The 121,896-nt window shown below is 47.5% G+C and overlaps 2 protein-coding genes and 1 non-coding gene across 3 annotated transcripts; all 3 read left to right on the plus strand.

Annotated features, from left to right (window-relative positions):
- The first annotated feature begins 41,705 nt into the window (after nucleotides 1-41,705).
- On the plus strand, nucleotides 41,706-41,840 carry LOC114110206 (small nucleolar RNA SNORA70). The gene has a single exon (XR_003586532.1). It is a non-coding gene; the product is annotated as a small nucleolar RNA SNORA70 (small nucleolar RNA).
- On the plus strand, nucleotides 41,746-42,268 carry LOC101110719 (large ribosomal subunit protein uL16-like). The gene has a single exon (XM_012102025.5). It carries the CDS (start codon nucleotides 41,791-41,793, stop codon nucleotides 42,205-42,207), a length of 417 nt encoding a protein of 138 aa, XP_011957415.3. The 5' UTR covers nucleotides 41,746-41,790; the 3' UTR covers nucleotides 42,208-42,268.
- A 38,548-nt stretch (nucleotides 42,269-80,816) lies between these two features.
- INCENP (inner centromere protein) lies at nucleotides 80,817-109,506 on the plus strand. The gene is made up of 18 exons (XM_027959478.3): nucleotides 80,817-80,939; nucleotides 84,140-84,290; nucleotides 84,673-84,786; nucleotides 85,613-86,388; nucleotides 91,689-91,740; nucleotides 92,585-92,642; nucleotides 92,726-92,819; nucleotides 94,100-94,151; nucleotides 94,554-94,671; nucleotides 95,972-96,106; nucleotides 102,044-102,153; nucleotides 102,224-102,344; nucleotides 102,663-102,785; nucleotides 103,771-103,949; nucleotides 105,647-105,725; nucleotides 105,911-106,015; nucleotides 107,463-107,613; nucleotides 109,030-109,506. Exons 2-18 carry the CDS (start codon nucleotides 84,151-84,153, stop codon nucleotides 109,242-109,244), a joined length of 2,622 nt encoding a protein of 873 aa, XP_027815279.2. The 5' UTR covers nucleotides 80,817-80,939; nucleotides 84,140-84,150; the 3' UTR covers nucleotides 109,245-109,506.
- The last annotated feature ends 12,390 nt before the right edge of the window (nucleotides 109,507-121,896 follow it).

Below are 121,896 nucleotides of genomic sequence, written 5' to 3' on the forward strand. Positions count from 1 at the left end.
TGGGATAGCCCTTTGGGCTGGGTCAGCGTTTCAGCACCAACACCTCCCTCTGGACCCCTCCGAGTTCCTCTTCCGATGTCACTCCTTCCCTCAGACCTCTCTGTGCCTCGACCTGAGGCTCACTGTCCCTCCTTTGCTCACTGAGGAGTAGCTACGTTAAGGTCACCTTTCACTCCCGATCTCCAAGGCTACCATCAAGTCCTTCCCTCCCTCCTGTCAGGAGCTGGAGTGCAATTACCCCTCTTCCAACTTGAGTGTGAGTAGTAGGTCTTCCATCTTAGGTGGAAGAGATGTTCTAGGTCTTCCAGGGCGTGGCCGTAAACAGCCTTGCAGGTTCTGATGGAGCCTGTCTTTTGGACAGTTGTTTAGAATGCAGCCAGCTGCCTTGAAAGAAGTCCAGCCAAGCTGTGAGGAAGTCCAAGCTAGTCACGTGGCGAGAACACGTGGAAAGAGAGACGCTTGACATCCTCCAGTTGTATTATTCATTTCTCCAAAATGGATCACCTTTTTCATGTAAAAAAAATGCCCCAGTTATTCATGAAGTAACTGTATGTTAGGGGATAAAAATCAGTATAATTTTAACAACATAACCATGTGTTCAACTTCACAGTGTCTCTAGTGGGTAGGTTTTGGCAGACATGCTGTGCTAAGTGTTATACCTGAATATTGTAAGGAGCTGGGTCACAGTGGAGTTCTAACACAAACTGGAGCGCGGCAGAGTCAAGACGCACTGTCCACGCAGTGGTGCAATACAATTTCAGTATGCCTCGTTAGCAAACACGTCAGCTATGTTCAGGTTTCTCCTTTTTATTCAGCTCTTCCTGTCTAGGAGAGACAATATGATGCGCCAGGGGCACCGCTTATTAAGGCGTTTGAGGAGCAGACATTAAGAATGTGCATGGCTGGTATTTGACTCCATAGAAGCACAAATGATTCCCAGGTAGTTGCTATTGTCTTTTCCCCTTGACACTCTATATAACTCATACTTGAGGAAATGACAGTTTAAAAACACTATGGTATTATCTTTTTTTTTTATTTTTTAAAACCTTTTATTGACATATAGTTGATTTACAATATTTCGTGAGTTTCAGGTGTACAGCAAAGTGGTTCAGTTATATGTGTATATGTATACAATCCACTCTTTAAGATTCTTCTCCTGTATAGGCCATTACAGAGTACTGAGTAGAATCCCCTGGGCCATACAGTAGGTCCTTATTAGTTATCTATTTTATATATAGTAATGTGTGTGTGTCAATCTTGAGCTTTCAGTCTATCCCTCCCCCCTTACCCCCTGGTAACCGTAAGCTTGTTTTCTACATCTGTAACTCTATTTCTGTTTTGTAGATGAGTTCATTTCTTTCTTTCTTTCTTTTTTTTTTGATTCCACAGTCAAGTGATATCATGCAATACTTCTCTTTCTCTGTCTGACGCTTCCCTCAGTATGACAATCTCTGAGTCCATCCATGTTGCTACAGATACTTTTCAATGTAGCTTTTTTAGTTTTTATTTTTTTAATGACGTATAATTGACCTACAATACTATGTTAGTTCCTTGAGCGCAATGTAGTGATTTGATATTTCTAATGATCACCGCAGTAAACCTAGTCACCGTCTGCCGCCGTGCAAAGATATTACATAATAATTGACCTCTTTCCCTGGACTGTATATTTCATGCCGATGACTCATTTGTTTTGCAACTGGAAGTTTGTGCCTCTGATCTCCCCTACCTATGTCTTTCCTTTCCTCACTCCCCTCCCTTCCTGCAAACATCTGTTTGTTCTCCGTATCTATGACGCTTTCTGTCTTGTTATGCTTGTTCATTTGTTTTGCTTTTAGGCTCCACGTATAAGTGAACTCATACCGTATTTTCTTTGTTTGACATTTTACTTAGCATGACACCCTCTAGATCCATCTATGCTATCACAAATGGCAAGATTGCATTCTTTTGTGGGGGGCATGCTACTCAACTTGTGGGATCTTAATTCCCTGACCAGGGATTGAACATCAGCCTTTGACAGTGAGAGTACAGAGGCCTAATTACTGGACCACCAGCGAATTCCCCCAAGAGTTCATTCTCTTTTATGAGTGAGTAATATTCCATTGTATATCTTATTAATCCATTCATCGATTGACGGGCACTTAGGTTGCTTCAGTCACTCTGTGTCTTTTGATTGGGACATTTAGTCCATTTACATTTAAACTAATTATTGATTGGTATTAAATATATCCTTATACTGCCATTTTGGTTAATCATTTTCCATTTGTCTTTGTAATTCTTTTTTCTCCTTTCTTTTTCTCTTGCTCGCTTCCCTTGTGATTTGATAACTCTCTGTAGTGTTATGTTTGGATTCTTTCTCTTTTGTGTGTATCTATTATAGTTATAGATTTTTGGCTTGTGATTACTATGAGGTTTATATATATGTGTGTGTGTGTGGTTACTATGAGGTTTATATGTTCATGATTATTTTCAGTTGATAATCTTAAGTTTTTGAACTTAACAACTTGAGTTTTGAATTCTAACAACTCTGTACTTTTACTTTCCCCAACCATTGGGTTTAATGTTTTGGACATAACATTATACACCTTTTGGTTTTGTGTGTCTCTTAACTATTTATTGTAGATATATTAACAGATGATATCTCTAGAGTGTCCCTTGGACAGCAAGGAGATTAAACCAGTCAATACTAAAGGAAATCAACCCTGAATATTTACTGGAATGACTGATGCTGAAGCTGAAGTTTCAATACTTTGGCCACCTGATGCAAAGAGCCAACTCACTGGAAAAGACCCTCATGCTGGGAAAGATTGTGGGAAGGAGGAGAAAGGGGCGACAGAGGGTGGGATGGTTGGAGGGCATCACCGACTCAATAGACATAAGTTTGAGAAAACTCCAGGAGACGGTGAAGGACAGGGAAGCCTGGTATGCTGCAGACCATGGGGTTGCAAAGTCTGACAAAACTTAGTAACTGAACAACAGCTAGCTATTTTAGCTGTCCTGGCCCAGAAACCAGACATTTAAGTAAAGACAACTTCAAATGGCTTCAAGCCACCCTGCAATCTTATGAGACCCCAAGTAAGAACTGCCCTGCTGAGCCCAGTCAACTCCCAGATGGTGAGAAATGTAACTTAACCCTTTAAGACACTACATTTGGGGGTGGTTTGTTACACAGCAATTGACAACTGGAACACCACCCAAATGTGATGTCTCATCAGGAAGTTTTCTGTCTCACTCAGGGATAAGGTTTAAACTCTCTCTTTCTCTCATCCAAACAAGATGACTTTTCCTCAGCTTTGCAGGTCAATCTCTGGTTTTCTCATCAGAGAACAATGTGAATTTTTTACCCAGCTCAAATTACACAAACCCAGGAGTTCTCAAACTGATTAACTGTGAAAAGTACTTTTGTTTGCCTAAGCCAGAGTCATTGCCCAAATCTTTCATCCTGTCCTCTTTTACTGTAAAGCCCGGGACAGCCAGATACGCATTTCCTGGCTTTGTTGGGGAGGGCTTTATAACCCTTATTTGGCTAATGATGTGAGGTCAGCTGTTGGGTTCTTGAAAACAATCTTTGCTTGTTGATAAGGGGGAAGCTGGGGGAAGAAACTGCCTGACATCATCACCTGCTTTCTGCTTCTGAACATGGTGTGAGGATGTGATGTGATGTGCGGGGCTGCTGCAATCATTTTGAAATGATGAGGGGAAACCTAGGAACTCAGAACCTTATCATCTTCTTTATGAGAAGAATAAACAACTCTTTCTTTAAAACATTGCTGGTCAGGGGACTTCCTGGTAGTCCAGTGGTTAAGAATCTACCTGCCAGTGCAGAAGACATGGGTTCGATTCCTGGTCCAGGAAGATTTCACAGGCCGTGGAGCAACTAAGCCTGTGTGCCACAACTCCTGAACCCATGTGCTGCAATTATTGAAGCCTTTGTGCCTAGAGTCCATGCTGTACAACAAAAGAAGGCACCCCAATGGGCCTGTGCCCTGCAACTAGAGAGTAGCCCCCAGTTTCTGTAACAAGAGAAAAGCCTGCACACAGCAACAAAGAGCCAGCATAGCCTAAATAAATAAATGAATAAAAATTTTAAATAAAACTATTGTTGGTCTTTTTTTTTTTTTTTTTTGCAACTGAATGCATTCCTTACTGTGACATTTAGACACAAGAAGATCTGAATTTTCCTTATAAAAGTGGGGAGTGTCTCCCTTTGGAGGCCTGCCTGTTGAGTTTTTGCCTCCTGGGGCTGGAGATTCAGTTGAAGGGAGGAGGAACATACCTCTACCTGGGGCGTGAGCTGGGAGTTGGGATGGGCTTAAGGGTTCTGGCAGGGAAGACTTGGGGAACACTTGGCTGATGTGAGCGCTCCCCACTGCAGAGGGCTTTCCCTAGCATCCCCCCTGGGTCTGGTCTTGATCACATGAGGAGTCAAAGCTACCACCCTGGACTCATGAACTAGGAGACTGGGAGGTCCCCCCAGTATTAACGGTGGGCGGGGGTGGAGATGACAACAGACAGCGAATCAAGTCAGGAGACTGGACTCTGGCCCCAGCTCTGCCACTAACTGCCTTTGCGTCTCTGTATCTCAGCCAGTTCCTTGAGGGCTGGTGTTCTGAGCCCTCATCTGTGATAGGACATTCTGTGCATTCCGTGTTCACAGGGAACCCGCTGTCCCCAGGCTCCTGGTCTCTGAGCCTCTTCTTGGAAGCACAAGTAATCCTGGGCCAAGAAGGGCCCACATCCAACAGTCAGCAAATGCCACTCCAGGTTCCTCCCATGGTGGGAAGGGAAACCTGAGCCCCTGCTGGGCTTCCAGAGGCCAGGTGCAGCGAAGTGGCGGGGTTTGGGGGGGGGGGGGTGGACAGGAGGCAAAGATGAATCAGAGGAAGAGCCTGCCTAGAGCAACACAGAGTAAGCGGAGGATGGTAATGTGAGGATCCAAGTTCTAAGGTCCCTGATCCCTGCCCTGCCAGCTCTCTCAGCTCACTTCCTGCTGCTGGGCCAGTGCGGGTGCTGGGGCGGGAGTGGTGGGCGGCCAGGCTACATGGCGGGGGAGGGGACAGAAAGCCGGAGTCCCAGCCTCTGGAAAGGTGGTGTTCAGGTTTCCTCACTGCTCCCTGGGAGGCTGAGCTGCTGGGAAGTGCCCACCACCCACCGGGCTTTCTCCTCGCCTCTCTCGGAATTTCTGCAGGGAACATTCTGCAGTCAGCCAGCAAAGAATCCACCCACAGTCCCCTGGAGCTGTAGACCCTCTCTCCTTCCTGCACGGGGAGACTCTTCTACCCAGTTAATACATTTAAGCGAACAGGAGTGTGATGGTGGCTCAGAATGCTGTTAGTGTTCCAGGCAATTTTTCCAAATCTTATCTCATCTAGTCCTTTTGATAAATCTAAGTACTCCATTGATTTCAGAGATGAGGAAGCAGGAGCAAAGAGACTGACTGACCTCCAAGGGGTCACACCAGCGGAGAAGCGACACAGCCACAATTTCCACTCTGGGTTGTTGATCTTTTCTTAATATCTTTTGCTTCTGTTAGGTCCATATCATTTCTGTCCTTTACTGACCGCATCTTTGCATGAAATGTTCCCTTGCTATCTCCAGTATTCTTGAAGAGAGCCCTAGTCTTTCCCATTCTATTGTTTTCCTCTATTTCTTTGCACTGATCACTGAGGAAAGCTTTCTTATCTCTCCTTGCTATTCTTTGGAACTCTGCATTCAAATGGGTATATCTCTCCTTTTCTTCTTTGCCTTTCACTTCTCTTCTTTTCTCAGCTATTTGTAAGGCCTCCTCAGACAACCATTTTGCCTTTTTACATTTCTTTTTCTTGGGGATGATCTTGATCACTACCTCTTGTACAACATCACGAACCTCCATCCACAGTTCTTCAGGCACTCTATCAGATCTAATCCCTTGAATCTATTTCTCACTTCCACTGTATAATCACAAGGGATTTGATTTACGTCGTACCTGAGTGGTCTAGTGGTTTTCCCTACTTTCTTCAATTTAAGTCTGAATATGGCAGTGAGTTCGTGATCTAACCCACAGTCAGCTCCCAGTCTTGTTTTTGCTGACTGTATAGAACTTCTCCATCTTTGACTGCAAAGAATATAATCAATCTGATTTCGGTGTTGACCATCTGGTGACGTCCATGTATAGAGGCTTCTCTTGTGTTGTTGGAACAGGGTGTTTGCTACGACCAGTGCGTTCTCTTGGCAGAACTCTGTTAGCCTTTGACCTGCTTCATTCTGTACTCCAAGGCCAAATTTGCCTGTTACTTCAGGTATCTCTTGACTTCCAACTTTTGTATTCCAGTCCCCTATAATGAAAAGGACATCTTTGTCGGGTATTAGTTCTAGAAAGTCTTGTAGGTCTTCATAGAACCATTCAACTTCAGCTTCTTCAGCATTACTGGTCGGGGCATAGACTTGGATTACTGTGATACTGAATGGTTTGCCTCAGAAATGAACAGAGATCATTCTGTTGTTTTTGAGACTGCATCCAAGTACTGCATTTTGAACTCTTTTGTTGACTATGACAGCTACTCCATTTCTTCTAAGGGAATCTTGCCCACAGTAGTAGATATAATGGTCATCTGAGTTAAGCTCACCCATTCTGGTCCATTTTAGTTCACTGATTCCTAAAATGTTGATGTTCACTCTTGCCATCTCCTGTTTGACCACTTTCAATTTGCCTTGATTCATGGACCTAACATTCCAGGTTCCTATGCAATACTGTTCTTTATAGCATCGGACTTTACTTCCATCACCAGTCACATCCACAACTGGGTGTTGCTTTTGCTTTGGCTCCATCTCTTCATTCTACTATACAAAAAAGATCTTCATGACCCAGATAACCATGATGGCATGATCACTCGCCTAGAGCCAGACCTCCTGGAAAGTGAAGTCAAGTGGGCCTTAGGAAGCATCATTATGAACAAAGCTAGTGGAGGTGATGGAATTCCAGTTGAACTATTTCAAATCCTGAAAGATGATGCTGTGAAAGTGCTGCACTAAATATGCCAGGAAATTTGGAAAACTCTGCAGTGGCCACAGGACTGGAAAAGGTCAGTTTTCATTCCAATCCCAAAGAAAGGCAATGCCAAAGAGTGTTCAAGCTACTGCACAATTGCACTCATCTCACATGCTAGAAAAATAATGCTCAAAATTCTCCAGGCCATGCTTCAACAGTACATAAACCGTGAACTTCTAGATGTTCAAGCTGGATTTAAAATAGGCAGAGGAACCAGAGATCGAATTGCCCACATCCGTTGGATCATCGAAAAAGCATGTGCGTTCCATGACGTCTACTTCTGCTTTATTGACTATGCCAAAGCCTTTGACTGTGTGGATCACAACAAACTATGGAAAATTCTTCAGGAGATGGGAAAACCAGACCACCTGACCTGCCTCCTGAGAAGTCTGTACGCCGGTCAAGAAGCAACAGTTAGAACTGAACATGGAAAAACAGACTGGTTCTGAATTGGGAAAGGAATACGTGAAGGCTGTATATTGTCACCCTGCTTATTTAACTTATATGCAGAGTACATCATGATAAATGACAGGCTAGGTGAAGCACAAACTGGAATCAAGATTGCTGGGAGAAATATAATAACCTCAGATATGCAGATGACACCACCCTTATGGCAGAAACTGAAGAACTGAAGAGCCTCTTGATGAAAGTGAAAGAGGAGAGTGGAAAATGTTGGCTTAAAACTCAATATTCAGAACACTAAGATCATGGCATTTGGTCCCATCACTTCATGGCAAATAGATGGGGAAATAATGGAAACAGTGGCAGACTTTTGGAGGGGGCAGGCCCCAAAGTCACTGCAGATGGTGACTGCAGCCATGAAATGGAAAGACACTTGCTCCTTGGAGGAAAAGCTATGACCAACCTAGACAGCATATTAAAGAGCAGAGACGTTACATTGCCAACAAAAATCTGTCTAGTCAAAGCTTTGGTTTTTCCAGTAGCCATGTATGGATGTGAGAGTTGGACTATAAAGAAAGCTGAGCGCTAAAGAATTGATGCTTTTGAACTGCGGTGTTGGAGAAGACTCTTGAGAGTCCCTTGGACTGTGAGGAGATGCAACCAGTCCATCCTAAAGGAAATCAGTCCTAAATGTTCATTGGAAGGACTGATGCAAAGCTGAAACTCCCATACTTTGGCCACCTGATGTGAGGAACTAACTCATTTGAAAAGATTCTAATGCTGGGAAAGACTGAAGGTGGAAAGAGAAGGGGACGACAGAGGATGAGACGGTTGGATGGAATCACTGACTCGATGGTCATGAGTTTGAGTAAGCTCCGGGAGTTGGTGATGGACAGGGAAGCCTAGTGTGCTGCAGTCCATGGAGTCACATAGAGTCAGACACAAGTGAACTGAACTGAACTTGTTGACCTTAACGCCCACTTCTCCAGGCTGACCATCCATCACCTGGAGAGTAAAACCCATACCAGCAGCTGGACACAAAGGGCCCTATGGGTGTGGTCTCCACGGACTTTCATTTCTAGAAGCGAAGATGTGGGGGAGAGCCACACAGAGGCCTTCAAATGAACCTGCAATGTTTTAACACTTTATTACTTAAAAAAATAAGAAGCAAACGTGGTACAGTGTTGACATCGGGCAAAGCTGGGTGATGGGTACACAGGTCTCCCACCTATAGTGTGTGTGTGTGATTTCGTTCCTTGGTAAATGAGCTGGTTTTTGAACTTGAGAGGAGGGCTGGGCCCCAAGGAGATAATTAGGATTTTAACAGCTTACTATAAGTGGAACATTTCATTTCTCTAAGTATTGAGAAGTGCATGTTAATAGTTATCCCAACCAACAGTTAATCTGTCAAAGAGTTCTATCAGACGGAGACATTCAGACAGATGTTCTAATAAATCAGCACTATAATCAGCAGAGACTTGCAAAGCCTTTTCTGGAGGAAGTCAGTCCGTGCACAGTGCAGTATCCAGACAGGTCAGTTATTTAGATTCACAAGTCATTTTGTTGTCAGAGTATTACATTATTATCTATGCTTTCCTGTAAGCTTGAAATATTTCATAATTAAAATAAGATTGCCATGTAGATCCTTCTGTGGGACATTGTGGTCCCCCCAAAGAAGTTCCAGTCATTTCCCCAGGACCTGTGAATATGTGACCTTACAAGGCAAAAGGGACCTTGTGGATATGATGGAGCTAAGGATTTGGGAATCTAGGGATTATCTCAGTGGGCCTGCTGGAATCAAGGCTTCCCCGGTGGCCCAGTGGTAAAGAATCCACCTGGTTTGGGAAGATACCCTAGAGTAGGAAATGGCAACCCACTCCAGTATTTTTGTCTGGGAAATCCCATGGACAGAGGAGCCAGACAGGCTACAGTCCATGAGTCCACAAAGAGTCAGACACGATGAGCAACTGAACACTCCTGCTGGAATCGCAGGTCATTCACTATGAGAGAGCCAGGTGCCTCAGTCAGAGGGGATATGAAGATGGAATCCGTAGCCGGAATTGTGTGGTTATGAGTTGATGAACATGCACAGCCTTTGCTCTGTCATTCAGTCGTGTCCAGCTCTGCGACCCCATGGAGTAGTCCACCAGGCTCCTCTGTCCATGGGATTTTCCAGGCAAGAATACTGGAGCGGGTTGCCATTTCCTCCTCCAAGTGGGCAGCCTTTAGAAACTGGCAAAGTCAGGGAACCATTTCTCTCCAAGTCTCCGGAAGGATGGTTTCTGGCCCCTGCAAGTCTCACTGGAGACTTCTGACCTCCATAACTGTGAATGATCTTGTGTTTTTTTGAAGCCACCAAACATGTGGCAATTTGTTGCAGCAGCAGTAGGAAATGAATCTGGACATGGTCAGCAACTACGCCAGTTGGTGGTGATACAGTTTCTCAAAGCAGGAACAAGAGGTCCGGAAAGGGCAGCGCCCCACCCCCCTCCCCGTCCCACTCAGGATGGCACAGCTGGCCTCCCCGGGTTCCTGAATCCCCAGTCCTGGGTTTCCCTAGACTCCACTCAGCACTATCTAACTTCAGCAGGAAAGCAGGGAGGCCAAAGGCTTATGGAGCCAAGAGCCCTGACCTGCGTGGTCAGCATTAACACTCCCAGGGCCTCAAATACTCGGTTCCTCCTGGGCCCCCCAGGGCTGAGATACTAGGTACTCCTGGTCTGGGAATGAACTGCCTAGGCCTTCCCTTCTGGGTCTTGCACATGAAAAGATGGATTTTCCAGTTGATGGACACCCAAGTGCTTCTGATCGCTCCCCCTGATCCCTGAACTTCTTTGTTCCTCTGTTGCCCTGGGCAGAGAACTGTGTCTTCTGACCTCCATGCCCATTCAACAACTTTTGCCGATTGCTTAGTCTGCAGCAATGCCAACTTCTGGGCAGGGAGGGGGAACGGGGTGAGGTCTTTTCAGAGACCCCTACTCCAATCACCTTAAGAGTTTATGGTCTAGGAGGGGAAACTATGACATGTACTGGATAGCTACAGACCAAGGTGGCCTGTGACTATAGCGGGAGGGAGGGATCTGAGATTCCACGTTTGTTTATCCAGATACTCGTTAAGGCTCCCAAATCATTTCCCTTCTGCCCATCTGGACTCTAAATGCTGAAAATGTGATCCTTTGCTGTGAAGGTGCAAAATATCTTCCTAGAGAGACAAAAACAGAAGCAGATGAAAAAATTTCCTAGCAATAGCTGAAGCTCCAATACTTTGGCCCCTGATGTGAAGAGCTGACTCATTGGAAAAGACCCTGATGCCGGGAAAGATTGAGGGCAAGAGGAGAAGAGGGTGACAGAGGATGAGATGGTTGGATGGCATCACTGACTCAATGGACAAGAGTTTGCACAAACTCCAAGAGATAGTGAAGGACAGGGAAGCCTGGTGTGCCGCAGTCCATGGGGTCTCAAAGAGTCAAATACAACTTAGCAACTGAAAAACAACAATCAGTAAGGCTGTGAGTGCCCTGGTATTGCTGGAACAGCTGTGGCGTCTCAGACAAGAGAGAGCAGGGAGGGACCTTCAGGGACTCAAGTCAGATTCCAGAAGACGCTCAGGATTGTGCTGGGAAAGCCCTGGAGGCAGTCTCAGCTGTGGGGGTTGCCATAGGAGAGTGTTGCGAAAAGGACAGAATGAGCTAAGCTAAGAAATGCTGATAGCAAAAGGTGTTCACAGTTGGAAAGGGGTCAGGAGTACCTGGTGTTAACTCTTGTGTTGGGAAATAATCTGTGTATGCTAGATTAACCCACGCATGCCTTTACTGGTATATCAATGCCCCTGAAGGAACTTCACTGGTGAGTCTGTTGGGGCAATGCAGGACTTCAAGTATTCCAGAACATGTGGTCAGAGCAGGTGTCCTGAACAAAAAGGGTAAGGAGGACATGCTTGATAAGGTGGGAGTCATAATTCAATGTGCTCAGAGACATCGTCAGGTGGAGGACTAACTAGGGGTCAGCCAGGAGGGGTTGAAGTGACAGGGTTAACCGGAAGAGCTGAGTAAAGGAGATTGTTCCCTGGAAATGAAAGTGACAACCATAAGGATTCATGACCAGTCACCTTCTCTGCAGAAGAGAAATTGATCAGAACCACAGCAAGGAGCAGCCCGATCTATCTTATTGATTACATTCGAATCTGACCAAAAGACGATTTGGAGCCACTATCGCAGTCAGGGGGACTGCCCTCCTCCCTCGGTTCTCTGGACTGTCTGTAAGAAGGTAGAATAAGGGGGCTGCCGTTGGCAAGGCTGAGCTTGCCCGGAGAATGGGGGGTTCAGGAGTCAGTATGGAGGAGGGAGGTGGGGACAGGCCAGGAAAAAGTGACTGCCCAGAACCAGCTCCAATGTGGGTTTAGGACAAAAGAGTAGAGAAGAAAGAAGGGCGAAAGGACAGGTAGATAAGATGCCATTCTCAACGTGAGACAGAAAGAGGTAGAGAGAAGAGATGAAGGCTGGAGGCAAGAGTGAAGGGTGGAGGAAAGCCTGGCGACGATGAACAGAGCCAAGAGTGGGTAAAAACAGGATGACAATGCAGAAAGCCAAGCATCTGAGAACAATGGGGCCTGGGGGAGGAGAACAAAGCCCAGGACAGAGCCAGCACAGGCCTGGAGGCATTCAGACTGCAGCCCACGGATTTGGTTACACAGAGGGGCCTGAGATTCTGCCAAACAGAGATAAGCACCCTGCTGTGTGGCTGGGCTGGAACTGCAGCTCCGCAGTTAGCTGAATGTTTGCTTAACAAAACCTTTTGCTGTGCAGAAAGCCCTCACGAGTCAGGTGGGCTTTCTTATCAAGACATTCAGGGTCTTTCACTCACACCACATCACTGTGATGACTACAAACCCAGGAGGTTCTGAATGCTAGAATGTCAAATGGCAGCATTTGTTACAATGATGCTCGAACTAAAAGTCAGACTTGGGGTTGCCAGGGGGAAGGGGAGTCGGGGAAGGAGGACTGAGAGTTTGGGGTTAGCAGATGCAAACTAATATATATATATATATATATATAGGACGGATAAACAACAGGATCTTACTGTATAGCACAGGGAACTATAGTCTGGTATCTGATAATAAACCATAATGGAAAAGAATGTGAAAAAGAATATATATATCACACACATATTCATATATGTATGTACTAATATAAGTGAATCACTCTATGCCAGAAATTAACACAACATTATAAATCAACTATACTTCGATAAAAATTTTTATTTTATTTTATTTATTTTTGACTGCGTCTGGGTTTTCGTTGCTTCGGGGGGGCTTTCTCTAGTCGCAGTGAGTGGACTTCTTGTTGCAATGGCTTCTCTTGTTGGGGAGCTTAGGAGCGTGAGGGCTTCGGGAGGTACAATGCATGAGTTTAGCTGCTCGGCAGCATGTGGAATCATCTCGGGCTAGGTATTGGACCCATGTACTCTGCATTGGCAGGCAGATTCTTAACCACTGGACCACCAGAGAAGTCCAAAAAATATTTTTAATGAAAAAAATAAAGGCAGAGCCTTGTCCTGTTACCTGTATTTTATAGTTTTGAGAGTTTCACCCAATCTGGAGAGGAGGGTATGATATCATACAAGGGACATGTGACACAGTGGTTGGAATAAAGGCTCTATGCTTAGTGGCCTGGGTTCATATCCTTGCTTTGCTACACGCTGAGAACTGTGGCCTTAATTTTATGATCTGTAAAATGGGTACATTGATAACACCTACCTCATAGGGTTGTTGTGAATAATAAATGAATATCTACATGTTAAGTGCTTAGAACAGTGCCTGGCACATGGAAAGTACTCTCTACATCTCAGTGATTTTGACTGCTTAGCGATCACAAGTGTAGAAGGAAATGGCAACCCACTCCACTATTCTTGCCTGGACAACTCCATGGACGGAGGAGCCTGGTAGGCTACAGTCCATGGTGTCGCTAAGAGTTGGACACAACTGAGGGCCTTCACTTTCACTTTTCACTTTCAAGCACTGGAGAAGGAAATGACAACCCACTCCAGTGTTCTTGCCTGGAGAATCCTAGGGACAGAGGAGCCTGGTGGGCTGCCATCTATGGGATCGCACAGAGTCGGACACGACTGAAGCGACTTAGCAGCAGCAGCAGCAGCGTTCATAAGAAAAAAATATGAGGACAGAAAGTAGAAGAAGGTCCTAGGTTAAGGGAGGAGAGGTTAGTTTGGAGTGGGCGTGTGTGGATTACGCGGTGTAGGGGTCAGAGAGATGGGAAGGGGCTTCCAATTGAAACTAGGGGTTTGAGTGTGGCCCTTCATGAGGGTTTGCTGCCGTTTCTGATCAAGCTAGGTCCAAGAGAGGGAACTGAGGGCCTCATCTGTCCATCAAGTGGGTAATAATAATAATTCTAGGTCCCCAAATGAGAGACTTCATGGTATATCCATATGTACCTATAGTTAGTTAGTTAGTTAAGTAGCTCAGTCATCCGACTCTTTGCAACCCATGGATTGTAGCCTACCAGGTTCCTCCCTCCATGGGATTCTCCAGGCAAGAATACTGGAGAGGGTTGCCATTTCCTTCTCCAGGGGATCTTCCCAACCCAGGCTTCATTGCACCCTAGCCCTAGAGATCTGTAATACGGTACAGCCACCTGACACTTGAAGAAACAAAATCAGATTTGGAATTTGCCACCTGCCAGCATTTTGACCTTTGCCCCCACTTTCCTCCCCTCCCTCAGTGAGCTGTTATAAAGATCCAGCGAGTAGAGTAGGCAAAAACAAACACAACTGGATCCCCGATAAACATCACTTACAGAGCTAGTGTGCGGAAGAACTGCAGCCCTACCTGTGGAATCCAAACTCTGCTGGTAACAGAACTGTAAATAGTGTCTTTATGGACTAGAGGTGAAGGACTTCTTTAAAAATGCCAAAAGCACAATCGTAAGGCTCAAGATTAACGTGATCCCTCCAACTACAGGAAAACAAAGGACACAATGGTCAAAGATAATGACCAGGAGGAGAATGGGTACATGTGTGTGTATGGCTGAGTCCCTTCGCTCTTCACCTGAAACTGTCACAACATTGTAAATCTGCTGTGCCCCAATACAAAATAAAAAGTTAAAAAAGAAGATAATCACCAGATAACAGATTGGGCAAAGATACTGCAATACCTCAAGCTCAAAATGACTAGTATCTGAACAGTACAGGACCTCCTGCATATCAACAAGACAGAGAGAAGAAACTAGTGGGAAAATGGGCCAAGAAGAGGAACAGGCCATTTTCAGAATAAGAAACTGAAAGGGCAAATATATGGAGAGATGTTCACTGGTTAGAAGGTAACTGAAAATTAAACCAATGAGATACTACTTGCTACCTGTTTAGCAAAAATTAAAAAGCTGAGGAATGCCAAGCGGGTTAGGATGTGTGGCTATAAGCTTCCTACATTACTGGAGGTCATGGGTAGGTGCTGCAGCCTTCCTCAGCCAGACCACCTCTATCTATACTACATAATCAATAATCCACTCCTGGGAATTTACATATAGGTATACCCTGAAGTCTCTCATGCAGGGACCTAAGGACACCTACATGAGGATGTTCATCATAGCAGAGAGTTGATGGCGGGGACAGGGCTGTGGATGGGGTGATGGCAGGGGCAGGCCTCAATCCAAGGCTCTTCCGTGTGGCAGTGGACAGGTGAAACTCGGTGGCTGCACTCTCTAAGTCCTCTCCAGCAGCGAGAAGCAACACAGACCGCTCATACTAACATAGGCTGGGAGAAAAAGTGCGCCTACCCTAATTTACACAAGCAGATTTGACATCAGCATAAATTTAAAAACATGCCTAGAAAACAACCTGAAATTCCAAAAGCACAAACAAGGACATACACAAAACACGTCGGGATGGTTGTGTAAGGGGAACGGGAATTGTGATAAACGGATACAACTGTTTTTAACAGGAGTGCAAATGACGTGTTTAGCCCAGAAACTGGCCTGTGGTAAGCACTCCCCAAGGGTTCGCTATTACTAATTAAGAAGAATAGTTCAACAATATACATAAGTCAAATCATGATGTTGTATGCTACCACGCACATGAACTCTGAATACATTATGCTAAGTAAAATAAGCCAGGCACAAAGGGCAAATACTGTCTGATCTACTTACGGGAGATCTCTAGCAGGCAAATGCATAGAGACAGAGAGTATTGTCGAATACTGCTTTCCAGGGGCTGGGGGCTGGGAGGAAGGGGCAGTTAGTATTTAATGGGCAGAGTATCAGTTTAGGAAGATGAAAAAGTTCTGGAGATAATGGTGTGATTGCACAACAACGTTAATGTTCTTAACAGCACTAAATTGTACACACAAAAATGATAAAATGATTAAGAATAGTAAGTTAAAAAAATCATTATGAACTTTAAATGCCATACGTCAAATGTCAGTTTAAATGCCTTTAAACTTATACAATGCCATATGTCAGTTATAGCTCAAAAAAACCGGAGAGAATTCCCTGGCGGGCCAGTGGTTAGGACTCCATGTTCTCTCTGCCGACGGCCAGCGTTTGATCCCCGGTCAGAGGGATAAGATCCCACATGCCTCAAGGCCAAAAAACCACAACGTGAAACAGAGGCAGTATTGTAACAAATTCAATAAAGAATTTAAAAATGATTCACATCAAACAAATCTTTTAAAAAAAAGACTGTTATTCAAATTACACAAAGAACGCAACCATAAGAAAATAAAAACTTATTTAAAAAATAAGCTAAGACCTTAACAGGCATCTCACCAAAGAAAATATACAGATGACAAATTAGCATACCAAAAACTCCACATCATATGTCATCAGGGAAACACAAATTAAAACAAAATAAGATTCTACTACAAACCTAACAGAATGGCCAAAATCCAGAACACTGACCACATCAAATGCTGGTGAAGATGTGGGGCAATAGAAACTCTCATTAATTACCAGTGGGAATGCAAAATGGTGCAACCATTTTGGAAGACAGTTTGGCAGTTTTTAACACAATTAACACATAGCTGAGAAATAGCTGAGAAAAGAAAAGAAGCGAAAGGCAACAAAGAAAAAGAAAGATATTCCCATTTGAATGCAGAGTTCCAAAGAATAGCAGGAGAGATAAGAAAGCCTTCCTCAGTGATCAATGCAAAGAAATAGAGGAAAACAATAGAATGGGAAAGACTAGAGGTCTCTTCAAGAAAATTAGAGATACCAAGGGAACATTTCACGCAAAGATGGGCTCAATAAAGGACAGAAATGATATAGACCTAACAGAAGCAGAAGATATTAAGAAGAGGTGGCAAGAATACACAGAAGAACTGTACAAAAAAGATCTTCATGACCCAGACAATCACGATGATGCGATCACTCACCCAGAGCCAGACATCCTGGAATGTGAAGTCAAGTGGGCCTTAGGAAGCATCACTATGAACAAAGCTAGTGGAGGTGATGGAATTCCAGTTGAGCTATTTCATATTTTAAAAAGCTGATACTGTTAAGGTGTTGAACTCAATATGCCAGGAAATTTGGAAAACTCAGCAATGGCCAAAGGACTGGAAAAGGTCAATTTTCATTTCAATCCCAAAGAAAGGAAATGTCAAAGAGTTTTCAAACTACCACACAATTGTACTCATCTCACACACTAGTAAAGTAATGCTCAAAATTCTCCCAGCCAGGCTTCAACATTACGTGAACCGTGAACTTCCAGATGTTCAAACTGGATTTAGAAGAGGCAGAGGAACCAGAGACCGAATTGCCAACATCCATTGGATCATCGAGAAAGCAGGAAAGTACAGAAAAACATCTACTTCTGCTTTATTGATTACACCAAAGTCTTTGATTGTGTGGATCACAACAAACTATGGAAAAATCTTCAAGAGATGGGAATACCAGACCACCTCACCTGCTTCCTGAGAAATCTGTGTGCAGGTCAGGAAGCAGCAGTTAGAACCAGCCATGGAACAACAGACTGGTTCCAAATTGGGAAAGGAATATGTCAAGGCTGTATATTGTCACCCTGCTTTATATCATACTAAATGCAGGGCTGGATGAAGCACAAACTGGAATCAAGATTGCCAGGAGAAACATCAATAACCTCAGATATGCAGATGACATCACCCTTATGGCAGAAACCGAAGAAGAACTACAGAGCCTCCAAAGAGGAGAGTGAAATAGCTGGCTTAAGATTCAACATTCAGAAAACGAAGATCATAGCATCTGGTCCCATCACTTCATGGCAAATAGATGGGGAAACAATGGAAACAGTGACAGACTTTATTTTGGGGGCTCCAAAATCACTGCAGATGGTGACTTCAGCCATGAAATGAAAAGATGCTTGCTCCTTGGAAGAAAAGCTATGACCAACCTAGACAGCATATTGAAGAGGAGAGACATTACTTTGCCAACAGAAGTCCATCTAGTCAAGGCTATGGTTTTTCCAGTGGTCATGTATGGATGTGAGAGTAGGACTACAAAGAAAGTCGAGCACCGAAGAACTGATGCTTTTGAACTGTGGTGTTGGAGAAGACTCTTGAGAGTCCCTTGAACTGCAAGGAGATGCAACCAGTCCATCCTAAAGGAAATCAGCCCTGAATATTCATTGGAAGGACTGATGCTGAAGCTGAAACTCCAATACTTTGGCCACCTGATGAGAAGAAATGACTCATTGGAAAAGCCCCTGATGCTGGGAAAGATTGAAGGCAGGATGAGAAGGGGACGACAGACGATGAGATGGTTGGATGGCATCACCGACTTGATGGACATGAGTTTGAGTGAACTCCGGGATTTGGTGATGGACAGGGAAGCCTGGCATGCTGCCGTCCATGAAGTTGAAAAGAGGCAGACACGACTGAGCAATTGAACTGAACTAAACACAATTAACATACTTTTACCATAAGATCCAGCAATCTACTCCTTGGTATTTATCCCAGAGATTGATAACATGTTCACGCAAAAACCTGCACAGGGTGTTTATAGCAGCTTTATTCATAATTGCCAGAACTTGGAAGCAACCAAGATATCTTTCAGTAGGTGAGCGAATAAACTATATTCCAGACAATGGAATAGAATTTAGATGAAAAAAGAACAAGCTATCAAGCCATGACAAGACATGGAGGAAACTTAAATACGTATTATTAAGTGAAAGAAGCCAGTATGAAACAGCTACATACTGTGTGATTCCAACTTTATGCCATTCTGGAAAAGGCAAAACTATGGAGACAATAAAAAGATCAGTGACTGCCTAGGGTTGGGAGAGTAGAATGGAAATGAATACAGAGTACAGAGAAATTTTAGAACAGCGAAGATACTCTGTGTGATGCTGTAATGATGGATGCATGTCATTATACATTTGTCTAATCCCATAGAATACGTAACATCAAGAGTGAACCCTAAGGTAAACTATGGACTTTGGGTGATTATGACGTGTCAATGTAGGTTCATCTTGGGTAAGAAATGGACTATTCTGGTGAATGATGTTGACAACAGGGAGAGCAATGCATGTTGAAGGGAAGGGAATGCATGGAAATCTCTGCACCTTCCCCTCAATTTTGTTGTAACTGTTTATTTGTTCTAAAAAAATAAAGCTTCCCCCCATCAACCATTCTTTTTAGGAGACTAGAACAGTTTCTGGCAGCGAATAAATCTTTTGTAAAAGCTTTTTTTTTTTTTACTTATTTATTTGGCTGGGCCACACAGGATCTTTACGTGTGGCATGTGGGATACAGTTCCCCAAACAGGGATCAGACTCCTACATTGGAAGCTCAGAGTCTTAGCCACTGGACCACCAGGAAAGTCCAAGCAAATATCTCTTGAATGATTGAACAAAAGCTAGTTGGTGTCAGAGTTGCCCACAAACTGAGAGAAACCTTCCCATCCTCCCCTCAAAGGTCTGAATTAGGGTTCACTGCGTTTTATATTTATACTTCCCCTTCTTTAAAAACATCTCGAAGCCCAGAAATGTCACACAGTTGTCCATATAAAGTCCCCACACCTCCCCTGACAATGGCGGGAGAGTTGGAACTTGAACTCAAGGCCCTTGCAGTTAAACCTGATAGTTTTCACCCATTCTAGGAATTCCTGCGGCAGCAGGGTTTGTGACCCAGGAAGCAGTAAACTCCATAGGCTAAGGGGAGTGAGTCAGAGTCTTGCCACTCGTGGATTTCAAAACAGAAGAGACAGCAGACTTTACCCCATGAAGAAATTCATCAGACAGTTCTGTTATGACGTCAAGAAAGCTGAACTCAGCAGATACCCACAGGACGTGGGTGTGTTTTGACCACACCTCTCTCAGCAGTTACAGTACATGCCAAAGGGAAAAGCCCAGACACCATGACTGGCAGAAAAGTGACCGTTTGGGGGAACTAATTTACATTTTACAAAACGATGTTTTCAATGCAGAAAGCAAGGTCTTCATGTTGCTATGTGTGCACAGACCAAACCAGCTTCAGGTTAATGGCTTCTGACAATCCGAAACAGTGGAATAGGAAGGACATCCCAGGAAGTCCAGTGGATAAGACTCCATGCTCCCAGTGCATGGGGCCTGGGTTCAATCCCTGGTCAGGGAACTAGATCCCACATGCCACAAATAAGAGCCTGTATGCCACAGCTAAAGATCCTACAAGCTGCAACAAAGACAGAAGATCCCTCAACTAAAACCTGGCACAGACAAATAAATAAAAATAAATGTCTTTAAAAAAGAGATAGTGGAATATTGCCCATCCATGGTCCTCCCTCGTGAAACCTTCACTCAGTGGTACCTGAGTTTCCCTGGATTTTTAAAAATGTGCTGCCGCTGCAGCTTTTTCCTCATTCACCGAGATCATAGTCTTACTGTTTGAACTGGAGAATATTCAACCTTAGTTGCATCTTAGAATCACCTGGAGAGTTTTGAAAAATCCCAGTGCCTGGGTTGGGCTTCCCAGGTGGCACTAATGGTAAAGAATCTGCCTGCCAAATAGGATACACAAGAGACTCGGGTTCGATCCCTGAGTTGGGAAGATCCCCTGGAGAAGGGAATGGTTACCCACTGCAGTATCCTTGCCTATAAAATCCCATGGACAGAGGAGCCTGGTGGGCTACAGTCCATGAGGTTGCAAAGAGTCAGACACGACTGAGTAGCTGAGCACAACGCCTGGGTTGCACCTTTCCAGTGAAACCAGAACTTCTGGGATTTGAGCATGGGAATCAGTATTGGTTAAGCTCCCCAAAGTGGTCCCCACATGCAGCTGTTTTTTTTTTTTTTTTCCTGAAGCATAGTTGCTGTAGAATATTATCTAAGCTACAGATGTACAATATAGTGACTCATAATTCTTTAAGGTTATACTCCATTTATAGTTATGATAGAATATTGACTATATTTCCTGTGTTGCACAATATATCCTCATAGCTTATTTTATACCTAATAGGCTCTACCTCTTAATCCCCTGGATTGTCCCTCCCATCCAGCACTTTATTCTCTGTATCTGTGAGTTTACTTCTTTTTCGTCACATTCAGTAATTTGCTGTATCTTTCAGAGTATGCGGCTTGCTTTTAAGCCCTGCTTAGGGGACATATTCAGGAAAGATGCATTAAATTAAGCACAAAAAAGGATTCCTTCCGTGCAGACTGATGACGGGGCCCTTGCCCTGGACCACATCGTAAGTGAGAATCAGACATCCAAGGCACAGATGCGCTGGCCCTCACCTCCCGGGGTCCCAGGGGAAAACAGCTTTGCTGAGGGTACAAACAGGACCCGGGAGCCTTCAAACTCGACAGTCGCCTGAGCCGTGGCCTCGCTCCTCCCAGATCTGCCGTTCTTTCCGCGATAATCGGAGGAGATGCCACCAGGACCCACTTCCATAGCTCTGTAGCGGGCATCCGGCTCACGGGGATACTTCGTCCTCTGATGCGGTAGCAGATGGGGTCAGGATGGTGCGAACCAGGAGCTGTGGTGAGAGGTCCAGAAGAATCTGGGGGCCCCTCTGCTTACAGCTCTCTGTTTCCTCCAGGTTTCCTGGGTTCCACTATCAGGGCTGTTTGTTCCATAGTTATCCTGTGCTTAGTCGCTCAGTCGTGTCTGACTCTTTGCGACCCCATGGACTGTAGCCTGCCAGGCTCCTCTGTCCATGGGATTCTCCAGGCCAGAAGACTGGAGTGGGTTGCCATTTCCATCTGCAAGGGATCTTCCCAACCCAGGGATCAAACCCAGGTCTCCCGCGTTGCAGGCAGATTCCTTATGGTCTGAGCCACCAGAGAAGCGCTTGCCACCGGGGAAGCCTATAGCTCTCCTAGCCTATGACAGAGATCGGGTTGGATTTAAAGGGAAAGAGAGCAACTGAGGGGGTTTTTGGGGAGAAAAAATTTGAGCCCTTTCTGCCAGTCACAGGGCAGACAGGAATCGCCACGTCTGTTTCTGAGACTAGAGGTAACAATAGTTCATATATATTTTTATTTTCATAAAGTTGTGAAATAGGCATAACATAAAAATTATTATTTTTACTATCTTTAAGTATCCTGTTCTGCGGCATAAAGAACCTTCCTTTATGGTGACAGTCGTGAAACTGTCACCACAGTCCATCTCAGAGGTTTTTCCGTCCTCCCAAACTGAAACTGTCCTCCCCCACACCATTAAACCAGTCCCCGTTCCCCCTCCTCCCCAGTCCTTGATAACCCCTGTTCCTTCTGTCTCTGTGAATCCGACCACTCTAGGCACCATACCTAAGTGGGCTCATACCGAATTGGCCCTTTGGTGACCAGCTTGTTTCACTTGGCATCTCTTTCAGGTTCATCCCCACTGCTGCATGTGTCAGAATTTCCATCCTTTTAAAGGATAAATTGTTGTTGTTCAGTCGCCAAGCTGTGTCCGACTCTTTGTGACCCCATGGGCTGCAGCACACCAGGCTTCCCTGTCCTTCACCATCTCCTGGAGTTTGCTCAGATTCATGTCCGTTGAATCGGTGGTGCTATCTAACCATCTTATGCTCTGCCGCCCCCTTCTCCTTTTGTGTTCAGTCTTTCCCAGCATCAGGGTCTTTTCCAATGAGCCAGTTCTTCAAATCAGGTGGCCAAAGTATTGGAACTTCAGTTTCAGCATCAGTCTTTCCAATGAATATTCAGGGTTGATTTCCTTTAGGACTGACTTCAGGTCGAATAATGTTCCATTGCATGTATGGATCACATTTTGTTATTTGTTCATCCATGATACATGGATTGCCTCCACACGTGGATTATCTACAGCCTCCACAGAGTGGCTCAGATGATAAAGAATCTGCCTGCAATGCAGGAGACACGGGTTCAATTCCTGGGTGGGGAAGATCCCCTGGAGAACGGAACAGCAACCCACTCCAGTATTCCTGCCTGGAGAATCCCATGGATAGAGGAGCCTGGGGGGCTACAATTCATGGGGCCGAAAAGAGTCGGACATGACTGAGCAACTAACACTTTCACTTTCACACTTTCAATAACATGGTAACTAATACTTTGGGGCACTCTCTGTGTGCTAGACACGCTTCTAAACACTTCACTTACATTAACTCATTTAATCTTCCCAGCAACCTGTGAGTTAGGTTCCGTCATCACTGACACATTTTAGATTTGGAAACGGAGGCACGGAGAGGGGAAGTCACTTGCCTGGGTATCCCAGCGAGTCGGGACTCCAGCGCCACTCGTGAGTGCTGCAGACTCCACTGAGCAGATCCAAAGCAGACTCCAAACTCCACCAGAGCCTGGACTTATTATTAAAGCAAGAGGCTCTAGTTTGGCTACCATGCAGCCACATTTTTTTATTAATACAAATAGGAAACCCATTTTACCAGAAACCCCCAGTCAAGATGCGTGGTTTGATATTTTTAGTATTTTTTGGTAAAACAAACACAAAAGCTGAGCTAGGAGGTGTTATTTGAATGGGACCCCCCAGTGTCAGGCCCTCTCTTATGGCTCAGCTGGTAAAGAGTCCGCTTGCAATGTGGGAGACCTGGATTCAAGCCCTGGGTTAGGAAGATTCCCCTGGAGAAGGGAAAGGCTACCCACTCCAGTATTCTGGCCTGAAGAATTCCATGGACTATACAGTCCATGGGGTTGCAAAGAGTCGGACACAACTGAGTAATTTTCATTTTCCCCCAGTGTCAGAGGTTGTGGTTCATCCTGAAGGTTTATAACTGGGTCACCTAGACAGACATTCTAAACCATCCCTGTTCTGGAGAAAGGGGCCTATTGCTGTATCTGGCAAGTGAGCCAGGGTTCATTTTAGAGACTTACCCAACTTGGTTGAGAGCCTTGAGGGTGACTCCTCTCAGTAAAAGTGAGTCACGTCAGGAAGACGGCAGGTTTCTGCTCCTTCAGAACACGGGCTTCCATCCTCCCTGGTCACACCGGCTCTCAGCCCTGACCGGTCATCTTTTTATTTTTCTTTAAAATCCATTCATTCATTTTATGTATCTGGCTGTGTTGGTTCTTAGTTGTGGCATGTGGGCTCAGTAGTTGCGGCACACAAGCTTAGTTGCCCCAAAGCACCTTAATTCTCCAACCTGAGGTCGAACCTATATCCCTTGCCTTACAAGGTGGATTCTTAACCACTGGACCCCCGGGGAAGTCCTGTGACCAGTCTTCTTCATGTCATGGGAGACCCAGGAAGAGGAAGACTTTATTTTAGCCAAACCCACTACCCTCCAGGGGAAGGACAGTCCAGCACCATGCCAAAGAGGACAGGAGAGGCTCCTGTCCTGAGTCACACTTCGTGCCCAGACACTTACCTTCTTTCTGTCTCCCTTGCAATAGCCCCCTGTAATCCCTCTTTATTTCTGGATAGTCGATTCATTCTTCCCAGTGCTACCAGTAAGACGTGAATTTGATCATGCCACTCCCCCCTCAAAAACCCACGGTGGCTCCCCACTGCCGGCAGAGTAATGGGGATACCCCATTGCATTTGGAAATGCTCTGTATAGAGCCCTAGATTTCATTTCCAGCCCCATCGGCTGCCTTCTCCCCAACGCTCTGCCTGCCTACACTAACTCCACGTGCTCCTCTGCTCCCCACTCTCCCTTCCCCATCCATCCCCCACCTCAGCCCGCTCTCTGAAGGCTTCCTCCTGTGTAAACTGCCCCCTCCTTGCTCCTTCCTCAATGCCAGCCCTGAGGGTACTCATCCCTCCTGGGGCCCTGTCTTGGATTGCTGTGGGGCATTCACAGATCACTTCCCCTATAGATAATCAATTCTGCAAGGACACTGACCGTGGAGTCACCTTTGGGCAGGGCAGAAACTCAAGCTCTTCTATATATCAGTCATATGATATCCTCTCTGGGTGCAGCATCTTTTCTTAGTCATCACCCCTCTGTCTTGTTTTTATAGCAATGTTTCCTAAAGCGGGTTTGGAGGAAGGTGAGGACCATTGGAAGTCACCCGGGGGTGATGAGCTACTGATGGCGGTGGAAGGTACTAGTCTTGTGTAGGGGGTGTGTTAGTCACTCTTTGTCCTACTCTTTGCCACCCCCATGGACTGTAGCCCAGGCACCTCTGTCCAAGGATTCTCCAGGCGAGAATACTGGAGTGGGTTACGGTTCCCTTTTCGAAGGGATCTTCCCGACCCAAGGTCTCCAGCATTGCAGGCAGACTCTTTACTGTCTGAGCCAACAGGGCAAGAGCCATTGGAGGGTAGGGTGGGGAGAAGGTTGAGAACCGCTGCTCAGTAGCCACACTGGTTAACCCACACTGGTTGAAAGAACAGCCCTGTTCCCTCTCCAGTTGCCTCAACCCACTGCAGATAGATCCCTACAGAGCCACCAAATTCCTTTCTCTAACGTGATCCTCTAAGAGCAGAAGCCCAGCACATTGTTACGTGCTCAACACCGTCAGTGCCATTTGCTTTGTTCAATTTCAAATCTCTCCTTTCTCAGCTTCCTCCCCCTGCCCCTCTGCTGCTCCCTGTATATTGTATACATGCATAAACCCATACTGGATTACCTTGAGCCCAGCTCACATGATTCTCTTGCTTCACCCTGGGACACTGTCCCCAGACAACACAGTCACTGGTGGGGCAGAGGTTGTTACCTAAATGCAGATGAGTCAAGTCTTAGTCTGCATTTGAGAGCTTTCTGAGCTCCTGATTAGAACTTCTGACTTCTAACTGGGTGCACCAAAGTAGCCTCAACTTCTCTCCAAACTAATGTTTTTATTTATTTTTAAAATATTTATTTATTTGGCTGTGCTGGGCCTTAGTTGCAGCATAAGGGATCTTCTATCTTTGCTGCGGTATGTGGACTCCTAGTTGCTGTATGCAAACTCTTAGTTAAAGCATGTGGGATCTAGTTCCCCGACCAAACCCAGGGCCCCCTGCATTGGGAGTGCAGAGTCTTCTTAGCCACTGGACCATCAAGGAAGTTCCTAACTAATGCTTTTATAGGGAGAGATAAACTTGCATTTGGAGAAGGAACTGGGAACCCACTCCAGTATTCTTGCCTGGAGAATCCCATGGGCCGAGGAGCCTGGTGAGCTAGAGTCCGTGGGGTCATGAAGAGTCAGACACACTGAGTGACTACCACACACACGCTTGCATTACTGGCTCCAATCCTTCACCCTTCTGCCTCACCGTGGGCTTCACCCCTCCCCTTGATTTTGGCCTTGGCCACTTGACTTCCTTTGGCCAGTAGGGTAGAAGTGGCACTGTGCCTTAGTTGAGTCTCTGGCATTGCTGTGAAATGAGCCTCCCCTGCCTCCTGAGTCTGGGCCTGCAATGAACACACACAGAGAGAAGCTGCCCCCGCCAACATGCAGACCTAAAGCCAGAAGCAGAGTGGCCCCATGACTGCCGATGCATCAGAGCTACCGATCGTGCAGGACCCAGGGCTGTGAGACTAGAGGACTGTGGTCTTCAGCCACTGAATGTTGGGGTGATTTGTTACACACCATGATTGCAACAACAGCTAACCAATACAATCTTACATAGTAAGATTCTTTGCGACACCATGGACAGTAGCCCACCAGGCTCCTCTGTCCATGGAATTTTCCGGGCAAGAATACTGGCGTGGGTTGCCATTTCCTACTCCAGGGGATCTTCCCCACCCAGGGATTGAAACCACGTCTTTGGAGGCTGTGGCAGTGGCAGGCGGATTCATTACCACTCCGCCACTTGGGAAGTCCATAAAACATAGGTACACAAACTAAGATTAGTTATTTGAGGAAAACCTACATAACTACCACCAAGGGAAGGAAATAAAGCATCACTCGACACCCCAGAAACCTACATGTGCCCTTCCTGATCACCACCTCCTCTCTCAGCCCTAGATATAACCATAGATTTTACTTAAAAAAAAAAAAAAAAAACAACTCTTACTTTTCTTCATAATTTATCATCCATATGTACATTCCTAAATTAGTTTGCTTTTTTTTTTTTTTCCTACTGGAGGATAATTGTTTACAATACTGTGCTGGTTTCTGCCATACATCAGCATGAATCAGCCACAGGTATACGTATGTCCCCTCCCTCTGGAGCCTCCCTCCCATCTCCCACCCCATCCCACCCCTCTAGGCTGTCACAGAGCACTGGGTTGAGCTCCCTGTGTCACACAGCAAATTCCCACTGGCTATCTGTTTTACATATGGCAATGTACATGTTTCCATGCTGTACTCAATTTTGATTGTTGTTTTATCTTGATGTGAATGGAATCTGTCTGTATTTTTTGTGTCCTATTTTATTTGCTCCCTGAATACACGGAAGAACTGTACAAGAAAGATCTTCACGACCCAGAAAATCACGATGATATGATCACTCATCTAGAGCCAGACATCTTGGAATATGAAGTCAAGTGGGCCTTAGAAAGCATCACTATGAACAAAGCTAGTGGAGGTGATGGAATTCTAGTTGAGCTGTTTCAAATCCTGAAAGATGATGCTGTGAAAGTGCTGCACTCAATATGCCACCAAATTTGGAAAACTCAGCAGTGGCCACAGGACTGGGAAAGGTCAGTTTTCATTCCAATCCCAAAAAAAGGCATTGCCAAAGAATACTCTAACTACCGCACAATTGCACTCATCTCACATCCTAGTAAAGTAATGCTAAAAATTCTCCAAGCCAGGCTTCAGCAATACGTGAACCATGAACTTCCAGATGTTCAAGCTGGTTTTACAAAAGGCAGAGGAACCAGAGATCAAATTGCCAACATCTGCTGGATCATGGAAAAGCAAGAGAGTTCCAGAAAAACATTTATTTCTGCTTTATTGACTATGCCAAAGCCTTTGACTGTGTGGATCACAATGAACTCTGGAAAATTCTGAAAGAGATGGGAATACCAGACCACCTGATCTGCCTCTTGAGAAATCTGTATGTAGGTCAGGAAGCAACAATTAGAACTGGACATGGAACAACAGACTCGTTCCAAATAGGAAAAGGAGTACGTCAAGGCTGTATGTCGTCACCCTGCTTATTTAACTTCTATGCAGAGTACATCATGAGAAACGCTGGACTGGAAGAAGCACAAGCTGGAATCAAGATTGCCGGGAGAAATATCAATAACCTCAGATATGCAGATGACACCAGCCTTATGGCAGAAAGTGAAGAGAAGCTACAAAGCCTCTTGATGAAAGTGAAAGAGGAAAGCGAAAAAGTTGGTTTAAAGCTCAACATTCAGAAAACGAAGATTATGGCATCTGGTCCCATCACTTCATGGGAAATAGATGGGAAACAGTAGAAACAGTGTCAGACTTTATTTTTTTGGGCTCCAAAATCACTGCAGACGGTGACTGCAGCCATGAAATTAAAAGACGCTTACTCCTTGGAAGAAAAGTTATGACCAACCTAGATAGCATATTGAAAAGCAGAGACATTACTTTGCAGACTAAGGTCCGTCTAGTCAAGGCTATGATTTTTCCTGTGGTCGTGTATGGATGTGAGAGTTGGACTGTGAAGAAGGCTGAGTGCCGAAGAATTGGTGCTTTTGAACTGTGGTGGTGGAGAAGACTCTTGAGAGTCCCTTGGGCTGCAAGGAGATCCAACCAGTCCATTGTGAAGGAGATCCGCCCTGGGATTTCTTTGGAAGAAATGATGCTAAAGCTGAAACTCCAGTACTTTGGCCACCTCATGCAAAGAGTTGACTCATTGGAAAAGACTCTGATGCTGGGAAGGACTGGGAGCAGGAGGAGAAGGGGACGACAGAGGATGAGATGACTGGATGGCATCATGGACTCAATGAACGTGAGTCTGTGTGAACTCCGGGAGTTGGTGATGGACAGGGAGGCCTGGCGTGCTGCGATTCATGGGGTCGCAAAGAGTCGGACACAACTGAGCGAATAAACTGAACTGAACTGAACTAAAGGTTTGTGATGCTGGGAGGGATTGGGGGCAGGAGGAGAAGAGGACGACAGAGGATGAGATGGCTGGATGGCATCACCGACTCAATGGACATGAGTTTGAGTGAACTCCGGGAGTTGATGATGGACAGGGAGGCCTGGCGTGCTGCGATTCACGGGGTCAAAAATACTTGGACAGGACTGAGCAACTGAACTGAACGGAGGTTTGTGAGAATTATCCAGATTGTTATACGTGTGACCATTTCCACTGCTGAGTGATATTCCTTAAGTGAACAAATTAAAATGTAACGACCTATTGCGGGGCGGGAGGGGTGCAGGGGGCGTGTCCCCAACCTCCAGGATCTAATGCCTGATGATCTGATGTGGAGCTGATGTAATAATAATAGAAATAAAGCTCACAATAAATATATTGCTCTTGAATCATCCTGAAACCATCCCCCATCTCGTCTGTGGAAAAATTGTCTTCCACAAAACTGGTCTTTGGTGCCAAAAAATGTTGGGGACCTCAGAATACTATTCTACAAATAACGGCTATTTCAGATGTTTCTGGTTTTCTGCTATTAGAAACAATCCTGTGTGAGCATTCCTATAATCAGAGGTTGGCACATTTTTTCTGTAAAGGAATATTTTACATTTTGTGGCCAAATATGGTCTCTGTTTGGAGAAAGAAATGGCAACCCACTCCAATATTCTTGCCTGGAGAATCCCATAGACAGAGGAGCCTGGCAGGCTATATAGTCCACGGTGTCCCAGAGTCAGACAGGACTTAGCGATTAAACAACAATGGTCTTTGTCAAACATTCGTCTTTATTTTGAAATAAAATTTAAAATATGAAAAAAGGGAAAAGTCATTCTAAAAACTGTAAAATAGTTCTTAGCTCATGAGCTGCACAAAATCAGACTGGGGGCAGGATTGGTCAGTGGGCTGTAGCTTCTTGGCCCTCTGCCCTCCGAGATCCGCATACATGTACATAAATATTTCTGCAGGAATGCAATGGCTGGTTGTAGGGTTCACACATCTTTACCCTCACTGGAAAATGCCAGTCTTGTGTGTGCGTGTGTGATTTCATTTCTTTATTTTTGACTGTGCTCGGTCTTCGTTGCTGCCCAGGTGTTTTCTCCAGTTGCAGTGCTTGGGTTTCTCACTGAAGTTACTTCTCTTGTTGCAGGACAGGCTCTGGGGCACGTGGGCGCAGTAGTTGCAGCTCCTGGGCTCTAGAGCACAGGTTCAATGGTTGTGGCGCATGGGCTTAGCCGTCCCACAGCACGTGGGATCTTCCTGGATCAGGGATCGAACTCGTGTCTCTTGCACTGGCAGGCAGATTCTTTGCCATGGAGCCATCAGGGGAGCCCCAGTACTGCTTAGTTTTATATTCCACTTGTGGAAAATGGAAATCCCATCTCCTCAAGCAAATGAGCCCATGAGAGCCTGCTGCACCAAGAAAAGGACATTCCTGTGGTCCTCTGGGGCTGGAGGGCTCTGCCACTCCAGGTCTCCTCTCCCTGTCCAGGTGAGGCTCAATGTGCCACTGTTAGGCTGGTACCTGTCAGAGGGCTCCAGGGAGGGTGGTGCTAGACAGAGTCTCACACCAGGCATTGAGGCTAGGTGGTGAGTTTGGATTTTATTTGAAAACCAGTGGACAGAGTGGAGCAGGGCTGTGACAAGTTGGAACTACATTTTAAAAGAATCACTTTGAAAAAAAATTAAAAAAATAAAAGAATCACTTTGGCTGCAGAGAGTGGATTTTTAGGGGACAAGAGAGGAGGAAGGGAGACCAGAAGGTAGCGACCTGACTGCAGGAGTCTTGTGAGAATTGAGGGGGCAGTTGGGGGCCCCATGGATGCGCCTCCTTCACGCCCACACACCCACACTTCACACCCACAGCTCCAGCCACCCTACTCTTATCCCCTTGCACATCCCGTACCCCATTACATTTTTCTAAAAAAAAGTATTTCTTTTTGGTCATGTTGGGTCTTAGTTGCAGTACATGGAATTTTTTCCATGCTCAAACACAACAGTTGCCCTTTGACCCGTGGGATCTTAGTTCCCCAACCAGGGATCAGGTTATTAACCACTGGACCGCCAGGGAGGTCCCATACTCCATTTCTGCAATCCTCTAACCCAGGGAACACAGTTCCCACTACAAATCTTCCCTGGCTGCTCCCTGCCCCGCAAAGCATCTGGCTCCACTTCATCTGATGTAATGATAAATGTGATAACCCTGTGTGATAAATATGAAACCCTAAGTCTGTTTGCTCACTGAACTTCAGAGGACTCTTACATTCAAATCTTTTTGTCATTCTGCCCATGGCCAGAGAGAACACACTGAAACAAGAGTGTGGAGCTGAATCCATTGTCTGGCACCCACAGCAGCTGTGATCCTGACTGGGGTGATCAGGAGATCAAGGACCCCAAGGATGAGCCCACAGGCTGGGTCACCAGGAGAAAGACAGCTTGGTAAAGTGGCCAAGCCAGACCTGGAGCCCACAGGGATGTGGGCTCCTTGAAATACTAAGAAAGTGTCTTCTGGAACCTCACTGTGCCAGAAGGAGCAAAGGTGGAGGTGCCCAGAGCCAGAACCTCCCTCAGATGGAATCCTGGAGCAACCAACTGGTTAGTTCCTTTTATCTCACCTACAGCGTCAGTGGTTGATACAGCGCCTCTGCCCACGGACATGACCCAAGGCACTGCTTGTATTCAGTGTGAGTTCTTGACTCCATTCCTGCCCGATCCACCAGAGAAGTTGTCAACCACAGAGAGAAATGAACTCACAACAAAAGGTCAAATCATCCAATTAGTTGGCTGCTGGGACTGAGAAAAGGAAATGTAGAGGGAGGAGAAAAGGAAGTAGGAAGGGGAGCTGGCCTGCCGGGGAGAGGGTGAGAAAATGGGGAAAGAATAAATACCTGGCTTCTATTTTTTATTTTTTTTGGTAAACGAATCAGGATATTGGGCTTCTCTGGTGGCTCGGTGGTAAAGAATTGTTAGGTAGGTAGAACAGGAAAAGGAGTCCGAAATGGCGGTGGCTACAGACGAGGAAGGGAAAAGCCCGCGAAAATGGAACAAAAGAAGGTCCAAGGGCCGAGGACCGGAGTGAGGACCTCAGGTTAAACAAACAACACTCCTGGCAGGCCCAATTTACATCGACAGGCCCAGAGAGAGACAAACATATAAACAGAGGAGCCAGGGCCAGCTCTCTCTCTCTCTGTCTCTCTCTCTCCCACGCGCTGAGGCGCTCTTCTTCTCGTGTCTTTAGATCGACGTGCCCTTACGCTTCAAAGATGGATTTTCCTGTTATCTTCTAAATAAAATAGAGCTGTAACACTGATTTGTCTAAGAGCTATAACATGGTCCATCTGAGACCTGAGAGCTATAACACAGTCTATCCAAGACCTGAGAGCTGTGACTTGCTGAGGGGGCTTTAATGTCCGTCACTCCAAATCTTTGTTGTGATGAGACAAAGAATCGAGGGACATACACTCGCGTGACAGAATCCTAAGGGCAATGCAGGAGAAGCAGTTTGATTACTAGGTGAGGAAGATCCCTTGGAGAAGGAAACAGCAACCCACTCCAGTACTCTTGTCCATGGGGTTACAAAAGAATCAGATACAACTTAGCAACTACACAACAACAAATTGGGATATTATTAACACTTAAAGTGGTGAAGCCTAAAGCAGGGAATGGCAACCCACTCCAGTATTCTTGCCTGGAGAATTCCATGCACAGAGGAACCTCGCGGGCTACAGTCCATGGGGTTGCAGTCAGACACTACTAAGCAATTAGCACACACACAATAGTAAAGAATGTGTTTTATTAAAACACAGCAAACTCTTTCAAGGTGAGTTAGACCAGGACTATACACAGTGTTACAGAGGCAGGGGCTCATCCATGAACTGTGCGGCTGGTCCAAGAAGTAATAAGTACAGAAGGCAAGAGAAATTGTTAAGCAAGTTTTATAGCAATTTCCAAGAGTAATTTTCTGACCGTTGAGTCTAATAATCAAAACAGGACTTGTGTTTTCTGGATTTATTTTCAAAATATCATATCCTTAGTGTAAGGGAGGCAATTTTTACCTCTGCCCTTTTAGGGTTTTTGGCTGGGCCTGAGGATTAAATTGACATAAAACAGATTAACAGGAGAAAAGCACACACCTTTATTTACAACAAGTCTTATATGACACAAGAGCCCTCGTAAGAAAATGCAGACTCAAAGAAAGTGATAAACCCTCAATGGTTTTTATAGTAGTTTGAACAAAGAGAGGCAATTGTAGAAAAGAAAGAAAAACATAAAGGAGGCTAACGGAAGATGAGAATTATTTCAGCAAGTTCTGTTTGTATAGAATTCTGGGTTCAACTCCCTGGCCTTGATAAAAACAATATTACTTTTCTCCCAGTATAGGGAAGGCATCTTCCATCTGGGGGTTTTAGCTCCTGCTTTTAGGCAATACCAAAGAATGCTCAAACTACCACACAATTGCACTCATCTCACATGCTAGTAAAGTAATGCTCAAAATTCTCCAAGCCAGGCTTCAGCAATACATGAACCATGAACTCCCTGATGTTCAAGCTGGTTTTACAAAAGGCAGAGGAACCAGAGATCAAATTGCCAACATCCACTGGATCATGGAAAAAGCAAGAGAGTTCCAGAAAAACATCTATTTCTGCTTTATTGACTATGCCACAGCCTTTGACTGTGTGGATCACAATGAACTGTGGAAAATTCTGAAAGAGATGGGAATACCAGACCACCTGACCTCCCTCTTGAGAAATCTGTATGTAGGCCAGGAAGCAACAGTTAGAACTGGACATGGAACAACAGACTGGTTCCAAATAGGAAAAGGAGAATGTCAAGGCTGTATATTGTCACCCTGCTTATTTAACTTCTATGCAGAGTACATCATGAGAAATGCTGGACTGGAAGAAGCACAAGCTGGAATCAAGATTGCCAGGAGAAATATCAATCACCTCAGATATGCAGATGACACCACCCTTATGGCAGAAAGTGAAGAGGAACTAAAGAGCCTCTTGATGAAAGTGAAAGTGGAGAGTGAAAAAGTTGGCTTAAATCTCAACATTCAGAAAACGAAGATCATGGCATCCAGTCCCATCACTTCATGGGAAATAGATGGGGAAACAGTGTCAGACTTTATTTTTTTGGGCTCCAAAATCACTGCAGATGGTGATTGCAGCCATGAAATTCAAAGATGCTTACTCCTTGGAAGGAAAAGTTATGACCAACCTAGATAGCATATTCAAAAGCAGAGACATTACTTTGCCAACTAAGGTCCCTCAAGTCAAGGCTATGGTTTTTCCAGTGGTCACGTATGGATGTGAGAGTTGGACTGTGAAGAAGGCTGAGCGCTGAAGAATTGATGCTTTTGAACTGTGGTGTTGGAGAAGACTCTTGAGAGTCCCTTGGACTGCAAGGAGATCCAACCAGTCCATTGTGAAGGAGATCAGCCCTGGGATTTCTTTTGGAAGGAATGATGCTGAAGCTGAAACTCCAGTACTTTGGCCACCTCATGCGAAGAGTTGACTCATTGGAAAAGACTCTGATGCAGGGAGGGATTGGGGGCAGGAGGAGAAGGGGACGACCGAGGATGAGATGGCTGGATGGCATCACTGACTCGATGGATGTAAGTCTGAGTGAACTCCGGGAGATGGTGACGGACAGGGAGGCCTGGCGTGCTGCGATTCATGGGGTCGCAAAGAGTCGGACACAACTGAGCAACTAAACTAAACTGAACAGAACTTTAGGGAGAAAAGGGGGAGAATCAGAATACCCTTCTTACACCTGCTGTGTTAAAAATGTGTTTTTTAGCTTAAACTAATCTTTATGCCAAAACCCACTTCTGTGTGTGGTGGGAGGGGTTGCGCTGGGTCTCTGTTGCTGCCCGCAGGCTTTCTCCGGCCGTGGCCTGCAGAGGCTTCTCTTCATTGCAGTTCACGGGCTTCTCGTTGCAATGGCTTCTCTTGTTGCCGAGCACGTGCTCTGGATCTCAGCCTGAGTAGTTTCGTCGCAGGGGCTTGGTTGTTCCCCAGCATGCAGAATCATTCTGGTTCAGGGACTGAACCCATGTACCCTGCATTGGCAGGCAAATTCTTATCCACTGTACCACAAGGGATGTCCCAAAACAGCATATTTTAGAACGGCATGCTCTGCCACCCTTCCCTGGGAATTTTTAATGTATTTTACAGAAGTAGTCAATCCTAAAGGAAATCGACCCTGAGTATTCCTTGGAAGGACTGACGCTGAAGCTGAAGCTCCAATACTTTGGCCACCTGATGCAAAGAGCCAACTCATTGGAAAAGACCCTGATGCTGGGAAAGACTGAACACAAATGGGGAAGGGGGAGACAGAGGATGAGATGGTTGGATGGCATGACTGACTCAATGGACATGAGTTTGAGCAAGCTCCAGGAGATGGTGAAGGATAGGGAAGCCTGGCGTGCTGCAGTCCACTGGGTCACAAAGAGTCGGACACAGTTGAGCCACTGAACAACAACAACAGAATGAGTGATCTGTGACACACTGGCCATAAAGAAAAACAACCCTGTCCTTCAGCCTAGAGGCTTTGAGCAGCGCTGAGCCCAACTAGGGGAGGCCCGGAGGGAAGAGGCTGGGCCTCAGCTGGTCCCATGGGGGACAGTGCAGAGAGGTTTCTTAGGATCCTTTGAAGAACAGAGAACTGAGCCCCCCTGGAGAGGGGAGCTGTTGATGCTCAAAGAAGAGGAATGACCAGAGCTAGACAGAAAAGCAGCCACAACCGTGGATGGGCACTGTTACAAAAAAAAGAGAGAGAGGATGGCTTGCCATGGGCAGTCAGAGAAATATCGAGTTTCCTCTCCCTGGTTCCACCGTCAACACAAAAAGAATAAGCACAAGAAACAAGGACCTACTGTAGAGCACAGGAAACTGTATCTTGTAATATATCTTCTATGCCTTGCAATAGCCTATAATGGAAAAGAATAGATATAGATATGTAACTGAGTCACTTTGCTGTACATCTGAAACTAACACAGCCTTGTTAATCAACTATATTCCAGTTAAGAAGAAGAAAACACAAGAGCGAAAGGGTGTGAGGAAGAAGACAACCCTCCTTGCTCACTTCCACCTACTCCCTCCAAGATCTAGCCATTGCTTTTTCAATGGCATTGAGAGGAGATTGAGTTCACTGAGCCTGAAGTGCTTAAACATTGAAAGTATCAGTAACCAAAATGTGACTTGGAGCAGGTTGACCCTGGAGCCACACATACCCAAGGCGGCAGCACATGCCCCCTGGGCCACCCTCATGATCCCTGTGGGCATCACTGATGTTGAAGTCAACTCAAAAATCCTGGATTGTGCTGGGGACCTTCACTACCTTACGCTTCCATCTCAATATTTGGGGCAGAATAAAACCAGATGATCTGCCTCTGAAAGAATCAAACTTGGGGAACTCTACACAGCCACCTCTGGAGGGAGGGGAAGAAGCATGTCCCCCACATCCAGCTGGGAAGATGGCACAGCACCCAACTTGCCAGATGACAGTGTAGAGTGTCACGTGTGTGCAGATCAGCATATCCAGGATTTCAAGTTAATGGGATACATTACTGTGCAAAGAGAGGCCTCTTTGAAGGCTGTGCTGGGTCTAGAAAGCTGGTAGAAGTTTAATAGAGAGGGGGCGGTTTGTTTGTTTGGCTTTTTGGCTAGAGGACAAAGACTGTGGCAGCCTCAGATTGGCCAGCATTTCAGAGGGCTTCCTGGGTAACAAACGTACACAAAGTGACTCAGGTCTGCGTCTCAGAGTCATGGACACCCAGGGGCGATAAAGCCAGACTCAAGGGCACCCTTGGCATGGCTCATAATTCCACGAATGGCAATAAGTCACATGGAATTATGACGATCAGCCCCGCAGGGTGATACCATCCCTGGCTGCAAACAGTGGTGGACAAGCTGGAACCTCCACAAGCAGGACCAGGCAGTGTTATCCTGACCTAAAAAGTGAGACAAGCTGGGTCCGGAATGTGAGGAAGGGTCTGCTCCCCAGCCCGGATCCTCTGTAGGTCGATGTGACCCACCCTGGGGCACTTCCTGTCCCCACCACTGTGCACCCTAAATGTACTCCAAGACAGGCACAGCAGAGAGTGAATGCGGGCTGTTTTGAGATCGAGCTGAATTCTCATCCCCAGAAAAGGGTCACGTGGGGCAGAGTCTGGGCAGCTCCCCAGCAAGTGGAACCATCAGCCCAAGCTTTCTAGAACACCCTCTTGCATCTTTCTGTTCATATGCAAAACTTCTCTTTTTGGGGCGGTTGTGGGGGGAGCCTGGGAAACGGCTGGTTATTTTTCATTTTCAGACGGTCAAATATTTTCATTCTCACAGGGTCAAACCAAGGTTTAAGGATTGGAGAGGAAAGAAAGCAAAGACTCTGCCAGGTCCCCCCAGCTCAGCCCTCAGGCAAGCTGTCTGTGGACCCTGCTACCCAGTGTCCTTGGTCATTCATTTGGTAGGTCCAAGTGTAAGGAACCAGGGGGCTTGGGGTTGCAAACAGCACAGCCCCCACGCTCCAGAGAGCCTCTGCTCACTCAGCCCACGACTCCCTCCAGGCTGGCTCAGCTTCTTCCCTTGTCTCCTCAAAACAGGCCAGAGGCCCGGGATCAATCTGGATCCCTCCTTCTCTTTTCCTCTCCATCACCACCCCCTTCCCCCCATCCAATCAATCACCAAGTCCTATCCACCTTACCTTCTACAACTTCTCAAACCAAACTGTTGATAACTGATGAAGAAGAGGCCTGGCTATGTGGAGATTCTCATGTTGCATCCCAGTTAAACTGCTTTTAGTTGAAGGAACTGCAAGACATGAGACCCAGCTAAGCATGCAGTCAGGCAGGCTTTACCCCAGATGGGGGTCAGGACCTGGGTTCTGGTCCCAGAACGTGTGGCACTAGCCAGGCATGAGGATGAGCCATTTCCTATGCTCCTGGTCTGTAAGAAAGTAATACATAAAAACACCACTAGCCCCTGGTCAGTGCTTCCACAGTTAAAGGGATTTGAAGAACATGGCAAAGAACCTGCCTGCAATGTGGGAGACCTGGGTTCGATCCCAGGGTTGGGAAGATCCCCTGAAGAGGGGAACGGCTACCTACTCCAGTACTCTAGCCTGAAAATTCCATGGACTGTATAGTTCATGGGGTCGCAAAGAGTCAGACACGATTGAGCAACTTTCACTTCCAATTTCATCATCTTGTTTGAACCTCAAAGCAGACCTGTTTTTGTGCTGATAAACAAGGTCTTACTGTATAGCACAGAGAACTATACTCAGTATCCTATGATAGTCATAATAGAGAAGAATATAAAAGAGACTGTGTGTGTATATATATATATATATACACATATAACTGAATCACGTTACTGTACAGCAGAAATTAACACAACTTTATAAATCAGCTATACTTCCAAAAATTAAAAAACAGACCCTCAGGGAAGGCAGGGCATGTTTTGAGCTTATTTCAGCCAGGGTGTCCTACGTGAGGGATGAAATGGGCACTTCCTGCTCCCTCCCCAGAGGAGGGGTGACACACGTCTGGTTCAAGCAAATTGAAGACCTCATCTCAACTGACTCACTTGTCTGTGTCACACTCAAATGCCAAAGCAAACAGAGAAGAGGAGAAGCCTTGTAGGAAGAAGGAAAGCAGACACATATTTCAACTTATTAAGACATGTTTTTAAAGGCATGTATTTTTACCTGTGGGACAAAAAAGAATGGGTCATTCTTTGGATGACCAGCCTGAGGAGGTCATCTGATCCTCCCAAAGTAATTCTTAGTGTGGAAATAATTTTTTATTCTATTACAAGTTAGTCACTAATGGAAGGTTTCCTGTAAGCTTAAATTAAACATAATGGCCCATCTCTGGGAACCCTGCCTCCCAAGCAATGAGCCTTAAGCTAAAATACACTTTTGTAGCTGGCAGGAAACATCCTGAGCAGGCCCACCTGTGAGTGGCCACAGGGAAGAAGAAATTAACATATTCCCTCTACAGTCTGGCTGGAACCAGTACTTTCAACCCCCCCACCCCCACCCCCGTCCCTTTTAGTATAAAAGAAGCCTGTGTTCTAACTTGGGGAAGATGGTTCTCTGGGACTCTAGACTACCATCTTCTCAGCCTGCTGGCTGTCTGAATACAGTGGCTATTCCCTTCCCCCCAACAACTCATCCCTTGATTTATTGGCCTGTTGTGCGTGAACATACAAGTTTGGACCTGGCAACATTCATAACAATAACGTTCATAATAATATTCAGAATTTTAAAAGACTGAAAAGACACATCCAATTAAAACATGAGCAAGACTGGGACTTCCCTGGTGGTTCAGTGGCTAAGACCCCTCGCTCCCAATGCAGGAGGCCCAGGTTCAATTCCTGGTCAAGGAACTAGATCCCACATGCCGCAACTAAGAGTTCCTGTGCAACAATTAAAGATTCCATATGCTGCAACTAAGACCTGGTGCAGCCAAATAAATAAATATATATATATTTTTTAATGAACAAGACTAAATAAACATGATGTCTAGTGATGCACACCTGGGCGATAAAACTGTAAAAGGCTCAAGCTTGTGATTCCTTAAAAAGTTGGGAGAGAGGCTACTGTTGGGGAAGGATCGATGTGGGTTAGGAGGGGATGCAGAAGGAACTTCTAGGGGTGGCTGGAAGAGTCTCCCTTCAGACCTGGGTAGTAGTTATAAAGAGGTTCACCTTAGAATCACTCATTAAAGTCATACCTTTGTTTTGCATGGTGCGTGACTGAAGCGACGCAGCAGCAGCAGCAGCAGCTGTACCTGTACTTTACTTTAAATTTTATTTTATTATTGTGTGTATACTTAGGTTTTAGTTAACAATAAAATAACTTTAAAAATCATACCCTAAGGCTAGTCCTGGTGCCATCACACAAAAACCACCTTCCAGGGTTCGATGTCCTGTCCTGCCTTTGTCGCCTTCGTGAGCCACTGAGAACTTTTCTGAGACAAGCCAAGGGCCAGATAGATTTGTTCTAAGCCAAAGAGCGTGTGTGTGTGTGTGTGTGTGTGTGTGCAGAAGCGTGTGTGTCTCTGTGTGTGTGTGCGTGCAGAAGCGTGTGTGTTTGTGTGACCCCATCATATGTATCACCCCTCACTTCTCAGACTGTACCTCATGGAGCAGGTGGAAGCCTCTCTCCTTTCATATACATTTTTTTCAGTGGCCATTTTTGGCTGGTTGGTTGGATTGCTTTTTGGCTGTGCTGGGTCTTTGTTTCAGCGTCCAGGCTTATCTAGTTGTGTCTCACAGGCTTAGTTGCCCTGAGGCCTGTGGATCTTAGTTCCCCAAGCAAGCATCGAGCTGTGTCCCCTGCATATTGGAAGGCAGATTCTCAACCACTGGACCACCAGAGAAGTCCATTCAGGGGTCATTTTCAATCTTTGTAGTCTGAAGTTGAGCCACTCTACCCTTGAAGGAATCCAACCTGACTCTTAGCTCTCTAGAAGGTCCTTAGCACCCCTGATTTGCCTCTTGAACAGCCCTTTCTTACATAAATCACTTGCATCGACTTTGCTCATCAAGTAAGCCTCACCTTGCGACCTCGGGGTACCACCTTCCCATCTCGCTCTGCTCTTTCCCTCTCTTTCCCTTTACTTCCTGCTTCACGCTGATTGTTGCTCCTTTCTGTGTTTGGAAAGAAAATGGTGTTGGGAGAGGGGAGTTGGGGGAAGGGAGGAGAGAGAGCCATAAGAGGAAGTGGAGAGGAAAGAAAATAGACACACTTCCCAGCCCCTCTGTCCCAGACACTGCCCATGCGGCCACACCCATCCTCTGCTGCCCCAGTGCAGGAAGGTCAACCATCCCTGCCCTCAACCTTCAAACAGGAACAGGGGGAGTAGGGGACAGAGGGGTAGGTCCAGCCGCCTTTTTCAGAGAGGGGTTCCTGAGCACGCCATGGAGCATTTATCGAAGCCCTTCTCACCAGCAAGGTCAGAAGGAGGGCAAGGATCCCCAGAGAAGCCTGGGCAGGAAAGACAAAGTGGAAAAATCCCAAGTCAGAAAAGGAAAGACAAACAGAGGCATCCTCTTAGGAAAAGGCCAGCGTCCACCACTCCCCAACGTGGCTGCCTGCGCCTTAGGGGCCCGCAGATCAGAGCCTAGTCTTTATGTGTCCAGAACCAGTTTCGAGTGACTCTGAGGTCCTTGCTTTTCCCTGGGGCCTGCTACTTCTCCTGCTTTCTTGTGAGTTATTTTTTCCACTTTGATTTTCTCTCCATTGTCACTTCCTCTGTCACCTGAGAAGGCCCCCAGCGAAGACCACCAGACTTGGGTGTGTGCCCACAGAGGGAGCAAATGAGGGTCAAGGACAAAGCCATGAACCACGCCCTCCACCATCTGGGAGGTCCCCCTCCCAGAACTCGGTCACTTTTTAAAAAATATATTCATTTATGTATGTATCTGGCTGTGCCAGGTCTTAGTGGTGGCTCGTGGGCATCCTGCATTGGGAGAATGGAGTCTTAGCTGCTGGACCACAAGGGAAGTGTGGAGCTCAGTTATTTCGACAAGCCTACAAGTTCCATTTAGAGAACACGTCTTCCATAGTAGTCAGGCTTGGGGGAACTGAGATGACAGGAGTTGTAAGCTGTTGTTGTTCTTTTTAGTTGAAGTACAGTTGATGTGGGTTTCCCTGGTGGCTCAGTCGTACAGGATCCACCTGCCAATGCAGAAGACATGGGTTTGATCCCTGGTCCGGGAAGATTCCCCGGAGAAGGAAATGGCAACACACTGCAGTCTTCTTGCCTGGGAAATCCCATTAGACAGAGGATCCTGGCGTGCTACAGTCCAGAGTCTCGAAGAGTCAGACACAACTTAGAGACTGACCAACAAAAATAGCTGATGTAATATCAATGATAGCTGATATTACACAAGTTACAGGCGTGCCATATAGTGATTCACAATTTTAAAGGTTATATTCCATTTACAGTTATTATAAAATATTGGTTTGCAGCCAATTAAGCCGACTGTGCTCTTTTCCCCATGGGGGCCCAGTGTGCAATGGCTGCAAATAGCAGGCTCCTTGGTAGTGTATGCAACCTGTTGCCTGTACAGGTTGCCCTAAGGGACGTTGGAGACCACTCTTCCTAGTGGGCATTCATGACTGGCCTGCTGTTTCCCAGTCTAGACTCCAGACAGGTATGCGCAGTGCCTTTGGAAAGCCTCAGGGCGCAGTGGCCAGGGTCCACATTGGCCAGGTCATAATGTCCATCCCCATCCGCACCAAGCTGCAGAACAAGGAACATGTGATTGAAGCCCTCCGCCGGGCCAAGTTCAAGTTCCCTGGCCGCCAGAAGATCCACATCTCTAAGAAGTGGGGATTTACCAAATTCAACGCGGATGAATTTGAGAACATGGAGGCAGAAAAGCGACTCATCCCAGATGCCTGTGGGGTCAAATACATCCCTAATTGTGGTCCCCTGGACAAATGGCGGGCCCTGCACTCATGAGCATCAGCACTGTCCCCTCCTTAATCATGCTCACCAATAAATGCTATTTCCTGTCAAAAAATATATATATATTGGTTATATTCCCTATGTTGTAAAGGCTGAGTCTGAGAGACGGCAGATCAGTGTGGACAAAGCCAAAATTACACCCAAACTGGTATCAACTCAAGGCTTCAGTTCAGTTCAGTTCAGCCACCCAGTCGTGTACGACTCTTTTCAACTCCATGGACTGCAGCACGCCAGCCTTCCCTGTCCATCACCAACTCCGGGAGCTTGCTGAAACTCATGTTCATTGAGTCAATGACGCCATCCAGCCACCTCATCCTTTGTTGTCTCCTTCTCCTCCTGTCTTCAATCTTTTCCAGCATCAGAGTCTTTTCAAATGAGTCAGTTCTTCACATCAGGTGGCCAAAGTATTGGAGCTTCAACTTCAACATCAGTCCTTCCAATGAATATTCAGGACTGATTTCCTTTAGAATTGACTAGTTTGATCTCCTTGCAGTCCAAGGGACTCTCAGGAGTCTTCTCCAACACCACAGTTCAAAAGCATCAATCCTTCAGCTTTCAGCTTTCTTTATAATCCATCTCTAATGTCCATGCATGACTACAGGGAAAACCATAGCCTTGACTAGACGGACCTTTGTTTACAAAGTAATGTCTTTGCTTTTCAATATGTTGTCTTGGTTTTCTTCCAAGGAGCAAAGCATTTCTTCCAAGGAGCAAGCATCTTTTAATTTCATGGCTGCAGTCACCATCTGCAGTGATTTTGGAGCTCCAAAAAATAAAGTCTGTCACTGTTTCCGTTGTTTTCCCATCTATTTGCCACGAAGTGATGGCAACAGGCAGCAAAGTTCCCTGGACCCCTGATGATGCCAAAGCCTTTGCTTTGTAACCTTGATCTGAGAGGGAGTGTATCAATATTCCCTACTGTTCAATCAATACCGACTTGCCAAGTGCCCACTCTGACCCTAACACTCTGCAAACTGTTGTGGGCAATGCCAAGAAGCAGAACTTCCTTTAGTTATCTTTCCCTTACTTATCAAGTGGTCGAAAAAGGACACACATGTGGGAAAGAATTGCATACTGTTATTTGTGGTTAATTTAATATCAAAGGGAACACACAGTTAATTTTTGCCAAAAGAGTTCAGAAGATCAGTGTCCCAGGGCAGCTGTAACAAGTCACCACGACGGGAACACACAGTTAATTTTTGCCAAAAGAGTTCAGAAGATCAGTGTCCTAGGGCAGTGTCCTCAGTTCAGAAGATCAGTCACCACAACCTGGGTGGCTTCAAGCAACAAGAAATTTTTTCTCTGAAAGTTCTGGAGGCCAGAAGTCTGAAATCAAGGTGCTGGCTGGGCCGTGCTCCCTCTGAAGGCTCTACATGGGAAGATCCCTCCCTATATCTTTCAGGTTCTGGTGGCTCCAGGAAATCTGGTTTGTGTCACCATCACTCCAATCTCAGCCTCTTTCTGCATGTGGCCATCTCCTCCATGCCTTTTGAGGACACTTGTCCTTGGATTTAAGGTTCAGCCGGGATCTGGGATGATCTCATCATAAGATCATCAACTTAATTATATCTGCAAAGACCATTGTTTTGTTTTTTTTTAAATATTTATTGCAGTATAGTTGATTAACAATCTTGTGTTACTCCAGGTGTACAGCAAAGTGATTCACATATACGTGTGTGTGTGTGTGTGTTAGTTGTTTAGTCGTGTCTGACTCTTTGTGATCCCATGGACTGTAGCCCACCAGGCTTCTCTGTCCATGGGATTCTCAAGGCAAGAATACTGGAGTGGGCTGCCATTTCCTCCTCCAGGTCAGATATACATACTTGCTTTATTTACATTCTCGTCCCTTAAAGGTTAATACAAGATATCAGGTATAGTTCCCTGTGCTGGGCAGTAGGACCTTGTTGGTTATCTATTTTTTTAATTTGATTTTTAATTGGAGGATAATTACTTTGCAATATTGTGATGGTTTCTGCCACATATCTACATGAATCAGCCACAGGGAGACACATGTCCTCTCCCTCTTAAACAGACCTCCCGCCCCTCTAGGTTGTCACAGAGCACCGGCTTTGGGTACCCTGCATCATCCAGTTATCTATTTTATATGTAGTAATCTGTACATTTTAATCCCAAACTCTGAATTTATCCACATCACCCTACTGCCATTTTTCCAAATATGGGCACATTTACAGGTTCTGGGACATGGACATATCTTTTTGAGCACCACCATTCAGCCCAATACAAGCAATATTCCCCATGTTAGGGAAACACTTTAATTTTCCACTGACTTAGCTTTATATATATATTGTGCACCTGTGACAGGCCAGGCTCCATTCTAGATGATAGAGACCCAGCCCTGCAGGTTCCTGCTCTTCGTTGAGTTTCCATTCTGGGGGAGGACATGGACCATACAAAATTAGACAAACAAACAAGAAAAGGACTTCCCTGGTGTTTCAGTGGTTAAGAATCTACCTGCCAAGGCAGGGGACACGGGTGTGATCCCTGATCCAGGAACAGACCACGTGCCACGGAGCAACTAACCCCACGCGCCACGGCTACTGAAGCCCACACGCCCTAGAGCCTGCGCTCTGGAACAAGAGAGGCCACCGCAGTGAGAAGCCCATGCCCCGAAACTAGAGAGTAGCCCTTGCACGGCACACCTAGAGAAAGTCTGTGCAGCAACAGAGACCCAGCGCAGCCAAAAAATAAATAGATAGATAGATATATTTTTTTAAGTGTGTCTGAGACATAGACATAATTTGTGTTTACCAAATGAATAGTTTGTTTTTCAAAAAAGAATAAAAAGCATATTAGGAAATAATAAGGGCTGTTCAGGAAAATGTGCCAGGAATACGTGATAAAGGGACTCGGCAGCTAGTTTAGACTCAGAAGGGAAAGGCCTTTCTGCAGAGGTGACAGGAAGCTGAGGTCTGGGTGCCAGGAAGGAGATTAGGCAGAGAAAACAGCAGGAGCAAAGCCCTGATGTGGGAGCAAGCTTAGCACACTCAAGAAGCAGAAAGAGGTAAGCCAGAGGATGTGGTCAGAGATGGGGCTGGAGAGGCTGATTGTGACAGATGGCATACACCCCAGAGACCAGGTAGGGAGCTTGGCTTTTATCCTAAGAGTCAGGAGTAAGCCATTTGGTTTGAGCGAGGAGAATACTATGAGCTAAGTTATGATCTGGCTGCTTAGGAGACAATGGGCTGCAGGAGGGCAAGAGTCCATCAGGGGGATGAGTTAGGAATTAGGAGGTTGCTACTGTCATAATTAGAGGTATGGATGATAGCTTGGACCAAGTGTGGATGCAGAGACAGAGAGGACAAATTCTGGAAGTCTCCTGGAGGTGCAAGATTTCCTGATAGGTTGGTCAGATGGGGTAAGTAAGGAGAGAATCGAGAATGGATTTTAGTAGCCAAGGCGTGGAAGCAACCTAAATGTCCATCCACAGATGAGTGGCTAAGGATGTGGTACAGGGATTTCTCTGAGGGTCCAGTGCTTAGGACTCCACACTTCCACTGCAGGGGGGCGGGGTTTGACCCCTGGTCAGGGAACTAAGATCCTGCAAATTAAGAGGTGTAGCCAAAAAGTAAATTAAAAAAATAAAAACAAAATGATGTGGTACATACATACAGTGGAATATTACTCAGTCATAAAAAATAATGAGATAATGCCATTCATAGCAACATTGACGGACCTCTAGGTTATCATGCTAAATGAAGTAAGATAGACCAAGAAAGACAAATATTATATGTAACTGTTTATATGTGTTGTCTTAAAAAAATGACAGAAATGAACTTATTTACAAAACAGAAATAGACCAACAGACATAGAAAACAAACTTATGGTTGCCAAAGGGAAAAGAGAGGGAGGGATAAAGCAGGAATGGGGGATTCACACATACATAACACTATACATAGAATACATAATCAACAAGGACCTACTGTATAGCATAAGGAACTTTATGCTCAATATTTTGTAACAATTTGTAAGGGAAAAGAATCTGAGAAAAGAATAGATACGTATATATGCATAGCTGAACCACTATATTGTACCTCTGAAACTAATGCAACATACTTCAATATGTTCAATACAAAAAATACAATACAATACAAAAATATACAGAAATTTGATACTTCAGTACAAAAATTAAAATAAAAAATAGATCTTAGACGTATCCTGGTGATCATTTCGCAAGGCACATCTGAAGCTAACTGTTATATGTCAATTATATTTCAAGATAAAAAAAGTCAACATACTCAATGAAAAATAAAAGGAACGGATATTAGGTTTTAGATGCAAGTAACATCTAAACATTTAGAGCTTCATGACATTGTACAGGAGACAGGGATCAAGACCATCCCCAAGAAAAAGAAATGCAAAAAAGCAAAATGGCTGTCTGAGGAGGCCTTACAAATAGCTGTGAAAAAGAAGAGAGGCGAAAAGCAAAGGAGAAAAGGAAAGATACAAGCATCTGAACACAGAATTCCAAAGAATAGTAAGGAGAGATAAGAAAGTCTTCCTCAGTGATCAATGCAAAGAAATAGAGGAAAACAACAGAATGGGAAAGACTAGAGATCTCTTCAAGAAAATTAGAGATACCAAGGAACATTTCATGAAAAGATGGGCTCGATAAAGGACAGAAATGGTATGGTCCTAAAAGAAGCAGAAGATATTCAGAAGAGGTGGCAAGAATACACAGAAGAACTGTACAAAAAAGATCTTCACGACCCAGATAATCACGATGGTGTGATCACTCATCTAGAGCCAGACATCCGGGAATGTGAAGTCAAGTGGGCCTTAGAAAGCATCACTATGAACAAAGCTAGTGGAGGTGATGGAATTCCAGTTGAGCTATTTCAAATCCTGAAAGATGTTGCTGTGAAAGTGCTGCACTCAATATGCCAGCAAATTTGGAAAACTCAGCAGTGGCCACAGGACTGGAAAAGGTCAGTTTTCATTCCAATCCCAAAGAAAGGCAATGCCAAAGAATGCTCAAACTACCGCACAATTACACTCATCTCACATGCTAGTAAAGTAATGCTCAAAATTCTCCAAACCAGGCTTCAGCAATACGTGAACCATGAGCTCCCTGATGTTCAAGCTGGTTTTAGAAAAGACAGAGGAACCAGAGATCAAATTGCCAACATCCACTGGATCATGGAAAAGCAAGAGTTCCAGAAAAACATCTATTTCTGCTTTATTGACTATGCCAAAGCCTTTGACTGTGTGGATCACAACAAACTATGGAAAATTCTGAAAGAGCTGGGAATACTAGACCACCTGACCTGCCTCTTGAGAAATCTGTATGCAGGTCAGGAAGCAACAGTTAGAACCAGCCATGGAACAACAGACTGGTTCCAAATAGGAAAAGGAGTACATCAAGGCTGTATATTGTCCCCCTGCTTATTTAACTTCTATGCAGAGTACATTATGAGAAACACTGGGCTGGAAGAAGCACAAGCTGGAATCAAGATTGCCGGGAGAAATATCAATCACCTCAGATATGCAGATGACACCACCCTTATGGCAGAAAGTGAAGAGGAACTAAAGAGCCTCTTGATGAAAGTGAAAGAGGAGAGTGAAAAAGTTGGCTTAAAGCTCAACATTCAGAAAACGAAGATCATGGCATCCGGTCCCATCACTTCATGGGAAATAGATGGGGAAACAGTAGAAACAGTGTCAGACTTTATTTCTTTTGGGCTCCAAAATCACTGCAGATGGTATTGCAGCCATGAAATTAAAAGACGCGTGTTCCTTGGAAGGAAAGTTATGGACCAACCTAGATAGCATATTCAAAAGCAGAGACATTACTTTGCCAACAAAGGTCCGTCTAGTCAAGGCTATGGTTTTTCCTGTGGTCATGTATGGATGTGAGAGTTGGACTATGAAGAAAGCTGAGCGCTGAAGAATTGATGTTTTTGAACTGTGGTGTTGGAGAAGACTCTTGAGAGTCCCTTGGACTTCAAGGAGATCCAGCCAGTCCATTCTAAAGGAGATCAGTCCTAGGTGGTCATTGGAAGGACTGATGTTAAAGCTGAAACTCCAATACTTTGAGTTGATTCATTGGAAAAGACCCTGATGCTGGGAGGGTTTGGAGGCAGGAGGAGAAGGGGACCACAGAGGATGAGATGGTTGGATGGCATCACCGACTCGATGGACGTGAGTTTGAGTGAACTCCGGGAGTTGGTGATGGACAGGGAGGCCAGGCGTGATGCAAGTCATGGGGTGTCAGAGTCGGACACGACTGAGTGACTGAACTGAACTGAGCTTCTGGTTTTTATTTTTCTTTTTAATTGTGATCAAACCCACATAATGTAAAATTTACCATTTGAACCACTTCATGTAAAATTCAGTGCCATTAAGTACAGCCTTGGACAGCAAGGAGATCAAACTAGTCAATGCTAAAGGAAATCAACCCTGAATATTCACTAGAAGGACTGATGCTGAAGCTGAAATTCCAATACTTTGGCCACCTGAGGCAGAGTTGACTGAATGGAAAATACCCTGATGCTGGGAAAGACTGAAGGCTGACGGAGAAGAGGGTGGCAGAGGGTGAGATGGTTGGACAGCCTCACTGACTCAATGGACATGAGTTTGAACAAACTCCAGGAGATAGTGAGGGACAGGGAAGCCTGACATGCTGCAGTCCGTGGGATTGCAAAGTGTCCGACACGATTTAGAGACTGAACAGCAAGTAGAGCCACAATAGTGTGCAAACATCACCTCTATCCACTTCCAGGACTTTGGGGTGTGTGTGTTTTCTGCACTAAACAATCCAAGTATTCATCAGATTCTGTGGAAAGCAAGAGAGCACGGAGTTCCTTGGCAGTCAGCACCAGTGTCTCTGATGGTTGCTCCCGTTTCCTCCTTTCCAGTGGGCTCCTGGGCACAAGGCATATGGTGTCATGCTTTATTTTTCTCTTGATTTTACCTCAGCAGAGCCTAGGAAAAGTCTTGGGCATGGCGCTGGTTAGTGACTTCCCCTCGACCCTCATGAGAACCGAGGCCCTGTTACTCCATCCCCCAAGCACACACTTCGAGTGAAGCAAGGGTTACCGTCCTTTTGACAGTGACCTGAGGCTTTGCTCCCTCTTGTCCACAGGGGATATCAGTTACAGAAAGGTTGGCTGAAGGATAAGAGAGCTGATGTTGTCAACTGAAACCCCAGAGGAAGCAGACTCCTTGCAGAGACCTGCAGAGGGGGAGGGGGAAGGGCGAAGCTGAAGAGTCTGAGTGGCCTCGTTTCCAAAGAGATCTTAACTTTAAACAGAGAGCTACCTGTCTCTTTAGGGGTCTTACATCAAGCTCTGAGGAAAATGCCCCAAAGAGGATGATGTTCGTAAAATGACTAATGTGCATAAACCTACAGTAAGGAGTTTAACTTTTCTAAAAAAAGATTTGGGGGAAATTAGAGTGAGGTATGGAGAAAACAACGCTTATTTTAAGCTGAATTAGTTTAGGTAGGGGAGATAAATTAGGAGTTTCAGATTACCATATACACACTGCTGCTGCTGCTAAGTTGCTTCAGTCGTGTCCGACTCTGTGCGACCCCATAGATGGTAGCCCACCAGGCTCCTCCGCCCATGGGATTTTCCAGGCAAGAGTACTGGAGTGGGGTGCCATTGCCTTCTCCGATATACACACTAATATATATTTACTAGGTGAAAAACAAAGACCTAGGAACCATACTCAATATCTGGTAATAACCTATAATCTGAAAAAGAGTATAACTATACCTATCTGAGTCACTTTGCGGTACACTTGAAACTAACACGACATCGTTAATGAATTATATGTTGACTTTAAAAATTTTATTTGAAGCAGAGAGATTCAAAAGCAGGCTCGGAAGTCAGTACAGCTGGTTGGGGGCCTTAGAACCCTGATTCCCCCACTGCCTCTGCTTGAGTTTCACGAAGTACATGCTCATCTTTACATATTTCAGAGAAGTCATCTGTAAAATTCGGAGGAGGAAATGGCAACCCACTTCAGTATTCTTGCTTGGAAAATTCCATGGATAGAGGAGCCTGGCAGGCTATAGTCCATGGGGTCACAAAGAGTCAGAATGACTAAGCAACTGAGCACATATATGCAAAATGGGGTCACATCTACCTCACAAGGTGGGGAGGATCACATGAGATAACGTGGCCAGTGTGCTTAGAACAGTAACTGTCCACTATTAGCCACTCAACAGAGGATGTTCCAACTATTAAAAATTAGGTAAAGTTCTGGCATGGGGATAAAACATTAAAAGCAATATGTTAAGTGTGATTCCATTTTTGGAAAGGAAAAAAGTGCGTGTATTTATAAGTACATTTGACATCAGTAGGGGAAAATATAGACGTATATACACCCCAATTTGAATTTAACATGCATCTCATTTTCTTTAGTGCATATATTAGTGGTACAACACAAAAAAAGACATTTAAAAATATCTAGACCTGAGCTGACTGCCCAATTCAGTAGCCACATGTGGTTACTAAAATTGAAAAGAACTAAAATTAAATAAAAAGTAAAATTTTGTTCTTGGTTCCAACGACAGTTCAGCACTCTGCAGTCACACGGGCTAGTGGCTACTTCATTGTACATCACAGATGTGAACAGTTCCATCACTGGTCTAGGGGACCAAGGGGAGGGGACTTTTGGGTGATCTTTTCTTTTGCTATCCAATAGGAAGGCTTTCTCCTAACTTGCTCAGGTGATTTTAACAGGACTTCTCAGAAGACCCTCCTTAAGCCATTCAGTCTCCATTTTCACCAGGCATCAACCTACCTAAATGTAATTTTTGTTATAATATTTGGGTAACAACCTTGATCAGCCTTTATTTCTTTCCAATTATTTTTTAATATATGACAATTTCACAAGAGATGAGAAAAGCACATTTATCAAGCAGCCTCATTTCCTGCTTATGAGGATTCTGGGGGCATCAGAAGGACCAAGGCTCAGTCAGATTAATTTTCCATAAGAAAGAAAAGAAAGTGCAGTCGCTCAGTTGTGTCCAATTCTTTGGGACCCCATGGACTGTAGCCTACCAGGCTCCTCCATCCTTGGGATTCTCCAGACAAGAATCCTGGAGTGGTTTGCCATCTACCCAATGAAAGAAACACTGCCAACTGACTCAGTTCTCAAAGTTCTTGATCAAAGATCAAGAATACTTTGATCTAAGTATTCAGATCAAAAATAAGCTGCATTTCAGGGGCTCCGCAAACCCTCACTATATCAAGCCCAGGACGTTAGAAAACAGCGTGTGCTACTTCAGGAGGTTAAGAGCCCAGGGGAGGTTTGATTACTGACGAGTGTGAACCCGCCCATTCCACTCCCCTGGGAGAACCCGGGATCCGCGGGCTTGTGCTGTCCTCTGGCGCCCCCAAACGGGTGCTTAGGGTTTATCACATATAGGAAGCTAACACCCCAACATAACTCCTTGTGAAAGCTCTGTTGTGTCTGACTCTGAGACTATTTTCATGGAATTCTCCAGGCAAGAATAGCCGTTCCCTTCTCCAGGAGATGTTCCCAACCCAGGGATCGAACCCAGATCTCCCGCATTTCGGGCAGATTCTTTACCATCCCACCGGGGAAGCCCAAGAATACTGGAGTGGGTAGCCTATCCGTTCGCCAGAGGATCTTCCCGACCCAGGAATCGAACCGGAGTCTGCTGCATTGCAGGCTGATTCTGAGCTATCATAACTCCTTATGGCGAAATAAAGACTTTCTGCCTTGGGTTCTCTACAAGTTCATGTACCTTGCCTTTAAAATGACAAACCAGGATAATCAGATCAGGATTTCACATCAGAGAAATTATTGTGGTTCTAGAGGATTAGCCTTTAAAGATGCTAGAACTAATTTTTCAATAATTTTTATAGTATTGTAAAGCAAACAAAATATAATGATACAACACGTTCACGTTTTTACCAATCCGATTAACACCTAAAATATTACAGACTTATCTGAAACCTCAATCCTATTTCCCTTCCTTCTTGGAGGTAAAAATAAAACTCTGGATAGTGTTTTCCAGACCCATATAAGCATTTACACTTGTATAACCTTTACTAGTACGGTATGGATTTGTGTTTCAAATTTTCTCAGAAAACTGGTGTCATACTGTATCAACTGAAGGTTTTGTTTTTATTGATCAACATTATTTTTGTTTTGTTGTTGTTCAGTCACTAAGTCACGTCCCCATGAGCTGATCTCTGTTACACAGCACACTAGGCTTCCCTATCCTCCACTATCGCCCAGAGTTTGCTTAAATAGTTCATTGAGTCATTGATGCCATCCAACCATCTCATTGTCTGTCATCCCCTTCTCCTCTTGCCCTCAATTTTTCCCAGCATCAGGGGCTTTTCCAATGAGTCAGTTCTTCGCATCAGGTGGCCAAAGTATTGGAGCTTCAGCTTCAGCATCAGTCCTTCCAATGAATATTCAGGACTGATTTCCTTTAGGATTGATTGGCTTGATCTTTTTGCAGTACAAAGAACTCTCAAGAGTCTTCTCCAGCACCCAATTCGAAACCATCAAATCTTCGGCACTCAGCCTTCTTTATTATGGCCCAACTTTCACATCTGTACATGACTACTGAAAAAAGATCCATTTAGCTTTGACTATATGGATCTTTTTGGCAAAGTAATGTCTCTACTTTTTAATATGCTGTCTAGGTTTATCATAGTTTTTCTTTCAAAGAGCAAGTGTCTTTCAATTTCATGGCTATAGTCACCTTCAGCAGTGATTTTGGAGCCCAAGAGTATAAAATCTGTCACTGTTTCCACTTTTTCCCCTTCTGTTTGCCATGAAGTAATGGGACCAGATGTCATGATCTTAGTTTTTTGAATGTTAAGTTTTAAGCCAGCTTTTTCACTCTTCTCTTTCACCTTCATCAAGTGGCTCATTAGTTCCTCTCCACTTTCTGCCATTAAAATGGTATCATCTGCGTATTTGAGGTTGTTGATATTTCTCCTGTCACTCTTGATTCCAGCTTGTGAGTCATCCAGCCTGACATTTCACATAATGTCCCCTGCAGAAAAGTTAAATAAGCAGGATGAGTATAAACAGCCTTGACGTACTCCTTTCCCAATTTTGAACTAGTCCATTGCTCCACGTCCAGTTCTAACTTGCTTCTTGTCCTGCTTACAGGTTTATCAGGAGACAGGTAAGGTCTGGTTTTTGCATTTCCTCAAGAATTTTCTATAGTTTGTTGTGATCCACACAGTCAAAGGCTTTAGCATAGTCAGTAAAGCAAAAGTAGATGTTTTTTTTTTTAAAAATTCCCTTGCTTTTTCTATGATCCAGGGGATGTTGGCAATTTGATCTCAGACTCCTCTGCCTTCTCTAAATCCAGCTTGTACATCTGGAAGTTCAGGTACTGCTGAAGCCTAGCTTGAAGGATTTTGAGCATTACCTTGCTAGCATGTGACGTGAGTGCAATTGTATGGTAATTTGAACATTTTTTGGCATTGCTTTTCTTTGGGATTGGAATGAAAAGTGACCTTTTCCAGTTCTGTGGCCACTGCTGAGTTTTCCAAATTTCCTGACATGGTGACAGCTGGAATTCCATCACCCCCACTAGCTTTGTTTGTGGTAACGCTTCCCCATTTGACTTCACGCTCCAGGATGTCTGGCTGTGGGACAGTGTGGTTATCTGGGTCAATAAGACCTTTTTTGTATATTCTATGTATTCTTGCCACCTCTTAATCTCTTCTGCTTCTGTTAGGTCCTTGCCGTTCTGTCCTTTACTGTGAATGTCTTTGCATGAAATGTTCCCTTGCTATCTCCAATTTTCTTGAAGAGATCTCTAGCCTTTCCAATTCTCTTGTTTCCCTGTACTTCTTTGAATTGTTCATATAAGAAGGCGTTCTTATCTCTCCTTGCTACTTTCCGGAACTCTGCATTCAGATGGGTATATCCTTCCCTTTCTGCTTTGCCTTTTGCCTCTCTTCTCAGCTATTTGTCAGGACTCCTCAGCTTTGTCTTCTTGCATTTCTTTTCCTTGGGGATGGTTTTGGTCACCACCTCCTATAGAGTGTTATGAACCTCCATCCATAGTTCTTCAGGCATTCTGTCTAACAGATCTAATCCCCTGAATCTATTCATCACCTCCACTGTATAGTTATAAGGGATTTGATTTAGGTCATACCTGAATGGCCTAGTGGTTTTCCCTACTTTTTTCAATTTAACCCTGAATTTGTCAATAAGGAGCTGATGTTCTGAGCCATGGTTAGCTCCAGGTCTTGCTTTTCCTGACTGTATAGAGCTTCTCCATGTTTGGCTGCAAAGAATATAATTGGTCTGATTTCGGTATCGACCATCTGGTGCTGTCCATGTGTTGAGCCGTCTCTTGTGTTGTTGGAAGACAGTGTTTGCTATGACCAGTGCATTCTCTTTGCAGAACTCTGTTAGCCTTCGCCCTGCTGCATTTTGTACTCCAGGATCAAACTTGCCTGTTATTCCAAGTATCTCTTGACTTCCGACTTTTGCATTCCAGTCCCCTAAGATGAAAAGGACATCTGTTTTTGGTGTTAGCTCTAGTTAATGCTGTTAGACCTGCTTTGGTGTTAGGTCTTGTAGGTCTTCATAGAACAGTTCAATTTCAGTTTCTTTGGCATTAGTGGTCGGGGCACAGACTTAAATTATTGTGATATTGAATGGTTTACCTTGGAAATGAGCCGAGATCATTCTGTCATTTTTGAGATTGCACCCAGTGCTGCATTTCAGACTCTTTAGGGTGACTATGAGGGCGCCTCCATTTCTACTAAGGGATTCTTGCCCACAGTAGTAGATATAAGGGTCATCAGAATTATATTTGCCCATTCCCATCCACTTTAGTTCTGGGCTTCCCTGATAGCTCAGCTGGTAAAGAAGCCACCTGCAATGCAGGAGACCCCGATTCAATTCCTGGGTTGGGAAGATCCGCTGGAGAAGGGATAGTCTATCCATTCCAGTATTCTTGGGCTTCCTTTGTGGCTCAGCTGATAAAGAATCTGCCTGCAATGCAGGAGACCTGGGTTCAATCCACTTTACTTCACTGATTCCTAAAATGGCGATGTTCACTCTTTCCACCTCCTGTTTGACCACATCCAATTTACCTTGGTTCGTGGACCTAAGATTTCAGATTCCCATACAATATTGTTCTTTACAGCATCAGACTTTATTTTCACCACCAGACACATCCACAACTGAGTGACATTTCTGCTTTAACCCAGCCTCTTCTTTCTGGAGCTGTTTCTCCACTATTCCCCCAGCATATGGGACACCTACCAAGCTGGGGGGCTCATCTGCTTTTTCATTGTGTTCATGGGGTTCTCCAGGCAAGAATACTACAGTGGTTTGGATTCCTTTCTCCCATGGACCACATTTTGTCAGACCCTGACTAGGACTGACAGGCCATGCCATGTGGCAGAATGACATGTCCAGTGCCCTGGTGAATATACATGTATGAAATATGTAAATATATATATTGTTTGTTTGTTTGTTTGTTTATAGGGCCTCCCTCATAACTCAGTCAGTTAATCATCTGCCTGCAATGCAGGAGACCTGGGTTTGATTCCTGGGTTGGGAAGATCCCTTGGAGAAGGAAATGGCAACCCACTCCAGTATTCTTGCCTGAAGAATTCCATGGACAGAGGAGCCTGGCAGCCTACAGTAGTCCATGGGGTCGCAAGAATCGGATACAACTTAAACCACCACCACCATATTTTTGTTTGAGTTTTTCTTTTGGCTGCATCATGCAACCTGCAGGATCTTAGTTTCCTGACCAGGGATTGAACTGATGCCCCTTGGAAGCTTGGAGTCTTAACCACTGAACCACCAGGGAAGTCCCTGAGTATATATATTAATTCATAGTTGATTCATTATTTTCCTGCTGAAAAGTTCTTTGTATAACTCTGGTATTTTACTTGTCTATTCTCCTTACAACAAAGTAATGGCAATTAGATAATTCATCTTTTTTTTCATCTTTTTCTTACTGACACATTTGAACTCTTTTTATGTTATGAACACAGATCCCTTGCTTATCTGATTCTCTGATTACTTCTTTCACCTGGTGGCTTCTCTGTTCTCTTTGTTTGTGGTATCTTTTCAAATACATGATTTTTACACATCAAAGACAAATATATATCTGTCTTATCCGTTCTGGTGAATGCATTTTGAATCTTCTGAAATCCTTCCAGATCCCAAGGTCATGTGTTAGTTTTTTATCTTTTTAAAAGAATTGTAAAGATTGGCTTTTCACATTAGATGCTTAACCCCTGTGGTTTTATGTATTTGGTGCACCAGGTGGATAGCTCTTTGTCCCTGTGAACTTTTCGCTGGCAAAAGGCACACTAGAATAGCCTTGGGAGCTTTTAAAAAAAAACAATTTCTGGGCCTCATCCCAGAACTGATAAAATCGTAATCCCTGAGGATAGAGCTGAGACATTAGGACTTAAAAAAAAAAAACAAAAACGCAACTCTTTCAGGTGGTTCTAACATGCAATCAGGGTTGAGAACTTTTGCTAGGAGGTCAGACCGAGGATAGAAGTGCTGAGGTGTGGTATTACATCCTAAGCTCTACTGGATATTGCCAGTGCTCTATAAAGTGATTATAACTGTTTATGGTCCTTCCAGTAGGAGAGGTCCAATTGCTTCACATCTTTGAAAACACATGGCCATTATTATCCCAATTAAGTGATAAGGAAACCACACCCAGAGAGTTTAGGTGATCAGGCACGTGTATGCTAAGTTGCTTCAGTGATCTGCCTGCATGCTTAATTGTGTCCAGCTCTTTGCAACCCTTTGGACTGTAGCCTGCCAGGCTCCTCCGTCCATAGAGGTTTTGCAGGTGAGAATACTGGATCAGGTTGCCATTTCCTTCACCAGAGGATCTTCCTGACCCAGGGATCGAACCCATGTTTCCTGTGTCTCCTGCACTGGAGACGGATCCTTTGCCACTGAGCCACCTGGGAAGCCCCTCAGTGATCTGAGGACTTGCCTAAAAATCACGCAGCAGATGCAGCTGCGTCTCCACCACCTCTGACATCCTGCCTCTCGGCTTACACATACCGCTTCTATCCAATGTGCCTCGCTAGATTCCCTGGACAAGGACACTGGCAATATTTCTGAATCTGTATACACCCAGTTTGGCTCCTATTTGGACTCTAAATCCAACCTCAGTGTGGACAGATTCACCCTACAGCTAACTTCTTTTTAAATTCTGGAGTCAGTCGCTCCCAAGCTTTCAAACCACAGAGAAACATCAAATTAAGAAGGTAGGCGTCAGGAGGTGGCGGCTGAATATTAACCAATAATGTGCTCAGTCGTGTCTGACTCTGCAGCCCCATGGGCTGTAGCCCTCCAGGTTGCTCTGCTCAGGGAATTTTCCAGGCAAGAATAGTGACGTGGGGTGCCACTTCCTCCTCCAGGGGATCTTCCTGACCCAAGGATCGATCCTGTGGCTCTTGCATCTCCTACATTGGCAGGCAGATTCTTCATCACTAGCGCCACCTGGGAAGCCCATTAACCAGTGAGTTACTCTTCAAATGCCTGTTAACAGTTTGTCAATCGATCCCTGGCTTGGGAAGATTCCACATGCCTCAGAGCAACTAAGCCCGCGTGCTGCAACTGCTGAAGCCCCTGCGCCCTAAAGCGCATGCTTTGACTCATGGGAGGCCACCACAGTGAGAAACCTGAACACCGCAACTGCAGAAAGCCTGAGAGCAGCAAATAATTATTTTTTTTAAAGAAAACCTAATTTTTTTTTAAGTGCTAAAAAGAAAAAAGGAAGTGATTGCTGTGAGCTAGATGTTGGGTACTAACTGACCCTGGAATTTCTTTTCTACTCTGCCTCTCTGAGGCTTTATGAGATAAGGAAAGCTCTATGGCAGAAGACTAAATGATAGAACCTTCTCCTAGGTCATGGCAGGCAGCCTCTAAGCTAGCCCTGGTGATCCTGGTCTCCTGTTATTCGCGCCCTTGCATGGTCCCCTCCATGCTAAGTAGGGTTGACTTGTGTAGCCACTTGGATGCTGTGGACAGGATACCTTGAGACTTCTGAGCTAGGTCGTAAAAGGCACTGAAGCATCTTCCTTGTTCTCTCTTGAACTGCTTGCCCTGTGGAAAGTCAGCTGCCGAGTGGTAAACACACTCAGGCAGCCCTATGGGGAGATCCTTGAGAGAAGCTGTGACTTCCTACTAACAGTCAGCACTGACTCAACATCCACGTGAGTAAGGCAGGGTAGGAGCAGATCCTCTGGCCCTAATCAACTTCAGATCAGCTGCATCATGTCCGACATCATGACCACAGCCTCGTGGGAGACTTGGGGCCAGATCTACCCAGACAAGCTGCTCTTGAATTCCTGACCCACAGAAACAATGTGAGATAATAAATATGTGTCCCTTTTTCTTTTTTTAAGTTACTAAGCTTTGGTGTAATTTGTTTTGCAGCAATAGAAAACTTGTACAACGGTTTTCTTATAGATAATCACCAGTCTAATAAGAAGAAAACAATTCTAATTGCTCAAAAGCCTTTAATGATTGTTATTACTCCCACAAACTCTGAAACAGGCAGATGGTGAAAGGGAAGTCTTAGAAAAGGTGAACTATTTCTTTAATTCAGAGGGATAGATGACAGGGATAAAAAGATATTTCAGATCTCAATGCACAGAACAGTACTTGCACTCTCGAGTTATAGCTATTTTAAAAACACTCTGGGGACTTCTCTGCTAACACCCCTTGTTCCCAGTGCAGAGGACCTGGGTTTGATTCCTGGCCAGGAAACTAAGATCCTGCATGCCACAACCAAGAGTTTTCACACCACAGCTAAAAGTTCCCATGTAACTAAGACCTGGCACTGCCAAATAAATAAATATTTTAAAAAATGAAAACAGTCTGGCAACTCATTTAAGCCTTACAATGTTAGGTTTATAGATATATACATGGTATATGTGTGACTTAGAAAAAAGTTTTGCAGCTTCCTAAAGTACTAAAAATATGTTAGCTAGTACTCTACACACTCCTGTCATTACTGATCTGTTTTTCCCACTTTAATAAACGGTCACCGTTCATTCCGAGAGAAAGCATCAATTTGTGGGCAAATTCAGTCTTTTCCCACTCCACACACAGAAAAGGAGGGGAGATTTAAAATATTCAAAAAGAAAACAGAACCAAAACAAACAAACAAAAAGATAGTTTCTTAGGAGGAAAAGGGGACGACAGAGGACGAGATGGCTGGATGGCATCACCCACTCAACGGACGTGAGTTTGAGTGAACTCCGGGAGTTGGTGATGGACAGGGAGCCCTGGTGTGCTGCAATTCATAGGGTCTCAAAGAGTCGGACACGACTGAGTGACTGAACTGAACTGATGGCAATTGTAACAAACACTGAAAACTGAGGGACTTCCATGATGGTCCAGTGGTTAGGACTTGGCGCTTTCACTGCAGAGGGCCCAGGTTCAGTTCTTGGTCAGGGAACCAAGATGCTGCAAGCTGTGCAGCACATTCAAAAAATAAACTATAAATTAAAAAAAAAAATTTAAAAAGAAGATGTGGTACATATACATAATAGAATATTACACAGCCATAGAAAGGCCAAAAATAGGTTTCACTGAGCTTAAAATCAAGGTGTCAACAGACCTGAGTTTATTCTGAAGAGTCAAGGGGAAATCTGTTTCACACAGATGGGGCTGAGTTCAGGATCTTGACATGGGGAGATTATCTAGGATTCTGCAAACAAGTTGATGTGATCACAAGAGTCCTTATAAGGGAAAGGGAGAGATAGGTGACTCAGAGGAAATGCTACAGGCTGCCTGCATTCCTTGGCTCATGGCCCCTTCCTTCCTTTTTTTTCCAAAGCCAGCAGTGTAGTATCTTCAAACCTCTTTCTTTCTGTGACATCTGCTGTTTCCATTGTCAAGATCCTGAACTCAATCCCACCTGTAAATTCCTTTTTGCCATGTAAAATAACATATTCACAGGTTCTTGGAATTAGAATGTAGACATCTCTATGGGCCATTATTCTGCGTGGTGGGGGGTGGGAGTGAGGTGTGCTCAGAACCACAGATGAGAAGCAGGATGAAAATGCACTATGGTGAGTGGGCTGCAGAGCTCCAGGCTCAGACATTCAGTGAAAGCCCCAGATTCATTCCTGGGGGACATGGGAACTAAAAGTCTCAAATTAGATGGGGGATGGAGCTGGACCCCTGTCCAAAGTTGTGGGCTGAACCAGGCCAGGCTAGGGGCTGCTGAACTAAATTGCTGCTGAAACCTGCCTGGGCTAAGATGTATAACAGGCTGCAAGTCCAGAGACTCATCTTGCAGCCCAGGGAAGGAGCCAGGCTGCCTGCTGGCTTCATGCCTGGATCTGTGTCCTCCTACATCACTAGTGGGGCAGCTCAACCATCATAATGAGAGCCAGTTCTGAGCTAGAGCCTTGAGGATGGTAGGAAGGCAAATGCAAGAGCATAAGACCTAGAGGGTTGAGCACGGAAGGCGAGCAGGAGAAACATACAAACCCTGAACATGGCCCATAAACCAACATTATGAAACCCTGTAAAGATATAACACTGTGGCAGTCAATAAACTCAGAAATTAGAATATGAGTTTTAGATGAGATTAGTCAATCAAATAATCTGACAAAGACTTTAAACTGAGCCTGTTTTGTTTTTCACTTTTAAAAATTATGTTTAGTTTCATTGTTTACCAACGGGGAGATGCAGGCTATTTATACCAGCAGCTGTAGGGGCAAGGGGAATGCACAGTTAGTTAGCAACCTGTATAGGATAGAAAACTTAGGCAAAAAATAAGACTCTCCAAAACAAAGGACAGTGGTGGGCTTCACTACACGTTGAGCATGCCCAATTTGCCCAAAGGTAGACAAAATGGTTCCAGGGGAGTCCCAGGATGCTGAGGTCCTGTTTGAATTTGGGAGAAGGTTACCAACACTACAGTCTGGACTTTGTTAGGAAAATGGGGGTTGTCCTTACCATGGAGGCCATTGTCAGGAAGATCTTGCTGGAATGTCAAGGTCCAAGCTCGAAAAGGTGGTTCCTTTGTCAAGTGTATAAACATGATTTGAGAGGCCACGTCACCCACAGAGAGAATCCAGATGTGTCTGGTACAAATTTCATCTGGAAAACAGGACAAAATTTTGTCTTTGAAAGTCAGAGGGATGTGAAATGTTCAACCCTTCTCTATAGTCCCACTTTACAGTGTATCCACAGCTTATTAGTTTTTCTGTAGTAAAGTTTCTCAGGTCAAAAGTTCTGTTCTATTCTCTTTCAGGGCATTCCAAAGACTCCGATGCTCTAGTCCACTGCGGCCCCAGGGAATAGTCCCGTGAATTCTCAACTATGAGTTTATAGTTTGCAGAAAGGCAGAGAAACTGCCTCATTTGAAGACATCAAATCTTTTAAACAGGAAGATCGTCTTTTTACTCGGCAAGGATTTCTTTTTTAAATAGGTAAGAAGTGTACTTTATTCAGAAAGAAACACATTCCACAGAGTGCAGGCCATCCCAGAGGGTGCGTGTGGCCTCTTGGCAAGGATTTTAATGAGCATCTACTCGGTACAAATCTTTGGCCATACTGCATGAGATTTCATAATGCAGTACTTTTCCAGGACCTTTGAGGTTAAACTGCAGGTTTGAAGTGACATTTTGTAGGGGCCCTAGAATCAGGCATCCCTTGTGACTCAGATGGCAAGAATCCTCCTGCAAAGTGGGAGACCCAGCTCAGATCCCTGGGTTGGGAAGATCTCCTGGAGAAGGAAATGGTTACCCACTGCAGAATTCCTGCCTGGACAGAGGAACCTGACAGACTATAATCCATGGGATCCCAAAGAGTCAGACACAGCTGAGTGACTAACACTTTCTAGAATCAGGACCTGAGTTCAAATCCTGGCCGCTCCCCCCCCCCCCCACCTCCTCTGGGTCCATCTCTTTGAGACTCTGCCCACATTTGCAAAATGGAGATGATGCTAGTAACTACCATATTGTTGTAAGGATTAAGTAAGTAATGCCTAAAAAGTACTAAACCCCATGCCTGACACAGGCAGTATCAGTAGATGTCAGTAATATGAAGCAAATATACATTGTCCGAGAAAGAGTTTACGGTGCTGATAAGCTGAAAAGTTGCAAAGAAAGGGCACAATGTGACAGAAGTGTGCGGTCAGAAATCTGAAGGTAAAGTCAGTCAGAAAGCCTTCAGACCAGAGGGAGGACATCTCAACAGCAGGAGAAAAGGACCTAGGGTTATACCTTTGGAGTATTTGAATATGTGAATCTTTTATTCTGAGAAGCCCTCAGTTAACGGAACTGCTGTCTGTTCTTCGCTGACCACGGGAGGGAGCAGACAAAAGCTAACCAGTTCAGTTCACGTGGAGATACGTTAAACGTGTTAAAAACATCGCTCAGTTGTGTCCGACTCTTTGCAACCCCACGAACTGTAGCCCTCCAGGCTCCTCTGTCCGTGGGATTCTTCAGGCAAGAATACTGGAGTGGATTGCCATTCCCTTCTCCAGAGGATCTTCCCAACCCAGGGATTGAACCCAGTTCTCCTGCATTGCAGGCAGATTCTTTACCATCTGAGCCACAGGGAAGATCCAACATGTACTGAACCAAATTAAAACTACTCCCTCAGTGTTACATTTTAATTTTTCATTTAATTTTTATTTTATATTGGACTATAGTTGATTTACAATGTTGTGTTAGTTTCAGGTACACAGCAAAGTAATTCAGTTATACATAAACAAATATCCATTCTTTTTCAGATCCTTTTCCCACTTAGATCATTATAGCATATTGAGTAGAGTTCCCGCACTATACAGCAGGTCCTTGTTGATTACCTATTTTATACCTAGTCATATGTATATGTTAATCCCTAATATATCCCTCCTTCTACCTTCCCCCTTTGGTAACCGTAAGTTTGTTTTCTATGTCCATGCATATGTTTCTGTTTTGTAAATAAGTTCATTTGTATCTTTTTTTTTTTTGGCCACACTGGGTCTCGTATCTTTTTTTAAATTTATTTTTGGCCACGCTGGGTCTCCGTTGCTGTGTGTGGGCTTTCTCTGGCTGCAGCGCTTCAGGATCTAGAGTGTGGGCTCAGTAGCTGTGGCACCTGGGCTCAGCTGCTCTGAGGCCTGTGGGGTCCTCCTGGACCAAGGATCGAACCCATGTCCCCTTCACTGGCAGGCGAATTCTCAACCACTGGGCCACCAGGGAAGTCCCCATTTGCATCATTGTGTTTAGATTCCTATGATATTTGTCTTTCTCCGTCTGACTTACTAGTCTTTCGTTTTAAAATAACATTTTATCTACTTACTGTCCTAGTTGTTTAATCACTGAGTCATCTCCGACTCTCTGAGACCCCACGTGACTGCAGCATGCCAGGCTCCTCTGTCCTCCACTCTTTCACAGAATTTGCACAAATTCAAGTCCACTGAGTTGGTGATGCTATGTAACCTATTTACAATTGTTAACCTAGCTAACCTATATCTAATTTAAAATAGAATATTTGATAATTGCTACTACAAAGCTTAGCCCTCTCACTCCCACGCTCTATGGAATGCTGCCCCTTTGAACATGTACTGCTAATCTCTAAATGGTTATCAATGGGAAACATCCTTCTACTTGGTTCTGCCTGAAGGATTTAACCAGGATGTCCCCAAAACAAAAGATACAAACAAAAGAATATGGAAAAGTGTTCAACTTTACCGATAATGAAAGAAACATGTATTAAATACAAGCTCTTATTTTAATTCAATTAGTGAAGACGTTCAGTATAACAATGACTAACAGAGGCAAGGGCCTGGCAGAATGAATCCTTTCAGGAGTTTCCAGTGAGAAACAACAACGACAAAAACTGTATTGTTCTCAAGCCCAACAAGGAAATACTAACTGACATGTGCCACTCACAGGAAGCAATTTCATAGGCAGTAAAAGTGAGACCCGTGGAGTAGTGATATGGTAAAATACACACCCACACAAGTGACGAAAGAATATGAGGTGATTAGGAATGGTTTTTCCAGTGGTCATGTATGGATGTGAGAGTTGGACTATAAAGAAAACCGAGCACTAAAGAACTGATGCTTTTGAACTGTGGTGTTAGAGAAGACTCTTGAGAGTCCCTTGGACTGCAAGGAAATCAAACTAGCCAATCCTAAAGGAGATCAGTCCTGAATATTCATTGGAAGGCCTGATGCTGAAGCTGAAACTCCAATACTTTGGCCACCTGATGCAAAGAACTGACTCACTGGAAAAGACCCTGATGCTGGGAAAGATTGAAGGCAGGAGGAGAAGGGGACGACAGAGGATGAGATGGATGGATGGCATCACTGACTCGATGGACATGACTTTGAGCAAGCTCCAGGAGCTGGTGATGAACAGGGAAGCCTGGCGTGCTGTAGTCCATGGGGTCGCAAAGAGTTGGACACGACTGAGTGGCTAAACTGAACTGAAGGATGCCATGATTACAGTTGTGCCTGAAAAAATACCCAGAAGGAGTCATGGGAAGAAATACAGCCACAGTGTGATGAGGTAGTGAGATTAACAATCACTTTCTATTTCTGTTTGTCTCAAAGTTCCTATAATGAATGTGCCCTATTTGTAAATATTTTCTTTTACTTTAGAGTTTATCTTAAAATTTTTATTTTAATTATGTAAAAACCTGGTGGTCAAACATCAGAGCTCTCAGTCCCCAGTTCATATGTGGGTGGGAAAAAAAAAAAAACACATCTCTCAAGGTGACAAAAACTCAGGTTTCAGGAATAGTAGAATGACTATACCATTCTCCTGAAAGATTCTAGAACATTCCTAACAGCCTACCTGGTGAAAAAGGTTTTGCAAGTAATATGTACTTATCTTTGGGAAAATATGTACTAACCCACCAGAGCTTCTTAGCATAGCAGAAACTTTATAATCCTTAAAGTTTTTTCTTTTTAAAAAAAAAATTCATTCATTTGGCTGCATCAGGTCTTAGTTGGGATCTTTCCTTGTGCAGGCTTAGTAGCTCTGCAGCATGTGGGATCTTAAGTTTCCTGACCAGGGATTGAACCCATGTTCCCTGCTTTGCAATGTGGATGCTTAACCATGGGATCACCAGGAAAGTTCAAACAGTTTTGTTTTTTTTTTCTTATTTCACCCTCTCCCCCTGGTTCAACTTTTCTGAGGAAATGAGATTTTCAGGCATAACTTCAAGTTCTGGAGAGACGTCATGGCACAAACCCCTTTCCCTTCAGGTGGTCATGGTTTCCTGTTCCCTGTAGGTAGAAATTCCCTGGGCTCCGACTTTATTCAAGAGCACACACAGTGTCTAGGGAGTGCCCTGAATGCCTCTACTCTCTGGGAAGAGTCCTAGATTCACTTTTATTTGGCTCTTTGAAAAAAGAGGCACAGTCTACAAGAGGGAGCAAAATGGGTCATTATTGAGAAAACAGAATATAGGTACAGTCTTATGACCGAAAGGTGTTGGGAATCATACTCTGACTTGTATATACCCAGTAAATCTCGCAAGAGGATGAAGTTTGTTTTTTTCTTTTTTTAAGTATGTCTTTTTTTCAGACAATATAAGAGACAGATAAAGTGAAGACTGCCAATTGCTGTCAGGAACATGTTGTTTGTTAAAACTGGAATCTTGGGACTTCCTTGGGGAGTCCAGTGGCTAAAAAGATCCCATATGCCACAATTAAGACCTGGTGCAGCTAAATAAATAAATGAATAAATATGTTAAAAAGAGAAAAAGCTGGAGGGACTTCCTTGGTGGTCTGGTGGTTAAGACTCAGTGCAGGGGTCATAAGTCCCCTCCCTGGTGAGGGAACTAAGATCCCACATACCATGTAGTACAGTAAAACAAAACCAAAAAAAGCTAGAATCTTGTTTAAAGAGAAGAAAAAAAAGCCAGCATTATCTGAGTGACTATTGCTAATAGTCATACAATGTCCTTTAAAACTGTACACAGGGATTAGTCCCTTTGCCAAAGAGCCACTGAGTAAATAAAAACAGGAATTCCAGTGTCTTGGTTTCTCCTGGGGATGATTTTTGTTGTTTTTCAGTCACTCAGTCATGTCTGACTCTTTGCTACCCCATGGACTGCAGTACACCAGGCTTCCCTGTCCTTCACTATGTCCCAGAGTTTGCTCAAACTCATGTCCTTTGAGTCAGTGATGCCATCCAATCATATTATCCTCTGTCACCCACTTCTCCTCCTGCCCTCAACCTTTCCCAGCATCAGAATCTTTTCCAGTGAATCAGCTCTTTGCATCAGGTGGCCAAGGTATTGGAGCTTCAGTTTCAGCATCAGTTCTTCCAATGAATACTCAGGGTTTATGATTACCTCTCTCTTAACTGAGCTCTCTGCATTTGCTGATTCTGAGCACACTGACTCATGAGCCCACACAGCAGCTGCCTACACCATCCTGTAGGATTTAACCTACCTCTTACTGGTCCAGCAGGTTAACATTCACAGGGGAAAATTTTTCTCTCTTTCCCACCCCCATTTGACTCCTAAGCCTCCAGAATGTTTTATCATCTAGAAATCCAAGTTACAAATCTTCTCCTAGGAAGTTTTTTGCAAGTTCAGCTTTAGAAGACCTCCTTTCTCACTCTCACTATTTTCTTTAGCGGTTCAGAAATGTGTTCAACCTCCAGCATCTCTTGAGAGGAGCCAGTCATAGGCAGAAGAATTCTTTTGCAGAGGAACTTCGGTCACATTGGCTAGCTCCTTAAGGCAGTGGTTTCCAAGGCTGATGTGTAGGCTAGGTTTGGTGAGTGACAAGGATTCTACTGATTTGGGCAAAATGATAAAAATAAGAACAAGGCAAGTGTTTTTCAAAAAGGAATTTATCTAGCTGTGATGGATTCTGAGATTGCATACTCTTTTAGTTTTTGACTTAAAATGTCTTTTATAATAGTGAAGTGAAGTGAAGTCGCTCAGTCGTGTCCGACTCTTTGCGACCCCATGGACTGTAGCCTACCAGGCCCCTCAGTCCATAGAATTTTCCAGGCAAGAGTACTGGAGTGGGTTGCCATTTCCTTCTCCAGTTATAATAGTAAGGTCATAATAAGTGATAGATTTTTTTAAAAAGACATGCGTATTTGCTCAGTAAAATCAATACAATGTACATTTTTTGTTAATTTACAATTTCGTGAAATCCGAAAGTCCAGAGAACAATTGCTCTCATGGATTTCATCAGAGATTTAATATGAGATAATGGTATTTAATGAGACTTAATAGCATTTCATTCCAATGAGGAAAGTTCTGAATAATCTGTCTTTGTACACTCAAAAAGTCAACCTACTTGGAAGCAACCGCGGTGTCCTTCAGTAGATGAATAGATAAATAATAGATAAAGCCCATTTCCTGCGGTCCAACAGAAAATGGAATATTATTCAGTACTAAAAAGAAATGAGCTATCAGGGCATGAAAAGACATGGAGGAAACTTAAATGCATATTATGAGCTGAAGAAAGCCAATCTGGAAAGTCTGTGTATTCTGGGATTCCAACTATATGACATTCTGGTAAAGGCAAAACTTTGAAGATGATAAAAATAATCGTGGTTGTCAGGGGGTGTAGGCAGGGGTAATGACTAGGCAAAGCGCAAGGATTCTTAGTACGTGGTTTGATAGGTATCATTTTGATACATATCATTACACTTTTAGCTAAACCCCACAGCACCAAGAGCGAACCCTAATGTCTAAGCTATAGACGTCTAAGCTTAGAAGTCTATAGACTTCTTTTATTTTTCTATAGATTTCTTTTTTAAATATAGAAGTCTATAGACTTCTGGTGATAATGATATGTCAGTGTATGTTCATTAATTATAATAAGTGGACCATTTGATCAGGGATATTAATAACTGGGAAGGCTAAGCATGTGGAGGGGCAGAAGGTATATGGGAAATCTCTCTATTTTTCACTCAAGTTTGTTCTGAACCTAAAAATTCACTTAAGAATAAAGTCTTTTTTTTTTAAAAAGTCAACCTCCCAAGCAAAATTAATGATTAGTTAGAGCCACCGTGGGAGAGCAGAGATCTCTGGCCAAGACCAGAACATCAGTTTCTTAAGCCTAAAGCTTTAGATCTTCAGAGATCACCTCTTATATAGCTGAGAAAGTTGACTTTGATGCTTTCTAGTCCTGGGCCTACCACTAACTTGACATATAACCTTGAACTAGCCACTTACCAGTCTGGTCCATTTCCTCAGGCTGCAAAGAGCCCTTTCCAGATCTGAAATTCTGTAACTTAACAAGTTAATGATCTGCAAGTTCAACATATTAAGAAAAACAGAGAGTTCCTCCTGGGTAAGGGGCCAACGCTGGGGAAATTCTCACTAATTATAGAAAGCAGCAATATACTCAGTGAAACTAAAAACTGGAAACACACAATTTTTCTTATTGCCCTAAATGGTCATGACTTGTAAGTTGTTATTCTAGAGTGGTTTGGTATTGAGAGAAAAACTAAGAAGATATTCCTACCCCATCCCCTCCCCTCTCCCCATTCACTGACTTCTAGTAAGTGAGAAATCCCATGGACAGAGGGTCCTCTCAGGTTACACTCCATGGGGTCACAGAGAGTCAGACATGCATGCGTGTTAAGTCGCTCAGTCGTGTCCAACTCTTTGCAACCCCATGGACTGTAGCCTGCCAGGTTCCTCTGTCCATGGGACTCTCCAGGCAAGAATACTGCAGTGGGTTGCCATGCCCTCCTTCAGGGGATCTTCCCGACTCAGGGATGGAACCTGTATCTTCTGTGTCTCCTGCATTGCAGGTGGATTCTTTACCACTGAGCCACCTGGTAATCCTGAAGAGTCAGACAGGATTTAGCAACTAAAACAAAATAAGTGAGACATTGTTCTCAAAGGGCGGTGGATCCAAATGCAGTCACTGCCTCTTAATGGACACACAGCGTGGGGCTTATCTCTAGATGCAGAGATTTCAACTCAATTGCCCAGCAGCTGCAAGAATCGTTAAGGCTGGAGGGGCCTTAAACAGCTGGCTGTTTCACTTCCTTTACTTTGCGATGGGGATGTTGATACTTGAGGTCACATGGTGGGGCCCAGGGTTTTTTGTCTCAAGTCCAGGGACCATCCCCCTGCATCACATGGCAGCTTCATAGGGCTGCACAAACTCTGCCTATTTCTGTAAACATCTTGAGTGTTAGGGAACTACCTTTGGCAGGAAAAGAAAGATACCTCTCCATGTCAATTGGTCTCCCACTGGAACAGGAAGAGGATGCCTCAGACACAGCCATGTGACCTGTGGACCTGAACAATATTCACAACCTAAAAGCTGAGAGTTATGTTTATTCAATGGGAATTTTTAGGACTTCAGATCCAGGAGACAGCATCTCAAGTATCCCTAAGAGAACTGCTCTGAGGAGGCAAGGGAGGAGCCAGGTTGCATATAAGTTCTGAAACAAAGGGCAGTAGTCTGAACATCAAAAGATTGTTGTCAATTAAAGGAAAACCAACCTGCCAATGCAGGAGATGCAGGAGATTCAAGTTCGATCCCTGGGTAGGGAAGATCCCCTGAAGGAGGAAATGGCAACCCGCTCTAGTATTCTTCCCTGGGAAATCCCACGGACAGAGGAACCTGACAGGCTACAGTCCATGGGGCTGCAAAGAGTCAGATGCAGCAGAGCACACACACACACACACACACACACACACACACACACACACACAGAGCAGCAAAATACCAGATGTCTCAAGTTAAGGAATCTAGTGCTTTCCTACGTATGGGAAAAACCAAGGGTTTCTGTTGGAGAAGGAAATGGCAACCCAGTCCAGTGTTCTTGCCTGGAGAATCCCAGGGACAGAGGAGGCTGGTGGGCTATAGACCATGGAGTCACAAAGAGACGGACACGACTGGCCAGCTAACACACACATACACACACAAGAGTCTCTGTTCACTTAACTCATCCTGGGATATGCACCTATGTAGGATGTTCCCTATACGTCACCTATCTGGGGCCAGTAGACTGTTTTCCCACCCCGAGTTTCCTTAGGGCTCACCATGGGGAGTGGCTGCAGTCTGCTGGCTGCTAGATGGCAGGTATTATTTCCTTCCTGAGTTCCCTCGGGACTCACCAGCTTACCATCCATAATGGTTACAATTGCTGATGACTGTGACATCCTTTGTTTACTGATATGGCAGGAATTATCCCATTTCTCAGGCCTGATAAGGCTAACACAGAGGGAGAAGGTCATGGAACATGAAGGCAGAGATGGGATATGCCAGGATGCCTGGCAAACCACCAGACACTAGGAGAGCAGCAGGTAACAGCTTATCCCTCAAAGCCCTGAGAAAGGGCCAATGCTGCCAACCCCATCGTGAACTTCAGGCCTCCAGAATGATGAGACAATACATTTTTGCCATTTAAGCCATTCAGTTTGTGGTACTTTGTTATGGCAGTGCTAGCAAATTCATAACAGATTTTGCAGAGCTTTCTCCATCAAATACCTTCCAGTTGTCAGATAGACTTTGATTTTGCAGGACCAGATGAAGCTGCCTTTTCTCCGAAATATCCAATGACTGAAATTTCAAAACATGGAAAGGTCGTGTCTACTTAGAATTTCAGAATCATTCATTGCGGGACTTCCCTGGTGGCCCAATGGCTACCAAGTGCTACCAGGCTCAGCACTCCCAATGCAGGCGCTTGGGTTCGATCCCTGGTCAGGAAACTAACTAGGGTTAGGGATAGGGTTAGGGTTAGGGTTCGAATGCCTCAACTCAGAGTTTGAATGCCTCAGCTAAAGAGCCTGCATGCCACAATGAAGATCGAAGATCCCATGTGCAGAAACTAAGACACGGAGCAGCCCAATAAATAAATAAAAACAAATATTTTCCAGAAAAGAATTATTAGTTGGAAGGAACAGTCTAGTGACAGAATCAGTAGGAATCCTTCTATAGTATCTCCTTTAGCCAGGGACAGAAAAGAATGCTGTATCCCAGGATGCCCCTGGTGGTCCAATGGTTAAGAATCCATCTGGCAATATATGGGACACAGATTCGATATGTGGGAAGATCCCACATATCTCAGAGCAACTGAGCCAGTGAGCCATAACTACTGAGCCCAATCTCTAGAGCCAGTGCTCCACAATAAGAGAGCCCCCCGCAATAAGAAGCCCACACACTGCAATGAAGAGTAACTCCCACTTTCCGCAACTAGAGAAAGCCCGCGCCCAGCATCAAAGACCCAGCACAGCCAAAAGAAAGAAAGAGAGCTCACTCAGTCGTGTCTGACTCTTCGAGACCCCATGGACTGTAGCTGACCAGGCTCCTCCATCCATTGGATTTTCCAGACAAGAATAGTGGAGTGGGTTGCCATTTCCTTCTCCAGGGAATCTTCCGGATCAAAAATAATAAATAAGTAAAATTTTTAAAAAAAAGACTTCTGTATCCCTAGGGCACAAAAAAGTTAGGACAGTCCAGATGAGATATTCTGTAATAGAATAGAGATGTAGCCTTAGAACTCAGCAAAGGATTAGCACACTCAACCACCTTCCATACTTGAAGCTACAGAGGAGCTCCTTATGAACCTTAAATGAGGTAACCGGGCTTGCCATCCATGAGCTTGACTCTACGATCATGTATAAGGGACTAAAGCAGAGACAAGCAAAGTCCCCCAAGCAAAGCAAAAGGAACAGCAGGAAGCAAACACTTCCTGTCCAAGGGCTATACATCCAGCTAGGATGATTTACTCGGGATCAGCAGAGAATTGCAATTTAGGGTCATCCACCACGGTGAGCTATATGCAAGTCCCCACGTGGCAAGGGAAAGGAGATAATTTTTTATGGAGAATTAAAGGAAGCTGGGGGGTTTCCCTGGTGGCTCAGTCAGTAAAGAATCCTCCTGCAATGCAGGAGACCTGGGTTTGATCCCTGGGTCTAGAAATTTCCCCTAGAGAAGGAAATGGGAACGGATGCTCCAGTATTCTTGCCTGGGTGGAGTCTTTTCTTTCTGGTGGGCTCTGCTGTTCTTGCAGGGTGTGAGAGCTCCCCCTGCTGGTCTCCCAACTCTATTTAACTGCTGGTACTGCTGATGTTCAAGCTGGTTTTAGAAAAGGCAGAGGAACCAGAGATCAAATTGCCAACATCTGCTGGATCATGGAAAAAACATCTATTTCTGCTTTATTGACTATGCCAAAGCCTTTGACGGTGTGGATCACAATAAACTGTGGAAAATTCTGAAAGAGATGGGAATACCAGACCACCTAACCTGCCTCTTGAGAAATCTGTATGCAGGTCAGGAAGCAACAGTTAGAACTGGATATGGAACAACAGACTGGTTCCAAATAGGAAAAGGTGTACGTCAAGGCTGTATATTGTCACCCTGCTTATTTAACTGCTATGCAGAGTACATCATGAGACACGCTGGGCTGGATGAAGCACAAGCTGGAATCAAGATTGCCGGGAGAACAATAACCTCAGATATGCAGAAGACACCACCCTTATGGCAGAAAGTGAAGAGGACCTAAAAGCCTCTTGATGAAAGTGAAAGAGGAGAGTGAAAAAGTTGGCTTAAAGCTCAACATTCAGAAAACGAAGATCATGGCATCTGGTCCCATCACTTCATGGGAATTAGACGGGGAAACAGTGGAAACAGTGTCAGACCATTTTTGGGGGCTCCAAAATCACCGCAGATGGTGACTGCAGCCATGAAATTAAAAGACGCTTACTCCTTGGAAGAAAAGTTATGACCAACCTAGCTAGCATATTCAAAAGCAGGGACATTACTTTGCCGACTAAGGTCCGTCTAGTCAAGGCTATGGTTTTCCAGTAGTCATGTATGGATGTGAGAGTTGGACTGTGAAGAAGGCTAAGCGCCGAAGAATTGATGCTTTTGAGCTGCGGTGTTGGAGAAGACTCTTGAGAGTCCCTTGGACTGCAAGGAGATCCAACCAGTCCATTGTGAATGAGATCAACCCTGGGATTTCTTTGGAGGAATGATGCTAAAGCTGAAACTCCAGTACTTTGGCCACCTCACATGAAGAGTTGACTCATTGGAAAAGACTCTGATGCCGGGAGGGATTGGGGGCAGTAGGAGAAGGGGACAACAGAGGATGAGATGGCTGGATGGCATCACGGATTCGATGGACATGAATCTGAGTGAACTCCGGGAGATGGTGATGAATAGGGAGGCCTGGCGTGCTGCGATTCATGGGGTCACAAACAGTCGGACACGACTGAGCGACTGAACTGAACTGAACTAAACTGCTGTTGCTAAGCCACTTCAGTTGTGTCCGACTCTGTGTGACCCCATAGGCGGCAGCCCACCAGGCTCCCCCATCCCAGGGATTCTCCAGGCAAGAACACTGGAGTGGGTTGCCATTTCCTTCTCCAATGCATGAAAGTGAAAAGTGAAAGTGAAGTCACTCAGTCGTGTCCGACTGTTCGCGACCCCATGGACTGCAGCCTACCAGGCTCCCCATCCATGGGATTTTCCAGGCAAGAGTGCTGGAGTGGGGTGCCATAAGAGTAACTTTTTACATCTCTTAGGTATGTACTCAGGGAACATGGCAGATTTTACGTATTTCTGATTCCACTGGCAAGAGTCTCTCTGTTATAAGCTGGATGCATCAGGCTGTCGTAGCTGGCTGCCATTAACCATTCATCCAAATCCCCATGCTAATTAGCAGCACATGGGACTACAGCGTGGCTTTTGCTGTACATTAGAGACAGAAATGCGCTTGACTGCATTCAGCCTAAAACTGGCTGCTCAAAAACTAGGATTCCTCAAACTCAATCCTCAACAAATGAGCTACTGATTGTGATTTCATTCACTGCTTGAGGGAGACCACACAGATAACTCAGGGATTTAGTTTGGTGAGCTTTATTCTTTACTCCATGAGGATCAAGAAGCATTCTTTTACTAAATTTCCTTTGCATACTTCCTAGTTCATATAAATGAGTTTCTCAGCCATTATGATCAGAGGGTAACAACAAAAAGAGTGATTCTTTGAGACGTCAATATATAGGCCGCCCAAATAAAACACAATTGTGGAGAACTTTGGCTACCAGCTGGGATGGAACTATTATAGAATAAGCCCTCCTATGGTAAACAACAGTAAAGCTGGAGTGAAAAATATGAGCAACTCTTTTTAGGCATTAGACCACAGGAGGAGGCAGACTGTTGTCTTGAAGAGAAGGGACACACCTGGGGTTGAGCCCCAGGACCACTGTCTTCCTGGGGTGCGGCCAGCTGGCACATTAAGTAGCTGAGGAAGCAGATATCAGATCCAGGAGCAGGTGGAGTGACTGGAATTTCAGAGCATGGGCAGACATTTGTGTGATCCTCTACAAGGTAGGGAAGATGTGGAGCAAGTGAAATTAGAATCAGTTACATGCGGAAGGGTGAAATGGTGCAACCACTCTGGAAAATTGTATTTTATAAAGTTATACATACACTCGCTATATGCCTCAGCATTTTCATAATAACAGACATATGGAAAGAGTCGTATCCCAAATATCCCCATCAGCAGAATTAATTAAGATTGCAAAATATTCATAAGTAGTATTAATACTTTTATATAGCAGTAGTAAGAATGACCTAGAGCCACAAATAACAGCATGGATGAATCTCACATAATATTGAGCAAAAGATGCCAGACACAAGAGCAAACTGTATAACACTTTATTTTTTTAACACAAATTTTTATTTTTTAAAAAACAAAAATTATGTTGAGAGATGCATGTGCTTTGGTGGTAAACCTATACAGTAGTCCCCCTTATCTGTGGGGGATAGTTTCCAAGATCACCACCAGTGGATGTCTAAAATCTCAGACAGTACCATAGTATATACCAGGTTTTTTCCTACACATTAAGCACAGTAACAGATTGACAACAATAATAGTAGAACCATTACAGCAATCTATTGTAATAAAAGCTATATGAATATGGTCTTTCTCTCTCAAAATATCTTATTGTACAAATGTAATGCCTTTTCCATCATAACTAAGCAGTTCTCAGGCACTGTAGGCTGAAACATTTACAGTTCGAGGTGTGACAGCAAACTAGCATGAGTTTCTTTTTCCTTCTTCACAATTTCACAGATAGAAGAGTCATTCTTACCAAAGATCTTAGTAATCTGTGTATTTTGTTTTTTATTAAGAACTTTCACATTTTCACTTAAAGGAAGCACTTCATGGCTTTTCTTTGTCATATCTGAATCGCCAGCATCACTACTCTGGTGCCTTGAGGGCATTATTAAGTAAAATTAGGGCCACTTGAACACTGAGCACTTTGATGCCTGGACAATCAATCCAATACACCAAGACAGTAAGTAGCTAAATGGGTGGGGTACACTGGAAAGGGATGAATCTTGGCAGCAGCTGGATACAGCAGGTGGCATGAGATATCAACACCCCACTCTGAACACAGAACAATTTAAAACTTATGAATTATTTACTTCTGGAATTTTCCATGTAATATTTTTAGACTGCATCTGACCCCGAATAACTGAGATCTTGTAAAATGAAACCATGAATAAGGACAGACTACTGTAGGAGCAATTAATAATTACCATACTTTTTTTTTTTCTTTAAGGCTTTACTTTGGGAAAGGGAGCAAGTGGGCTTTCGGGAGGCTAGCGAAGCTCTATTTCTTAACCTGGGAGGTGCTTTTTAAGGACTGATTTTGACAAACTAATAAGCTGTATATCTCTGTTTTGTGCCTTTTTCTAGATGTGTCCTCTATTTCACAATTAAACTGTTGGAAGAGAGGAATGAAGGGATATCCTCACTCAGGATAATTTTAGGGGTCCAAGAAGCCACGATCTGCTCCCAGGTCCATACACCACCCGCAGCATGAAGCCCCAGCCTGGGTAGCCCGTCCTTCGCTGGTCGCCAGATCCTCTGGCACAAACTGTCTAGAAAGTAAAACGCCTAGAACCGCGCTTGGCAGGGCAGCACTCTGAGCAGCCAATCAGCGGCTTCTAATCACCTGCGCCTGCGCAGAGGGGCCTGCGGCAGACTCCGTTACGCCTGCGCAGTCTGTGCTGCTGGGCTTAAACTCTTGTCCAGGGGCAGCTGGAGCAAGGGAATCTTTGGCAGCTGGCCTGTGGGCAGAGTATTAATACTTGGCCAAGAGGTGCAGTTGCATGTCCACTGAACCGAGCTGCAGGCTACTAAAGGGGTACCCATGTTTAGTTCGAGAAATGTTCTAACTTGTGTTGTGCTTAGTCACTGCCGTGTCCAACTCTTTGCGAGCTCATGGACTGTAGCCCGCCAGGCTCCTCTGTCCATGGGGATTCTCCAGGCAAGATTACTAGAGTGGGTTGCCATGCCCTTCTCCGTGGGATCTTCCCAATCCAGGGGTGGAACCCAGGTCTCGTGAATTGCCGGTGGATTCTTTACTGTCTGAGCCACCAGGATTCTAAAATAGGGATCAGCAAACTTCTAGAGAGGATTGACAGTAAATAGTTTAGGCTTTGTGGGCTTACGAGGCAAAATCTCCTATATTACATAGGTACTTTAGTAAGGAAAGAAAAACTTCTCTACAGCTTTAAAAATTGATGTAATTCAATATAAAGCAATAATGATTAAAATTTTTAAGGGAATAGCCCTACTAATTAAACCAGAATTGTAGTTTGAGGCTGGGACGTGGAGGATAATATTTTAACTGTGGCTCATAGTTAAGTTTGAGGGACTGCCAGGAGATAGTGAAGGACAGGGAAGCCTGGAGTGCTGCAGTCCACGGAGTCACAAAGGGTTAGACATGACTGAATGGCTGAACAAAAATAATCATTAAAACTCAAATATGATGTTCATCTGTAAATGCAAATCTACAGTGAGATTTTTACCCACTTCCTTTTTAAAGTGTCTTTTCACACAGATAAGTAATGCCAGATATTGATAATCTGAGATGATTTCAGTTGACCATATTCATCACCAGAAAATGGGCTTCTCTAGCGGCTCAGTTCCCTAGGTTGGTAGGTGCCCAATATGCTACTGGAGATCAATGGAAAATAACTCCAGAAAGAATGAAGGGATGGAGCCAAAGCAAAAACAACACCCAGTTGTGGATGTGACTGGTGGTAGAAGCAAGGTCTGAGCAATAAAGAGCAATATTGCATAGGAACCTGGAATGTTAGGTCCATGAATCAAGGCAAATTGGAAGTGGTCAAAGAGGAGATGGCAAGAGTGAACGTCAACAACTAGGAATCAGAGAACTAAAATAAGCAATAAGCAAACTCCTTATTTCCAAATTCAGACTTAAATTGAAGAAAGTGGGGAAAACCATTAGACCATTCAGGTATGATCTAAATCAAATCCCTTATGATTATACAGTGGAAGTGAGAAATAGATTTAAGGGACTAGCTCTGATAGACAGAGTGCCTGATGAACTATGGATGGAGATTCGTGACACTCCCTGTACAGGAGACAGGAATCAAGACCATCCCCAAGAAAAAGAAATGCAAAAAAGCAAAATGGCTGTCTGAGGAGGCCTTACAAATAGCTGTGAAAAGAAGAGAAGTGAAAAGCAAAGAAGAAAAGGAAAGATATACCCTTTGAATGCAGAGTTCCAAAGAATAGAAAGGAGAGAGATTAGAAAGCCTTCCTCGTGATCAGTGCAAAGAAATAGAGGAAAATAATAGAATGGGAAAGACTAGAGATCTCTTCAAGAAAATTAGAGATATCAAGGGAACATTTCATGCAAAGATGGGCTCGATAAAGGACAGAAATGGTGTGGACCTAACAGAAGCAGACGATATTAAGAAGAGGTGGCAAGAATACACAGAAGAACTGTACAAAAAAGATCTTCACGACCCAGATAATCACGATGGTGTGATCACTCACCTAGAGCCAGACATCCTGGAATGTGAAGTCAGGTTGGCCTTAGGAAGCATGACTACAAACAAAGCTAGTGGAGGTGATGAAATTCCAGTTGAGCTATTTCAAATCCTGAAAGATGATGCTGTGAAAATGCTGCACTCAATATGCCAGCAAATTTGGAAAACTCAGCCGTGGCCATGGGACTGGAGAAGGTCAGTTTTCATTCCAATCCCAAGAAAGGCAATGCCAAAGAATGCTCAAACTACCACACAATTGCATTCATGTCACATGCTAGCAAAGTAATGCTCAAAATTCTCCAAGCCAAGCTTCAGCAATACATGAACCGTGAATTTCCAGATGTTCAAGCTGGTTTTAGAAAAGGCAGAGGAACCAGAGATTAAATTGCCAACATCTGCTGGATTATCGAAAAAGCAAGAGAGTTCCAGAAAGACATCTATTCTGCTGTATTGACTATGCCAAAGCCTTTGATGGTGTGGATCACAATAAACTGTGGAAAATTCTGAAAGAGATGGGAATACCAGACCACCTAACCTGCCTCTTGAGAAATCTGTATGCAGGTCAAGAAGCAACAGTTAGAACTGGACATGGAACAATAGACTGGTTCCAAATAGGAAAAGGAGTACGTCAAGGCTGTATATTGTCACCCTGCTTATTTAACTTCTATGCAGAGTACATCATGAGAAACGCTGGGCTGGATGAAGCACAAGCTGGAATCAAGACTGCCGGGAGAAATATCAATAAATTCAGATATGCAGATGACACCACCCTTATGGCAGAAAGTAAAGAGGAACTAAAGGGCCTCTTGATGAAAGTGAAAGAGGAGAGTGAAAAAGTTGGCTTAAAGCTCAACATTCAGAAAACTAAGATCATGGCATCTGATCCCCTTAGTCAGTTCAGTTCAGTCGCTCAGTCATGTCTGACCCTTTGTGACCCCATGAATTGCAGCACACCAGGCCTCCCTGTCCATCACCAACTCCTGGAGTTCACTCAAACTCACGTCCATCGAGTCGGTGATGCCATCCAGCCATCTCATCCTCTGTCGTCCCCTTCTCCTCCTGCCTCTAATCCCTCCCAGCATCAGAGTCTTTTCCAATGAGTCATCTCTTCACATGAGGTGAAGAAGGTCCCATCACTTCATGGGAAATAGATGGGGAAACAGTGGAAACAGTGTCAGACTTTATTTTTGGGGGCTCCAAAATCATTACAGATTGTGACCGCAGCCATGAAATTAAAAGATGCTTGCTCCTTGGAAGAAAAGTTATGACCAACCTCGACAACATATTAAAATGCAGAGACATTACTTTGCCAATAAAGGTCTGTCTAGTAAAGGCTACGGTTTTTCCAGTAATCATGTATGGATGTGAGAGTTGAACTGTGAAGAAAGCTGAGCACCGAAGAATTGATGCTTTTGAACTGTAGTGTTGGAGGAGACTCTTGAGAGTCCCTTGGACTGCAAGGAGATCCAACCAGTCCATCCTAAAGGAGATCAGTCCTTTAGCGTTCATCGGAAGGACTGATGCTGAAGCTGAAACTCCAATACTTTGGCCACCTGATGTGAAGCACTGACTCATTTGAAAAGACCCTCATGCTGGGTAAGATTGAGGGCAGGAGGAGAAGGGGATGACAGAGGATGAGATGGTTGGATAGCATCACCAACTCAACAGACATGAGTTTGGGTAAACTCTGGGAGTTGGTGATGGACAGGAAGGCCTGGCGTGCTGCAGTCCACGGGGTCACAAAGAGTCAGACGCGACTGAACTGAACTGAGTTGCTCAGTCAGTAAGGAATCTGCCTTCAATGCTGGCAGACCAGGGTTCAATCACTGGGTGGGGAATGTCCCCTGGAGAAGGAAATGGCAACCCACTCCAATATTCTTGCCTGCAGAATCCCATGGACAGAGGAGCCTGGTGAGCTACAGTCCACAGAGTCGGCTATAGTCCATGGAGTCTCAGGAGAGTCCAACACGACTTGGCGACTTAACTATCACCAGAAATGTATGTGTAGAACTGTTGGCTTCTTCTCTTGATATTTGCCTTTTAGCAGGTCATCGCGTTACAGATTAATGACTTCCAGTTGGAGATTAAGTGGCAAGTCCTGAATAACAGGGTTAAATGGATTATGAAATAATGGAAATGTCCTCTGTATTTGCATCAAAGTCTGAAAAAGTATGCTGGAACTGCAGTTTGAGGTTGGCGATTTGTGCTGAAATGGAAATCTGGATTCTTACTTTAACCTTTGACAGCATGGAAAACATACAAGCAATTTGGCTTTACTTGTGACTCAGACAGTGTTAACTGTTATGGAAACAATTTCGCTCTATTATTATCATTTTTTTTTTCCCTCCCCCCAATTTCGCTCTATTATAAATTTTGCTGTCTTGCTTTGTAAGTTTAAGTTGAAATCATTAAGAAACATCATCGTCTATATTATTTCTGTAAAATGGCTGAGCTCGGCCCGTATTGAGGACAGAGTTGGGTGAAGAAACGGCAGTGAAGAGGCACTAAGGCCTCACCTATCTCCCAGGTCCCTCAGGGCACTCGCAATGCACGCTGGGACTTGTAGTTCTTGCGTGTGAGACCTTGCGCGCGCAACTCCCACCTCGGGAGATCTCCTCTCCAGGCCGCGCGCCGCTGTTCCCGGAAGCTGTACAGGTTAAAGTTTCAACGCTTCCTCTCCCCTATTCTTAGTCCCGCAGAGTGCCAATCCACAGAGCCAATCGATGGGCTGACTGGTGCTTCCTTTTACTTGATTGGCTTAGAGTTTTGCAGCCGCCCAGACAAACTTGACGGGGATTGGTCGAACCTTCAGTTTTGAAAATCGTAGGTTTGGCCCGCGCTGTACCGCCCCGTTGGTTCACTGCAGCCGCAAGCCTTGGAGGCCGGGAGCCGTGGGGCTTGGGCAGGCTGGGATTTGTGTTGGGGGGGTCGCCGGACTTGGATCGGAGCAGCAGTTAAGGAGACGCGGTGCAGTCGAGTGAGTCTGCGCGGGCGGCTGGCGGGGCTGGGGTGTCGTTAGCAATTTGTTATCCCTCCGCCAGCCCTGGACCGGGGGTCATGACCTCCCTTATCCCCCGTTGCGGCCTGCAGGGGATGGGTCACCTCTTCCAAGTGACGAGGTGCCCTGCCTTGGTCCTGGGGCCCAAGATGACCCCACCCTTCCCCCTCCAGGCGCCTTTTATTGACCTGGACGCTCAGGAAGCACCCACCGACTGGGTGTTTGGCGGCATTGTACCAGATGGCATTTCTGTACAGTTAACCCTGGCTCACCACCTCCCTTATCGGCTGAGCAGCATTTTAAATTGACCCGTTTCCGGAGGCCAGTGCTGACTTGTCACTCCCCCGGCCCGTTTACTGACAGTGGCCTTCCCTGGGGCGCCCAGTCAGAACTTAGCGCCAACCTTTCCGAAGTTGAAATGGAGTAGGCGGCAAAGCTGAGGTTAAGAGCACGGTTTAAATCCGGGCCCCTCCCTTGACTTACCCGAAGACTTGGGTAAGACTTCAGTCTGCCTCAATTTGCTCATCTGCACCAGAATCTCCTTGAGGTTGTGGCGAGAATGAAATGAGATGATGCTCCACCCGAGCATGGAGCAGGTCTCTTTACAGAAAGTAGCTATTACGAGCTTCTTCACTGAGGTGTGGTCAGGGTTATCTGGTGGTCTTCCCACACCCTCAAAAGAACAGTCATTGTGAAGGAGGGCCGTGGGGCTCTTAATGTATGACGTGAGAAAAGTATTGGGAGAGGAAGATGAGCCTCCTTCACCCTTGGTGGGACGTAAGGTGCTTTGGGTTTGTATCCAGGTTCTTATAGGGGACTGAAAAGATTTTTATCGCCTTTCCCCAGACCCTCATTCTTAACACTGATCTCCTTTCTCAGGGTCATCTCTGATCTAATGACAGTGACCCTTTTTAAATAGGCTGAGGCTGCTGAAAACAAACCTCCTTATGGAAGAAGCTCAAACACTTCTTTGCACTTTGTGTAAGAAGCCCTGACCCACTTTGCCATTTACTTTTTTAAATAAAAGAGCAAATTGTTGCTCTCCATAGCACAAATTGTTTTGTGTTCCTTAAACAGGTCTCTCCTAGCCTCAAACTGGATTCCTGTCGTTAGCCAGGACTGAACGCTGGGACAGAGGGACTGGGGGGAGTCAGAGGGATGGCAGCCAGGAGGCTGTGCTGTGACTGGAATCTGCACACCTGTCTCTGCCCAAAGCCTCCGCGGTCCTGCCCAGTTGGTCCTGCCCTGACGGGTGCTGCTCTTAGCTCCTCGGAGTAGGGCTTTGGATGAGAAAGGCGTGCTCTGACCTGTGTAGAATGGCCTCATTTGGTGTCCCTGTGTGTGTGTGTCTTTGGGGAGGGAGTTAGAGTGTCTGTAGAATGTTTATTTCTAGGTGTACATTTGATAGATGGATCTGTTCATTCAACAGGTGTTCCTTTTGTGCCAGGCATGCTGCCAAGCTCTGGGCTTCAAAGCTACGAGCAAGACAGATCAGGGCTTGCCCTCAGGGAACAAATGCTTAGTGGGCAGAGACAGGTAGTCAGGAAGCAGATACATCGTTACCTGAGTGTTGTGCAGAGTATTGAAATTGATGGATAGGATGGTGGCTGGTAGTCAGGTCCTCCCTGCATTGCTGAGAGCCAAGTGCTGAGGAGTGAGCTGTACCAAATAGGAGACAGAAGGTTCCAGGCAGAGGGCAGAGCTTGCTCGAGGAACAGAGGCCAGTGTGCCCTGGAAATCAGGCTCCAGGAAGGCAATCCTGTGAGGCTGCAACAGCACCTGGCGTTAAGCCCTTTATAGGGGTCAGTGACTTAGCCCCTCCTTCCAGAACTTCCTGTCTCAGGTAGAGGCTGAGCTGTGGATGGTTCCTGGTTTTGAAGGTGTTGATCGGGTGGTGGTCACTGCCATGGCGTGAGACACGCAGTCTGTTATTATGGCTTGTGACTGTCACCTATTAATTCATTCTTTCATTCATTGCCCCAGTCAGGATGTTTATTGAGCCCCTGCTATGAACCACAATAGAACACTTCTTCCTTGCTTGGGGCTTTGGTGATAATTTTATAACTGAATTTTGAGGAGAATATCTGAGTTTCTAGTTGTTTGTTTTTGTTTGAGTGGCTAGTTTCTTAAGAAATTAAGACATAGAAAGCAAGCTTATGGTTACCAAAGGGGAAAGGGGGGAAGAGATAAATTAGGAGCTTGGGGTTAAAATATACACACTATGATATACAAAATAGATAACCAACAAGAACCTACTGTATAGCCCAGGGAACTCTACTCAGTAACTTTTAATAACCTGTAATAAAAAAGAATAGATATATATGTATCTGTAAACTGAATCACTTTGCCACGCATCTGAAACTAAAAGCAGCTATACGTCAATAAAAACTATTTTTAAAAAATTAAGGGAAAACTAATTTTGTATTTTATACTGCCTGATATTTCTAGACTAAGTTTTCTAAAAAAGAAGACATTGCTTATCCGTTTCCCTCATGCTCCCTCATCCATCCGAAGGCGTTTCTGTTCAAGGGAGAGAGTTATAGGGGCCCCCTAGAGAAGAGCCTGTCTCTGGACCACCACTTTCTTACCCACTCCTTTGGAATGCAGATCTGTCATTTACTAGCGTCCATAAGGAGCAGTTGGATTTGATGTTCTTTGACCTGACACCTGGGGTTAGCTTGTGTGTACCTCAAGTGTTAATCACTCAGTTGTGTGCGACTCTTTGCAATCCCATGGAATGTAGCCTGCCAGCCTCCTTTGTCCATGGGATTCTCCAGGCAAGAATACTGGAGTGGGTTACCATTCCCTTCTCCAGGGGATCTTCCCTACGCAGGGATCGAACGTAGGTTTCCTGCATTGCAGGCAGATTCTTTACTGTCTGGGCCACCAGGGAAGCCCCTAGGTGTCCCTTAAGGTGGCCGTCAATCACCTTCAGGCAGTAAGAGGAATAGGTAAGAGCAGGCATGTGTGTGGGCAGGTCAAGGGGTCCTACCTGGTGGGACCGCAGTTTCTCCTGAACCCAGGAAGGCCATTTGTAATGAGGTCCATTGATCCCAGAATTGGCTGGGCAGCATGGACTTCTGCAGACAGTGTCCTATGGGGCTGGGGAGGGGGTGGTGTTAGAAAAGTGTGAAGATTCCAGCCTGAGCCCCCATGCCTCTTGTCTCTGCTTTCTCCAGGCAGAGCCACCATGGGGACAACAGCCCAGGGGCCCATTCACTTGCTGGAGCTATGTGACCAGAAGCTCCTGGAGTTTGTCTGCAACGTGGACAATAAGGACATGGTGTGGCTGGAGGAGATCGAGGAGGAGGCCGAGCGCATGTTCACCAGGTGCGAGGCTGGGGGGGCCGGGGGTGGGCGGCGGCAAGAGGGGGGCACGCTGGCAGGACGCACCAGGGGCTGCCTGGCTGCTGCGGCCTTCAGGCACTTCCCCACCTGCCAGGCAAGACAGGCTGCCGGGGTCCCTCCTGAGTGCCCCAGATGCTCGGGCTAGGGAGAGGGGTTGGCCTGCGCTTCGGAAGGTAGGGCCGCCTGGCAACCTTGCTCCCCCGCTTCCCTGCGGTGACTCTCACGCAGCCTTGGAGCGCTCGCTTGGTGCTGGTCACCCCAGCTTGACCAGCCACTGTCAGGAAAGGGGCAGCGGTCTGGCTGGGTGGGGGAGGGGCAGTGGTTTCCAGGCAGCCTCGACCATCACTGTCTTCGTACCAAACAGAGAATTCAGCAAAGAGCCTGAGCTGATGCCCAGAACGCCTTCGCAGAAGAACCGACGGAAGAAGAGACGAATTTCTTCCATTCAGGACGAGAACAGAGACCCTATCCGGAAAAGGTACGAGGGGCAGGAGGCTTGGCGCCCACGAGGAGAGTTTGATTCAAAGGTGTTAACTGAGATCAGGAGCAGTGGGCACTGCGTGCGCCATGCTGAGGGGAATGAAGCAGGCCTGGAGCCCGTGGAGTCCAGAGCTTAGGTGCGTTAGGGTAGGGGTGGCGTTTGATCTGGGCCTCGGAGGATGGGGAGGGTTTCTGGAGGTGGGAGAAGCAAGAGAATCTGACTTTCTGCTTGGGGGAGAGTGAACAGAGGTGTAGCCTGGGGGCTGGCTGTCTCCCAACCCCCTGTTGCTGTGCTGGTTCTAACTGCCCCTGTAATGACCGTGGGTTTCAGAGTACCAGGGGAAGGAGGCTGGGTCTTGGAGTCAGGCAGTCCTGGGTGTACACCCCACCTCTGCTGCGTAGCAACTGTGTGTCCTTGGGTTAATGTTCCACCTCTCCGAACCTCAAGTTTCTGAAATTTAAAGTGAGGATGAGAGTCCCTGCCTCTCGGGGACTGTCTGGTGGATTAAGCGACAGAAGGAGCGATTCCTCCAGCAGGGTGCGTGGCCCAGTCTGGCCCAGTCAGCGGGAGTTTTAGGGGAATTTAATCTTCCAGCAGTCTTGTGAGGACTGGCATCATCCCAGTGCACAGATAGGGAGACTGAGGCTCGGAGAAGAGCATCTGGGGTCTCTTGGCTAGAGGCGGCAGAGCCTGAATTGGAACCCCAGTCTTCTGCCCCCAAGCTTCAGACTCGCCTGGAGTTGGCAGCTCCTCCAGCTGGAACCGGGGGCAGCCTCCCCGCCTCCCTGGGCTGTCTCAGCTTCTGTTCCGCCCCCTCCACCAGGTTGTCCCGCAGAAAGTCGCGGAGCAGCCAGCGGACCTCCCGGCACCTGCGCAGCAAGGACAAGGTGGAGAAGCTGGCCACGGTGGTGGGCGAGAATGGCTCTGTCCTGCGGCGCGTGACCCGGGCTGCCACCGCAGCGGCGGCCGCTTCTGTGGCAGCCGCCCCTCCTTCACCCACCTCCAGGTCTCCCACCGTCCTGACCAAGAATCCCAAGGAGAGCCCAACCCAGGGCCAGACAGTGCCTGCGGTAGAGATCAGTGCCAATGAGCGCCAGAGCGCCGAGCAGTACCTCAGTCACCTCCAGTCTGCCCAGGCTCCGACCTGTGCCCTGGCCCCAGCTTCCCAGATCCCCTCGAGCTCGGATGAGGATTCAGCACCCCATAAGGCAGAGGTGGGGAGGTTGGAGTCTGTCACCGTGAGCTCCCTGATGACTACACCTCGGGACCCCAAGGGCCGAGGGGCCGGGGCAGGAAGGTCCGCCTCCAAGCTCCGGATTGCGGCAGCCACCCCCGGCCCACAGGACTCACCCAGCTCTCCCGCCTCCCCATGGCGGGAGCGAGTGCTGGCTCCCCTCCAGCCAGATAACTTCTCCACCCCAATGGGAGCCCGTGTGGACCGGCAGTCCGTGCGGCGCAGCCTGATCGCCCCAGGCCCCCAGGCCTCCCTGGCTCAGAATCACTCCCCAGTTTCCAAAGAAGAGAGCACCATCCGACGATCAAGCAGAATGATCGCGAAGAAGACTGCCAAAGAGCCAGCTGCCTCCGCCCGCATCATCTGTGAGTTGGGGCCCGGTGTTGGGCAAGGCTGCAGAGGGTGGTCCTTTGTGCCTGGCTCAGCGGAGGGTGTCTGGGGCCCCTCCAAGTGAGGAGCTGTCCACAGAACTTTCTGTGATGATGTGAACGTCCCAGATCTGTGCCATCCCACATAGTAGCCACTAGCTAGCCACGTGTGGCTATAGAGCCTTCAAAATGTGGCTCCTTTGATCCAGGAGCTGAATTTTTAGTTTTATTACCTTTTATTTATTTCTGATTTAAGTTGCCACACAAAGCTCGTGGCTGCCATGTTGGACAAAGCAGATTCAATCCAGCGCTCTTGTTTTCCAAATGAGAAAATTGAGGTCCAGCACTGTTTTCCACAGTGTCCCCATGGTTAATGCCATGCTGAGCTTATACCTGGGCCTGTCCCTCAGGGCCGGCGTGTTCCCCTTCCCTCCTGCCCAGACTCTCTTAGATTCAGCCTGCTTATGGGCCACCTCCTGTTAGCATAACTGTAGGGCCTGGAGATACCGAGGTGAAGAGAGATGAACTCTGGGAGGGACACATAGCTGGGTTTGAGTGCCAGGTCCACCCTTTACCGCCCCGTGACCCCGGGCAAGTTACAGGAATTCCTTTATGAGCTTCACTTTCTCACGTGTCAGCTGATAATAATAGCATCACTTCAAAGGGTCATTGGGAGGTTTTCTTGTTAATGCACATAGGATGCTTAAACAGTGGCTGCACAGAGAAAGGGCTGTGTAACGTTAGCTACTGTGTCATCATCTGATCCCAGCTCCAGGGATCCTTGTCCCAGGTGGGAGCCTGTGTCTCGAGCCACAGATAAGGACAGGCAGCTCTAAGAATCAGGGCTGTCTGCATGGAGGAGGTGGGGTCTGAGCTGGGAGGGTTGCAAAGACTTCCTGGGCTTTTGCCTGGTGGAAAAATTCAGGAAAAGGTATTCCTGGCAGAGGGAACAGCTTGTATGGAGACCCTGAGGCCTGAACTGGCCAGTGATGGGGTATCTGGGTCTCAAGCTTGACCCCATGAAGGATGTGGCCCCTCAATGGTTGTTGGAAGGTTCCAGCACTGTGTGAAAAACAGCCAAGAAGAGAAGGAACAGGGCAGAGAATCCAGGGAGGAGGGTCTAGCCAGAGGAAAATGAGGTCCTGGGATGGTGGAGAGGACAAGCCAGGTATTTACATTAATGAAACTGAGGCTTAAGGAGGCCACTGAGTCTGTTAAGTTGGGAAGCTGGGGCTAGAGCCCCCTGTGTTTCGTCCTTTCTAGGATGGCGGGCCGCTCGCCAAGGAGGCCAGGTGGAAAGCCTCGGGGTGGGGCATCAGGCAGGCGAGGGCCTGGCCCAGTTTCTTCCCTGCCTGGGGAAGGGCTTGCTCTAGGGTCTGGGGCTCAGGGAGACCCAGCTGACGGCCCATGCAGACCTGTGGTCTGACACACTGATCATATTTGGATTCTCAGAAGGGCCCAGATGGTTCTGACCTGTCTTGGGGGTGGGGATTTCCTTAGGTGTGAATCTCATCCTGGGCAGGAGCCCAAGGGGGAGAGCAGACCTGGAATTCTAGAGGGAGGGTCAGGGAGAGACCCTCAAGGCTCCCCCACGCTTCTGGTTCAGACATCTGGACACTCTTAAGCCAGTCTTTTCCCTGGAGAAGGAAATGGCAACCCACTTCAGTATTCTTGCCTGGGGAATCCCATGGAGGGGAAGCCTGGTGGGCTGCAGTCCATGGGATCGCAAAGGAGTTGGACACAGCTTAGTGACTGAACAACAACTTGGCCCCGCCCTGAACACAGATGGGCTTCAGATTTGATCTGCCTTTGACACAGTCCTATGGAAGGAAGACAGTCAGACAAGGTGGTTAAGCCCTGGAGACACTAGAGCCTGCAGGACCTGGGGCATACCCTTCTCAGAACCTCAGTTTTCCCATCTGTTAAATGGTAAGAATGCCTGTCTTGAGTGTGGGTAGAAGACCCGTCTTAGTGGTTGGATATGGTACAGCTCATTCGTGCAAAACAAAACAAAACAGAACTAGGTGATAAAACCACAGTCAGCCTGAGTCCCTACAGCTCAGTCGAGGAGTGCCTAGCTGACCCTCCTAGGGTGCTCAAGGGTGTGGAGCAGGGAAGGGCGAGAGGGCTTCCTGGAGGCCTTCCTGACACCCGGGCCCTGGGGCTTAGCTCGGCGGGCAGCTTAGAGGTGGGGGTCTTAGTTTGGGTTCCCCGGAAGCAGCCCTCAATGTCAGGGTTTGAGAAGAGCTTGTTACTGTGGGAGGGAGAGGAAGCACCTGCAGCAAGGGAGCGGGGAGGTGACCACCAGTAACGGGACTGGGGCCTCTGGAGCCAGTGTGGAGCCCTTGGGAGGGGCTGCTGGGTGGAGGCATTAACCCCCCGAACTGGCAGGGTGCACAGTTGGCCACACTTCACTGGGCAAAGAAGTGGTCTCTGAAGTGGTCAGGTGGGGCCAGGGCCACTGCCCCGGGTTTCTGCAGGGCCCAGCTTTACAGGCCGGGCTCCTCCCCAGCTCTGCACTGGGAAACGGCCCCTCAGCCCCTCTCCAGGCCTTTGCCCTGCCACCAGACCTGTTCTAAAGCCCTAATAGCTTGAGTTGGCACTTAACATTCCAGAGAAGCCTTTACACACTTCTGTGTGGTCACATGGGCGTCTTCTCACCTTTCAGACCCCTCATCAGCAAGCCCTGAGCTGGGATGGGAGGCAGGGGGTGGGAGGAGTCTCCTGGCTGTGGACACCGCAGGTAGGAGCCTGCCCCTGTTCTCCACCCCACTCCCCCAGGCCTGCCGGCCTCCCCTCTAGTGAAAGTCGCTCGGTCTCTCTGACTCTTTGCGACCGCATGGTCTGTAGTCTGCCAGGCTCCTCTGTCCATGGAATTCTCCAGGCAAGAATATTGGAGTGGGTTGCTGTTCCCTTCTCCAGGGGATCCTCCCAACCCAGGGATCAAACCCTGGTCTACTGCACTGCAGGCAGATTCTCTGTCGTCTGAGCCACCTGGAAACCCTTGCAGAAGGAAGGTCCCTGCTTCCGGCCTCCCATCCTCTGCCTTAACATCTGGCCACGCCCCCGTGGCTCAGATGCTTTGCAAAGCCCGCTCCTTCCTGCCTCACGGCCTTGGCCGATGCTGTTCCTTCTGCCCAGACTGGCACCTCTCAATTTGCGGCCTCAGGACCTCAAAGAGCTTTTGATTATGAGGACTCTTATCTGTTGGTAGTTATTTAGTACTTTAATAGAAAAGGAACAAACCTATTAAGGTTAGTTTTTCTTTCTTTCTCTTTTTTTAAAAAATAACTGTTTTCCAAACAAATGTGGTGAGGAGACTGGCGCTGTTCTCCTGCTGTGAGAATAAATGGCATCACCCCGTTTATGGGCGGCTTGGAAGAAGGCAGCTGGGTGCTGCCTTCAGTCTGTCGCATTGTGCTGTGTGGGTTCAAGTCTGCGGTGAAAATCTGGCCTCATGCAGAAATCTAGCTGGCAAAGGAAAGAGGGCTTAGAAAGCGTTTTGCTGTGTATTCTCTGTTCTTCCAGTTAATTTGTGCGTCCTCGCAAGTGTGCGGAGTTCTGCACACCTTCCAGGTGTCAAGGTGCTGCATCATATATTGTCTTAAAGGACCACGTTTGCTTTCTGGTCTCATCAGCTAGGTTTTTAGGTATCAGGAAGCTGTGAAGTTCGTGGCGGTTTTGGCTTTTTGTGGGGCTCAGTTTTTTTTATTTTTGGCAACAAATCCTGTTCGTTTGATTTGAAGGGATAGGCTCCCTTTGTTCATTTCTAAGACAGTATCTGCCAGACAACCCAGGCTTGTTGAGCCACAGTTGGTCAGTTGTTCTTTGACTTAAAAACAGCATTCTGTTTAAAAATAAAGGGGGGGTGGGGCCGGTTCAGGTGAGACCTCAGACCCCTGTGCTTTTTAGAGATTTGGCTGTGCAGCCCAAGGGCATTTTGCTTACACGCTACTTTATGACAGAGTGTATTAAAAAGATATGGACTTAAGTTTATTTATTTTAAAAATATTTTATTTATCTATTTATTTGGCTGCAAGGTTTTTTTTGTTTGTTTTTTGATACTTACTTATTTGACTGTGCCATGTCTTACTTGGGGCACGCGGGATCTTTGATCTTTGTGGCAGCATGTGGGATCTTTAGTTGAGGTTTTTGTATTATGGTGAAAATAAAGACCTTGTGGGTCCCCCGAAAGAGTACTCTTGGGCCCTCAGCTCTCAGGAGGCCCAGACTACACTCAGAACTACTGGCCCAGACATCCCCCACCCCCTCCTTTGCAGCTTCCTTGCACTTCACTTTCCAGCCTCCAGACCAGCTTGAAGTCCTCTCCTCTTTCCTGTCGTGACACGTGTCACTTGTCAGCCACAGGATTATCTGGTGATTGTCTAGACCAACTTGTGGCCCGTCTGGTTTGCTCTCTGTTGGGTCCCCAGGGCCTGGTGCATAGTAGGCCCTCGACGTATGTTTGCTGAATGCATCTGCTGCTTTGTGTTCAGCCTGTGCTGGAAGGTGGAGGCCCGAAGCCCAGCATTGTCCCTCTTTCCAGACACTCCCAGCCCAGTGAACTTTGTCCTCTGAGGGGCTTGTCACCAGCTAGGGAGTAGCAGGAGACGTTCAGGCAGCAGCTCCGTGGAAGGTGTGAGGAGTCAAGGGGGTGCTGACAGCAGGGCTCTGCCCCCTGGGAACGGGGAGGGGTCTGGGGTGGAGGGGGTCTGGGTCTAGTGAAGGGAGGGGGCTACAGGGTGGGGAGGATCTGTGGTAGTGAAGGGAGGAGTCTGTGGGGTGGAGGGGGTCTGACTAGTGATGGGAGGGGTGTACAGGTGGAGGGGGTCTGTGATGAGTCAAGGGAGGGGTCTGCAGGTGGAGGGGGTCTGTGACGAGTGAAGGGAGGGTTCTGTGGGGTGAGGGGGTCTGTGACTAGTGAAGAGAGGGGTCTGTGGGGTGGAGGGGTCTGTGGGGTGAGGGGGGTCTGTGACTAGTGATGGGAGGGGTCTGCAGATGAAGGGGGTCTGTGGGGTGGAGGGGTCTGTGACTAATGAAGGGAGGGGTCTGTGGGATGAGGGGGTCTGTGACTAGTGAAAGGAGGTGTCTGCAGGTGGATGGGGTCTGTGACGAGTGAAGGGAGGGGTCTGTGGGGTGAGGGGGTCTGGGTTGAGTGAAGGAGGGGTCAGCAGATGGATGGTGTCTGTTGCAGAGAGATGCAGCCAAGCCCCCAGCAGAGCCTGGCTGCCCTGGACTTCTTGGACAGACCAGGCTGGTTCTGAGGGCATCTTTTTGTCCCTTTGTTTTCCCGTCAGGCCACAGTTACCTGGAGAGGCTCCTGAATGTTGAGGTGCCCCAGAAAGTCAGGTGAGTTGAGTTCTGGGGCTTGGGGACCTTCCTGGGGCTGGACAGGGCACACACACTGTGGGTCCTTTCCAGGTGAGCCCTCCCTGGTGGAGGCATTTCCTGTGCCTGAGCCTTCCCTTTCCTTGGGAACCACTCCTGAGCGGCCCACCACTGCCCCCTGCCCCAGTTTTACCAGGAAGTGCCCCACGGGTGCCAGGTCTTCCCACATTGCTTGTCAACATCCCTTGTCAGCCCTGGCCCCTCCAAGCCTTATCCTGGGGCCAGAGCTCCATAGGTTGTCAAATCCAAAGCCCTGAGGGTGAGCCAGCACAGTCATGAGGAGTCAGTTCCTCCTGGAGTGCGCGGTGTGGGGATCCGTGCTTGGGGCCAGCGCCCCTTTTCCAGGGGGCTATGTCCTGCCATCCCTGGAACTACTGCAGCCCCCACCCCCCACCCCCGTGGCCCCTGCTCTGGAGCAGAGGGTTGGTGCTGGGGATGGGCAGACCCACTGGCTTTGCTGGCCCCACGGTAAATGGAGGAGAGGCCTCAATGAGACATGGCTCATTCTGGCCAACCGGGTTGACAGGGAGCTGGGAAAGGGTTGACATCCAGAACCCAGGCCCCGATGGGATCTGAGTGAAGCCAGACTCAGAAGCTGACACCCCTCGTCTGCCTGGGCCGCAGACTTAAAGCACCCAGCACCTGGCTCTGGCTGCCCTGCCCACCTGGGGCTGTTGGGGCTGTGGTCCAGTCTGGGGCATCTGGCGGACCCCTCCTGGCTTGCTCCCCCAGGGCACGGGAGAGGAGCTCCCTTGGGGAGGCTTGGGCAGGGTGGGTCCCACAGTGCCCCCTGCTTTGCTTCCAGCCCCAAGGAGGAGGAACCCAGCAAGGAAGCTGAGCCTAAGGAGGCAGCTGAGCCAGAGGTAAGTGGGCAGGCCAGGGAGGGGTGGGCTCGAGGCCTGCGAGTCCCGGGGGCAGACTCCTGAAGCCTTGGTTCTTCCCTTAGGTCCCCAAGAACAATGGCAGGGCCTTGCAGCTCCGCAGCACCACCAACATCACCCTTAGCCCACCCAGCTCACAGCCTGCAGCCAGTAGCCAGGGTGAGTGTGAAGGGCGGCAGGGTGAGTCTCCTGACCTGCTGGTGAGGGACACTCAGGGCTGTGCAGGCCTTGGTAGCCTCTGTCTGACTTTCTCTCGGAAGAGAGGCAAGGCGGGGTTTCTGGGCTGACAGGCTGAGGGTACGTGAGACCCAGGGTGCAGAAATCTGCTTGAGTCGACATGTTTCATCTCCCACCTTTTGGCTGAAGCTGCTGCTGGGTGCAATTGCGAGGCCATGGCCAGTTGGTCCAGGAAGCTGGGGTGGGGGGACCTGAATTAGGGCAGTAACTGTGAACATGCCAGGTCAAAGCCTCGAGCCTCCCTCCAGGGTGGGGAACAGGAGGGTCTGGGTGCTGGGGTGTGAGCACGTGGCCTTGCGTTTTGTCTGCCGCTGGCTCACTTCTCACCTCTAGGTCTCCCGGCTGAAAGGGCAGGAGCGCTGCGGGCACCTCCCCAGGTTCAAAGTGCAGTACCTGAGGGGGCTTGAACGTGGCTCCCTGGCTTCATGACTGGGTTAGGGACAACGGCCGCGCCAGCCCCACAGACCTCAGGGGTCACTGCCAGAACCCTTTGGAGTAGAGAGTGTTGTGAGGGACTTCCCTGACAGTCCAGCGGCTAAGACACCATACTTCTACTGCAGAGGGCGTGGGTTCAACCCCTGGCTGGGGAACCAAGACCCTGCATGCCACATGGTGTGGCCCCCCAAAAACAGAAACGTGAAAGTGTGATAGTGTTGAAGAACCGGGGGAGGGGAGATCGGCCCGTTCTGTTGCCAGGGAAACAGAACCTACTGACCCGCACCCCACATGTTGACCCTGTTCAGGAGCACCCCATCCCCTGTGCCACCCCCAGCGGAAAGGGCCAGGAGAGGTCAGGTTTTGAAGCCAGTCCAGGGGCCTGTTAGAGCTTATAGCTTCCAATTCTTCTTCCCATGAAAGGCACCCATGTTAGTGTTAGGCTGGGGAGAGTGGGCAACTGGGCTCTCAGTATTAAAGGGGGGTGGGATGTGCTTGGGGCCACCTCGATGGGACTGTCTCACCGTTTCACCCCGGAGGCCAGGCCTGGGGACAAGGGGTCTGTGGACTGGGGGTAGCATGCTGGCTCTGCATGTCCCGAGATGTGTCAGGACCAGATGGTGCTAAGGTGGATGCTCCTGCCCCTGGCCACCCCGAGATACCCTGGGAAGAGAGCTTTGCCCCTGCCAGGGCTGCTGCCCATGGGCCCCTTCCCTGGACCTCTCCCCACCCTCCCTGCCACCCCCTTGAACCTGCTCTTTCCACAGAGGCCGAGACTGACCAGGCAGATCACCCCAAGGAGCCGCCCCAGAGTGTCAGGTTTGCATCCGGGAAGGGGCGTGCGGGCTGCCATTCAGAGGGGCAGGAACCCTGAGTCCTTGGCTGGGGAGGGTGGGCACCTGCGTTTCCTCTCGGCAGAGGTGGGGCCTGGTGCTCTCACTTAATAAAGGAGACAGCTTCGTGCTGTGGGGTGAGCCTGGCCTGGGGCTGGGCGATGGGATCCCTGGCTGCCTGAGCTTAGGCTGGTTCATTTCCCTTCCTCTGACCAGGCAGCAGAGGGTCAGTCAGGGAGACTCACCTCTGTGGTACCTTTCAGGCTGGAGTCTTGGGGGCTGGGCCCAGTTCTGTTCACAGGGGGGCATCTTTTCTGGGGCATGGCAGGGCTGCTGGGGAGGACACGAGGGCTGGCCCCCTGACACCGCTGCCTCCACGCCTCGGCAGGAGGAAGCGCAGCTACAAGCAGGCGGTGAGCGAGCTGGACGAGGAGCAGCAGCTGGAGGATGAGGAGCTGCAGCCCCCCAGGAGCAAGACCCCCTCCCCGCCCTGTCCTGCCAGCAAGGTGCGTGCACGCTGCCCTCCCTCTGAGCCGCTGCCCTACCCCCGGGCTCTGGCCCTGGTCTCCTCTGTCCCGCCCCCGGGGCCTGACCCTGGTCTGTCTGTCCCGCCCCCTGGGGTCTGAACCCTGGTCTGTCTGTCCTGCCTCCTGGGGTCTGACCCTGGTCTGTCTGTCCCACCCCTGGGGTCTGACCCTGGTCTGTCTGTCCCTGGTCTGTCTGTCCCGCCCCCTGGGGTCTGACCCTGGTCTGTCTGTCCCGCCCCCTGGGGTCTGTCCCTGCTCTGTCTGTCCCGCCCCCTGGGGTCTGTCCCTGGTCTGTCTGTCCTGCCCCTGGGGTCTGTCCCTGGTCTGTCTGTCCTGCCCCTGGGGTCTGTCCCTGGTCTGTCTGTCCCGCCCCTGGGGTCTGTCCCTGGTCTGTCTGTCCTGCCCCTGGGGTCTGACCCTGGTCTGTCTGTCCCTGCTCTGTCTGTCCCACCCCCTGGGGTCTGACCCTGCTCTGTCTGTCCCGCCCCTGGGGTCTGACCCTGCTCTGTCTGTCCCGCCCCTGGGGTCTGACCCTGCTCTGTCTGTCCCGCCCCTGGGGTCTGACCCTGGTCTGTCTGTCCTGCCCTCTGGGGCCTGACCCTGCTCTGTCTGTCCCGCCCCTGGGGTCTGACCCTGCTCTGTCTGTCCCGCCCCTGGGGTCTGACCCTGGTCTGTCTGTCCCTGGTCTGTCTGTCCCGCCCCCTGGGGTCTGACCCTGGTCTGTCTGTCCCGCCCCTGGGGTCTGTCCCTGGTCTGTCTGTCCCGCCCCTGGGGTCTGTCCCTGGTCTGTCTGTCCCGCCCCCTGGGGTCTGACCCTGCTCTGTCTGTCCCGCCCCTGGGGTCTGACCCTGCTCTGTCTGTCCCGCCCTCTGGGGCCTGACCCTGCTCTGTCTGTCCTGCCCCTGGGGTCTGACCCTGCTCTGTCTGTCCCGCCCCTGGGGTCTGACCCTGCTCTGTCTGTCCCGCCCCTGGGGTCTGACCCTGCTCTGTCTGTCCCGCCCTCTGGGGTCTGACCCTGCTCTGTCTGTCCCGCCCCCGGGGCCTGACCCTGCTCTGTCTGACCCTGCTCTGTCTGTCCCGCCCCTGGGGTCTGACCCTGCTCTGTCTGTCCCGCCCCCGGGGCCTGACCCTGCTCTGTCTGTCCTGCCCCTGGGGTCTGACCCTGCTCTGTCTGTCCCGCCCCTGGGGTCTGTCCCTGCTCTGTCTGTCCCGCCCCCCGGGGCCTGACCCTGCTCTGTCTGTCCCCCCCCCCGGGGCCTGACCGTGGTCCCGTCTGCAGGTGGTGCGGCCCCTCCGGACCTTCCTACACACCGTGCAGAGGAACCAGATGCTCATGACCCCAACCTCGACCCCCCACGGCAACATCATGAAATCCTTCATCAAGCGCAACACTCCCCTACGCGTGGACCCCAAGGTGAGGAGCTGCCAGGGTCTGGGCCAAGGCAGGTTGTGGCCCGGCCCACCGGTCAGGGGCCAACTCGAGCCTCTGTGGCCCGGGGCTGCCTCAACCCTGGGGACTGTCCCATCCCCTTGGGCTCTGCCTGGCTGCCTCATGGCTTGGCTGGCTCCGGGTGGCCTCCCAGGTCCTGGGTCCTGGGCCAGAAAGTTACAGAACTGACCTGGCCGGCCGCCACCATGACCGTCCATCCCCACACACACCGTTCCCTCCCGGTGGCTTGAGTAGTTAAAGTGAGGGACACGTATGGACACTGATTTGCTGGGGATGAGGGCTGAGTATGCCAGAGGAGGTGATGGAGACGCTGGTGAGAGGTGGGCAGGCGTCACCAGGAGGGTGGTGTGCCTTCCAGGTCTCCCCCAGCCTGGCATTAACTCTTGGCTTTTTCCCTGTCTCCTCTCCTCCACAGAGCAGCTTCGTTGTAAGTAAGGCCTTCCCCTTCCTTGTAACCTAGCTCCACGCAGCACTTACCCGCTGTTGCCCTGTCTCTGTGTAACTGACAGCACCTGTAGAGGCACTAACGTCATCGATGGGAGCGTTAAGGGGGCCAGAGGAGGGAGGTGAAGCTGAGGTGCTGGCAGGCCGACCCAGCGGAGCCTGCCTGGGAGGAGGAGTCTCAGAGCCTCCCTGGGGCAGGAGGCAGCAGAGGGGGTGTGACCTGCGGCCTGTCCCCGGGGCCACATCTTGCAGTGTCCCCCCAGCCCCCCGGCCACCTCCTTCCGGCCTCCCTCCCTCCCTCTTCCCTGTTGCTGGGCTCATCCTCAGGGTCTGGGGCTGCGAAGAGAACAGGCAAGGCTTCTCTGATCCCAGGCTACCGAGATTTACTGGGTCGCAGACCTAAGCTGCTGCCTTGAGGGGCAGGCAGTGCGGGGAAAGGAGGTCCGGGTCCTCCAGGTGACACTTTCTGGAACAGTCAGTGTCATCCCTTCAGAAAGAAAGCCACAGGACCTGTTCTCTTCTCAGATGTCCCAGAGCCAAGCTGGACGAGCGGCCGTGTGCAGGGAGCCGTAGGGCACTGGGACCGGCTTGGGCCACGGTCCTGGCTCCCGGGGTCTCCTGCGCAGCTGCACAGCCACAGTCCCGGTGGTCCTTTAGTGTCCACTGGTGCTTTAAAGGGTCTCCTGCCAGGAGGGCTTCTGCCTCTAGCCGAGGGTCTTAGGGCCTCAGCTTGGTAGTCAAGGGGCTTCCCCACAGCTGGACAGGCAGGCCCTGAACTTGCCTCTCCTGCAAGAAGGCTGGTCCCATCTGGGTGGACAGGGCCGGGGCGTGCCATCCAGTATGCCAGGGAGCAGCTCTGTGGTCCTTAAGCACCTGTTTTTGTGCCAGGACCCTGCTGGGCATCTGTGCCCACAGCAGTGAACCAGCCCTGGGCTTATTCCTCCTACGAGGAACTACCCGTGCCCCACCCAGACTGCTTGGAGCCTCACAGGGCCCGTGGGGATGACCAAGGGATTCAGGAAGCTGCCCTTCCCAGCTGTGGGGAGCCCAGGTCTCTGCACGGGGCATCTGGTGGGTAGGACAGTCCTCAAAGAGACCAAGGGACCTACACAGGTCTCTGTGGCCTTGGACTGGTTTCCTAACCTTTGGGCCTACATTTCCTTGGCTATGAAATGTGGAGACAGTGGTCCATTTGTGCAGACCCAATGAACCAAAGAGAAATGTGTGTCAAGCCCCCAGCACAGGGCTCAGCATGGAGTGGTTTGATGAACGGCAGAGACGCTGCTCAGTTGAGGCCCCTGGAGGCAGAAGGGGCTGTGCAAGCTTTTGGATTCTTCCTGCTCTCTGCCCTGGCCTTGATGGGGGCCTCTGGGGAGCAGCCCACCTCTCAGGGTTGGGGCAGAAAGGAAGCACGGGTTCTATGGCTTAAGTAACTCTTGTTTCCATTCTGTGAGATTCACAACACAACAGGATAAATTCTGTGACCTGGACTGGGAAATCCTAATACCTGGGCTTCAGGAAAAGAGCCTGTTTTCCTGAGCTCTGCTGGGAGCAGGATTCTGGCACATGGGGAGGGTGGGGTAGGAAGAAAGGGTGGGCACTCTCTGGGTGCCACATGGCCTTCGTTTCCCCGGTGCTTTCCTCGCAGGCCAGCAGACGGGGTGGCCTCTCACTAGGTTCCCCTGGGTCTGGGTGTTTGGAGAGCAAAAGGACCCCTACTCCTTCCCTGAGGGGGCCTCCTGAAGGCCAGCGCCCTCCTCCAGCCTGGCTCCTACGGCTCAGCGTCATCTCTGTTTCCATTTCTCTATCTTCTAAAAAAAAAAAAAACTTTTTATATTAAAAAAATAAACTTTATAGTAAAATTTATGTTAAAATGATCATATGGTAAAATCTATACTTTGTGAAAGTATAGGTTTATGTAACCCCCTGCCACAATTGGGGTGCAGAGCAGTTCCATCCCCTCCCCTCCCCACCCAAAACTCTATGCCCCACTCACAACCCATGTTCTCCATCACTATAGTTTCAGCCTTTTGAGACTGTCATGAGGGGAATCATGACAGGTGACCTCTTGAGACTGGCATCTCAGCCATTGCATTTGAAGTCAGTTTCTGGTAGACAGCATATAGTTGAGTCATGGTGGTTTGGTTTTGTTTTTTCTTTTTAAAATCTAACAATGTCTGATTTATTTTGTTGTACGTTTGGATTTAAGGATTTAAGTCTAGTGTTTTATTATTGTCAGCTGTTGCCATTATTTTTTTTTTCTTCTGTTTCCCTTTCTTGCCTTCTTCTGGGGCTCCCTTGAACGTTTTTTAGTATTCCATTTTAATTTGTCTTCCACGATTTGGACTGTGTCGTTTTGAGTGTTTTTTGGTGTTTGTTCTGAGGCATTACATACTTAACTTTCACAGTCGCTTTAGCATCTGTATCTCATCAATTACCTGTAGGCGCCTTGACTCCCCGCTGTGTGTGAACCTTGTCTTACGTGTTTCATCTCCATACATCGACAGCCCTGGTAGAATAATTTTTGCTTTCCACTGTCAAACATTTTAAAGACACTCGAGAGGAAAGGAAGTCTGTTGATATTTACCCAGAAATTTCTGTTCTTCATTTTTGATGTTTTCTTCTGCTATCATTTCTCTTCCATCCGGAAAACACACTTTAGCAATTTTTTGAGAACAAGTCTGCTGCCAGCAAATTCTCTAGTTTTCCTTTGTCTGAGAAAGTTCATTTGGGAAGGATATTTTCACTGAATAAGTGGAATTCTCGAGTAACAGTTCTTTCCTTTTAGCAATCTTACAGTGTGCCATTTCTGTCTGGCCTCCATACTTTCTGATGTCCGTCAAATGATTGCTCCCTGTTAGATAATGTGTCTTTTTTCCCGGTGTTTGCTTTGCAGGCTTTTTCCATTTGTATTAAGTGGTTTTTGTGTTTGTTTTCAAGCTACGCGGGGTCTGCGTTGCGGCGTGCAGGCTTTCTCCTGTGCAGGTGGGGGCTGCTCTCTAGTTGTGGCTTGCAGGCTTCTCACTGCCGTGGCTTTCCTTATTGTGGAGCACGGGCTCTGGGCACGTGGGCTCAGCAGCTACAGGTTCCGGGCTCTGGGCACGTGGGCCTCAGCAGCTGTGGCACGTGGCCTCAGCAGTTATGGGTTCCGGGCTCTGGAGCGCAGGCTCAGTAGCTGTGGTGCATGGGCTTACCTGATCCACAGTGTTCGGGATCCTCCCAGCCCAGGGATCGAACCCATGTCTCCTATAGTGGCAGGTGGATTCTTTACCACTCAGTCATCAAGGAAGCCCTGTATTACTAAGTTATCAGCAGTTTGATTCTTTTCTGGCTGGGTATGTGTATCCTTGGGTTTATCCTGTTTAAGTTTTGATGACCTCAGCTTCCCTGGTGGCTCACACAGTAAAGCGTCTGCCTGCGATGCGGAAGACCCAGGTTTGATCCCTGAGTTGGGAAGATCCCCTGGAGAAGGAAATGGCAACCCACTCCAATACTCCTGCCTGGAAAATTCCATGGACTGAGGAGCCTGGTGGGCTACAGTCCATGGGGTTGCAAAGAGTCGGACACGACTGAGCGACTTCACTTCACTTCACTTTAATCTGTAGATTTATATCTTTCAGCAACTCTGGGCGTTTTCAGCCATTATTTCTTCAAGGTTTGGTTTCCTTTCTCCCCAGCATCTCATAAACCTTTTGTTGTCATCCCACATTTCCTTCAGGCTCTGTTAATTTTTCTTCAATATCTTTTCTCTCTGTGCCTAGACTGGATACATTTTATTGATTTATCTTAAGGTTTTCTCCATTCTGCTGTTGGGTCCATCCACTGAAATTTTTTTTCAGTTACTGTATTTTTAGTTCCAAAATTTCCATTTGATTCTTCTTTAGATCTTTCACTTGCTGAGAGTTTTTATTTTTCCAGTTTCTTAAGAATCCTCTGATGACTTATTAAAGCATTTTTGTCATAGCTGTGTTAAAGTCTTTGTCAGGTAATTCCAACACGTCGTCTTGGCATTGGTGTCTGTTGATTGTCTTTTCCCATGGGAGTTAAGATTTCCCTGGTTCTCTTATGCTGAGTAATTTGGGATCGCATCCTGCACGTTTTGAATATGATGTTAGGAGTGAGTTAAAGTTGCTCAATCATAGCCGACCGGCTCTTTGCAACCCCATGGGCTGTAGCCTGCCAGGCTCCTCTGTCCATGGAATTCTCCAGGCAAGAATACTGCAATTCCCTTCTCCAGGGGATCTTCCTGACCCAGGGATCAAACCTGGGTCTCCCATGTTGCAAGCAGACTCTTTACTGTCTGAGCCACCAGGGAAGCCCGTGTTAGGAGACTGGGTCTTGTTGAGGTCTTATGGAGAATGTTACTGTTCCCTTTAGTGGCAACCCGCTGGCCCCGGCTCTGGTTCCAGCGTCAGTTCAGATTTCCAGCCTTCACAGTGTTGTTTGGACCTGTCCAGGTGCTCCAGCCAGTGGTCACGCTGGGGTCTGGCAGGTGGCCTGTGGCTTTAGTTCTCAAAGCTTCGGGTGTGATAGTGCAGGGTTGAACCCATGTCTCCTGCACTGACAGGCAGATTCTTCACCACTGAAGAAGGAGCCCTGAAACAACTCACACTTTTAAAAGTTGTTTTTGAAATTATTATGTAGCCGTATCATAAGAAGTGTGAAAAATAAAGAGAAAAAATGGCACCGCTCATCTGCCTGTGCAGCCTACAGTAAACCTCTGTTAGCATATGGCAGTATTACCTTTCCTTTTCTTTTCAACTGTTAGGAAGTAGTTAATACACACAAAAGTATGTGTGTGTGGTCATATTACACATATAATAAAAAATTAATACATGTACCCAGGGGCTTCCCTTGTGGCTCAGCTGGTAAAGAATCCACCTGCAATGCGGAAGACCTGGGTTCAATCCCTGGGTTGGAAAGATCCTCCGGAGACGAGAACGGCTACCCACTCCAGTATTCTGGCCTGGAGAATTCCATGGACTGTATAGTCTATGGGGTCGCAAAGAGTCAGACAGGACTGAGTGACTTTGAGTTTCACCCATCCACCCCTTAAATAGAACATTAACAGTAACTTTCAAAACTGCCTTTCTGTCCCTTCCCAATCCCGTTCTTTCAAATATACTTTTTACATAGCTAGACTCAGAGCATACATCCAATGTTGAGCCTGACTCTTGTGTTGCCCAGAACTTTCCCAGGCCCAGGTGAGGGCACGTGTGTCTCAGGCCCCTGGGAGGCCTTTGGATTCCCCCAGGAGAGAGACCGAAGCCCCAGGCCTCCATCTGGGTGGAAATGGAGGCCGTTTTGGGGTGACTTTGCCTCTCAGAAGCAGTCTGGTGCTGCTGCCTGTCTGGTGGGGTTGGGGAGGATTGCTGTGGGGGTCCCAGGGCAACGTCTGGGGGTCGTCCTAGCCCAGCACCGGGCTGTGCTCGCTCACTCCCTACCCCCCCACCCCAGGAGAAAGAGCGGCAGCGCCTGGAGAACCTGCGGCGGAAGGAGGAGGCTGAGCAGCTCCGCAGGCAGAAGGTGGAGGAGGACAAGCGCCGGCGGCTGGAGGAGGTGAAGCTGTAAGTGCCTCCGTGCCCTGCAGCCCACCCAGCCTCGCTGGACCCCCGTGACCACCCTGTGTGCCCACAGGAAGCGCGAGGAGCGCCTCCGCAAGGTGCTGCAGGCCCGGGAGCGGGTGGAGCAGATGAAGGAGGAGAAGAAGAAGCAGATCGAGCAGAAGTTTGCTCAGATCGACGAGAAGACGGAGAAGGTGCGGGCCTGGGCTGTGGGCGGCAGCTCAGTGGACTGGACCCATGGGGACCTTACCGGTCTCCTGCCCCATATCCTTCTCCTGTCCGTCATGGGCCCCGCAGTTCTGAGCCACATGGAGGGTGGAAGGTCTGCTCTGGGGCGAGCACAGCCCTGTGCTCCTGGCGGGACTGCCTCCTGGCTGCCCCCTCCCCAGGGCTGTGGGAGCAAGCCAGGACCATGGGACTCAGAGTATCTGTCACACAGAGTACCAAGCCCCACTCCATAGGGTTGAGTGAGGGGGGCTGTTCCAATGGGCATCTGGGCTTGGGCTCTGCAGGCCAAGGAGGAGCGGCTGGCAGAGGAGAAGGCCAGAAAGAAGGCAGCAGCTAAGAAGATGGAGGAAGTGGAGGCGCGCAGGAAGCAGGAGGAGGAGGCGCGGAGGCTCAAGTGGCTGCAGCAGGTGTGAATGCGGGCGCGGCCCCAGGGAAGAGGTGGGGGAGTCTGCAGGGCCCTGAGGACCGCCGGGCACACGCCGCTCCATCAGGTTGATCCTGGTGGATCTTGTTGCCTCGGGTGACAGCGACCTGCCTTGTGTTTTCTGCAGAGGCAGCAGTTTGAGGGCTAAGTCCATGGCCTCGGGAGCCAGACTTCCAATTTCATTTCTGCCCTCTGTTGGCTGTGTGACCTTGGGTGGGTTCCTTGACCTCTCTGTGCTTCATTTCCTTCAGGTAACAGTGGTATCTGTTTGATAGGGTTATTGTGAGGATTACGATTACAGGGCTTCCCTGGTGGCTCAGATGGTAAAGAATCCACCTGCAATGTGGGAGACCTGGGTTTGATCCCTGGGTCAGGAAGATCCCCTGGAGAAGTGAATGGCAACCCACTCCAGTATTCTTGCCTGGAGAATCCCTATGGACAGAGGAGCCTGGCGAACTATAGTCCGTGGGGACGCAAAGAGTCGGACAGGGCCGAGCAGCTAAGCAGAGCACAAAAGATTACAGGCCCACCTGTCCTGAGGACTGTCAGTCTCACGACTCTAGGGGATGCGAATCTGTCATTGGGGAGTTACAAGACTAGTGGCTGAAACGTATGAAGTGTTTCCACAGTGCCAGGCACTGTTCTAAGTGCGTCGTGTATATAAACCCAGCAGGCTCATGAGGCATGGGCGTAACTGTTGTCCATGTTTTATCAGTGAGGACAGACCAGGCCAGAGGGCTTGTGTGACCCGCCCGGTGTCCCCCAGCTCCAGGGTCTGGCTCCAGGCTGTAAATACGCTGCAGCAGCAGCAGTTGTCGCAGGGTGCCTCTCAGGCCGGTCATGGTGCTCCCTGTGGTCGGGGCTTTGGTGGGGTGTCCTGGGCTCACGCCGCTCTTCCTCCCCGGACGCTCTGTGGCCCCTGCAGACCAGGCTGGCCTGCGGGCCCTGACCGCGCTCCCTGTTGGCAGGAGGAGGAGGAGCGGCGGCACCAGGAGCTGTTGCAGAAGAGGAGGGAGGAGGAGCAGGAGCGGCTGCGGAAGGCGGCCGAGGCCAGGAGGCTGGCGGAGCAGCGGGAGCAGGAGCGGCAGCTGGCGGAGCAGCGGGAGCAGGAGCGGAAGAGGGAGCAGGAGCGGCTACAGGCTGAGCGGTGAGCGGCTGGGTGGGCGGCCCACCCCCCGGGGCCCCGCCGTCCTGCACGTGTGGCGCACACAGGCGTAGCCATGACCCAGGGCAGCTCCCGCCTTCACTCGGGGGTCTGGAAAAGAAGGGTTCCCTTCCTCCTATAGGCTTCCCTGGCGGCTCAGATGGGAAAGGATCTCCCTGCAGTGCAGGAGACCTGGGTTCGATCCCTGGGTCAGGAGGATCCTCCTGGAAGTATTCTTGCCTAGAGAATCCCCATGGACAGAGGAGCCTAGTGGGCTACAGTCCATGGGGTCGCAAAGAGTCGGACATGACTGAGAAAGTGACGCTTTGCAAAACAGGGAGGCTTTTTTTCTCTTGGCTCCAAACCAGGCAGACCACCCAAACGTGGTGTGTTGGTTGCTGGAGATTCAAGGAGTACCAGGCAGGGTCACTCAGGATTTTGTCTCATTCTGCCTCCAGCCGGATAAGCTGAGCCCTTTGGTGTGTTTTTTTCTCAGCTGACATGAGGCAGGGAGGTTGCAGGGCGAGCCAGCATTTCTCAGCCGTTGCTGAGGGTCTTTGGGTGGGAGCGTCCCACCAAGAAGGATGCCCTCTGGCGTCCTTGGCTCTTGCCCACCACTCTGCTCCTCTATTCTGATGATGACTTGGGTTGCCCCCCATCAACATTTCCTGGCAGCTCCCCACCCCCATTGGGGACCATGGTGGATGAGCCAGCCCTTTCAGAGACAGGGGTCTCTGCGATCGGAAAGATTTCCACACTTAGTTCCACCGGTGTTTATCCAAGACCAATCCCTGTGCCTGGTTGTGCTGGGTTCTGGGGGTGCCAGGGAGGATAAACCACAATCACCGTTGGCCGAGAGCTGTATGGGGCCCTGTGCCTGTGTGTAGACATAGAGAACTCTGCCTGTGCGAGTGTAGACACACGGCAGACCTTGGCCCAGGCCCTGCCTCCACCTCCTGGGAAACACCAGGCGTCCGTCTGCGTGGGGGGTCCACCGCCAGGGGGCTCACTGCATCGGGGCTGTCTCCTGTGCTTGAGGAGTGGCACAAAGGTGTCCTTTGACCTGTGGGCAGAGCCAGAGACAGGAGCCTGGGAAGGGAGCAGAGGGTGGCAGCTGGTGTGCTTTTAGAATCGGATGTGTGCTGGGCAGCGCCGGGGGCTTCGAGGGGACGGACGATGGTTTGGTGGTCATAATAATTGGCAGCTACACGCCTTCCACCCGTTTCTGTTTAAACCTGTGGCCGGTGTACCAGCAGCTCCACCTCCAGAGGGGCACACAGGTTCAGAGAGGTTCCGTGACTTGTTCAGGGTCATCCAAGCTAGTACACGGAGGTGGCTTGTGAGCAGCCCCGCCCAGCTTCACATCAGGCCTGGGCCTGGGTGTGGGCCTGCGGTCAGGACGAGTGGCAGTGACTCAAAAGACCTCATTTCACTGTCCTGTCAACTCTGGTTGAAAGGGGCTGGGTTCCCATCGTACGGCAGATAAGAGCCAGGTGCAGAGTTGTGGAGGAGGGGGGCCCAGCTTGGTGGCCTCAAAGCCCAGCACCCCCGACACGGCTGTGCACGCCAGCCCCCAGCACAGCTGCTGGCCCTCAGCTGGTGTGCCCACCCCGCCAGTGGGCTGGGGCGCCTGGCTTCCCTGGCAGGGACGGAACAGGGGCTCGGTTTCCTGCTCTGACTGGCTCTGGCTCGGTCCTCAGGGAGCTGCAGGAGCGAGAGAAAGCCTTGAGATTACAGAAGGAGCGGCTGCAACGGGAGCTGGAGGAAAAGAGGAGGAAGGTAACGGGGGGCCGGGCGTGTGGCTCTCAAGGGCTCTGCACTGAGCTCTGGGCTGGGGCGGCCTGGCCCCAGCGGTTCGGGCGGGAGCTGCTGTGCCCGCCGGGCTGCGCTGGGGTTGGCGCAGAGTGGGGGAGCGCACTCCCCTGGTCTGTGACATCCTGCCTCCCGCTGTCTCCGGGCCCCAGGAAGAGCAGCAGCGCCTGGCTGAGCAGCGGCTGCAGGAAGAGCAGAAGAAGGCCAAGGAGGCCGCGGGTGCCAGCAATAGTCTGAACGTGACCGTGGACGTGCAGGTGAGGCCCGGGCATCAGGGTGGAGAGGCCCCCTGGCTCTGATGATTCCCTTCCCAGGAGCTGGAGGCACAGGCTGAGTATATTAGGACTGTGAGAAAGGGGGGCTTCCCTGGTGGCTCAGCTGGTAAAGAATCCACCTGTAATGTGGGAGACCTGGGTTTGATCCCTGGGTTGGGAAGATCCCCTGGAGAAGGGAAAGGCTACCCACTCCAGTATTCTTGCCTGGAGAATTCCATGGACCATACAGTCCATGAGGTCACAAAGAATCCAACACGACTGAGCAACATTCACTTCCCTTCATGAGAAAGAGGAAGGATACAGTCAGCCCAAGTGTTTCCCCCCAACAACTATTTTTGATATATGTATTGTTCTTTATTCTGAAAGTAGAAAGTAGTTTAAAAACAAAAGAAACTGAGCTTTATAAAAGAATACAGAGCAAAAGAAAGGTGCCCTCAAAGGGTAAGTCTAAGTCTGGTGTATTTCCTTCTATATTGAAACATTCATAAATATTCTGTACACACTTTTTCTCACACACACACATATATATAGTTTTTTAAATGGGCCCAGACTGTACATTCCGTCTCAGTCTGTTCGTGCTGCTACAACAAATGACCCTAGACTGTGTGGCTGAAACAGCAGACATGCTGGGAAGGCCAGGGTCAAGGCGCTGGCAGGTGAGGGCCCTCCTCTGGCTCACAGATGGCCGTTTTCTCGCTGTGTCCTCACATGGCTGGAGGGGAGAGGGAGCTCTCTGGGGTCTTTTCTAAGGGAACTGATCCCACTGAGGAGGGCTGTACCTCCCAAAGGTCCCACCTCCAGATACCATCACACTGGGGATTAGGATTTAACATAGGAATGTGGGGGAAGAATACAAACGTTCAGTCCAGAACACATACCGTTTAGCAGCTTGATTTTTTTTCCCCCTCCTTTTTTTTTTTTGCTTCTTTAATGTGTTGTACACAACTGTTTCACCAGTTATTAATTGCTTCTGGTGGCTGTGTGCCACTTGGTACCAGAATTTCTTTAATCAGCCCTCCCCGACTAGCATTTAGGCTATTAATGCTGTTACAGATGGATGTAGTGTGAGGAAGGGTTTTCGTTGCAATCTACTTTAGGATGTTGAAAACTTGGAAGGTCGCTGAACCAGGTGGTTAAATTACAAATCATGGAGTTCCCGGTGCAGTGCCCTGCAGCCATTCAAAGGACATACACACATACACACTGACCTGGAAGAACATTTGAAACATGCTTTTACATGAAAAAGGAAGACATAAGAGTCATGTACGTGGCATGATTTTTTTTTTTTTCAATCAAAAAGCAACCCCTGAACGTTTTTCTTTCTTTTCCCTGTGAAATGAGGGGAGGTGGCCAGAGCCCGGCGCTTCTCAGCGTCAGGAGAGGCCAGCATGCAGGGCGGGCAGCCAGTAGCCATGTTCACCTTTTCCAGTCTCCAGCTTGTACGTCGTATCAGATGACCCCTCAGGGGCACAGGGCTCCCCCCAAGATCAATGCGGATGACTACGGGATGGATCTAAACAGTGATGACTCCACCGATGACGAGGCCCATCCCCGGAAGCCCATCCCCAGCTGGGCCCGAGGTGAGCGGGGCCTGGAGCTCCCCAGGAGGGCAGCTTCCCACTTGTGACTCCGAGGGCTCGACGGCTGTGGGTGTCAGGAGCCCATTGTGCCTGTGGGCTGGCAGCTTGACTCTCGGGCCAGCTCTGTGTCGGACCTCCGGATGCTCCTGGAAAGGGTGGGCGGCCCTGACCAGTGAGCTCACCTGTAGACCAGACCTACGGTGCTGGGTGCCTCCGTTCTCAGCAGTTGAATTAGATCCTGGCTGACTGCCGGCAGGTGTGGTGCTGGGTATTCCGTCTCAGACGCTGGCCTCCCCCTGGGAGCCCCACCCAGTAGGCCAGATGGACCCAAATATGTCGCCTGGGATGGGAATAGAGCTCAGAGAGGCAGCGGGGTTTTGGCTGTGCATGAAGAGCTGGAGTGGGGGTTCTGGCCAGCTGGTGGCGGGAGCTGGGGGTGGAGATGGGAGCCCTTAAGCAGGATTGGGCCCCGAGTTTACACGTCTCTAAACAGAAGTGTGGGTGAGTTTGAAGGTGCCTTAGGCTTGGGTCCAAACCCTGCGGGAGTGAGCGAGGCCAGTGGGTGCCCATCTCACAGAACTGGCCGAGCTGAGGGTGGGGTGGGCCTCACTCCCCGGAGGAAGGGCCCAGAGCCCCGGGAGCTCAGCCCTCTACAGACCACAGGCCCTGTGAGTCTCACTTCATCTAAACCCCACAGTAACTGGAATCTGACTCTGTCTCCTTAATAATAAGTCATTCTGGAGGTGGCAGCTGGCAGGAGTCAGCGTGGCTGGGATGCCAGGCTAATTGTGGTTGACCTCCACCAGCCCACTTGAACTCTCAGTTCTCCCATCTGGAATGGGGCTGCTGAGAGCACCCAGCTGAGAAGGGCACGTTAGTGCAGGAAGGCCTGGTACCAGGCAAGCGCTGGGCACGCATTCTGCCACCCTGACCCCCTGGGTTCCTCCTCAGCCTCGCTCTAGGCTCTGAGCCACCAGCAGCCCCAGCCGGCACCAGGCATGACGAGGCTGCGGTGTCGATGGTGTGAGTAGCTGGTCAAGGCCATCAAACATGACGTCAGATGTGTTGGTCCTGGAGCTGGACTTGTCTTTAGACCCCAGCTCTGCCGGTCACCAGCTGTGTGCCTTTGGGCAGGTCTCGTCGAGGTGGCCGTGGTGGTCTCACGATGAGGTGGTCATGCAGTGACCTCGGCCGAGTGCCTGGCTCACGTGAGCTGCCAGAGCAGGGCTACAGGAGCGGGCAGTGAGGGGTTATTGCTGTTTCGTAGAGGAGGACTCTGCGGAGAGTTGATGTGGCAGGAGGTGGGGGAGTGAGGAGGCAGAGAGGTTGACAGGGCTTCTGTGGGAGGGCAGGGAGATGGGAGGAGACTCAGGGGGAACACAGGGCAGTGAGCTAGCCCTTCATGTCCCCCCGCAGGCACCCAGCTCAGCCAGGCCGTCATCCGCCAGTATTACCAGCCCCCAGACCTTCTGGATCTCTTCGGAAGCCTCCTCCAGCTGGACTTGGAGGAAATCTTCCAGAAGAGCAAGCCCCGCTACCATAAGCGCACCAGCTCCGCCGTGTGGAACTCGCCGCCCCTACAGGGCCCCAGGGTCCCTGGCAGCCTGGCCTACAGCCTGAAGAAGCACTGAGCCAGGCCCGCGGGCCCGCTCGACTGTCTCAGCCTTTGCTGTGTCTGTCTGTCCGTCTCTCTGTTGACCTGCTGCCCTCCTGCCTGGTATCCTGTCCCTGAGGGTTTGGTCAGATGTATATAAATGTCCTCTGTGTCACGGGTGAAGAGCAGCCTAGCCCCGCCTGGTCTGTTGACAGCACTCTGTAAATAGATTGTTAGAGTTCAGTTGAATTTTAGCCTGTAGTGTTTGAGAGCTAGATTAATAAAGCCTATTCCTTTAAGTCTGCTGTCGGTATCATGGCACCAGGCCTTCTCTGCACAAAGCCCCGGACCCTGGCTCTGTCTTGGGCTGCCGGAGGGGCCAGAAGAGGAGATGTGTCGAGGTCAGCTGGATCCCACCCACAGAGAGGCTGATGGAGCAGGCGATTCCGATGGCAGCCCTGAACAACCCTGAGAAACACTTCAGTTACTTTCGTGTTGAGGCAGGTGACATTACAAGCCTGTTTTTCTGGGCACCACCCTGCTTGGAAAGAGGGGCTCATTCAGTGGGTCAGACTTGGAGTTAAGGTCAGAGTTGGGCTCTTGACACAGCTCTGCCACTTAACACAGGCCCTCAGCCCCTCCACGCCTCAGGTTCCATCCACCCTCGCCACACAGATGCTGGAAGGACTTTAGAACATGGACGTGCCACTGAAACAGATCTGGGTGAGGAAGGGGACACCTCTTGAAACTACCTCAGGACCAGTACGTGCAAGCAGCTGGGATGTTTCTTCAGCAAAACCAGGCAGCCGCCAGGTTAAATGCTCATTAGCCGCCTCATTATTGCGTCTCCATGGAAGCTGGCCCTGCCCCACTGCCGCCAGCTGTGTACTAAGCCTGCCATAGCTCCGTCTCCTCCTCCAGCTCTTGGGACAGGGGTTGGTGAACTTGGGCCTGTGGGCCAAATCAAGTCACAGTCTGTTTTTGTCAAGTTTTATTGGAATCCACTCTATAGACATGAATTAACTACTGTCCCCATCTGCCTGCTGAGGGCAGAGTTAAATAGTTACAAAAGAGGCCTAATGTTTGGCAAAGGTGAGAGTATTTACTCTATACCTTTACAGAAAATGTTCGCTGACCCTACTTCAGGACAAAATCAAGGCTGAATGTAAGAGAGATTTTTAAAAATGAGCAGAGTGAATACATATAACAGGCTGAAATCTAGAAGATTCCACCCATGAAAAGAAAAACATTTTACTGCTCATTCAAACAATTTAAATTTGTTTCGTATGTTCTCTGGGCTTCCCAGGTGGTGCTAGTGGTAAGAACCCACCTGCCAACGCAGGAGACCTAAGAGACGTGGCTTCCATCCCTGGGTCGGAAAGATCCAGTATTCTTGCCTGGAGAATCCCATGGACAGAGGAACCTGGCAGGTGGGCTACAGTCCATGGGGTCACAGTCAGAAACGACTGATGCAGTGTACACCCGTGCACACGTGTTCTTTGATGAGAAACTTGTGTTGAGTCTACTGGTGAGGGTGTCTTTGCCTAAAGCCATAATGTCAAGATATGGCCTCTTGTAAGCGTATTTGTATGGTGGGTTTGAGAAGAAATTGTTAATCAGCAAAAGGGTGGTTACAGTCACTCTGCGTCTTCACCAGCACGTGATATTCTTGGTGCTTCATATTTTCGCTGTTTTTATAGATGTGTAGTGAGTTCTTGTGTGTTTTTTTTTTTTTTTTTTAACTTTGGCAGCACAGTGAGGCCTGCAGGATCTTGATTTCCCAACCAGGGATCAAACCTGTGCCCCCTGCAGTGGAAGCTTGGAGCCTAAGTCCTAACCACAGGACCACCAGGGGATTCCCTCTTCATGGTTTTAATTTGCATTTCCCTAACGGCTGGGTGTGCTGACCGTCATCTCATGTGCTTACTTGCCATCTGCGTATCTTTGGCAAAGTGTCTGTTCAACTCATTTGTTCATTTTTAAGTTGAGTTGTTGGTTTTCTTGCTGTTTAGAATCTATATATTCTAGACGTAAATCTGTTGTCAGATAAGCACTATTTTGTCCTAGTCTGCAACTTGTCTTTTCATTCACTTACGAGTATTTTTCGTAGAGCACAAATTTTACTTTTGATAAAGTTCAATTTATTAACATTTTCCTTTTATGGATTATGCTTTTTTGGCTTCATGTCTAAGAAATCTTTGTCCAGCTCCAGTTCTCAATGACTTTCTCCTATGTTTTCTTCTAAATATTTCATAGTTTTACATATTACATTTAGGTTTATGATCTAGTTTGTGTTAATTTTTTTTTATGTGAAGTTTATGTTTTTGTTTTGGGAGCATATCTATATGTTCCCAGTTGTTTTAGGACCGTTTGTTTAAACGACTGTTCTTTTCCTTTTTTTTTTTTTTTTTTTTTAACGACTGTGCTTTTTCACAAAATCAGTCAGCCGTATTTGACTGTATCTGTTTCTGGACTTTGTATTCTCCTTCCTTGGTCTATGGGTCTCTCTTTTCACAGTAGTATTGACCATGCTTCATGGTCAAGATTACTGTAGCTTAAAGTCTTAAAAATCTGATAGTGTGATTTCTCCATCTTTATTCTTCCCTTTCAAAATTATCTTGGCTTTTCTTTCAGTGTTGCCTTTCTGTGTAAAATTTAGAATCGACTTATCTATATAAAAGTGCTGCTGGGATATTGATTGAAATTACATTAAACCTGTAGATTAACTTGGGGAGAGCGGACATGTCTGTGATGGCGAGTCACATGAGCTAGCTCTCCATTTATTTGCGTCTTTAGTTTCTTTTATCAGCATTTTGTAGTTTCAGCATGCAGATTCTGTATAAGTATTGTTAGATTTCTAGCTAAGTATTTTCTTGGAGCCTTTATAAATGGTACTGTCTTTCTAATTTTGGTTTCCAGTTGTTCATTGCTGGTATATAGAAATCCAGTTGACTTTTGTGTGTTGACCTTGTATCTTATAATGCAAGTTAAGCAGTACTTAGAGGGAAATTTATAGCGCTAAATGCTTATATGAGAAGAAGTCTCAAATCTACGACCCTAGCTTCCACTTTAAGAAACTAGAAAAAGAAGGGCAACCCAAACTATAGGCAGAGGGGAAATAACAAAGGTAGAGTGGAAGTCGATGACATTGGAAAGAAAAAATAATAGAGAAAAGCTTAATTAAACCAAAAGCTGATTCTTTAAGAAGCTAAAAAAAAAATGTAAACCTCTTTCAAAACTGATAAAGAGAAAAAGAATGAACAAATGACCAATGTCAGGAATGAGAGGAAACACTACGGATTCTATAGACACTAAAAGGATATTATGAACAGTTTATGATGTTCGACAATCTAGGCGAGCACAGATTTCATGGAAGATACAGATTATCTCAGTCACTCAAAAAGAAGTGTAAAATCTAAGTAGCCCTATCTATACGAGAGAAATTTAATTGTTTAAAATACATATGTATGGTCACATGATTTTGGACAAAGGTGGAAAGGCAATTTAGTGCGAGGAGAATAATTTTTTTTTTTTTTTTCAGCAAAGTGTCTTGAAATCGTTGGACATATTTAAAAATCTCCAACCCCACTCACACCATCTACCAGATTAATTCATGATGGATTGTGGTGCTAAATGTAAAAACTAAAACTATGAAACTAGAAAAAACAATGGGACAAAATCTTAGCATCTGTGTTCAGCACAGGTTTCTCTTAACACATGACAACAACAGTATTCCCTGGTGGCTCAGACAGTAAAGAATCCGCCTGCAATGCAGGAGACCCAGGTTCTACCCATGGGTTGAGAAGATCCCCTGGAGAAGGGAATGGCAACCCTCTCCAGAGTTCTTGCCTGGAGAATTCCATAGACAGAGAAGCTACCATCCGTGGGTCTGCAAAGGGTCAGACATGACTGAGTGACTAACACTTTCATAAAGGAAACATTTCAAACTCTTCCCCCTTTAAAAATCACTGCTGGGACTTCCCTAGTGGTCCAGTGATTAAAAATCTGGCTACCAGTGCAGAGAACACAGGTTCAATCCCTGGTCCAAGAGGATCCCACATGCCGTTGGGGCAGCTAAGCCTGAATACCGCGACTACCAAGCCCATGTTGTAGAGCTGATGCCCTGCAACAAGAGAAGCCACCACAGTGAGACGCCCGGGCACCGCAGCAGAGAGTAGTCCCCGCTCGCCACAACCAGAGAAAGCCCACAGAGAGTAATGAAGGACCCAGCAAAGCCAAACACTGTTGCTAACCATTCCCCCACCCCTATGACTGGGGTGATGAGCCTGTAACCATATTCCTGGGGTTTCCCTGGTGGTGCTAGTGGTAAAGAATCCACCGGCCAGTGCAGTACCACAGGAGACTCGGGTTTGATCCCTGGGTCGGGAAGAACCCCCTGGAGTAGGAAATGGCAACCCGCTCCAGAATCCTTGGCTGGAAAATCCCAGGGACAGAGGAGGCCTGGCGGGCTACAGTCCGTGAGGCCAAAAAGAGTGGGACACGACTGAGCAATTGAGCACACCGTATTTCCAGGGATAAAGCTGGGAATGGGTTCAACTAGGCTCTCTCTTGCTTTGGTTGGACCTATTCACGTGTAACCTCATTGTAACCTTTTACCTACCTGACACCCTTCCCCTGGTCAGGCCCCAGCTGGCTGCCTGCTCTGTGATGCTTTCCCTGTCTCAGGTGGACTAAGGCCGACTGCTTTCTGGCTCCCTCTGGGGGTGGTGATGCTCTGGGTACCCACAGCTCTGAGGTCAGCTGAGCACCAGTGAATGCTGGGTAATCTCTGCTTGGGCAGCAGCCTCTGCTCCTCTGGGTTTCCCTGATGTAAATACTCCTCCAGAAGCTTTAGGAAAGAAGGAAGCACACGCATGAGAAGGGGAACTGATCATAGCCTGTATTCCAAAGGCTTCCAAACTTGACCAAGACCTAAGGTTACGGTCCTGTCTGAGCCACTTGGAGCTCAGTTCTGAGGTTCCCTTGGACACGTAGAGAGCAATCAGTAGCACCTAGCACTAAAGAAGCTGAGCACTTGAGCTCCGAGGCACTAGCTTTGTATCCTTCCTGACTGAGGAGAACAAGCTAAGTTGTCCCCAACCAGCAAAACAGAAAATAAATTCCACAGCCCACCCCAACCAAAGCTCCACTCAGTGCAAATAATTTTGAACTTTCTTGACCAAGGCAATCTGTTGTGCATGCTGGAAGGAGGAAGTGAACTTATTTTCTTATAATGAGAAGAGGGGGGTACGTTTTAAATAGTCACATCTTTTCCTTTCTTTGGCTGCACCAGGTCCTAGTTGCGGCACCCAGAATCTAGTTCCCTGACCAGGGGTTGAACGTGGGCCTCTGCATTGGTAGCACATAGTCTTAACCACGGGACCACCAGGGAAGTCCCTAAGATAGTCGCATCTTCATTTGGCACTTGCCTTGATCGCAACTTATTAAGCCTGAGAAAGTGGACATAAAGGTGGACGCTTTCATTAGGATTTAGTTGCCTTTAGTTGCCTTTAGTCGTACTTGCCCACAGACACACACACGCGCGTACACACAACACCTGCCAACATTATTTACCTCTTCAAACATTCCCCATCCTCTGCTATTAAGATACAGGAAGGCAGGTCATCTCAGATTAATTTCAGGGTAACCATTCTAGGGTTATATATCAAGGGAGAGGGGGTAACAACCCATGAGAGCTGTGACATTTCTTTGGGCCTCTGTGTTGTCCCTACCCAGCTCTGCCTCTGGCCTGGAGGGCTCGGTGGGGGTGAGGATCCATCCCTCAGAGCAGGAGAACTTGAGGGGTCTATTTGTGTCCGTGGATTGTGATTTGAGAATGACAAAGAGGTAAGGGCCCCTGGGATTCTGTAACAAAACAAGTACAGGACCATTTCCTGTACCCTCACCACAAAGGCAGTCACAGTGTTTTTACTGAGTGAAGCCAAGAAGAAGGTGGCATTGTGGGAGCACCGGGGGGTCCAGACAAAGACGGTGGCACTCAAAAAGGAGCTGGAACGTGTCCCCACTCTGGTCCAGCCCAGGGGATGCTGCTCGGAAAAGCATGGTCTCCTGGGCTGCAGCCTCAGGACTGGGTCCCACTGGCCCTTCCGCTGTTGTATCTCATGTTTTGATGAAACAGATCAAGAGTGGCTCAGGCAGAGAACATAACCCAGCAGTAAACTCCTTACTGTGTGAGGGTCAAGGGCATGGGGTTTGTTATCCATCCTGAATTAACTGCTTCCCCAGGAACTGTCTGGGAGTAAGGATGATAACTGTCAATTACAAAGCATAGACAGTCGGATTCCCTGGTGGCTCAGTTGGCAAAGAATCCATCTGCAATGCAGGAGACACAGGTTCGATCCCTAGGTTGGGAAGATCCCCTGGAGAAGGAAATGGCAACCCACTCCAGTATTCTTACCTGGAGAATCCCATGGACAGAGGAGCCTTTGCATCCATAGGGTCGCAAAGAGTCAGACACAACTTAGCGACTAAACCACCACCACCGTGTACAGGTCTTCTGCAAGGTCTGAGGGTCTGTGCCTCAATCACATCTTCTCTCTGAGCCAGGGGAGGGGTGGTAATGGTATCATCTTCGTCTTCATTTGAAGTTTACGCAAAGTGAGACTCAATGGCAATGCCAAGCTGATGTAGGGCGTGTGGTCGGGTCGGAATCTCTTGACTCTGAAGGTGTTGCTCCAGATCAGCTCTGCTGTACTGCTGTCCAGACATGAGGAAGGTAAGGGGAGGCCCTCCATTGTCTCTTACTTGCACCCAGACTTTTCTGATGCCGCCGGCAACTGCTAGTCTTTGGCCTGCGATGTGTCCTCATCCAAGGCTGCTGTAACTTACCCAGGCTTCCTGACGCCCCCTAGTGGCCAGCACGGTATCATGTATCACCCAGGAGGCTGGCAGATGACATACCCAGAAGTGCCAGGAGCTGAAGTCTTCCTGGGGTGGATTTTGACTAACGGGGAACTGGAGGTAGGAGGGAGCTGCCACCTTCCTGTCTCCCACAGGGGTTTCTGAGGCATCGTTTCTCCACACAGCCCATCTGGAGAAGTCCCACTGCCCAGCAAACTGCCGTGTCTCCACACTGGGTGGGCATGGAGCGGTGGTTGACGCAATCAAGCCCATTTGCCCGACACCTGTCCTGGCTCACGTCCCTTTTGCCTGGTTTCCGGGAGGCCTGGGGACATCTAGTGGTGAGGTAGGGGTACAGCGGGTGTAACAGCATAGATATCCCCCGAGTTGGCCAAGTAAGGGAGCAGTGGAGTAGATCAATGGCACCCCACTCCAGTACTCTTGCCTGGAAAACCCTATGGACGGGGGAGCCTGGTGGGCTGCAGTCCGTGGGGTCGCACAGAGTCAGACACGACTGAAGCGACTTAGCAGCAGCAGCAGAGTAGATCAGGGCCAAACACAGAGTTTCCTTATTTTTATTATTTTCTAAGTGACAGTGGTAAGGAATCCGCCTGCCAGTGCAGGAGATACAAGAGATGTGGGTTCGATCCCTGGGTCAGGAAGATCTCCAGGAGCAGGAAATGGCAACCCGCTCCAGTGTTCTTGCCATGGACAGAGGAGCCTGGCAGGTTACAGTCCATGGGGTGGCAAAGAGTCAGACACGACTTGAGCATGCACACACACATACACATAATGACCCGCATGAAGGACCCTTGTAACTTTGGGTGTTGGGATCTCCACTGGTCAGCTGCTGCTGCTGCTGCTAAGTCGCTTCAGTTGTGTCCGACTCTGTGCGACCCCATAAACAGCAGCCCACCAGGCTCCCCCGTCCCTGGGATTCTCCAGGCAAGAACACTGGAGTGGGTTGCCATTTCCTTCTCCAATGCATGAAAGTGAAAAGTGAAAGTGAAGTCGCTCAGTCATGTCGGACTCTTCGAGACCCCATGGACTGCAGCCTACCAGGCTCCTCCGTCCATGGATTTTCCAGGCAAGAGTACTAGAGTGGGGTGCCATTGCCTTCTCCATCCATTGGCCAGAGGGAGGATCTAAAAATCAGATGGTCACACTGGAGCACTGGCTGCATGTTGATGAAATACAGTGAAGTGGACCTCCGTGTCTGGGTTCTGGACCAGGTCCCTCTGGGGTTGTCCTGCCCAGAACTGAGCCCTGACTCACGATAGGTGAGAGGAGAGCAGAGGGGCTGGGAGAGCTGGGCTCTCCTCCATGTCTGCTATCACTGCTTTCTCCTCCGCCAAGAACTCAGCAAATGAGCTCTCAAAGCAAGCTTTGACAAACACATTCAACTCTGCCCGCAGATGCTGGAGGAAGAGGCTTAGGCCCGTTCACCGTGATAGCAAGCCAGCGCTTGTGCGTTGTCAGGGGGGCACTGTGCGTGAAGCATGGCCCCACCTGTGAAGCAAGGTACCAGCCTATGGACATCCATGCCTGGATGGATGGGGAAAAGACTCGAGTTAACACTGGCTGTATCCGAGTGACTTCCAACATCTTCCATGCGCTTTCTTCATTTTTTTCAAAATTTCTAAAGAGTGCTCTGTCCATTACACAGTGCCTTGCATAACAACTTTCATTTATTCCTAAAAATCCTGCCCACTGAGTGAAAAACATTCCTGTTATTTTTAATGGGAAAAATGATGATGTGTTTCATTACAAACCAACGTTCCCAAATTATTTTCACAGATAGAAAAATATATCAGTGGAACAAGGAAAAGTTTATGTAAATAATACATGACACCTTGAAAGTCAAAATGCAGTTTCTGTGCATAAACGTCGCAATAATGGTATTGTGCTCTTTTTTTTTTTTTTTTCGTCATCATCTCCACACAATTTTCATTATCAGCTTCTCAGTCTTTTGGGAGCTCATGATTACCTTACACCCAAATGAGACTTAAAAGTATAGTACCTTTACTATATATAAAGCTGCATATGTTAATATATATACCTTTATATCCATATCTATATCTATATCTGTAACTTTATATCTATAGCTGTCTACCTTTAGAACAAAATTAAGGCTAAATACAGGAGGACTTTCAAAAAAATGGGAAATTATTTAGTGTGCACTATACACGTTAGTCTAAAAGATTCTATCCATGCAAAGAAAAGTGTTTTAGGATTCATTCAAATACAGAGTGCATTTAAAATTTGTTTCATATGACATTCTATGACTGGGAGGGGTTGTGCTGAGTAAAGTGGCGAGTATGTCTTTGCCTGGGCTTCCCAGATTTCCCAGGCAAGACAACTGGAGTGGGTTGCCATTTTCTTCTCCGTTTGATCCCGACCCAGGGATCAAACCCATGTCTCCCGCATTTGCAAGTGGATTCTTCGCTACTGCCTGCAATGCAGGAGACCTGGGTCAAGAAGATACTCTGGAGAAGGAAATAGTAACCTGCTCCAATATTCTTGCGTAGAGAATTCCATGGACAAAGAAGCCTGGCGGTCTATAGTCCATGGGGTTGCAAAGAGTCAGACACAACTGAACAGCTAACACTTTCTTTCACTTTCTTTGCCGCTGAGTCACAAGGGAAGCACAGCTGGAGCATAGGAGCTCTAAAAGTTCCGGAGGGGATGCTAGTTAGGGAACCACCGATGTATGCAGAGGCAATGTACATTTAACATTGTAAAAGCATTACAATGCTAACATATGCATATATGCATATGCATATATAATGCAAACATTATAAAGCATGACAAAAGTCATCAAGAATGATTGTCAACAGCAGCTCCATTTAATAAAAACTTAGTGTGTGTCTGGAATTACGATGAGGTCTTTACCTGCATTATCCACATTCACCCTCTCAGAGCCCTGCAGGACAGTCATGACCATTTTCAGTTCAGTCCAGTTGCTTAGTCGTGTCCAACTCTTTGCAGCCCCATGGACTGCAGCATGCCAGGCCTCCCTATCTATCACCAACTCCCGGAACTTGCTCAAACTCGTGTCCATCGAGGCGGTGATGCCATCCAACCATCTCATCCTCTGTCATCCCCTTCTCCTCCTGCCTTCAGTCTTTCCCAGCATCAGGGTCTTTTCCAATGAGTCAGTTTTTCACATCAGGTGGCCAAAGTATTGGAGTTTCAGCTTCAGCATCAGTCCTTCCAATGAATATTCAGGACTGATTTCCTTTAGGATTGACTGGTTGGATCTCCTTGCAGTCCAAGGGACTCTCAAGAGTCTTCTCCAACACCACAGTTCAAAAGCATCAGTTCTTCAGCACTCAGCTTTCTTTATAGTCCAACTCTCACATCCATACATGACTACTGGAAAGACCACAGCTTTGACTAGACGGACGTTTGTTAGCAAAGTAATATCTCTGCTTTTTAATATGCGGTCTAGGTTGGGCATAGCTTTTCTTCCAAGGAACAAATGTCTTTTAATTTCATGGCTGCAGTCACTATCTGTAGTGATTTTGGAGCCCCCCAAAAGGAAGTCTCTCTCACTGTTTCCATTGTTTCCCCATCTATTTGCCATGAAGTGATGGGATCAGATGCCATGATCTTAGTTTTCTGAATGTTGAGTTTTAAGTCAACTTTTTCATTCTCCTCTTTCACTTTCATCAAGAGGCTTTTAGTTCTTCTTCACTTTCTACCATAAAGGTGGTGTCATCTGGATATCTGAGGCTATTGATGTTTCTCCCAGCAATCTTGATTCCAGCTTGTGCTTCTTCCAGCCCAGCGTTTCTCATGATGTATTCTGCATATGCGTTAAATAAGCAGGGTGACAATATACAGCCTCGACGTACTCCTTTCCCAGTTTGGAACCAGTCTGTTGTTCCATGTCCAGTTCTAACTGTTGCTTCTTGACCTGCATACAGATTTCTCAAGGGGCAGGTCAGGTGGCTTGGTATTCCCATCTCTTTCAGAATTTTCCACAGTTTATTGTGATCCACACAGTCAAAGGCTTTGGCGTAGTCAGTAAAGGAAAAGTAGATGTTTTTCTGGAACTCTCTTGCTTTTCCAATGATCCAGCGGATGTTGGCAATTTGATCTCTGGTTCCTCTGCCTTTTCTAAATCCAGCTTGACCATCTGGAAGTTCACGATTAACGTACTGTTGAAGCCTGGCATCCTGACCTTGTGTTAATGTTATCTCAAAATACATGTTGTGGGTGAGGGGCCTGATGCCAGTCTCTGAGTTTTGAGACATTTCCTTTCTCTGATTAGCAGACGGCTAGTAGCTATATAACATCCAGCTAAAGATTAGCAGGGGGGTACTCTTTCTGCCCCCTTCTGATGTTTATGTCAGAAGCTTTCTCTATCTCTCTTATAGTTTAAAAAAACTATTACACAAAAGCTCTGAGTGATCAAGCCTCGTCACTGACCCTGGATTGAATTCCTCTCCTCCAAAAGCCTAGAATCCTGGTGTCTTTCACGGCTCAGCAATAATCTTTCAACAACCTTTCTGCATATACATTAAATATGCCCATTTTACAGAGTAGTAAACAGGCTTAGGGTTAAAAATCACACAGCAGGTAGATGACGTAGTCACATTCCAGTTCTGGTCTCTGTCCCTAAAGCCCAGGCACGCGGTGAACATTTGGTCTCCTGGCTTCCCTGGTGACTCAGACAGTAAAGAATCCGCCCTCAATGCCAGAGACCTGGGTTTGATCCCTGGGTTGAGAAGATCCCCTCAAGGAGGCATGGCAATCCTCTTCAGTATTCTTGCCTGGAGAATCCCCATGGACAGAGCAGCGGCAGTCCACGGGGTCACAAAAAGTCAGACACGACTGAGCAACTACGCACAGCACACCTTCTATATCCAGTAAGCAGTTTCCTGGGGTGACGCCCCTGGAAATTGTTCCAGAGATCAAATGGAGCCGAGAAGGTCAAGGTGACCCATGTTCTGCTGACCTGGAGGGTGAGACAGAATCAGGAAGGCCAAGATCACGTGCGTGACTGGACTGGCAGCGGCCAGTGTTTAAAGGCCAGAGCAGGGAGTCTCTGGTGTCTACTGCTTATGTGCCAGCATCTGAGCCCACCCGCCTCTGCAATCTGGGCTCCTGCAGGCAGCCTGGACACGCCCTGGGGAGGCCAGTCCCGAGGTGTCACAGGAGCAAGGATGTGAACTTGGAGCACACGCTCTTCTGGGAGTGGTATTCCTACGTACCTCAAGGTCAGCGGGAATGCTGGAGAAGGCTTTGTGCCCCAGGGATGGGAATCACTTCTTTGCCTCCAAACCTCAGTGCTTCTGGTTTTTGTCCCCCCGTTTCACAGTAAATCTAGCTCCTAGAGAGTACAGCGAAAAAGGAAAGTTGGGTCACACTGGAGTTCCCTTTCCTTTGTTGATGGTTCTTTTCTTGAACCTGGACTCTGGAACCCATCTTCTCTTCAATTCCATTGCTACTTCCTCATCATCTCCTACTTGGACTTGCCCAGGAGTCCGCTTCCCTCATCAATCATCCTTTGACTGGTTCCTCCCTGCAGTCGCAGCCATTTATGCATAAATCCTCTTGTTGAACAACTGTTTCATGTAAGCCACAGTGGATATACATCAGTAAAGAAAACAAACCAAAATCCTTGTCTTCACAAAGCTTATGTGTTATTGAGGGAAACAAAACAATAAGCCAACCAAAGAGATAAAATTTAAAGTACACGGTGATAAAACCATAGAGAAAAAATAAGGCAGGAGGTGGGGTGGTTTTGCGGTTTTAATTAGGATGGACAGCACCTGAAACTAATATTTTTTTGTAAATCAGCTATAGCAATTGTGTAGTGT

This window comes from Ovis aries, chromosome 21 (assembly GCF_016772045.2).
Source record: "Ovis aries strain OAR_USU_Benz2616 breed Rambouillet chromosome 21, ARS-UI_Ramb_v3.0, whole genome shotgun sequence".
Taxonomy (NCBI): Eukaryota; Metazoa; Chordata; class Mammalia; order Artiodactyla; family Bovidae; genus Ovis; species Ovis aries.

What these genes read in the sequence shown, in the direction of transcription:
- LOC101110719 (XM_012102025.5), top strand. Translation starts at nt 41,791, where the DNA reads ATGCAACCTGTTGCCTGTACAGGTTGCCCTAAGGGACGTTGGAGACCA.
- INCENP (XM_027959478.3), top strand. Translation starts at nt 84,151, where the DNA reads ATGGGGACAACAGCCCAGGGGCCCATTCACTTGCTGGAGCTATGTGAC. An exon ending in GAGGTGCCCCAGAAAGTCAG is followed by an intron (nt 91,741 to 92,584) that starts GTGAGTTGAGTT and finishes CTTTGCTTCCAG; the next exon opens with CCCCAAGGAGGAGGAACCCA. An exon ending in CCCTACGCGTGGACCCCAAG is followed by an intron (nt 96,107 to 102,043) that starts GTGAGGAGCTGC and finishes CCCCCACCCCAG; the next exon opens with GAGAAAGAGCGGCAGCGCCT.